Here is a 144,179-nt window from a genome sequence, read left to right on the forward strand (position 1 = left end):
CTCCACATCCATAACCATCCTCTCTCAGTATTCTGAAGGTAACATATGCTTGCCTGTACCAAAGAACTTAGTTCAATGTACTGCCATTCTATCATTAATTTAAGTTTATGAAGTACTTATTTTGGACACTCAATAAGACGCAAATATGTTCTCATTGTCAAAATTTGAACTTAGATACAGGCAAAAACCCTGTTAACTACTTGACCTCCACCCATCACTGCAAATTGTCCACCCTAAATCTCATTCTCTTTTTCTAAAGTAACATCTATTGATTTTTGTTTGTACAGTTTTAGATCTATTTTAGACACTTACACACACACGCACACACACACATACACAATCATATATAAGGTATTGCCTCTGTGTGGGAAGCTTTTAAAATGAGGAGGAATAATGTAACAAATGCTCATATCTCAAACACCTAGAATTAACGTCTAGTAATATGAGATTTGTTTAAGAGTTTTCAGGAAATGATGCATTAAAGATAAGGGTAAAATGTCCTTCTATTGTGAGATCCCTCCAATTTCAGTTCCCTGTATACTAGCTGGACCTTCAAGAAAAAATGCACAATGAGCTTGGTTCATTTTTATATACTAGCAATACTGTATATTAATTATAAATGTACATGTAGATGTACACAAAATATTTAGGTGCATATACATAAAATATAGTTTTGATAGATGTTAAATTTCCTTGAATCATGTCATATTGTATATATAATTCTTTATTATGTTTTTTACTCAATTATGATATTTTGTACATCTACCCATATTTCCATTTAGAGATCTAGTTTATTCGTGTTAAAATCGTCATATAGTGTCCTATCTGACTGTACCATATTTTATTCAATCATCCACCTACTGATGAATATTTTATTAAACACCTTATCTATTATAAATAATGCTGCAGTGAGAATCTTTCTGAATATTTCTATACAAATGTGAGAACGTTTTCCTTTGCAGAATTGAAATATATGAGTTTGGATATGGTTATTTCCAATTTTATCAGAATATGTCAGGTTACTTTCAAAGTGTGTCTGTTTAAATTCTCAGCAGCTGAAAATAAATGATGATCCTATTTCTCTAAATATTTGTTACTGTCACTTTTTTTTAATTTCATGACATTATTGGGATATTATTGAAGTAAATAGCATGTATTTGAATAGTATAATTTAAATGGCTTTGACATTTTTATATGCATATGAAATCAACCATAGAATCAAGATAATGAATATTTCTATCATCACCAAAACTTTCCCTGTGTCCATAAGCAATACATTCTTTATTCCAACCCCTTCTCCAAGAAACAATTGACCTGCTTTATGACAATATAAATTAGTTTATTCTGTCTAAAAATATATATCCATGGAACCATAGAGTGTAAACTCTTCCCTTGCTTTTCTCACTCAGAATGATGATTTTGAGATTCTTCTCCTGGGTATTCAATAATTTATTCCTTCTAAAGTTCAAGTATCCATTCACCTACTCTTGGACATTTGAGTTGTTTCCAGTTTGGGACCTTTACAAATTAAGCTACTAGTAATATTCATATAGAAGTCATTATTTGTACATATTTTTGAGTTTTCCTTTCTCATTGTAAATGACTAGGGGGAGAACTCCTAAGTCACAAGGTAGGTGTACATTTAATGTTTTAAGAAATAGCCAAATTATTTTGCTAAGTAGTTGTACCATTTTATATTCCTACCAGCAGTATATAAAGTCCCAGTAGCTCCACATCCTTGCTAATTCTTGGTAGTCTCAGTCTCTTTCATTTTAGCAAATCTAAAATGAAGTGGGTATGTAGTGGTATCTCATTGTGATTTAATTTTTATTTCCCTGATAATTAATGCTATTGAGTGTATTTTCATGTGCTTATTTGTCATTTCAATCCTTTCTTTTGTAAAATGTCCAAATCTCTTGCCCAATTTTTTACTGAGTTGTAAGCATTCTTTATATATTCTGGGAAAAAGACTTTGGTCTTATATATGTGTTGTAAATATTTTCTACCAGTATGTTGTTTTTATTTTTATCTTTTAAAATAAGTATTTCAATGGCAATTTTTAAATTTTAGATAGATCCAACTAATTACTTTTTCATATTATGTATACTTCATGCTTTTTGGATTGTATCTATGTTGGGACAGCAAAAATTTTCTTCTTTGTTTTCTTTTAGATGTTTTATTCTTTTAGATTTACAGTGAAGTTCATGATTCATTTATAACTCAGTTATGGTAAGGCCTTTATTTGTCCTGGCTATTTTAAATACTTTGTATTTCTCTATATATTTTAGAATCAATGTATAAAATCTTCTCAATTTATTTAAAAAGGGTGCTGAAACATTGACTGTTACTATGTTGAATCCTAGAATAATTTTAAAATTTGACATCTTAGCACTAATGAGCATTCCAACTCATGACTAACATGTATCTCTACACTTATATAGCTTTTCTTTCATTTCATTAATGTTTTGTTGTTTCGCTATGTTTCATTAAATAAATTACTAAGTATTTTTTTTGGTTTTGGTGCCACTGTAAAAGGAATTTAATTTTTAACATCAATTGTTTGCTTCTAGTATATACAAATCTGCTTTATATTCTATATTAACCTCATATCTGAAACCTTGCTAAATTTATTTTTTGGTCTTAATAAGTCTTATTTGTAAGTTCCTTGGGATTTTCTGCAATTCTCTACAAATAAGGAGAGCTTAGCTTCTTTTCCAATCCTTGTAATTTCTATTATTTGTCTTGCCTTGTTGCTATGCCTAGCTCCTCCAGCACAACATTGAACAGTCATGGCAATAGTAGACATTCCTATCTCGTTCCCTAGCTCAAGGGGAAGCATTTAAGTTTTCCATTAGTGAGCATTATGTTGGTTGTAGAATTTTAACTGATGCCCCTTGTCTTTGAGAAAATTTCATATTATTCCTAATTTCATGATAGTTTTTATCTTAAATGAATATTCAGTTTTGTCAAATGTTTTTCTGCAACAATTGAAAGAATCATATTTCATTTTCACAATTTTTTTTTTAAGTTTTGATTTTTTTTTGTTGTCGCTAATGTGATGAATTATACTGACTGATTTTCAAAGGATAAACCAATGTCATATACCTGGGATAAACCCTACCTCCTCATGATGTGTCATCTTTCTTATTATCAGACTTGATTTGCTGATATGTTTCTAAGAAGTTAATATCTATGTTCATGAGGGATATTGAATTTTTTTGCAATATTTTTTCATGTATTAGGGTTATCATTGACCTCATAAAATGATTGGGGTACTGCTCTCCTACATTCAGAAAATGTATGTGAAAAATTGATATTATTTCTTCATTGAATGTTTGATACATTTCACCAGTTAAGCATCTGGGCCTGAATATTTACTTTTGAGGCTTGTATAGACAACAAATCTGATTTATTGAATAGGTATAGAGGTGTTCCGATTTTTCAAGGGGAGGGTATAGCTATTTTGTATTTTCCAATAAATTTTTACGTATAATCCAAGTTGTCAAAGTTGTTTTCATCAATTTGTTAATTGAATTCTCTTGTTATCTTAATGTCTAGGATCTGAGATGAAAACTTCTTTTTCATTCCTGATATTTGTGATGTATTTCTCCTGCATATCCCTGCTATCACTCTCTCTCTCTGCATCGCTTAATCAGTCTAACTGGAGATTAATTAATTTGTTTGATCCTTTAAAATGACTGTTTATTGGCTTTAATTTTCTCCATTGTCTGCCTGCTTTTTTATTTCTTTGATTTCTGTTCTTTATTATTGTTTTTCTTCTACTTAATTTGGGTAAATATGCTCTTCTTCCTGCAGCTTTTTAAGGTGAAAATTTATGTCTTTAATTTTGTATCTTCCTTCTTTTATAAATATAAGCACTTAAAGTATGAATTTGCCCCAAGAACGGCTTTACCTTCAACCCACAAATCTTGATATGTCTTGTTTTTCATTGTCATCAATTTTAAAGTATTCAAATGCTGTATGATCTGTTTTCTGCCAGTCTGCTTGATGTCATCTGCACTCTTCTGCTTCTTATTCATTCCTCTCTGAGGCTTATTTTATGTTGTTAAACATGTCTCAAGGACACTACCCTACTCTAGTACTTTTTCAATAATTATTCCCTTCTCTTGGACTCAAGCCTCTGCCTCTGGATCCCTGCATTGCTGGGTTTTTATTTTCACCTGCCTGCAAAGATCTTTCTCTTTCTGTCAATCTGATTCCCGAATCTTTGTCAAATAATCCACTTTTATTTCTGTTATGGCGTTTGTTACTTGACATAATCATGCTTGTGTATTGCTTTGTTGATTTAATATATTTTCCCAACTAAAATGTCTAGTCTGTTGTAGGATTAATCTTACATATTTTGCTCACTGGTATATCCACACAAAGCCGGACAGTAGGAGTTCAGTAAATGTACACATTCAGTAAATATGTACACAAAGTGTACTCTTATACTTTGTTAAGTGTATTACCTTATTTAATCTCCAAAATTACGAATTAGCCGTTGTTATCTTATTATTTTTAAAGATAAGTAACATAGTACTTCGGGAAGAAACAGCATGTTAAAACAGCCTTAATAAGATGCAGAGTCAAGATCTGAATGCACATCTGGCTCCAGGGCCTGAATTCTTACCCATTGGGTCATGGGGCCTAGGATAAACTCCAGGTATCTTGCTTGGACTCTCTAGTAGATTACAGGAAAGCCCAGAGAGGGAGTTGTTTGTTGGGAAAAAAATAAGATCAATATTAAATTGTTTCACTTCAGATGCTTACAGAACATGCAGCTGCACGGCAGGTATGAAGTTGGATGATAATGCATTTAAAATGCCATCATTTACAACACTCTCAGAATGTCATGTGAGCGTGAATGAGAAAGTTCAGACATTAGCATAGTAAACAAATGTCAGCACATTACCAAACAGCATACTTTCCGAGTTTTTATAACTGAACCTCAGTAGTTCCAAATCAAAATAACTTACTTCTAAGTGGTTTAATAAGCAAAGTGCAGACAAATGCTTGTGTTCTCTGTTAGAAGGCACTGCCTATATGAGGAACACAGCACAGATTCAACACAGCAATTCTCCAGAGCTTAGCCTCCATGGTGGAAAACAGAGCAAGCTCTTCCTTTTCAAATTAAATTTCCACTTAGCGTTTTGATAAAAGTTTTTTTTTTAATTTTTATTTCCTTGGGTGATCCACATTTTATGAGAAAATGAACACTGACCTAAAAATAAGTTATTTAATGACCCTTTGAGATTTAGTTTCCAAAACTTTCTCAGTCCTCTAATGCCATATCTAATTTGTATTGCATACAAGAGGCTTTTACAGTTTTCTGTCCTACAGCTTTGAGGCTGAGGAAAGTGACAAAGAAGGCCTGCCGTTTACTAGAGGTGGGTCTTGGTTATAGTCAAACATTTTGACCTTTTCACTAATGAGGACAAAGGAAATTGCAAGTCAGATAACAGTCATTCCAAACCTGAACAAAAACTAAAACATGGAATTAAATTGTGACCCGAGGCACAGGCTGATGCGGCGTGTTTTAGAGGGCAGAGAAGGCTCGTACCAAAGGATGCAACAGGTCTGATCCCAGCTCAGCCACCGTCTGGAGCCTGGGGCAAGGCACTTCTCTCTGACTTCAATTCCCTTAACCTTATTGGGAAGCTGTCTACTTTACATTAGGTATCACTGGATGCCCTCTGGTTAGTTATAACAGGAGTCAAAGCGACTACTTCCGTAGTTAGGCTATCAGTGAGAAATGCAGACATATTTTAATGCATATTCATCCATAACAATAACAATGCCAGTGCCATTTGTGTTAGAAGCTTTCATTGGTCAAGGTCAGATTGAGGGGGCATACAACAAAGCATTTATGGATTTGCCTTCAAATAAGGGCTAAGATTTTAATGACGTTCTTGTTTATACCATAAACATCCTTGCCCATCTCTCACTGTGTTGTACCTACCTCGCAAAATTCCAGTTCACTATGTATGCTCCACCTATACTTGTTCAAATAAATTCGGTTAGATAAAACCATGCTAGGCATACACTTTAAATACCTCCACTTTAACTTTCACAGGCCATTATGCCCAAAAGTCCTAGCACAGATTCATTTCCTTCCCTATTCCTAGATCACTATTTCACAACTTCTCTCTCCTCGAACATTCAACACCTCATTCTCAGCTTATGGCTCAGGATCTACCTCACTGATAAAATGGAAAAAAAAATCAGAAGGTAAATCCACAGGCTCTAACCAAAATATGTACTACAAAACTACTTTTTTATATCACAGAGTTCTTCTTCATCCCATTTAATGAGGAATATACTCTTCATGCACCGAAAGCCAGTCCCAACTGTGGTGTTCTATAATTCTTCCTTTTTCATCGACTTAAGGTAGTGGTTGTTTGCGTATTTGAAAATCATCTCCTTTTACTCTTTATTGGATCCTGTTCATTAGTACATAAATATCCTGCAGTTACTCTCAAGTTAAAAACCAACAGGAAATTCTCCTTTGACCTCATAACCCCATCTAGCTTCCATTATCCTTTATAGAAAAAATCTCCTCAAAGCAGGTATCTGTACATTATGTCCCCAAGTGATCTTCTCGCATTCTCTCTTGAACCTAACAGATCAAGCATTCAACTCTTTTTTCCACTGAAACTGCTCTTTTCAATGATAAGCCCACACCTTACCTCACCTACCAACAATATCTGACACAATCATCAACTGCTTCATGAAACTTACTTATTCAACTTAGCTGATGGGGTATCTCCCTCAGTTGGTTCTCTTTCTACATCAGTGACAGCTTCTTTTTATCTTCCTTTGTTAATTTCTCCATGTATCCTGATCTCCAGGCAATGGAAATTCCTGAGTGTCAATCCTCACACTTCTGTTCCATCTATACTCAATCTCTAAGTCATCTCTTCCAAACCCAGCGTTTTCAATGTCAACAGTTGTCTGACAACTTATACATTTATATCTTCAGTTCAAGTCTCTCCCTAGGACCCTAGACTTGCAGACACAACTACCTACTAGACACCTTCACTTGAATGACTACTAAAGACCTCAAAACTAGTATTTCTATAAGTGGTAACCTCATTTCTCCCCTCAACACAGAATTGCTTCCCTTGTAGTCTTCTTCATCTCCTTTAATGAGAATTCAAACTTTCCAGTTGCTCAGGCCAAACCATCCCTGAATCCCTTATTTCTCTTATGCCCCACACCAAGGCAAGTTTCCTCTAAAAATATATAGAACTGAACCACTTTTCAATGCCATTGCCATTACACACTTGTTTAAGCCACTATCATATCTCATCTGGATTCTTTCCATACTCTTCTAATTTTCCTCTCTGCTACATGCTTGCCATAAAAGGTTCTACTTTCACCCAAAGCTAGAGTGATCCCAGCACTCTTATTCTCAGATTTTCCAATGACACTCCATCTTGCTCAAAATAAAAGCCAGTATCTTTACAGTAGCCTAGAAGGTACCATCTGATCTGGTCCCCATTGGCTCTATTACATCATGTCCTACAACGCCCCCAATCTACTCAGTGTGCTCCTGTCACACTACCTTTTTCTTCCTCTAAAGTCTGCCAAGTACCTGTCCTGATCCAGCTATGCACTTCCTGCTACTTCTGCTTGAAATGCAGAAAGGTGGGAGTGTGCTTGGCAAACCCTCCCTTAAATTTGTCTTACATCTTAATTATAGGAAGAAAATTAGATATTTAGTCTTCTTTTTATACATTATAATAATAATTATTATAATTACATATACAATAAATACATATGTACTACTTCTCTTTTATTCATTCATCTGTGATGGACACTTGGGTTGCTTCCATATATTTGCGATTTTAATAATGCTGCTATGAATATTGAGGTGCATATATACTTTTGAATTAGTGTTTCCTTTTTTATTTCAATATGTACTCAGGAGTGGAAATCTTGGATCATATGATAGTTCTATTTTCAGTTTTTTGGGGACACTCCATGCCATTTTCCACGACTGCACCAGTTTACATTGTTTTCCATAATGACTGCACCAGTTTGCATTGTCACCAACAGTGTATTAAGGTTTCCTCTTCTTCACATCCTTGGTAACATTTGTTGTTTGTGGTCTTTTTGATGATAGCCATTCTGATATGTGCGAGGTGATATTTCATTGTAGTTTTGATTTGCATTTCTCAGGTGATTAATAATGTTGAGCATCTTTTCATGTGCTTCATAGCTATCTGAATGTCTTCTTTGAAAAAATATGTCTATGCAGGTCTTCTGCCTATTTTTTATCGGGTTGTTTTGGTTTTTGATATTATGTTATATAAGTTTTTAGACATTTTGGATATTAATCCCTTATCAAACACATCTTTTGCAAATAATGTCTCCCATTCAGTTGGTTGTCTTTTTTGTTTTGTCAGTACTTTCATTGGCTTTGCAAAAGCTTTTAATTTAATTAGGTTTCATTTGTTTAGTTTTGCTTTTGTATCTTTTGCCTGAAGAGACTGACACAAAAAAATATAACTACAACTTAAGTCAAAGGATGTATTGCCTAAGTTTTCTTTTAGGAGTGCTATGGCTTCCAGTCTTAATATTTAGATTGTTAAATGTTTCCTGCTACTTTGCTGAATTCATTTATCAGTTCTAGTAGTTTTTTGTGTGGAACCTTTAGGGTTTTCTATATATAGTATCATGTCATCTGCATATAGTGACAATTTTACCTCTTCCCTTCCCATTTGGATCCCTTTTCTTTCTTTTTCTTTTCTGATTGCTGTGGCTAAGACTTCCAACATTATATCAAGTGGGCATCATTGCCTTGTTCCTGATTTTAGAAAAAAAACTTTTAACTATTCACCACTGAGTATAAGGTTGGCTGTGTGTTTGTCAAAAGTGGCCTGTATTACATTGAGATAGTACCCTTTATACCAACACTGATGAGGGTGTTTATCATAAGTAGATGTTGAATTTTGTGAAATGCTTATTCTGCATCTATTGAGATGGTGATGTGATTTTTAATCCTTCGTTTGGTTAATGTGCTATATCACATTGATTGTTTTATAGATATTGAATCATCTTTTCATTCCTAGAATAAACCCCACTCCATCATGGTGTATGACACTGTTTAAATATTATTGACTTTGGTTTGCTAATATTTTGTTGAGGATTTTTGCACCTATGTTCATTAGAGATATTGGTGTGTAATTTCCTTTTTTTCTTTTTTCTTTTGTAGTGTTTTGTCTGGTTTTGGTATCAGGGTAATTGTGGCTTCATAGAATAAATTTGGAAGTGTTTCCCTCCTCTTCAATTTTTTGGAATAGTGTGAGAAGAATAAGTACTAGCTCTTCATTATACATTTGGTAGAATTCCACTGTGAAGCCAGCCATCGGGTCCTGGCCTTTCCTTCCTGGAAGTTTTTTCATTACCAACTGAATTTCAGTACTAATGATCTGTCCGTTTAGATTGTCTATTTCTTCCTGATTCAGTTTTGAAAGATTGTGTTTCTAGGATTATCTATGTCTTCTAAGTTGTCCAATTTGTTGGCATATAACCATCCATAGAATTCCCTTATGATTTTTGGTAATGCTGTGATATCAGTTGTAAATTCTCCTCTTTTGTTTATTATTTTATTTGGCTCTTCTTTTTTTCTTAATGAACCTGCCTGAAAGCTTATCAATCTGATTTATCCTTTCAAATAATAAACTCTTGGTTATATTAATCTTTTCTATAGTTGGTTTTTTTTTTGGTCCCTGTTTTATTTATTTACTCTCTGATCTTTATTATTTCTACCTTTCCCATTTGGTAAGCATAATTTTGTTTTCTGTCTGTGAGTCTGCTTCTGTTTTGTATATAGATTCATTTGTATTATTTTTCAGATTTCACATATAAGTGATATCCTATATTTGTCTTTCTCTGTTTGACTTACTTCACTTAGTATGATAGTCTGTAGGTCCATCGATGTTGCTGCAAAAGGCAATATTTCATTATTTTTATGGCTGAGTAATCTTCCTTCCTTCCTTCCTTCTTTCCTTCCTTTTTTTCTTTCTTTCTTTCTCTTTCTTTCTTTCTTTCTTTCTTTCTTTCTTTCTTTCTTTCTTTCTTTCTTTCATTTCTTTCTTTCTTTCTTAACACCACATCTTCTTAAGCCAACTTCTGTTGATGGACACCTGGACTGTTTCCATGTCTTGGCTGCTATAAATAGTGCTGATATAAACATTGGGGTGCATGTATCATTTTTAATTAGAGTTTTTCATCTTTTCTGGACATATGCCCAGGAGTAGATTTGCTGGATCATGTGGTAGCTCTATTTTTGATTTTTAAGGGATCTTCATACTGTTTTCCATAGTGGCTGCATCAATTTACATTCCCACCAACAGTGTAGGAGGCTTTCCTTTTCCCCACATCCTCTCCAGCATTATTATTTGTAGTTCATAGATATAAAGAGAAAGGTATAGTTTGAATTTCTTCCTTTCTTTCTTTCTTTCTTTTTCTTTCTTTCTTCCTTCCTTCCTTCCTTTCTCCCCTTCTTTTCATTTTGCAAATGAATGATTACTTGTTTCAACACCATTTTTTTAAAAGGCAGTTTTTTCTCTCATCAATAATTTTTACACTTTTGTCAAAAATCAATTGGCCATATTTATGTGGAACTATCTGGGGGCTTTCTATTCTGTTCCATTGATCTATGTGTCAGTTCATTCATTTTTATCAATTTTATCTTCAGTACTTAAAATAAGACTAGGATCACAGTACAATGGATAAGAGAACTGTTTTCTCTATAACAGCAGATATCTTTGGCACTTAAATGCCCGCTTAATGTTCTTAACTTGATTACACAGCATAAACTTTCAGAGATGTGAAAAATCTCTTTAATCTCTATAAACATTGTTATGTACAAATATACCTTTCAGCAAAGATAAATATAATATTAAAATTGCTGGAATAAGTGCCCAATATCTGATTCTAAATACAGTGCTTAAATATTTGAAGAGTTTTGGATAATGAATCAAGTAGGGTGAAGATAAATAGAGTATTCTGAGCCAACTATGCCATGTTTTCTTGACTCATTAATCAAAATATAAGATTCCTCTCCTTTAACCTCTTCTTTGCTAAACCAATCTAAAACCCTTTGAAATTATCTTAAGTTTTACCTTAAGTTACATTATTAGTGTAGTGATTATCTGACTCAAGATTTGTTTTGCTCTGTAGACTCTCATAACACAACCTCCAGCATTTCCTTTGACTTGCAGAAAGAAAAGATGATAAGACTTTTGTTTAGATTTACAACTATTACCTACTAGTTCATAGTTTAGAACTTCTTGCTACTTTAAGACATAGGCAACCTCATATGTAGGAGACAGGATTAGAAATGGAAATGGTGTAACAAACAACTAATTATTAAGAATAGTTTGAAATGGCCTTAGACTATGTCTTCCATCTGCCTCCCGCCCAAGTGTCTTTGGTTTCATACTCCTCCCTATGATGCCAAGCACTTCTAAGCCATTAACATATGCAAACTCATTTAATCATTACAACATCCATAGGAGGTAAATGTGGCATTAATATTTGCAAATGAAGCAGAGAAAGGTTAAGTAACTTGACCGAGACTATACTGCAAGAAAGAGACATAATCCAAACTCAGATAATCTTTTTCCAGGGTGTATGTTCTTAACCTGATCTTTATAACCGCTAGATAAGAGTAAAGAGAACGTAGAATCATATAGCATCAATCAGTGAAATTCTCATCCCAAACTCCTTATGGTAAAATATGTGTTCAATAGAATTATATGGTGTATGCATTTAAAGTTTAAATTATTATAGCATAAGTAATAATAGAAGGTAAAATGCAGTAAACAGGGTTTTACCATTATGTATGAAATATTATATACACAGGCACCCAAATCTTATTTAAAACTATTTTACGCTCTCTAAACATTGTTTCCCCTTTCCCCACGGGTCTAAACCTTCCTTATCCTTCAAGATCCACTTTTCCTTTGAAATTTGAGAACTGAATGTTTTTATACCCTAAGACAGAAAATGCAGCATAAAATGATTAAAACATAGTATCTAGGCCAAATATAGAATACTTACGGAATGAAAGTTAAGAGATAAATTAATGGGATGGAATGGAGAAGACAGAAATAATATGTAACCTGAATCATGTTTAATTAGTGTGAATAAGGAGACTGAAAAATTATAGTTAGGTCAGCAAGGTATGTCATCTACATAACCTAGCATCAAAATGCATCAGCGTTTCCAAATGAGTTTCCTGTTTGATCAGTTTTCAACCAGGAGATCTCTTCTTGGTATAGTAGAGCCCTAGACATTGGCCAGACAAGACATGGCTTCCTGGGGAGCGAGAATACAGAGAGAGAAAAGAAAAGTAGTCTTAGCCAGTGTATTTTCTATTTCTTTAAAATAAGTTTAAGCAGAGAGGCCTGGGTCTGCATGACAACACGATAATTGCACATTTTTACTGAGACTCACAGTTCAGTCTTTTCACTCATTTTTCTTATCTAAGGGAGAGAAATAGAATTGTTGTCATAACCAAACTCATCCACCCCATAAACACATTTTTCCACTGTCACTGAGGAATGAGATTCACATAATGGGATATTTCTGAGAGCTGAAGTACATACATTTGGAAATATATTTTTACTAGTGTGGAAATTATTTTGAAATAAATTAAACAATGTCAATAAAATGCCTATAAAATTGGGGCCTAGTGCCAGATGGAAAAATCTGAAAACAATGAAGAATCCAGTGAGGCAGCAAAAATAAAGACTGAATCAAATTAAGGGGTGAAGGGAATTAGCTGCAACCTTGGTTGTAAATATTAAGTAATGGTGATAAATGAAAGACACCTAGAAGGGATATATAATGCATTAGGTTGCAAAATTAATTCCAACCAGAAGCCATAGAAATGGAGTCACCCACTTACAAAGCAGCCAGAACTCAATTATAAGAAGAGGTTAAGTATATTCAACAGTGGCTCTAGTAGACTGGCTTGGACGTACACAATTGCTCGAATTCCATGATACAATCTTGTAGCACGTTCGGACCACAGCAAAGGACATCAATATGGAATGTCAAAAATCTCCTATAAACCTTTTACAAAAAGGCAGAGAAACCAACAGATAAAATGCACAAAAGACGTAAATAAACAGTTCACAGAATTAGAAATTTAAAAGGATACATGTATATACAATCTTATATATAAAGTATATGCAATTTAAATACAATAAAATGTTATGTTTTGCCTAAATTATTAGGAGCAATTCAAACATAAAATATCCATGTGATGTCTTTTTTAATGTTATTTGTGCTATCTATGGTGAGGGAATACTATTTATACCATTTTTGTATTTTGTCCATTTTCCTTGTATGTTAAATAGTTTGTCTTTATGTGAGTCATTGCTGTGATACATATTCGATGCATGCATATTAGTAACTCATATCTTTATTATTAAATACAGAGTTTAACAGTAAAAGTGTTCATCTCTATGTTTCTTGAGCTCAGTTCAACTTTGTCAGATATCAAACTCATGACTCTTTTTTTTTTAATTTGCAATTACCTTGTGTAGCTGTATCCATTATTTTAATTTAAACACTTAAGAATGTCTGGCAGATTTGTAGATGCTAACTGCTATATATAGAATGGATAAACAAGTTTCTTCTGTATAGCACAGGGAACTATATTCAGTATCTTGTAGTAACCTATAATGAAAAAAAATATAAAAGGAAATATATGTATGTATACATATACTGAAACATCATACTGTATGCCAGAAATGGAAGCAACACTGAAAATTGACCTTACTTTAATTAAAAAATGGGGAAAAAAAGAACTTCTTTGTTTTAGATGACTTCTTATGTACAGCATACTGTATGACTTTCTTTGCTTACTGTGATGGCATATATGCAGTTACCTCAGCATCATCTTTATCCCCATGCTCTGCAATGCATTTCCCAGAATGCCCTTCTGTGTATGGCTCTAGGTAAAAGACTGCAGGTATGGGGAACTTAAATGAATTTAAAAGATCAAAATGAAAGAGAAGATGTTCTTCTCTTGAAGCAGCAGCAGCCAGACATATGGGCACGTAAGAAATTCCTGACAACTCTTAAGACTTACCTGGTTGTCCACTACAAGTGGAGATATTAGGTGGGGAATTCTCTGACTCTCAAGAGTTGCAGAAGCAGCCAGTTTGAGAATTATTCATTTTGGCACCTTGGGTTGAGGCTTGAGTATTGATTATTCTGACTTGCAGGAGACCCTCTGACTTTCAGCAGTAGCTTCTCTGATCTCTGCCCCTCTGACTCTTATGACTGATATTTAAACCCCTTTTGCTACATGAAAACAATTATACCTGAGCGCAAAGAGTGGTTCTGTCTTCTAACTGAATCTTGGTTAGCTGATCTGGCCTTCTGAATTCTCTGCTTTTTTCCATCTTTAATGTCATTTGACGAGTGTTTCCCTGTCTCTGTCTCTGTCTCTCTCTCCTTCCTTTTTCATCCTTGCTCTCACTCTTCTTCTCTCTGCATATCTTTAATATTTAGACATGTCTATATTTTTTGGTAATAGTTGCATTTATGCTAATTTCTTTACATAATACTGTTAATTAGTATTTTCTTTTTCTTTTTGGATAAAGTCTATTCATTTTCTACTATAAGTGAGGTTGTTAGGTAGAATCTTTTCTTTTCCCTCTCCTCTGTCTCCTTGCACTTCATTTGAGAAGACAGACTTTTAATCCCAGCTTACATCCAGAAGGCAATCAGTAAACTCATTCTGCTTTCCTTTTCCTCTCCCCACTCTCCCTAATTTCAGTTCTATTAATAACATTATATTTAATGCTTACTGTAAATAATAATGACAGTGACTTTTTAGGCCTTTTTGTCATCTTATAATCCTTCCTTAGTGTATTTCTTATGAAGGACTCATGAAATATTAACTAACATTACGTATGCTAATAATAGTATGTCTGTGTTATGTAAAATGTCACTATTTTTTAACATCAGCTTGGCTAGATATGCAATTGTTGGCTTACATTTTCTTTTCTACATTTTCTTGCAAAGATTACTACATTGTCCTCTTACATAAAATATAAATTTCATAAATTTAGACAACAATTGGGTACTCTTTTGCTTATAAATGTCTATATCCTTTTGTTCTTTTTTTAACTGAAGTATAGTCAATTTACAATGTTATGTCAATTTCTGGTGTACAGCATAAAGTTTCAGTCATACATATATTCCTTTTCATATTCTTTTTCATTGTAGATTACTACAAGATATTGAATATATTCCCCCGTGTTATACATAATAAACTTTTTGTTTATCTATTCTGTATATAGCAGGTAGCACCTGCAAATCTTGAACTTCCAATTCACTCTAAGTTTTTGGAATGATGTCTGAAGGATTTTTATTTCTCTGAAGTCCATAATTATGCTAAAAATGTATCTTTCTGGGTATTTTCAAAGGGATGTAGTATGATCTTTCAACATGTCATTTCAAGTCTTTTTTTAATTCTAAGAAAATTTACTTGAATTCTATTTTCTAGTATCTGTTCAATTCTATTGTTTTGTTAGTCATATTCTGCAATTACTGCCATTATACATACGTTGCATTATTATTGCCTTTCTTTCAGTTTTTTTTTAATTGAAGTATAGTCAGTTTACAATGTTGTGCCAATTTCTGGTGTACAGCGTAACAGTTCAATCAAGTATATATTCACTTTCATATTCTTTTTCATTGTAGGTTACTACAAGATATTGAATATAGTCCCCTGTGCTACACACTATAAATTTGTTGTTTATTTATTTTATAGTAGTTAGTAACTGCAACTCTCAAACTCCCAATTTTTCCCTTCCCATCTCCTTCCCCCTACAGTAGCCATAAGTTTGTTTTCCACGTCTGTTTCTGTTTTGTAAATAAGTTCACTTGTCTTTTTTTTAGATTCCACATATAAGTGATATCATTTGATATTTTTCTTTCTCTTTCTGGTTTACTTCACTTAGAATGACAAACTCCAAGTCCATCCATGTTGTTGCAAATGACATTATTTTATTATTTTTTAAGACTGAGTAGTATTCCATTGTATAAATATACCACAACTTCTTTATCCAGTCATCTCTTGATGGACATTTAGGTTGCTTCCATGTCTTGGCTTTTGTATATACTGCTGCTATGAACATTGGGGTGCATGTGCCTTTTATGAATTAGAGTTCCCTCCAGATATATACCCAGAAGTGGGATTGCTGTATCATATGGTAAGTCTATTTTTAGTTTTTTGAGGAATCTCTATACTGTTTTCCATAATGGCTACACCAAACTACATTCCCACCAGCAGTGTAGGAGGGTTCCCTTTCCTCCACACCCCCTCCAGCATTTATCATTTATAGACTTTTTAATTATGGCCATTCTGACTGATGTGAGGTGATACCTCATTGTAGTTTTGATTTCCGTTTCTCTGATAATTAGCAATACTGAGCATATTTTCATGCACCTATTGGCCATTGGTATGTCTTCACCAGAGAATTGCTCATTTTTGGACTGGGTTGTTAATCTTTTATTATTATTAAGCTGTATGAGCTATTTATTTATTCTGGAAATTAAGCCCTTGTCAGTCTCATCTTTTGCAAATATTTTCTCCCATTCCGTAGGTTGTCTTTTTGTTTTGCTTATGGTTTCTTTTGCTGTATAAAAGCTTATAAGTTTAATTAGGCCCCATTTGTTTATTTTTGCTTTTATTTTTATTGCCTAGGTAGACTGCACTAGGAGAACGTTGCTAAGATTTACATCAGAGAATGTTTTGCCTATGTTTCTCCTGAGGTTTATAGTGTCTTGTATTATGCTTAAATCTTTAAGCCATTTGAGTTTATTTTTGTGTATGGTGTGAGGGAGTATTCTAACTTTATTGATTTACATGCTGCTGTCCAGTTTTCCCAACACCATTTGCTGAAGAGACTGTCTTTACTCCATTATATATTCTTGCCACCTTTGTCAAAGATTAGTTGACCAGAAGTCTGTGGGTTTATTTCTGGAATCTCCGTACTGTTCCATTGATTCCTATGTCTGTTTCTGTACTAATACTATGCTGTTTTGATTACTGTGCTCAGCAAAGACTGAGTGCAGGCTGACCATTTCAGTGAAAACTGTAAATTCCACATAAATTTTAGGATTATTTGTTCAAGTTCTATGAAAAATGTCCTGGGTAGTTTGAAAGGGATTGCATTAAATCTGTAGATTGCTTTGAGTAATAGGGCCATTTTAACAATATTAATTCTTCCAACCCAAGAACATGGGATATCTTTCCATTTCTTTAAGTCTTCTTTAATTTCCTCAAAAAACAAGAACAATCTCAAGTAAAGGGCTTAACCTACCACCTAAAAGAATTAGAAAAAGAAGAACAAACAAAACCTAAAGTCAGCAAAATGAAAGAAATAATAAAGGGAGGAAATAAATAAAACAGATTTTTTAAAAAATGATAGACAAATCAATCAAACCGAGAGCTGGGTTTTTTTGAAAGAGTAAACAAAATTGACAAACCTCTGGCCAGGCTCATCAAGAAGGAAAGAGAGGGCACAAATATACAAAATAAGAAATGAAAATGTAGGAATTACAACCAACACCACAGAAATACAAAAAAAAAAAAAAAAGAGAGAGAGAGAGAGAGAGAGAATACTATGAACAACTATATGGCGATAAATTGGACAACCCAGAAGAAATGGATGACTTTCTAGAAACATACAGTCCACCAAAGCTGAATCAAGAAGAAACAGATCATTTGAACAGACCAATCATTAGAAGTGGAATAGAATCAGCAATAAAAAGCAACTCCCTGCAAGCGAAAGTCCAGGGAATTCTATCAAACAGACAGAGAAGAGCTCATACCGACTCTTCTGTGGCTGCAGTATATTTCAGTTGATGATTTCTAAATAACTAGGTTTTCGTGGATTCTCAGAAGGAAAGAGTAGGCTAAAATATTATCAAATCACATGACTCTACAGTAGTATTCTCTATTGTTAACATATAAGTCTCAAAACGCATGGCCTTGTATTTTCTGAGATGTGTCCTTTCTGTTTCCAGTGCTTTATTCCCAAAGTGAGTTCTATTGCATTAACTGCAAGGATTCATACCTCAACATTGTCTGAAATTCAACATGGTCACCATTAACTTCCTTACAGAGTTAAGCCTCTGTAGACACCCTCCTAGTTGAGTTGTTCAAGATTTGCTCATCAAGCTTTCTACAACAAATGGAGCAATTTCTGGATTCTTTAGCTCTCTGAGCCACATGAAGATTTTATTCACTGTTTCTGCATTCTCTTGAAGAATCTTTGAAACTATATCATTCTTACTGCTGTTTTTGGTTTGACCCCACACATAGGAATATTTTTTTCATATAACTTTATTGTAGATGCTGCCTGTGATATTTCTGATATGTTATCTTAGTGGTTATAGCTGTTTTTGTAAGGAGGTTCTGGGCTATTCAAATAAGTACACAATCAACTGCAATGCAAAAGAATATTTATATTTGTAACTATTACCCACATAAAATTTTAATTAAATTTTAAAGGAAATATGTCCTTTAGAAAAATAATTTTCAAATGCTGTTTGTCTTTAAGATTTATTTAGAGCAACAAATCCAAGTTTTACTGTATTTTTACATATTTTAGTAGGTACACACTATTGTGTTCAAGAGATGGTTACTCTTGCTAAACTGCTTTTTAAAAATACCTGATGATTGTGAAGTATAAGTGAATCCAGATCAAACATTGAATATTTTTACTGCCCAAGGTTCTGGGGCTCATTCTCATGTTTATCTAACACAAGGCTGAATAATCTATTAGATCCTTACCTTTTTGGATTTCCAAGATTTCATTAAAATAACTTCCCTGGTGCACCTAAGAAGATGGAATCATGTGTAATTTGTGGTAAATAGAATGAACTAACCCCATCCCTCTCCCTAGTTGATCAGTTTTTATGTTATGTAAAGTTTAAAAACTTGATATTAATGATGAGTGATAAAAGCCGTATCTAATTTTCAACTAATCTATGGTACTAATAACGTGTATTCTAACATGGACCAAAGTATTAAATTGCGTTACTAAAAAACAAGACTATCAATTCAAAGAACAAATCCTTAAACTAGTTTAACTCATGCCACCCTCTACACAAGCCAATAAGCATTAAGCAGAAAGTATTTTTCAAAAACGTAAGCTTTAAAACAGAACCTGGAATTTGCTCCTTTTTAACATTCAGTTTTCTAAATCTAATACTCTCCTCCCTACTCACAATAGAGGATCATTTATCTAGAAGATAACACACGAGATTTCAGTCAGCTGTGCTGTGATTATGAGTGCTGTGGCTGAATTACAGATCCAAGGTTACTTTTTTAATCATTTGAAACGCTTTTAGATTCACAGAATACAGTTGGAAGCAGATTATGCTGAATTCTAGGAAAAGCCATGTTTATTCTTTTCCTGGTACTTAATGAAAAACAAGGGGAATCAAATTTCAGTTTGAGTACTGTAAACCAAAATATGCAAGCACCCTATATCTTAAGTTTCAAAGATCTTTGTTGGGAAAATCACAGTGCTTAGATTTGGAAAGCCAGCTGAGGTTTTCCTATCTAGCGTAAGTGGTCAATTTTGGCATTTTTCCCAGGAAAATGCTGTGCATAGGATTTGATAAAGGAGTTTCATATTGACCTATTTCCCAAATGCTTAGAGAAGACATGTGTCCATTCTAGAACAGAAAGCCACAGGGGAAGAACAAAGAAGAAAATAAACTGTTTTGGACAATCAGGATAAAAATCAAGAAAAATAAACTGAACAAGAGCTCGTCAATCTGGACCACAAAAATGCATTCAGGCCAAAATTCCACTTCTCTATCCAAAAACATAAGCATTATCTTTCAAAGATTCCCCACAGTCCTGGATCACATCCCTTCCCAACTCAATCAGCTTCCCTGCGGATATTTTTTAATTAACAAAATTATGATTATTAAAAACGGGTTAATAAAGTGAAATTCTGTGCTTAAAATAGGGAATTAAGCATCACCACATGAGCTGTAATCCACGAGCACAATAATAAAACAAAAAATGAGTGGCATTATGCAGCTGTGAAAAGTCTTGCCTCAGTAGAGTATTCACTTTTCCCCAGGTTCTTGGAAAATATCAAATATGGCAGGAAGCTGATCAGAAAGAACAGTGCTCTGAAACATAAACTACAGCTCAATCTTTCCATGCCTAGTAAAACAACCTTGTCATTACAAATCTAACTATCAATATTAGACTAATTCAATAAGCAGATTTGACAAAAACCCCAAGTCTCAAGGTATCTTTAATATCATCTTATCCTACTTTTGTTCCATCTTATTGGTGTGGAAAAGACATAATTTCTCCAAGCTCACACCGCTAGGTGCGAGAGTCCTGACTAGGATACTAGTTCCCATACTGATCATATTATCTTGAAGACACTAGCACTAGACTGAAGATTTTAACAAATCTTTACTTCCATTGACTCCTCTGAGTCCTCAGCCCTGTATCTGCAACATCTTCATGAATGAACAAATTCTCATGGTCAACATCTTTTAAAATTAAATTTGTTTTCCCATTCTCCAAAATAACTCTTTCTTCTCCTAGGTTACTTGTTGTAGTGACACCACCATTCATTGAACCTTCCAGTGGAACACCACTGAGGTCATCCTAGACATTCTCTTTTTCTTCATCTCATATGATATTTTGTCCCCAACTCCTACTCGTCCTGTTTCCCAAGTTTCCTGTCAGTCTGTTAGTCCTCATTCCAAACCCCAGCTGCTCCTGGGTCCAAGTCATCATTGCTTCTTGCCTCCTAATTGAAAATAACCTCCTAATTGAATTCTTATCTTTATTACCTCTTTGACTCATTATTTATTCAGCCATGAAAGTGCTAAATCTAAAATGTAAATTTCATTGCATCATTCCTGAGTCTGGAATTTTCTGTAAGGATGTCTTCTCACTACTCATTTAGCAATCTCTTGTTCATTCAATAATCCTAAAGAGGATATCAGATTTCATATGAAGCAACTAGTCCATTGTATGGCAAGATCATTCTGTTATTTTTCCCAAAGCTCTCCCATTAAATTTATAATTTTTCTTTTAAAGTAGTCAATTAAAACATAAATTAAATAGAGTGAAAGAGTAAAAGACACAAATGAACTGGCTTCCCCAACTGCTGACTCTTCTCTCATTAATGTTTTGTTTTATTTGTATTTTTGTATCATTTTGTTTTTATCTGTTTTTTCAATCATGGAATTTTTGTATATTTTTTTAATTTGTTTTTGAATCAACTTAGAGATTATCTCCAAAACGTTGCATGAAGTGTTCTTGTATCTGTTCTTGATTTTCAACTTCTCATAATAATGTATTCCTAATATAAAAGATGATGGTTACAATTCAATCATCTTCTGTTGTACTTTTCATATTCTCCATTCTTCTCAAATTATGCCAAGTTTTATTTTCATCTTCCCTGTTCATTATATGTATAGAGTTGCATATTTACTTAAGTTTTGTTTTATAACCTATCAACTTAAGACATTATTTCTTGATTTTTCACTATGTAAACTAATATAATGCCCCATGTTCTATATTTTATTCATCATTACTTTTTCCATGTTTTTCACATTTATTCTTTTTAATCTCTGTAAACTTAGTTTAGTTAATAAACATTTATTGAACACATACTACACAACACAAGAAGGATGGCATTTCATCATTTTTTCAGTTGCTGCTAAACATCCTACAATTCATAAAACAGCCTCCCCCACCAAAAACTGATCTTATTCAAAATATCAACAGTGCCAAGACTAAGAAAAACTGCACCAAGGTTATCTAGCTTCTACATTATTTTACCTGTTACATTGAATCAATTTTTTTTTCTTTAATGTCTTCCTTCTTAAAACTTCTTAACTTCCTGTTCTGCTTTAGTTCATTTGGTTTCTAAGCCAACTGCACAGTCAACAGCTGGGTTTTTTAATTATACACAAGCTTAACATGATGGTTTTTGAATCCCACATCCTCCTTTTTCCTGTCTTTCATCTTAAATTTGTTGGAGTGCGTTCTAGAAAATCACTGTAGGATGTGAGTGGTAAACTTTGTGAGTCCCTGTCTATCCAAATATGTGTCTGGGCTGCACTTGCCCTTGATATTTTGGCAGAAAATAGCCTTTTCCTCTGTAATTTATAATAACTTTTTCCCTCTACTGTCATACTCAGTTTTGCTGATGAGAAGTCAGATGCCATTTTAATTCTCATTTATTGGTAAGTAACCAGCTTGTTGTTTTGTTTCTGTAAATTTTTGGAATCTTTTGTAAAAATTTCTTTCATGTTCTGAAACTTCATGAGGGACGTGCCTAAGTGGGCATTTTCCATTCATCCTGCTCAGTGCTTTGTTGACTCCCGTACTGATGATTCACATCATAATTTAGCTCTAGGGAATTTCATTTTTCTGTTCCTCCACTTATTTTCCCTTTAGTTTTAATATATATTTTTATCGAACTAGAGTCAGTTTACAGTGTTACATCAATTTCTGGTGTACTGCACAATACTTCAGTCATATAGGAACATACATATATTCATTTTCACGTTTTTAACCATAAGTTGCTACAAGATATTGAATATAGTTCCCTGTGCAATACAGTATAAACTTGCTGTTTATCTATTTTATATGTTGTAGTTAGTATTTGCAAATCTTGAACTCCCAGTTTATCCCTTCCAATCCCCTCCCCAACCTGGTAACAGTAAGTTTATTTTGTATGTCTGTGAGTCTGTTTCTGTTTTGTAAATAAGTTTGTCTTTGTCTCCCTTTTTTTTTTCAGATTCCACATGTAAGTGATATCATATGGTATTTTTCTTTCTCTTTCTGGATTACTTCACTTAGAATATCTTAAGACATCTATTCAACTCCTATTAGAAATTAAATGTTTAAGCACATATGGGATCTGGAACCAGGACACCTGGATTTGAATCCTAATTGTTCCTCTTATTATCTGAGCAACTCTGTACAAGTTACTTTACCTCTGTGTGCCTCATTTCCTCAGTCTGTACAGTGGCGACCACAACAGTACCTACTTCATAAAGTAATTGTAAAGACTATGTTGGCATGTATTAAAAAAATTAGAAATTTATCAGGCATGTGGCACTTTTTAAATGTTTCCTAACATCATTTCTAAATGTTCAGTACACTATGCTGTCTCTACAGGTCAGTGAAAATTTCTGGCCATTATGAAATGATGATTACATGACTTTTCTACCAGATAAGATCAGATAGCAACTAGCAAAAATAATGTACATGTAATTTACTTATCAGCTCTATGGTTCTATAAATGTCAGACTGTCAGTATGGTTATAGATCCATCTTCATTGGACCCAGAGATCCATTTTAATTACTTTTTTGCAAAATCATTCCAGGAGATTGTGAAAAAGAAGTTTTGGTGTATGAATCTCTCCATTGACAGATGCAGACAGATACCAGTTGTTGCAGACGTGCATATACATCAAAATACAAAGAACAAAGACTCATACAATAATTCAACAAACCCTGAAATGCATCAACTCCATCAGGAAAAATTTCAGCTCAATTCCCTTCCCCCTTGCGACACTCATTTTTCAGAAATGCCCCCTATCTGAGGAAAGAACGTAATTTTTACATCAAAAGACTTAAACTCTTATTTTCTCTCTGTCATGTGCTACCTGTGAAATCCTAAGTAAGGTATATGTCAGGGCTTCTGTTTTCCTGCCGTTTATGAAATGAGATCAACCCAAATGGTATAAAAGAGATAGATATTACATATATATGCATGGCATATAGTAAATATGCAAGCTTACTTGCTTTCTTTTTTTCTAAACCTGATTTCATGCAAACAAATACTAGAGAAAGAATAAGGTGAGTAGAGTGAGCACAGAATATAATTTAACCTATAGATAAACTTACCTGATTCCACATGGACAAGTTATTGAGTGTGGTATAATCATATATTTTGCATTTTTCTCCTTATATCTTACTTTGTCATACACTATTTACCATTTCTTTCATGTTTCCTTTTCTTGAATTTGAAATGCTCATGATAGGCAAGGAATATGGGATGTTTAGGTTCTGATGTTTAAATTTCTATCACTCTTTACCTGTTTGGAATATTTATTTTTTCCACAGAATCATAGTATTGAAAACATAGGTTTTCCTCTTAAAAGAAGTATTTTTTTTCCTTAATGGGAATTCTTGATATTTTGGCACAAATATCTGGAAAAATATATACATAGTTGAATGATTCCCAGGAGAAATATTTGACAGGCTTGTTCATTTAATAGTAATTAACTTACAATGCAAATTTTAAGATCATTCTCTATATAATATAATCTCTTTGGCTAACCTCAAAGCATTAAGTGATTATAATTTTAATGGAAAATTTCTGGCAAAATATTCACCACTGGCTTATATAATGTCCCAAAGAAGGACTTTAAATACTACCAATGGGAGGTTAAAGTCCATTGAAAAGTGCCCTTCATTTTCCTGGAATGGTGCCTAGCTCTTGGAAAGCAATTTACAAAAGGCCTTTCTTTCTTCTATAATCTGTTTTTTTCCTTCCCGATGACTCTTTTAAATGCTTATAGAGAGAGCCAGATAGCCACTTAACGCAATGTTCTGGTGCATTAGGCAGTGTTCATGAATGAGTGAAAAGATCTAAGATGTGGAGAATGTTAAGATTGGGACAGACATGAAAAAATGACCCAGTATCATTGCCAGTATCATTTATTAATAGCAGCTGAAGAGATCAGTAACTTTTGCAGAAAGAGGCAATCACCACGTCATTTGTTAAGACAGTTCCATTCTAAGGAACCACCAGTTCTGTAGGGTGTTCTCACTCCATCTCCTCCAACTTCCTCCTTAGCATGTTCCTACAGATTAAAGCCATCACAGCTCTTAAAAGGCTCAAATTCCCTAGTTGCCTGCTTTGAAAATTGTCAAATTCCAGACTCATCATTTCTTCAACTAACACTTTACTTAAGGGGGAAGGGAATTAAAATAATAAATTACAGCTATTCATCATAGTGATGTCTTAGTTTCATATTGACACCATTACATATTACCATAAATGTATTGGCTTAAAACGATACAAATATATTCTCATAGTTCTGGAGGTCAGAAGTCTGAAAACAAGGTGTTGACAGGGCTGTGTTCCTTCTGAAGGCTTTAGAGAAAGATCTGTTTTCTTGTTTCTTTCCAGCTTCTAGAGGCTGCCTGCATTTCTTGACTTATCGCTCCTTCCTTCATCTTAAAAGGCATCACTATCTTTTCTGATCCCATCATACTCTCATCTTCCTCTTTGGTCAAATATCCCTCTGCCTCCCTCTAATAAGGATACTTGTGACTACACTGGACACACACAGATAATCCAGGATAATCACCGTACCTTAAAATTCTTAACTTTCAACTGCAAGGTCCCTTTTGTCATATGAGATAACGCAGGTTCATGGAACTAGGAGGTATATATCTTTGGAGGACTGTTATTCAGCCTACCACAAGGAGAGCTGAACATTTAGACTCCATGAGTCATTCAGACAAGGTTCAAAGATCACACATTTGCCAGATTTTCAGTTGTTTATGTAGAAATATGAGAACTATGACACAATCTTTAGTACATAAAGAAAATTACTGATTACAATTATTCAGCAAGATAAAGTAAAAAACATTTAAGAATTTAACAATGGAAATAATAAATTCAAAATAAAAAAGTAAATACTAACACCTGAAATGTCAGCCTTTCAATATGATTCATATTATTATCACTACAAAATTTCCTTTGTTTATAAAAGGAGTTTTCACCCAAGGTCTAGGCTGTTTATACAACTTAATATATCATATTAGTTGCTAAAATAACATATATGGATTTCATATAGGAAATTTAGATATTATATAACTATTTGGGAGTGATTTTTTTAAGGTTTTTTTTCCTTTTGAGGGAAAATGGCTTAGCTGGCTCTGGGATACTTACAAGTATTTGGAAGGACAAATGGCTATTATCAGTCATGCATATTTAAAATATATCTATAGTAATCTTGAAACCAAAAATTGGATACTGTGATTGAGCTGAAAAAGCTCTGATTTCCAGGAGAGTACTATGTTTAATGACATTGAAATAAATTATCCAGATGAATTTGAGATTCAAAGGTCAAGGGAAAAACTACATATTGGAAATGTTACCAAAAGGGTGCTTCTCTTTTGGTGTACACAAACTGCTATGCTCACTAAAGATTTAAATGAACTATATCATAAAATGATAATATGATAATATTATTATTAGTTGGCAATTTTATACATACACACACAAACATACATACACATAGATCCATGGAATGTTTTTTTTTTAAATATCAACATGCATTCTTGTACTTAGATTTAGAAATAATGCCATATATAAATGTAACTCAGAGATACTGCACATAAGATTGTACTGTAAATGCAAGAAGACCAGGGCAACCAGTATTACAAAGTCTTTTTATCTCCCATAGATTTTTGGGATAATAGTCTTTGCAATCTTCTTCCAGAAATCATAGACTTTAAGATTGAGAGGGGCCTTAAGAAAAAACAGTATATTTGTTGAAAGATTTAAACACCAGAAGATAGGCTCAAGTCTAACCTCTGTTCTTACTAGCTGTGAACTCAAGAAAATCTCACTTCTCTGAGTCCAATTCTTTGTAAGAATAAGATAATCATACATGTAGCCCTTGTTTTCACTAAATTGATCTAAAAAGAGTGTGTAAGCCCTTTCTGGCTGCAACATGCTGTGCAAAATCAATAATAGAAACTATCTATTGAACACTGACAACATGACAAATATTCTTCAAATTGCAAAGAACTCAACAGCGTAGATACGATATTTTACTTAGAACTAAAAACTGTGGATCAGAGAATTCAAGCAACTCTGCCCAGAATTACACAGAAGAGAAGGGAATAACTTAGACTTTAAACATTGTCTATGAAGCCTGTTCTATCCGCTGTGCCCTACTGCCTCTCAATAAAACAAAATACAATTTTGTGAGTTAATCACTTTCCCCTAGAAATAAAGAACATAATGTAGATCCAGGGGAAAGTATCAGTTGAGTCAATCTGATTTCTGTAGGTAGAATTGAGTGATTAAATACAGATAGAAAGGTGCTCATTTTTTTGCTCATTTTTCTTAATATGATGACCCTATGAACATCCTGTCATGATTAAGATTTTCATGAAAACAATTAATGGATGATTTTTGTAAAGTAGCATGGAAATTATAATTTTTAAACTTATGTACTTTTTAGTGTAAAATTATAAATTTTAAAAATTAAGAGCAGGGTTCTAGACTTAGACAAAAACTTCACTTAACACCTTGACTGACGCTAAATCCATAATTTCTGGAAGACTTTTATAACTTGGAACTGGGTAGAAAAGAGTGGTGCACACTGGTTAATCTTTACATTCTTAGTTCAGAAGTCATACACTCAAAGACGTAGAGTAACTAGGACACCCAACTGGAAACATAATCTACTATATTAGTCATGTGCCTCAATTAAGATTGACAGTCCACACGCCTATGAAAGTTGAGTTCATTTTACTAGTTCATACAGAATTTTCAGTATTCATTTATTATTATTATGCTGTAATATAAACCAGGCTCATTATGCTTATCTCAGGAAACTGGTAGGCAATAAAAGCAAGTCCGGGTGATGGTTTCCAATATTTGATTTACACATCAAATTTTACACATGATTTATTTTGAACATTAATATTAGGTATATGATGTCCAGGTACACAAGTCTCCTACTTCTCCAAGGGGGACAGTTTGCCCTACCCCATTCAGGCTTAAACGCACTTGGAACAATACTTTCTTAGCTGTTCCCAGTCTGTTGCTACTATTTCATTGCAACTCTTCTAAAGAGAGCCAACAGAAAATGGGTCCAACTGAAGATGCAAATTTCATTCAAAATCTCTTCTTCAGGTCATGGCAAACCTATGTATAAAAGAATTGTGAAAATTTCCTGGATGAGGTGAGTCTCTGAGTGATTTGCTCTGGATGGAGCAAATTGTACCCAGCCTTTCAACAAAAGTGACGAATTGACGTGGCTGGGAAAGCTTGTTTCTTTCTCTACTGACAATATATTAAAGCTGGGCATGGATTCATTTATCTTTATTTCAAAGTTTCAAGCATACAGTTTATTATTAAAAAACCATACTGCTCTATGTGTATATTTGTATGTATGTACATAAATAAACATATATGCAAAATACAGATAGATAGGAATTTGAATTGGATGATCAAAAATTTAAACCAATACATTTTCATCCTAAGATCTTTCTGATAATGTTTTAGTTAGGAAAAGGGAAATACCTCTGTATCAAAAGACATGCTGTTTTCAGTCCTAAAACACAATGACTTGCTCCTCTTTGAGAGCTAACATAATTTCACTTCAAAAAACCTATGGTGACTGAGGTAATCTTGTCCAAATCTCCATTCTATATATTCTGAAGCCAGATATAGTATTGAGTTCATTCTCAGAAGAATATAGGTTGGGTAAGGCATGTATTTAATCACTTTAAATCAGATTTATCTACATGGGGATGGTAATTTCAACCAAATATTCTAGATCATAATGAGGGTCCTAAGATAATTGTATTGTAATCAATGAGTACATTCATTATGTTTGTCGTTTCAAGCCATCTAAATTTAGATAAGAGAAAGCCACCTACAAATCTCTTTTGGAAATACTAAACTCTATAAGTTCTTAAAAAACTCAATAGGTTCTTATAGGTGTATAGCTTTTAAACTCTAAGCCTTTCAATAAAGTTCAAATAAAAAAAAGGAAATTATTTTTTTCTTGGGCTGATGTTTATTAATACTTTGAGCTTCAAATCAGAAACACAGCAAAAGAATTAATGATTATCCTCTGAGTGCTGTCCTGAGGCAAACAAACTTAAATCTTTTTGTTAACTCTGACTCTAACTTATGTCTACTCTAACTTAAAAACACAGGTTAAAAAAGAAAATGATATTTCTCTCCAAGATCATTCCTAGGCCACAACAACCAACAAATATAGGCTTTCTTAAACATTTTTGGCCATTTTAATAGTATTATGATCTCTCCCAAAGAAATACACATAGTAGGAAGACTAGAATAAACTTAAGCACTCAATTATTTGATGGAATGTATAAAGTCTAATGCTGAGTTCAGCTGTGATTTCGCAGATTCCAATAGGCTCTCTTTCTCACTCAACTCTCTCTCTAACATGTTCATCCATTTGATTTAAAGGAAGAAAGGGGATAAGGGAGGGAAGGACAGAGAAGTAAAAGAAGAGGAAGGAAGGGAGGGAGGGAGGAAATACTTCACAATCAGAAATAAGGTTTAATACTCAAACATTTGATTAGAAATGGTTGCTATATTATTTTTTACTCAAAGTATTTTTAAAATATATGAAATGAGCAGAAGAGTATTGGTACAAGGAAGATTAATGAGAAGTTGTAATCAATGGCATTAAATATTGGTATTACCTATTCAACAATTTTGCCTAGAATAAAGGCTCAAGAATAGGAAAATACTGTTGATTCTTCAGATTATCGATAAAATGAGATGGGGATCAAATTCATCAGTAATTATTTTAAAACACCATTAGAAATTCAGATTAGGGCTATTATATTTTTAGTTGCAAAGAAAGTTTGGTTTTTAATGTATTAAATGCTTGTAAATGGTTTACCTGATGTCAATCCAGTAGCCAGATTTGTCATCACACTCATTTGCAAGTATCTAGGGTAGGTAGTCCATTTTTCCACCAAAGAAGAATTTGACATTTCTCTTGAGCGAGAATATTCACAGAGGTACATAGTCCTCAGAGTTGTACAGGAGCGATCCTTTTTGTCCCCTCTAGGTAGCAATCAGGTATGTAAAGGAAAAAGATCCACGCTGGACAGGTATGAGAGTCACCTTGTCATAGAAGCCTCATTCTTCACAATCTCTTATTACAGCCCAAGGGTTTCTGCAAAAAGATGTGCTTAATTCTAAGGCTCACCTGCATTCCAGGGAACCCAAGGCATGGTTTCCATCATGTATTTCTAATGCACCCAGTCCATTTGTCATGTACCAATCAGAAATTGTCTTTAAATAGTAATCATTTACTATTATCAGATTTCCAGATGAACTAAGCAACAGGAGAAAAGTGCTTCATTAATCAAAAGTCTGTAGAGCAAAAATTGCTTGTTCATTTTCCAGTATTTTTTCTTAAAATCTTTTTGCCATTGATTTTTGACTGATTGTGATTTTAAATCACGATAATAACATATTCTCACCTGAACTTATGGAAGCCCAGTATATGCTGTATGTACAATATCAGGAAAGTTTAGAAACACATAAAGAAACAAGAGAAAAATGTGTATAATCCTACCACACGGAAACAGCCACTATTGAGATATTTGTGCATTTCTTTCCTGCCCTTTTAAACAAACATGTTTTACGTAATGAAAACCATATTATTCTCAGCATTTTCTAGCTTGCTAACATTTTAAGTTAAATATTACATTATAAATGATTTCATTGGCATTAAGATTATCTATAAATCATTTCATGAGTGCATACGATTTCATCACACAGATATATGAAATCTGTCGATTCTTGTCAAATTTCTAACGTGCAGGTGTTTTTCAACTTTCTTCAGTTACAAAAATGTGTTTATTTGAGCCCTGTGTTTAACTTCAATTTTGAAATACGTTAACATAAATTACTATATATGTATATTGTGAGTACATATACGTATATGTGTGTGTATTTATGTATGTATATATATAAAACATCTGTAGACTGCTTTAAAGAATGGTATTGAATAGACGGCTAGTGTGCCCACCAAGTAGAAAATGACCAGCGTATTTGAAGTCCCCTGTATGCCTGATTCCAGTCTTCCTCCTTCTTATGAGAGATAACTTCTGACATAAATTCTGTGTTTGCTATTGTTTGCCTTTTCCATGTTTATATTCCCTAAAGAATGAATTCCTTAGATTTGCATATTTTAAATTTTATATTAAAAACATAATTTTTTTCCTGGACTTATTTTTAAGCTTGACCTCTTGCTTTTGAGAATAATCCATGTTGATATATGTGTCTAAGTTTCATCTGTTTTTTTGCATATTTAGTATGTCATATTATTTTATCATAATTTATTTATTCGACTTGCTGTCATGGAAATTTGCTCAGTTTTTATTAAAAGAGCTATTCTTTCAAATAACGCAAAGTTATAAATACTAAAAGGTATTAAAGTGTTTTGGGGTATTAAAATATATTTGCTTAGTGTCATTTCCAATTCTTCTAGTTTTAAGTTTCCACATTCTATGCCTCTTATATGAAACTCTTGCTCAGTACCATTGCTAATTAACTGGAGATTACATTCATTCTGATGACTGATATATGTGGATGTAATTCTATTATCGTATTTTGCTTTCTATTTATCCTACATATTCTATGATTCTTTATTTTTCCTCTCTTTAAGCAAGAATTTGAATAACAGTTTTCTTTTTTCTCATTACTTTCTTCCCCTTTTATGAGATCAAAAAACCTCAATATCTTAACATGTCACTATTTCTTAACAAAGATGAAGTTAATCAGTATCTTTATCCTGCTACTTCTCAATATCTTTAACTCTAATCACCCTTTCATTAAATTCACTCAACAAATATTTATTGACTGCTAACTATGAAGAAAGCTCTTTAATATTCTTTCAGGTTAGGAAGATGAATAAGGCATAGTCCATATCCCCTAAGAATGAAGTCTTGTGAGGTCGTTATATAAAAAGATCTTCTCTGTAATTAGAAGGAAGTGCAATGAAAACATTATGGACACTGGTCTCAGGGGAAGAATACTCCATCACCCTGAAATGTAAATATTCCTGCAGAAGCTGATGCCTTTGTTGGCTCCTTAAAATGATGAGAATAAGTCCTGCATGGACAGAGAAAAGAGTTCAGGAAGAGATATTTTAGGCAACAAAGAAAACCCAAAAGAATAAACTCAGAATAAGCTCAAAGCTCAAAAACTACAAATTAAGAGCAGACAACATTCAAGAAGAAATTAAATGTTTTTTTTTTTTTTTACTATTTTCTGTCCACACGGATTTGTCTATTCTGACATTTCGTATAATAGAATCATATAATATGTGACCTTGTGTATCTGACATTTCATTTAGCAAAGCATTCTCAAGAATTATCCATGTTATAGCATATATCAGTACTTTATCCCTTTTTATGGCCAAATAATATCCCATTGTATGGTTATACTACATTTAATTTACCCATTTATCAACTGATGAATAATTATATTTTTTCCATTTTCTCATATATTTGTATACTCATATGAACATTCCTGTAGAAGTTTTTTTTTTTTCCTAGATATATTTTCATTTCTCTTGGAATGGAATTACTGGAACATATGGTACCTATTCTTTATTGTTTGAGGAACTGCCAGACCATTGTCCAAAGTAACTATACCATTTCACATTCCCAAGTAAAGTTTATGTGGTTCTGACTTCCCCATATCCTTATCAACACTTGCTATTATTGAACTTTTTTACTACAGCCATCCTAGTGGGTAATAGTGGTATCTCATTGTGGTTTTGATTTGCATTTCCCTGATGACTAGCAATGCCTAGCTTCGTCTCATATGCTTATTACCATCTGGATATTTTTTCTGAAGAAATATCTAAGTCCTTTGCTCACTTTTTTCTAGGTTGTTTGTATTTTTATAGTTGGTTGTAAAAGATTATATATATATATATATATATATATATATATTGTTAATGGGCCCCTTATCAGATATATGACTTGAAATACTTTCAACAATATGTAGGTTGCTTTTTCATTTTCTTGGTTGTGCCATTTGAAGCATGTATTTTAAATTTCAAGTCCAATTTATCTATTTTTACTTTTGGTGTAATATTTAAGAAACTGTTGCCTAATTCAGGATTATAAAGATACACTCTCATGTTTTCTTCTATGAGTTTTTAAAGTTTTAGCTTTTACATTTAGGTCTTTGATTCATTTAGAGTTAATTTTTTTATATTGTATGAGGTACACATTCTTTTGCACATAGGTAGGTGTACAGTTATCTCAGAACCATTTATTGAAAACTATTCTTTCTCCTATCATATTTTCTTGACACCAATGTCAAAAATCAATTGACCATGAATGTTAGGGTTTATTTCTGGACTTTTAATTCTATTCCATTGATTTATGTCTATCCTTATGCCAGTATCACACTCTATTGATTGCTGTAGCTTTGTAATACATTTTTAAATTGGAAAGTGTTAGTCTTCTAACTTTGTTTTTTTTATACAGTTGTTTTGGCTATTCTGGGTTCCTTGCATTTCCATGAATTTTAGAATAGCTGATCAAGTTCTGCAAAAAAAAAAAAACAGAAAGAAAAAGAAAAAAAAGAAAAGGCAACTAGAATTTTTCGATATGAAATACCCTGCCTGAATCTATAGATTCACTGGAGGAGCAGTATCATCTTAATAATATTAAACCTTTCAATCCATGAATATAATGTCTTTCCACTTTTTTAGGATATTTTAAACTTCTTTCAGTGATACTTTATACTTTTCAATATACAAGTCTTATACTTATTGAATTTATTCTAATTAACTTATTTTTGATGCCATTGTAAATGGAATTCTTAAATTCATCATGGAATTTTAAATATTTTCGGACCCTTAGCTGCAATCTAGAATCAATTATAATATCAAGGTAATTTAACAAGAGTCTAAAATATATACTAGCAACTTTTATGCACAACGAAAGTTTCAGGCTATCATGAAGAATACAAGGATAAATAAAGCATTTCCCTTGTTCTCTAGTGTGAAATCATAGAAAAAATATGTATCCATCTCTGCCACCATTACTTGAACAAAGCCCTAAAACCCTTGTAATTTCCTAAGTGGTTTAAGAACACCAGGAACATCTTTTGTTGTAATATTTGGCCTTTGGCCCCCGTTCACTGATACAAAGCTCCTGAATTTCTTGGAATCTCCTGGGTGTTTAATGAGGTGTTTCTTGCTGAACTCCTGTATGATTTCAAGATGGTAGCTTTTCACCAGAAAGACCAAGCCATGATTAGAAGCCTGGAACTTTCCACTCCACTTCCCACCCTCTGGGAAGAAGAGAGAGGGACAGTTGGCTCAGTTAATGATTGATGATACCTCCATAAAAATCCCAAAAGTACAGGGTTTGAAGAGCTTCTGGGTTGGTGAACACAACTATGTACCAGGAAAGTGGTGCCCACCCCAAGTGGCACATGGAGACATCTCCTGTACTAGGTCCTCTTCTGGACCTCGCCCTGTGTATCTCTTCATCTGACTGCTCATATGTATCTTTCATTACACTTTGACAGTAAACTGGTAAATGCAAGTAAGTGTTTCTCTGAGTTCTGCAAGCCATTCTAGTAAATTACTGAATCTAAGGAGACTGTTACGGGAATCCAGATTTATAGTCAGTCAGTCAGAAATACAGAAGACATACAACTTGGGACTTGCAATTGGCATTTGAATTGGAGGTAGTGTTGTGGAACTGAGCACTTAATTTGTGGGATCTGATGCTAACTCCAAGTAGACAGTGTCAGAACTGAATTGAATGATGGGACCCCCAGCTAGTGTCATAGAGAATTAGTTGATGTGTAGAAAAACCCACACATCTGGTGTCAGAAGTACTGTGAGTGTGTGAGTAAAGGAGAAACACTGGAGTGTTTTCCCAAACTCTGCTAAAAACTCAAATAATATTCTCCATTGAAAAACACATTAAATGGAAAAGCACCTGCTATATAATAAATGTCTGTGAATAGTAAACGAATGACAAGATGTGACAATGATAAGGATGTTTGCTTTAATGAAAAAAAGAATGGATGGCCTACCTCCTACTTCCTGTGTCCTCTCACTCTACACTCCAGGAATTCCAAACACCTTAAATCTCCTAGACTGTCCCATTTCACTCTCCCCATGGGATACTATGCCTGGAGCACTTTTTTGTCCCCTGCCCAAACTCCTTATTTTTGCCTAACCCTTCCTCACCTCTCAAGTCTCAGCCCAGTCTATTACTTCCTTTAAGAAATTTTTCCTGACACTTTAATCTTAGATTAAAGACCTTTTGTTGTTCTCTCATGGTGACTTCCAATTATCCCCACATTGGCTCCATCACACACGTCTTTGGTTGTTATACACAGTAGGTTGTAAGGTCATGGAACTCTGTATCTTATTGTCCAGAACAAGGGCTGGTTCAAAGCAAGTGTTCAAAAACTAATGACACCTTAAAATGATCAAATGCAAATAATAAAATTAACCAGAAGCAGTCTATGTCTTTAATACACTGGATTTAATATTTTCCCCTCAATTTTTCTGTTCTCTTTGTTTTTTTCATTGCATATGTATTTTTTTCTCACTCTCCCATCTACCTACTATTTTATTTTTATTGCTTTGTTATCTATTGTCAAATATAGCTCTGGTTTAAAGCATTTTGAAAGATTCCTTGACTTTTAAATGGTCAGAAAATGATTTAATTAAAACATAAAACCATTATGAAACTACTCTGAAGAGGGATAAAAATCATGTTGCCAGAATCCACTCCCCATTCCCACAATACCAAACATACCCGTTGGTGTTGAAATAATGTCATGTATTTGGAAAAACATAATTTTCACTCACTGGTTGTAGTAGTATTTTGATATTTAATAACCTCAATACAAAATATATTTATCTTTAAACCAATTATTTTATTCTGTTCTCTTCCCCTTACCAATGTGGTCTATGAATTGCCTATTTGACCCAAGGTTTACTAACCATGAGACTTTAGGCATGTCTCTTTACCTCTCTGACTTTTAGCAGTGACATGTGAACACTAACACTCATTTCTCATGTTATATGAAAGGAATGAAATTTTACAAGACTATAAACTGTCTGTCCTTGTTCCTGACATGTTGAATGTGTATAATAAATTACTTTCTTTCTCCATTCTCCCCACTTCTTATATAGACACGGCTATGCTCCCCAGTTAAATGCCTGAGATAGAAACTATTTTTGAGTATGTGGTTGATAGTCACTTTGAACTACTTATCAATAAAAAATGAAGCATAGTATAAGAAAAAACAAAATGAATAGATTTCTTGTGTTCCTTTTTTTTGCTATTTCTATAAGGGTTATTTAAATCCAAACTAAGAAATTATGACATTCTTTTGGTACTGATTCTGGTTACCCCTCAATATATGTACCTCCTTTAGAATGTCAGTGTTGTTCATTGGCTCTGCCATATTTTGCTCAAAGAGTTGAGTATTTTCCAAAACCCTGCAACCCATTTCCCCTATAAATTATTCTTATTAATGTTTCTATACTAAAATGCCTACACGGTGCATTTCTTTTAGTACAGGGGGCAATTTAAATATTTCAAAGACCCCTATAAATCAGGCATAGTGTTGTAAAAATGAGGCAATTTGGCCGAAAAAGCAAAGACATGGTTCCTGTCTGACATTTGCATCAGAAAGTCAGCCAAGCTTCTGAGTGCATTAGTCCGTGGAAACAAGAGCCCTCTTATGATAAACAAGCACTCGGGGAGACAGGGTATTATCACAAAGAGGATTATTTATGCTAGTTCGAGAAACAAGAAAAGGGGGAAAATGTAATCCCCTTCAGATCTTGAGGCTGCTGATGAAATAAAAATTTCAAAGTAAATTTTTGAAAATTGGCTCTGAGAGTGCCTATGATTTAGTCAGAAAATAAGTGGACAAAGGGACCTGGGGATGGTGGAATATCAAGGGTTAATGTTGAATTCTCTTGAAGCAGGATTTTAATTCTCTCAAATAATCAGCAGCTACCCTAACTGCATCACAAATCTCATTGGAAATAAACTCATCTTTGTGGGAAAAAAAAATAGACTCACATATACTCATACAGAAATGCATACTCATTTGGAAACATAGCTAGGAAGCCCAAAGACAGGAAAAAGTACTCTCCAAAAAATCCAAATAGGCCCATTCACAAAATTTGTACAGTGATTCTGAGGTCACAGACAAGCCGAGGGCCAAAGGTTTAAGCCAAATCCCTAACCTTCCAGAGTAAAAATGTCTTTAAATTTAAAATGCCAAACAAAAATTAATAACTTCTAGTTTTTCCTTAACATGGTTCAAGGAATTTCTAAACTGATTTTTTTTTTTCCTGGTGTTCTTTGATTCAAGACAAGAGGAAACTTCTAATACATACAAAGAAGGAATGATTTTTAATTATATCATAAATCTATAGAACAATTTGGGCACATCCTTCGAAAACAGAGGAAATAGTGAGAGCAAATAAACCTTTTCTATATACCAGAACAGAGACTAACATAATGGCTGTGGTCATTTGGGGAAAAGATAAAATCATTTGAGGAATCATAGAAAAAGGGTAAAACATATTTGAATTGCAGTTTGCCAGTCATGGCTTCAAATCCCAGCTCTGTCTGCCATTTTCATGCTCTGTGACACTGGAAAAGATACTTAACCTCTCTGTTAAACATCTGTCTCAGCTTCTGCGTCTTTAAATGGAGGTAGCAAATAGTTAACAGTCAGATATTTGATGGTATTACAGCCTCTCATTTTAGCACAGTGCCAGGCACGCGTTAGGCACACACTCAACATAACTACTGTACATTAATATAATGCAATATGATAGTGCCTTTAGATGATTTGTAGATTACAGTTAATTGAACTGATTTAAAAATAATCTAATTCAAGCTACATTACGTGAGTAATGAAATATGTTTAAAAGAGATTGAGAATCGGAAAGCACAATTATATGTCTAAAATACCCTTTAATTCCAAGCTGGTATGCTTATCAGTAAAATTTCTGGGTGTTCAGGACGAAGAGAGCCCTTGATATGCTGCCACAATAAGACAGATGAGCAGATTACACTGTACAGGTTAGAGGCACCCTTAGAGGAGATGACAGGTCTGCAAAAACACTCACGCACATTCTTCCTTACAGTGTCAACCAACAATAACCTAATACCAAGTGGAATATCCACCTCATCAAGCAGTTGTCTTTGTTACTCGGCTCCAAACAAGTGGGTCTGATGGATGTTTACCATTGAATTGGCCACCTGCTGTGATGCCTTGTGTCGTGGGGACTCAGATTTGAAGCAGTCTTCCATTCTGTGCCTCTGCAATTTTATACCCTAGGTTATAACCTAAAGGACAGGTACAACCTCTTATTCTGAGACAAGAACATGACAAACTAACCAGTGATAGGGGCAAAATGTAAGGCATCCAGGTTCAATGCTAGAAGAGCATGGAGATAATAAGGAGCATAATTTTAGGGTGTTATAAAAATACAGTGGAAAGGGGAATGTAAAGCACTTATAAGTTTTCAGAATATGTTGCCTAATGTTTTATAGATAAGCTTTGTAACCATAGTATCCTTTTTACACAAAGATAAGCGTATTATTATTTTTGATATATCTCATACAAGTTTTGGTCAAATTGTCCAAGGAGTGAGAATAATGATTATGATCAAAGGTAAGAGATTGAGAATATTGGGAACAACTAGACAAAGAGACACAAGAAGGGGGATTAAGACAGTGACAGTAAATCTTGATAGAGGAATTTACCTTATACATGTTAGCCAAGTAGTAGAAAGGCAGGTGGGTTATGACAAAGGACCAAAAGTGGGACAAATACGGTTTCTAAAGCCCATTTCTGCATCCCTGCTCCTCATTTCAACTTTCAACTACCTGTGTCCCTACAAGACCTTTCCTACCTGCAAATGGGGTATTGTCTTTTCCTAGGCCACTTTACCATCTCCATTAAAAAGGCTTTGTCCCACCCCCCAAACTCCCAAAATCCTGCTTTGTGATTTCAAAAATGATAGCTAATAAGTATGCCAAAACTGTCCATGTTAAGGAGCATTTAAAGTCTCTGGCATCCTTCTTCACTCAGGATACAGATTTGTTTTTTCTTAGTGTCTTGGAGGAGGTCTCTTATGGACTGAATTGTGCCCCCTCAAAATTCATGTGTTGAAGCCCTAACTCCTCAGTGGGACTGTTCTTGAAGATAGAACATTTAGCCTTTAGTTAAGGTTAGTGAGATGCTAAGGGTAGGACCTGAAGTGATAGGACTAGTGTCCTTGCAAGAAGAGGGGAGAGACATGAGAGAACTCTTCCTTTTCCTCTCTCTCCTTCTCTCTCTCACTCTCGCTCTTGCTCTCACTCTCTGTCTCTCTCCACTTCCTGTGCACACAAGAGGAAAAGCCGTATGAGACACGATAAGAAGGCGATCATGTGCAATCCAAGGAGAGAGAGATCTCACCAGACACCAATCTTGCCAACACTTGATAATGGACTTCCAGCCTCCAGGATGCTGAAAAATAAATTTCTATTTTTCAATAAATATACTGAAAAATATATTTCTAAGACAGTCTGGTTTTCCATCATGTCAGCCTGAACAGGCAAATACACAGCATTACTCAAAGGACTTGATAAAATAGTGGGAATTTCAGTCATCCTCAAAGACAGGATAAATACACCAAACAAAAATGTGGATTTTATAAACTCCTAACATCAATCTACATACAGTCTAACTCCATTTTCCCATCACAGTTGGTTTTGCTTAATTCTGCACACTAGAAAATTAATGTATTACAGGGCTCACTGAGTGTATATTTCTCAGATATTGACTGATTAATGAGGAGCGAAAATTTTCCAAAGGCTACTTAGCCTAGGATTCTGAATTTATCAATCTTTGGTGAGTAGGGGCATTGGAGCACAGGAAGGAATCTTAGAAGCGGCAACTGTAACGTGAGATGCTGGATCATATCATTTTTTTGGTCATTGTTATGAACCAATTAATTCCACCAAAGAATTCAACTGAGATTCTCTTTTTAACTTTGATGCTCAAGGTATAGGAACATCTGTTCTCAAATTCTAGGTTCTCAGTGTGAAGTACTTGTTGCTTTCTGCCAAAATCTCCCCACTTCCCTCCAAAGTTACTTATCTAGTAACAATCCTCTAGGCAACATATCTTTAAGAGAGATTGGTAGAGTAAAGGAAGAGTGAAAAACAGTGAAATCTAATTGAGTTTTTCTAATCTAACAAAAAAAATAGTCAACGAATTTTAAAAGGTAAGAACTCCAAATAAAATTAGATAACTGATTGAAAACTTTTAATGCCTGCAAGAAATACTGAAGATTGCCCAATAACTCAGGCTGCTTAGAAATTTCTCCCCATGAATGAGGGGGAGTACGGGGCAGTGATTATCTACTGCTGAATGTATCACCTTTATGCATGGATATATTTCCTAGTATTCATGTTGTCACTGGCCCTAAGGAATATTTTTTCTCTCGCTTTTCTCATCATTTTCCTAGCTAGAAAGCTCAAAAATCACTGTGTAAGCAATCCTTCCAAGCATATATTTATTTATCCAGAGCAATTTTTAAACAATTTCATGGCTCATGGACATCTGACCTCAAGATTTTGGCAAATTGATAGGTCTTGTCCAATCTTTTAGCTTCTACATTTTTTATTATCTTGTCATCCCCGTATTTTCAGGGTTGAATTTGTTTTGCCTGTGAATTTATATTACTTGTGTTCTCAGGTTGTTTTCTCAAACTAAAAATTCAACCGAAAGCTGGTGGTTAAAAAGAATGGAGATTTCAACTACCTAGGACATACAGGAGAATCTCTGAGACCTGTGTAGTCAAGTAATTGGAAACAAATCATGCTTTCCCTGCTCCCCCTCTCCCTCCAAGGGCTTAACTCTAGCTACTACTTTCAATGATTTAATTTTCTTCCTGTTATGTCAGCTCCCACAAGATTGCCGGCAAAACACAGCCTTGCCAATGGCACATGAACACTGCAGCTGCCTGTTTTCTGGTGGGTTGCAAAACAATATCAAGTAGCTATTTTTCCTTCTCTTTTGTAGCTGAAAACCTAGTAGTGCTGCCCTGATTATAATCGTCCTTCTTCTTTGATCTGCACATTTAAGTGACTTTTGACAAGTAATTTCCTCTCTGAATTTCAACCATCTTATCCTTTGAATGTGGACAAGATCACCCTTAGAGAATTGTTGCAATGGTGTGCATGTGATACAGATTGCAAATTATTCCCTAGTAGCCATTCTTCCTTTCTTAATAATTAAACATCTGGATTTCAGCTGAGCACATAGCCTCCTGGTTAAAGACCATATATATCCCAGAAACTCTTGCACTAGTTAAAACCCCTTGACTAAATTCTGCCAGGTGAGCTGTGATGGGAGTGGCGTGTTAAACTCCTAGTTAGTGTCCTTTTCTCTGTCCTCTTTCTTCCTTCCCTGGGGCTGGGATGTGTACACTGGGGTGGCGAACCAACTTTGTCAAGCGAACAAGGAAACACCCCAGGGAGTGACTAGGACTCAAAGTAGGTTAAGTTACTTTTCCACTATCACTGTGAAGAAATTTTTAAATTAAATGCACACACACACATACATACTTCTCCAACAGAAAATATTTTAAGTGTATATTGTTGGGATGATAATTAGAGAGGTGTATTGCAAAGGACATGTTGAAAAGAAGGGCCTCCCCTTGTTCAAAGTAAATAATACAAAAATACACAGTAAGTGTATTACCTGTTGTGATGGTTAATTTTACGTGTCAATTTGACTGGCCATAGGGGCACCCAAATGTGACCATATTTTCAGGTGTGTCTGTGAGGATGTTTCTGGATGAGATCAGCATTTACGTCATAGATTGCCTTCCCCAATATGGTGAGCATTATCCAATCTCTGAGGGCCAGAATAGAACAAAAAATGAAGGAGGAAGAAATTTGCCTCTATTTTCTTCTACCTCACTGGTTGAGTGGGGTCATCTCATCTCATTGCCTCTGGCCCTCAGACTAGGATTTATACCATCAACTCCTCTCATTCTCAAGTCTTCTAATTTGAACTGAAATATACCATCAGCTTTCCTGGGCCTATAGCTTGCAGGGGGCAGACTGTGAAAATTCTCAACCATAATCATGTGAGTCAATTCCTCACAACAAATCTTTTATATCTATATTCATATGATATAGACATAGATAAACAGATCCTATCAGTTCTGTTTCTCTGAAGAACTCTGACTAATATGGCTGCAAATGTGAAAATTTCACGAAAGGACTAGTCAAATAGAAAAGCTATTTAATCATGTATTTCAATGCCTGAAATTCCCTTGCTTTGATCTGGTTCGTCTTTAGGTATCAATCCAAGTATGATTTTCTCTCTGAATTCCTCCCTGCTTCTCTTAGGCTTCTGCTGTACCATATTTTCACAAAATGGATTGTAATACTTACCATATCTTATTACGTATCTTGGCATTTCTCAGTCTCCTCAAAGTCAAAAACAACTTGACTTTCCTACCCCTTAGCTCAGGCCATAACTAGCTTATAGTAGGTGTTCAAGAAATATTTTTAAATAAACAACTGATAACAGTAATACTTTAGTCTTTACAATGTGCCAACCACAGTGCTATTTGTATCACTTGACACCATGTGGTAAGGACTGTTATTAGCCTAAATGCACAGATGAAAAGCTGAGGTTTAAATAACTTTCCCAAGAATACACAGCCAGTAGGAATCAAAGAAGGTTAGATCTAAGGTTCAGCAACCACAACTTTATATCCCTTCTCAGTTGACTAAGAACATGAATCAATCAGAACTGTTGATCACCTACTCTGTGGCTCTTATCGTGATAGGCATGTAAGGTAATAAAATAATTATAAAAAATCATTACTTCTGGCCCTCAAAAACAAACATTCTATTTAAAGGGAGGCAAAGAGTACACACTTGAATGCTCAATTGTGTGACTCTGTGTATGTGTGTGTGTGTGTGTAAAGCAGGGAAGGGGGGATGGAGGCAGAAGATGATCAAAAACCAAATAAATATACCTCAGTCTCCCTACCAATTTTATCTAAATTAAATGAAGGCAGATGATACAGTTCAATAACCTGCCATATGATGGTGGTGTAAACCCTCTTTAACCTCCTTAAGCATATTTATTTCTACCTTCACTGGAATGATGAACTACCTATTCATAAAAATAGTCTTGTAAAGAAACAGCAGAGTCTATAAGCTGGAATTAGCATAGATTTCCAAAGAAACAGATCATGCCAACAAGCATGATTCTTTCTGTCGTACCATTTGAAGATAAGTTGATTAAAGAAGGATTGCAGAAGGATTGGGTTATATTTGATTTATTCAGGCCCAAGTCAGTGTCTCAGAAAAACTAGCTCTCATATTAGGCAAAATTGCTAGAGGTGTTGGATGAGCACTGTCAAATAGATTGCATACTAACTGAAAGGTCATAAAACAAAGAGTAATCACAAATTGCCTGGCATTTAGATGAAAATGCCCTGGCTCCAAGAGTTTATGAAACAGACATAACCCAAAAGGGATGACCGTGCCAGATATTTCTATAAACCTAAATACAGAACATCATAACTCTCCTGTAGATGGGAGGACTGAAATGTCATATAAAACAATGTAGTAAGTATACACAGGGGCTATCCTTCACCTAGCTAGTATTTGTTCTGTTGGTTTTTTTTAAATATATCTATACATAACGGCATGTATTATCATTTCCACGATTTATTCAACAAATGTGTTGCTTTCACTCTATGGAAGGCATTAGCCGTATGCAGAAAGAAAGGAGCTTGCATTTGGTTCGTGCCTAATATGTGCCATGCTTTGAGCGAGTTGCTATCCATGATTTCTCTTATACAAAGAAGATAGTGTAGTTTGTGCCTCAGAGCCAGGTCTCACGAGTCAGCTGTTCGCTGTTGGCCAGTTCGTATAACTTCTCAACTTCCTGACAGGGTTGCTGTAAGGACTAAATATGTTAATATATGTGAAGTGTTGACATTATCATTACCTTAGTCTCACAACAACTCTAAGAGGTAGGTAGCAAAAAGAGCATGTGCCTTTGCATCCATGAGACCTGAAGGCATATCTCGTTCTGCTAGCTTCTGTTTTGGAACCTACAGCTACTTTGTCCAACTTTTTGCACTTCAGTTCCTTTGCAATTAAACCAAGAACTGTACCTATCTCTTAAGATGGTTTTAAGGATGAAAGGTAATGAACTCAATTTTCCTATCACCATTCCTGGCAAAATAAAAATTCTCATCGAATGGAAGCTGTAATTGTTAAGAAAATTACATTGCCCTCGAAGCTCCCTGCTTCAATTTCAAATTCCAGTGGTTGCTCAGAAGCTATTTATATTTTTTAATAAAAAATTCTGATTGTATGTTCATAATCTTCCATGATTAAAAGCATATACATCCATAATCCCACAGCCCAACAAACTTATATCCCTAAACCCCTGAGCAAGTTTTCCTTCTATATTACCTTTTATGCTGCCCTATTTATTGGAAGCATACCAGATGTTTGAAGGGTGGAGAGGTCAGTTAAACTACCGTTCAATGTCAGACGTGGTAAATTACTCATCCTACACAAACATGTTCTTAACATTTAGAAGCATTTTGCATAGCTGTTGCTTGCTTCAAACCCGAAGATAAAAATATTCGAGATACTACAATTTTGATTTATGACTTGTATTAAATTAATTTAGAAATAATACCTATTTTCACACTTGAAAATGTTAGCTTGTTTTGGTTGAGGTTTATAATTCATTTTAAAGATCATTCTATTCTATACAAATCCCATCTGTCTTTAATTAAAAGCACGTAACATTTACTGAAGACCTACTGTGTGCTGGCTATTTATTGCCAAATATAGGCAAGTTAGAGACTGCTGTTATTAAAGCAGAGTCTTACATATTATTTTTCATTGAAGTATAGTCATTTACAATATTATGTTAATTCCTGGTATACAGCATAGTGATTCTCTTGCAGAGAGAGCAATATATGTATCCTGTTGTTCTGTTTCTCTGAAGAACTCTAGTATACCCAATATCAAAACAAATAACCCACAGAGTCATAATTTAAACCCACCTGCCCTGCAGAGACAGAACTGGTGGCAAGACTACCATTTTAGGAATCCAGAAAACCCAAGACTACAATTAAAAAAAAAAACAACTATGAATTAATTTAAAATATTAAAAGAACTTAGAAAAGTAACTGGCAACTAACAAGCACTATATACATGTTACCTATGTTGAAATTATTTAAGATAATATATTTGTGCCTACATATTTATTTGTATAGAAGACACAGATTCAACATCTTTGATTTAAAATTATTGTTAGGATCTTCAAATTCAGAACGGTTCACCACATAATGAGAAAGACTGATCAGAGAAATTGTAAAACAATATGGTAATTATGATAATAAGGATGCAAACAAAGACTAAGGAGGGGTACGTAAGACAACCAGGGGTAGAGGGACAGCCATTGTCAGAGAAGATTTCAGAAAAACCTACCAGAGTACCTGGCGCAATCTAAGGAACCAATAAATGACAAACAGTAGTAAGTGTCATTGCTGTTTCGCTTGCTTTCTGGATTTTTAAGCAGACTGCACTTTCACTTAAACCTAGCCAAATTCCCGTCACTCACTCTTATGCCAGGCCAGCAAAATTTGCCCTCCACTGGTATTCTTTTTAAGCACTTAAGATACTGACGGGACAGAGAAGGGAGAAAAAGGGCAGGAGGAAATAGTGAAGAAAAGGCAGGGTAATGATTCTGTCAGAGTGTTCCATAGAAGCATGTTGTTTAATTTAGAGTTCTTTTAGCTGCAAGGAGTAAAAGCTTCTATCAATAACCTAAATATTAAAAGGGAACAGTGGTGTTGAGATTTCCTATAGGGAAACAGAAATTTCTTAGACTCCAAAGACTGAAGTAAAGGTATGTCCAGACTTTAAGAAGGGAAAAAAAATTAAAAATATATAAAAGCACAGAAATTTAACAACTGAGGCCACTCTCCTCACCTCTTTAGGGCCACACGGTGTCTCTTGTGTTAGCTAGTTGGTTCATTCCTCTCCCCAGTAGCTGTCTGTGCTTACTTTATTGCCTTGTTAGAGACAATACATGACCAACAACTGCAACTCTGTTTACGGAACGCTCAGTCTCAGGGCCAGCCATTTAATGATTATTGTCTCCATATTTCTAAACTAAATTTTTCCAGGGAAAAACCTCTACATTCCTAGTAATATGCAGGGTGCTGGTGATAAAATTGCATAACAAGAGAGGGTCTCTGCTCACAAAGAACTCAATGTTTATTGGGAAAGAGTACCCAATGAATTATTAATTCATAATTTTTTTCTTTAGACAAGTATTTACTGAGTATCCATTATGAACTAAATGTGGAAGATACCACCATGAACAGAAACAAGCATAGCTTCTGTTCTTAAGGAACTGCTAAAGTTTACTGTTCAGATGTGGGTCAGACTTTAATTAAGTAATCACACAAACATGAATAGAGATTAGAATATATAATGGAGAAGTTCATAGCACTCTAATAGCTTCTAACACACTTGACCTTGTCAAGGAAGTCATTGAAAAGTCAATTTCATTGAACGTGGGACAATTGAGCTGAAATATGGATGCATAGGAGGAAACTAATAAGAAGAGGAAGGAAGAACATTTCACGTGGAAGGAAAAATGTTTGCAAAATCCCGGTAGCAGGAGAAAGGGGTTCAGCTAAAGAAATGTAAGAAAGCCACTGCAGATGATCCACAAAGTATAATCATGTGAGAAATGAAGTTACAGTCCAGTTAGAATTTGCTTCACTGTATCTGTAGGACAGGTAGCATGAGGAGAATACATTTAAAGTTTTTAAGATGTGAGTCAACGATATACCATCCAGTTTATATTTTTAAAACATAATTCTAGCTACAGTGCTGAGAAGGGATTCAAAGGGATTGAAGGTGTAATGGTTAAACATGATGTGTCAACTTGGCTAGGATGTGGTATCCAGTTATTTGGTCAAACATTAGGGTAGATGCCGCTGTGAAGTACGATTTTGTAGTGTGATTAACATCCACAATCAGGTGACTTTAAATAAAGGAAATTACCCTCCACCATGTAGAGTCTCATCTAATCAACTGAAACCTTAAGAGGCAAAACTAAGGTTTTCAAGAGGAAAAGGAATTCTGTCTCAAGACTGTAACACAGAAATACTACCTGAGTTTCTAGCACGATGGCCTGTCCTACAAATTTCAACTCAAGACTGCAACACCAACTCCACTTGAGTTTCCAGCCTGCTGCCAACTGGCCTTGCCTATAGATTTCAGACACGCCAGCCCCCACAATTGTGTGAGTCAATTAAAAATACAGATATAGATAGAAATATACAATTCTCTGGAGAATCCTGACCACCTGGCTGATACAGCGGACAAAAATAATTCTGTAATTGAACCAGCAAGGGTTTATTATAATTTGGAATCGTTTCTGGTGATAGATATAGAGGAATGTTGCCAAATTCCAGAGAAGTTTGAAAAGTAAAATCAACAGAATTTAGTGATGGATTGGATGTGAAGGGAGCTTAGAAATGAGTGGGTTAAGCAAAAATATGGAATTTCTGGTTAAGCCTAATTGAATGATAGTGATACTCATCAAAATGAGTTATGCTTGATTCCAGAGATTCTTCTAAGACTTTCTAGAGAAGAAATGTGGACAATATGGTAGGCTATATCACTCTGGAACTCAGAGGAAAAGTTTGAGCTGGTGATACAGTTTGTCATTGAATACAGTCAATGACTAAAAGCACTGATGTATAAGAGACAGAGAACAGAGAGGGAGAAGAGAAGGGAGCCCAGGATCAAACTGAGAAACTTTTCAACAATTAGAGAGCCCACAGATCCTGTGCTCATCCCAGTCCAAACAGTGCACACCACAAAAACTCAGGCTCCTTTCAAGATTCCATGCCAAGGTCAGGGCAGTTTTAGCTAAAAGGGAGAAAGAACTGAGCTTTTTAGCAAACCTGCTGTGATTAACCAACTTTCTTGAGTTTTCAGTAGGTTGTTCTCCCCAAAGATACTTCACAGGCAAAAGTAAACTTAACGGTGCCCCCTTCCTTGAAGCCCTTACTGATCACTCTTCTCTTCCTTAGATGTTCATCCTTTGGGCATGTGTCTCCGACAGAACAGTTGAGGATTTCCTATCTATCTGTCCCAGCAGATTTTTTGAACCATAAGGAAAGTAACTGTTACATTTTTCTGAGCATCCCCACTATTCATCTGTCATTTACTGGACACTTAAGAACGGTCATGAAATAAGTGAGTACATGAAATCTTAGAAGTGTATTATTTAATTTACCATAGCTATTATCACGAGTTCCATCAAAGTACAAATATTTCAGCAGGCCTTAAAATTCCATTTCCAAGCCATCTTTATAAAAAGCACTTTAGACAAAGTATGAAGGGCCATAAACCTACATTCAACCTATGTATTTTTCTTCCATAACGTGTTTCCACTAATGATAACATTTTAATCAGTTCTTTATGGGTACTTCCAAGAAATGCCATTTGCTCCTGATCTCAGCAATCCATCTCTTATGCAGTAGGAGACTTCCTGTGAAGGCTTGGGTGCATCAGAAAGCCAGAATCCCAGAGTTTGGCAGTGATAACAGAAAAGACAGTATACTTTAAGCATTGTGTCAACTTATCACCATCCAAGAAGAGAAGGTAATTTGAAGGCTTTCATTCTGTTCATGGCCACTGGGGTCAGCGTTAAACATTTTATAGAACTGCCCCCAAAGTGACCTCCTCTAACAACTTTTCCTAAATCTGTCAGGTTCTATGTGTTCAAAATAAGAATTGTGCATTCTACATCTCTACTCAAGGTTATTGAAAATCCTCTTTTGAAAGTACATCAATGGCTTTAAAAATACACATGGAGAGAAAACTGAAACATGCATTTTCTAAGAAAAACAAAATTAAAGAACTCCTTCCTTGTCTTTTTATTTTTTTTAAGACAGAATCAGCTTTGATGTGATGGGTGCACTGAACATGTCATGCAGAATGTTATCAAAAGAAGTAGTTTGAAGCTGTTCCTGGGGGACGATTTTGATGTCCGACTGTCCTTGTCTTACATGAAAGTATTTGGTTTAAACAAAAATTTACTTTGACCCAGAAATGACAAATACACACAATTAATGTAAAAACAACAAATCCAGCCCTTGGAATAAGGGACTTTGAACTCTTTGATTAAAGCTAGTTCCAACAACCTGACCATATACTGCCTTTTTAAAGAAATCCCAATTTGTAAACTGGGAGTAAAATTGTTTTCACTAGGTCCTCGGAGAAAATGGCAAGACTGGAAGTTGAAGCTCAAGTGTTCTTTCCGTCCCTGGAAGACCGCTAAAATCCATTGCTTCAGCAAAGATTAATGTCTTTATCACTTAACAAAAAAATTTAAGCAATTAATTAAATCAATCAATCAATCTCTCTCTCTCTCTCTCTCTCTCCCCCCTCTCTCTTTCCTTTAACAAAAAATTTACAAGAAAATGAAAGGAAAACAATTCTTGTTAGAGACCTGATATAACTGGCAGCCCAGGGCTGTTCTCTTTTCCCATGTTTCTGTTTTGCCTGAAGCGAACTCCAACTGAGTAAGGACCCCTGTGCACGCTAAAAAAAACTAATCCTTTCCGATTATAATCAAACAAAAACATTTCATATGTGAGATTTTAGCAACCACTAGGTAACAAGTATGCCCTTTCTGTGAATGAGACCATCCAAAATCCCAGACAAGTTTCCTAATGGACTTGATATCCATGTATTTAAAAACAATGCCTTGGACTCAGCCCAGTGGCTCTGCCCAGGGAACTTCGAGTTCACCCAAAGGAGACATGCTGCCTAAAGGGAACTTTCCTCCCTCTTTTCTTTCTTCTGTCTTTTCTTTAAAAGCAAATTCCTGCAGGCCCCTGTTCAGCCTAGAGGCATTCATCTGATGCCTCCTGGGGAGAAAGAGGAAAACAAACCATCTCCCCTTGCCCTGGGGGGCTTCCCTAAGGCGGTCAGGGGGCTAACCAGGCTTGGGAGGGTGAGAGAGGGAGGCCCAGCTGTGTGGTTTGATAACGTCCAGCAGGGAGACCACCGGAGAGCTTGGAAGCTGGTGAGCAGGGGGACCTGAGAGAAGAAAAGAAAGAGTTGAGCTGGAGGAGACAGGAGAGGAGAGGTCTGGGGTTGAAGTTCCTGTCTTTGCATTTCTTTTGAAAGAAAAATAGTGAACATTCAGGAAAAGGGGCCAGCCTACAGGCTGAGAAATCCCACTTAATGTTTACTTACTCTACCTTTTGGTTTTGTGTTTATTACCTGTCTCAGTACAACGGAGAGGGTTAGTCCACCTGCATCCTGACAGTTTGTACACATTTAACTCAGTGTCAACCATGCCAGCTTTCTCACCGGATGTGGAAAGCCAATTTGACAAGCCTTCCCATTTGACAAGGCTCCTGATGTACTATAAAATAAAGAAATTACAAAATCAAATTATGAAATGGGCTCTATTTTTAATGCTCGCATTTAATAACTGAAGTGATGTAATGAGCACCTCTTCCAAAATTAACTAAGTAGACACAAATTGGGAGTGTCTGTTTAACTTCATTTGCAAATACTGCCCAAGCAGAGAAAAGGAGACTTGGGCAATTAAGTCTCCTGTCTTCCTGCTCCAGGCACACAGAACTAACCTCCCTCCACTCCTCACTACCATACTGAGCCCCCGAATCCAGGCACCAGAGAAGCGTCACTCAGCTGAGTCACAGAGACGTCCCTGCTGGGGTCAGTGGAGGGGGGATTACCCTAAGTGCTCTGGGTGACGTGCTGGTGAGCGAAGGTGCTTCCATCCTGTCGGATGTCAGGAAGCTGCGCATCACCCTCCAACTGAGAAAGTCACTTTGCAGTAACCTTGTGGTCTCACAATGCAGGGCTCCTACTGGATAGGACCAGTTACTCGAGGAGAATTTCAAAGCCAACCCCAAGTGTTGCCCTTCAGGCTGTAGAGTTAAATTAATTACAGTAAAGCCCACTCACAAATGCAAATGCACACTCTTTTTTGCTCACACAAAGGTGATATGAAAAACAGAGATACCTGACCTTTGCTGAGCTGCGCCCCAGGCACCGTGCTGCTACCGGCCAGCAGAGCTGCTTAGAGGAGCAGTGGAAGATGCGAACTCTGGAGCCTAAGCACCCTGGTGCCCATCTGGGTACCAAATCCCACTCCGTCACTTGTTATTTGTATTCCATCATTTTAGGTCTTGTTTTCTCATCTGCAAAAGAGATCACTGCAGCCCTTCTTGGTTGGGGTGGTCAGGAGGACTGAATGACGTAGTTCGTGCGAAGGTACCTAGGAGAATGCCAGGTGTGTGATGAGCACTGACTGAGAGGTAGTTGTTACAGTGACATATTCACTCCTCACCACAATTTTAGGCATTATCTATTATTGCTCTATTTTACGAGTGTAGCTGAGATCTGGGTCGGCTAAGGAAGTTGCCTAAGTTACATAATGTATGCAAAGCCAGGTAGAGGTTCAAACTCAATTCTGTTAGATTCAAATGTCTGCTAAACTGATTATCTTTTACTATCTCATACTACTGACACCCTCAAAGAAGAATTTGGAATGGATGTAAAAAGTAAAGTATAAAAAAATGCAATACGCAGCAGTTTTCACTTTTTTGGAGAAGACTAGAGGAAGCTGAACAGTTTATTTTACTTTCTCTTCATCAGTCCCCTTTCTGTCTCCATTGTCTCTTTATCTTTCTTTGGACTTCTCCTTTCTCACTAATGATAGAATGATCTGACATAACACAAAATGCAAATTATGTGATATTGCCTTAAATTGTACCAGTTCATTTGGCTCACCAAGAGCATTCATTACAGCTAATTATTGTAACAGATTTTTATTATTCATAATTATTTTTTCATGTTGTAATGATCATCAATTTTAAAAATTCTGGCCATCATGAATTACCATTCATGCTTGTCAGGGATTTTTTTTTTTCTTTTTCTCCTTACAGAACATTTAGATGCTCATTATCATCAATATATTTGTAGGTTGTTATTATTCACATCCAATAAAGCCCTTTTGGGGTATGCAGAGTGACTTCTGAAACACAGTAATTCTCAGACCTAATGACAAACTGATGCTCTGCTTAATTTCAGAAAATCAAATTAACTACCTCTGATTAAATGCACAGCAAATTTCACTGTGTTAACTGTGTCAGGTTCCTGACTCCAGGCAGAAAGATACGTTTCCTTAGCTCATCACTATGCAAAAAATATTTTTTTCAAGATCATCTTCCAAAACTAGTATATTAGACAAATGCAAGCATTTTCTGGGAATGGGGGAAATGATTAGAAAAAAAAAATCCTCTATTATTTAGGAAACTGCATTTACACCACTAGTGATTAGAATCAGGATGTAGTGGATGCAAATCTCAGGCACGTGCAACAAATATATTATCATTTTCATTAGATTAATTTAGTTTTGATTAATTGCCTTATTCCTTGTCTATCTCATGACAATTTATGCTATTCTTGCACATACTTGAGGTGTCAAGGGCACCTGAAGGGCAACTTGATGTTGTGCTGAGAACAGGGATCTAGTCAATGCTGAGGTATCAGTTGGGCATCTTTGGTGATGCCCTCACTCCTTACAGTTCAGATGCCCACTGTCCCTCCTTGAATGATTCCATCTGTTTGGTTCCTCTGCCGTGTCTGGCACAGGAATCTTTGACTGAGTTGTAAATCCAGGACAAAGGATCCTCTCTCCCTGGTGCCCCTCTTGGCCAGTCCTTCCCAGGTGCTGCCACATCCTCAGGTGCTATCTTAGAGAATACAAAATCCCCCTTCCAGTTCAACCTGCAGCATTCACTTCTCCACACTTTGTGTAAAGCAACTCCCTGAGAGGCAATCCCTTTTCTATCTATACTCATTTTACGAGCTCTCTTCCAGGTACAAGGCATTACGTAGCACCCAGATGCTCATGGTTCCCAAATGTGAATCAAGCTCTGATCTACTCCTTGAACTCCAGACTCTACACTATCTCAGTATCTATTCTTACACATCTGATAAACATTCCACATGTTGTATGGCTAAACAAAAATATGGATTAGTTTCCCCAAACCTGCTTCTTTAGAGTTTCCCCATTTCCATAAATGGCACTCTTGTCTACTTGCTCACTCATTTAGGCCTGAGAGTCATCTTTGATTCCTCTTTCTTTCCCACTGCTCAGCAATCTCTCAGCAAATCCTAACAACACTATCTCCAGAATATGACCAGCATCTGATGACTTCTCACCATCATCGCTGCCCAGCAATTTGTGGTTTAACAGACACTCCAGGTGACTCTGAAAAATGCGAAATTTTAGGAACCACAGATACAGAGAACATGGGCAGGTAACACCTGGATTACTATTACCAGTGTTGACCTCAGGGCACAGTGTGAGCCCCTGGTGAGTATGATTGGATCAGGAAGAGCTGTAGAGGTGTGCACACAACAGAAAGCCTTTAGGGTTCTCTTCCCTTAGATCCTTGCTTTACAAAGTGTCCACAGTAACAGTGGGATTGGCACCCAGCACCATCCTGGAACTTGCTGGAAGCACAGAATCTCAGTTCTTATAGCCCATTCCAGGTCTCTTGAGTCAGGATCTTTATTTTAACTAGATATTCCATTGGTTAAACTGTATATTAAAGTTTAGGAAGCACTGCTGTAAGTCACACTTTAATTTCTGACCTCAAAATCAATGCTTGCTCAACTACAATCATTTAAATATCTTCCACACACATTTTCTCCTATCCGTGCATCATAGTTACTGTTATTTACTTAAAATTTCCATAGGAATCCAACTCACAACTTTAACAGAAATAAATTGGCTCATGGATTAAGCTTTATACCAATTGCACTGGAGAAAAAGCAGCTCAGTATGCAACAAGGAGAGAATACACATAAAAATACAATGAAAAGTAAGCAATACTGACAAATTATAGCCAGATACTTTTGGTTGCCACACGTTGCTGAGTCTGCACTTCCTTTGTGGAAAGAGAAAGGTAAAAGTATTGAAGAAGTATTAGAACATCTAGCTTAGAACTTCCTCTCTCTAAGCAGGAGGATCGAAAGACAACTAGAAAGGAATGACCTCATCGCCATGTCATGTACTAGTGTAGAAAGCCTGAGTCCTGGAAAATCAGGCGTCCAGGTGACACCCATGCTACTGTTCATGGGACCAAGCCTTGAGTAGAGAGTTTGTAGGTATTTCTACATCAATTGAAAGAGAAGACACAGAAAGAACTTGCTCAAAGAAAGGCATTGGGATGAGAGAAGGTTAAGGAGATGGATGAAGCAAGCTTCTGTACGTTCTGCTGCTGAAGTTCCACCTCTCGTCACGGGACACAGCAGCTACAAAGCCTACGAGGTGGGTAGGAGGGCAGTAGCATCGGTTGGACTTTGGGGAAGAAAGATGGAGCCCTCTCAGGTTTGGAAAGTTCCATCCACAGATGAACTGGCTGGTCAACATTTAACACCTAATAGCAGTTAGTTTTAGTGATTTGAGTCCAAAATATCATTAAACATAGCCACATACTTCAGTATGTCTTTTCAGGGGGCACCTGCCTGGCCTCTCAAGCATTTCTCAGATAGAAATTGCCAAATGTCCCTGTGAGGGACTCTAGTTGTTGGTAATGCCATTTGTTCTAAGAAGAACTCTAAAGAAAAGAAACTCTGATCTTCTTAAATATACTGTCCTCACACTCCAAAAAAAAAAAAAATTGAGTCTTGTTTCTGGGTCACCCAAGCCTCTCAAATGAATCCTGTCTAACCTCTGGGCCTTGGTCCAGTTTCACGTACATTGATTATGGAGCCCATTCGGCATTCGTTCAGAAGACATTACCTGAGCTCGTAGCATGCACACTGGGTAGGAGAATCGAAGAGTGTAGAGGTGGCTAAGTTCGGATGGGAAGCCTTTCCACTGGTACAGACAGAGAACAGCAATCACATCCCTCAGGTCCACACGGCTATGCAGCAGCCAGGCAAACCTAGATCTGGCACACCTGGCCAAAATGCAGAAAGCAGTATCAATTCAGGCCTCCAAATCCATGAGTGATAAAGTTTGGCCACCAATAGGAGTCTAACTAGCCTGTTAATTTCCTCTTCATGTCCTGGAGTCATGACCTTGGGCACAGTCTTTGCCTTGGACAATCATCACAGACTCTATTTCCCTAAATTCAAAAATCATTTGTCAGCTCTCAGCCTGTGCCAAGGGATGCCAAAACAAGCCATTTTGATCTCCTCAGGCAGACTGCCAGTCAGCTCAACATAAAATAATCAGCCAAATTGATGTTTAACTGAACTGATTAGGTGTTTGGTAGGTTTTTTTTTTTCCTTTTTCTTCTCTGAATTGACAGGTCAAATCAGTCAGGAGGAATTGCCAGCCCTCAGGAGACAAAGCCTAAATTGTTTCTCAGCACTCTTTCCGAGGAAAGGGTAAAATCACCCATCACGTAGCACTGTGACACTTTTGCTGCGTTGCTAAAGTCAGTTGCAAGAGAGGCAGAGAGAAATCAGTTTTATTTAGAATTCGTTAGAGTTTACTATGCACCAGGCACTTTCTTAAGTATTTTACTCAATTTAACTAGTTTATTAGTCTTAACAAACTCCAAGGGACATTATTAACCCCATTTTACAGATGAAGAAACTGATTTATGTGGAAGTTAAGTCACTAAGTGAAAAGTAGAGAATGGGTGCTGGAGCCAGAATCACTCAAAGTTACCCAGATTCTTGCCACTGTACTGCACACTGCAACCTCAGACCCATAATAGACCATGCACCTAAGGTCACAGAGGCCACTTTGGACACCCAGAGATCTGGAAACACTAACCAGTTGGAAGTCATGGAGCCCAGCAGTGGCCAAGACAGTGAGATAATTTCTCAGAAGAGATTTGGTAGGATTACAGATGCCCTTTTCAGAGATTGACAGGTCATTATTTACAGAATGAATATAATTATTCTGTTTCTGAAATGGTCAGGCTAGGTTAAATGATGAAAGATGGATATGATATTTCATTCACTCTTCTGTTTAATTTATTTTTTCCTTCCTTCATTCAAAATTACTGTGAGTACAACATAGGAGTTAAGAGCACAGTCATCGGAGTCAACAGACTTGGGTGTGGGTGAACCATGCTCTGATGTTTAAAAGCTTCATTTGCTGCATTTTCTATATCTATGTATCTACTAAAGGATATTTAGGTTGTTTCCATATCTTCTACTGTGAATAATGCTGTAATGAAGATGGGTGTGTAGCTATCTCTTCAGGACACTGATTTTATTTCCTTGTGATACATGCTCAGAAGTGGGATTGCTGGATCATACAGTAGCTCTACTGTTGATTTTTTGAGAAACCGCCATACTGTCTTCCATGATGGCTCTACCAGTTTGCATTCCCATTGACAATGAAGAGGGTTCCCCTTTCTCTACGTCTTTGGCAACTGTTGTTATCTCTTATATTTTTGATGATAGTCATTCTAACAGGTATGAAGTGATATCTCATGGTTTCAATTTGCATTTCCCTGAGTATTACTGATGTTGAGCACTTTTTCATATACCTATTGGCCATTTGTATAGCTTCTTTAGAAAAATGTCTATTCTGATACACATACACACACACACAAAATGGGATATTATCCAATCTTTAAAAAAAGGAAATCCTGCCATTTGTGACAACATGGACAAATCTAGAAGGCATTATGCTAAGTAAAATAAGCCAAAGACAGACAAGTGTGGTATGGTATCCATAGAAACAATAGAATGGTGGTTACCAGGGCCTGGGGGTGATGTAAGGCAAAAGGTACAAGCTTTCAATCTTAAGTTCCAAGGATCTGACGTACAACTTGGTGACTATAGTTAATAATACAATATTACAGGCTTGAAAGTTGCTAAGAGTAGATCTTAAGCATTCTTACCACAAAAAATAAAAAGTTAACTATGCCAATAATGTCAGGCGATGGCTTTGTTAACTATCTTACTGTTGTAATCATTCTACAATGTATATGTATATCAAATCATGTTGTACACTTTATATACAGTTTCCTTTGTCAACTATTCCTCAGCAAAGCTTCAAAAATTAATAAAATATAAATGCTTCAGTTCCCATGGGGATGTTATTATATCCTCATTCTCTTTATCCATAAAATGGGTATGACTTGTATTTACCTCATAGCATTGTGAAGATTAAATAAAATCATTTAAGTAAAATGCCAAATACAATGCTTAACTCTATAGAAGTTAATTTTTTCTTTGTTATGGACTTGAAAGGAGATAAGATAAATAAGACATGCCCCTGCCATTAGGCCGACAGAAAATGCAGTGCTGAACACTGTGATGTGGATCACACAGCGACATGGGAACACAGAAAACAATTAACAACTTGAGGAAAGTGGTGAATGTTACAACAAGATGGTAACATCTATTAGATATTAAAATAGATGAATAACAAGTCTATACGGTAAAGCATAGGGAACTATATTCAATATCTTATAGTAACCTATAATGAAAAAGAATATCAAAATGAATATATGTATATATATATATGTATGACTGAACTATTGTGCTGTACACCAGAAATTAACACAACATTGTAAATTGACTGTACTTTAATTTTTAAAAAATTTGAAAAAGAAAACAAATGGACAAAAAAAGCAAAAAATAGACTAAATAAAAGAAACAGTTTATACTGTAGTCACGGTAAATAAAGGCAGCAGAAATACCTTGTGAAAATTCAGGTATGTATTCTGAAGGTGGGTTTGAATGATTGTGGCAGAAATATAGAATTCTTGATCAGGTCAAGCTGGGGGAATAAGGAGAGAACACTAACTTGGAACCTTCTAACAGATGGAGCTCCTCAGCAGTAGGATGGGGTGGGCTTCTGCCAGGCTGTCATACTTGAGGTGTTAAACAGCGGTTGGATGGCCATCTCTCAAAAAAATGTGGTGAAATGTATCTTTCTTTGGGCACTTGCTTCTCACCTAAGATGTGATCACTTAGCCACTTTGAACATTAAGCTTCTTTGCAGGAATAAAAAGGGGATAACATACTCAATAGGAGACTTAGAGCTTCTCACATGATTGCGTGTGCAGGAAGAATTTAAAAGATTCATCCACTTATTCAGCAACTTTTTACTGAGTGTCTACTACATGCCAGAAGTCTGTATTAGGAATACAGCTGTGAACAGAATAATATCCGTATATGGAGGTTACGTTCTAGTGATGGGACACTATCAAAGACAATAAACCCAAACATGTATAAATATATATAATGAGTTTTATGGTGCCAAGTTCTATGGGGGAAATAAAGTAGAAAATGAGGATAGGGAACACTGTGGGGGGGTTGCAATTTTTCATAGGGTGGTCAAAGAAGTTCTCTAGAAAGGTGAAATTTTACCTGCAGACCATGAAATTGTGAGCCAGAGAAGAAGCAGACAGAGATATAGGAGGCAATAAGAGAGAATGGATCCTAGGAGCCACACGAAGGCCATATGACCAAGAGGACACTATTATCAATTGTCTTAAATGTTGCTGAGCCATGGACTAAAATGATTGTTGGAGTTGACAATGTTAAAGTTCCTGGGGTACATCAATTCTAATGAGTTGCTGTAGTGGAATGGTGGGGATAAAATCTGATGGGAGTGGATTCAAGAAACGGCAGAAGGAGAGGAAAGAGGGGTAATGAGTATAAATAACTCTGAGGTTTGCTGTAAAGGGAGCAGAGAAATGGAGCTGTAGCTGAAGAAGAATATGAGGTCAAGAATAGGCTTTTCTTATTTCTTTTTCCTTCCTTCCTTCCTCCTTTCCTTTCTTTCCTTCCTTCTCTTTTAAGATGGCAGGTATTACAACACATTTATATGCTGATATGAATAATCCAGCAAAGAGGGGAAAGTTAACAGTACAGGAAAGAGAAGAGAGGATTGCTGGAACTTTCCCTTAAGTACAGGAGATAAGATGGGATCCAGTGCAGAAGGAGTGGGGCTGGCTTCAAAGAGAAATGTGGATATTTCATCCCTAGTGATAGGAGGGAATGCAGAGTAAATGAACTCACATCCACTGAAGATGTGATTCTCCCTTTCTGCTTTCTTTTATGTTTTAATCAAACAGAGCAAGGTTAAGAGCAAAGAATTGGCATGGGGTAGGGAGTAACTGTAGAAAGTGTGAGGACGAGAGAAGACATAAAATAGTCATCTAAGATAGTGGGAGATTGAACGGTCTGGAACAAGGTCATCAAACTATAGCCAAATCCAGACCACTGTTTGTTTTTGTAAATACTTTAGTTGGAAGACAGCCATGCCCATTCATTTACGTACTGTCTGTGGCTGCTTTCCCGCTATGATGGCCAAATTGTGACAGAAACCGTATGGCCCCCAAAGCTTAAAATACTTTCTATTTGGCCCTTTACAGAAAATATTTGCCAACCTCTGGTTTAGAGAGTTGAGCTGGATTTTGAAGCAGTGTTGAGTCACAAGGTTATAGTCATAAATTAGAAGGGAGACTAGCAAACATGGGTGTGTGTATTTGGGGGTGGGAATGAGAAGGAAAATTCTCTGCAGACAATTTCAGCTGTTCAGGTACATGGATATAAGAAAAAGAGAGCTGGAATTAACCAGGGTGTGTGTTCAGCCAGGCAAATATAATACAGGGAAAGAATGGTAGAGGGGCTGAGAGGGGATAAAAGGGATGAGTGATGGACCTTGGAATCAATGCTGATTAAGTGAGGTCATGAGGGGAAAAGTGGCATTAAAATGAAGTATCAGTCGATTTTAATTCTTAGTGGGCTTCAAGAAATATTAAATTTGGGTATTAACGGGAATAAACCAGAGGCATAAGAAGAAAAAAGATGCTTGAAATGAAAATTATGGAAGAATTACCAGTTTTGAAAATAGAGACAGGCAAGTGAATACGTTTGGTAAAGGTGAGGATAAAATAAAGCAAATGTAATATTTGATCTTCAGGAGTATCACATACAAATAAAAAATGTAAGAGATTATTTCCAATCTTCTAGCCCTGAATTTTGCACATGGTACAGCATTTTAATCTGGGGAGCACAAACCTGGAAAGCGTGAGCAATGAAGAACATCCCCTGTTTGTCTTGTTTCCAAGAGATCAGTGAAATTGCATTAGAAAGAAAGAAAATCAAAAACAGGTAGGGAAAAGTATAGTAGCTTGCAATGTCCTATTAATAACTCCATCTCTCCAGGGAAATGGCTCCAACTGAAAGACACTACCCAGGATTACTGTCCCTGGAATGACTTGGATGACAGATAGAAAGCAGGAACTGCAGATTTCATTATTTCCCCACACTGTTGATGAAATGGAGTACAGGCTGAGTTATGTGAGGTTTTTCAGATCTTTCCAAACTAAACACATTTTGTCAGTTTTCAAAATCATAAAGAATGACCCATCTTCCTACCCTTACCCCTGACCCTACTTACATAGTTTTTCTTGTTTAATCATTGTGTCTCTTACATCAAACATTTTAAATGAGGAGATCGCTGGTCTTTGCTGATTTTGTCCATGCTTGCCATCCTTCCTGATCCACCTTCAAAGCCATGGATGCATTCCAAACTGATTAAATGGATCACAGCCTTTGAGATGGTCCAAAACCAGCTGGTTTCAGTCAATTGTATTCCTCCCAATTGGCAAGCGATAAATGTAGGATTTTTTTTCCCTCCGGAGGTTGACCCTACAGTTGGTGATTGATGACTCGATATTATGCTTTTCAGACCGGAGTAATATCTCACCCCCCGTGAAAGTCCATGAATCTATCTAGATCTTGGGTTAGCCCATCTGCTTACCACAAAACACTGCCTATGAGTTTATTTTTAGGTTCAGTTATATAGTCAAGGAGATATTTACTCATTTATTATATTCAATATTTGTGTAATTAATATATATGTTAATACATACATGCACACAAGTCCACTGGTTGTGAAGAAATAGAGAAGAAAGGGAAAAATCCCTTGCCCAAGAACATAACAGACTACTGGGAAAACAGAAAAATAGACAAGACTCAGTGTGATAAGTAATAGTATAGAACAATCAAGAGGAAAACAAAAGAGAGATGCCCAACAGCCTAGAGCAGGGTTTCTCAACCTCAGTACTACTGACATTTTGGACTAGATAATTATTTCTTGTGGGGCTGTTCTCAGTATTGTAGAATGTTGAGCAGCATCTCTGAGCTCTACCTGCTAGACCAGTCACAACCCACCTGTTCTCCCCATTTTGACAGCCAAAAATGTCTCTAGATATTATCAACTGTCCCTAAGGGAAGAAGGAGACAAAAATCACTTTTGAGAACTAGTAAGCTAGGCACTAGAGAAGGTTACCTAGAGGGGGTTATACTAGAGCTAGATTTTTAAGGATAAATAGTCATTTCCTCAATAAATAGAATAAAATCTACATTTTTAAGTAAAGGAAACAGCACCTAAAGAGACAGCATATTCAGAAAATTGTAAGTAATTTGATGGGGTTGCAGCATAGACAGAAAACAAGTCACAGGATAGACTTCAAAGATAGATTGGACCCCAATTAATCAAAACATTCATAACTAGAATATATTTTGGCAGTTACAAAAACAAAACATATATTATCAGAATTACCTATATAAATATTGAAATATATAGACATCTGATTTCATTCTTATTGTTTCAGAATCACTGAGAGTAGGGCCCGAGAATACACATATTTTAAAAGCTCTTAGTTTAGGAAATTCTCAGAGTCTTGTTACTCAAAGTTGGGTACTTGTTAGAAATGTAGAATTCCATTGCAAACCTACAAAATCAGAATCTGCAATTTCACAAGATCCCCAAGTGACTCCTCATGCATGTTAAAATTAAGATGCACTGCTCAGGTCTAGAGGAAATCCTTCAAGAGCACAGAAGTGAGTACTATTAATGACCAATAGAAATATACAGTAGGCTTGTTCAGCACTGTTAATTAAGAAATAAGAGGAAATTACATAAAAACATGCAACATTAGACCACTCTTTTCCAATTTGTCCCACACGGTAAATTGAAGATTTATTAGTAATACAAAATATGATCAGTTTTCATAAAATCATTTGGGAAAGCAAGGAAGGGGTGAATGTCACCATTAATCATAAAATAACCGTTAATGGCCCTAAATCCAATCCCAATGCAAATCTGCATCTTCCAAGATCTAGAAATGATCTCAATACTTTAGAGCCAATGAAATGGAAAATTTTGGAAAATGAAAAGAAATAGATATTAATTTTAAGAGCATTTTACATTTGTCATTCCAGATTAACATACTTTAATTCTAGCCTGAGTTGGAAATTTAACCTACTCATGAATGGAGAGATAGCTGACTATAACAGCTAACAATAATGATCATTTGGAAAACATTTACAAATTGCTTAGCACTGACTGTGCTACACTTCACATAAGCAATAATTTGTCAGAGGAGTTATTACTCTAATTCACAGATGAGAAAAGTGAGGTGCTGAGGAGAAATGTTCATGATGTTACAGCTAATAAGCTGTAGAGTCTAAATGCAATCCCGCATCACCTGAATTCCTATCCCTTGCTCCTGACCACTCTAGTTTAAACATAATTGTAAGAAAACACGTATTCATACCTCTGTGCAGGCTTAATCATAAAACATCTGAGTTAGTTTTGCCATCTGTAAGCCAAAAACAGTAGTATCTAATTAACCAGGTTTTATAATTAACTGAGATCAAGTCTGAGAAAAAAAGCAGTGTACAATGCAGATCACAATTGTGTAAATTTCAGCCAAGATGGCAGAATGTGTTTATGGAGAAACCTGGCTTCACAGGCCTCCTCCATTGCCAACAGGTACAAAATTTCAAGAGATACTAAAAAGAAAAGAAGTTTGTGATGAAAAGCATCTCAATGAACCCTAAAAGGGAATGGAAACATACAGTGGTAAGCAAGAGCTCATGCTTAGGTTTGTGTTTGGAATCTAAAACAGGAAGAGGGTCTCAGGAGCTCCCAGCACTGGACAATGTGTGCCCTACATGCACTGGACACAGGAACATAGGCTCTAGCTTGGCTCTCCAACCATCCCTGGGGGCCACCATGAAAAGTGAGGACTGAATGGCCATTGTCATAACAAGTTCGTTGTTAAGTATAATGGAGAAATATGGTCTCACAGGAGAAATCAGACCAAGTCAAAACTACATTCTGGTGCAAATCTTTTATACTCAAGAAATGTTTTGAGCTGTCACCTTACAATTCTATCTGAGGCAGGAAGTGAAATGCAGAATAGAGAGGAGGAGGCAACTCTTAATTTGACAGACATAAACATGAGTGTGCACAGAAAAAAGGAAAGGGAGATTTCCAGCCAGGGTGAGCTCCTACAGGGGTTACTGGAGGAGAAAGATTGGCCAGCAGGAATTCCAAGGATTTCAGGTCCTTCAAGGCCCAGCCCAGTGCAATCCCCTCTAAGCAGCCTCCTCCTTCTCCCAAGCTCCATCCTGTTCTACTTTGAGCAGAACAAGACAGCACTCTAACTAGGAGAGCTCTCTCTGGAGAAACCACCTAGGTTTCCTGCTACTGAAGAGCCTCGGCAATGTAGCTCAAGCAGTGCCTCAGTTTCCACAGTTGTGAGATGGGCAAGCAATAGTACCTACTACACAGAGTTGTGAGGATTTCACCAGCTAACGCACATAACTCACAGAGGACAACTGAACCCACAGAAAGCACTCGAAGGAGAGCTGTTCCTTTGACCTTGGACAGCTGTCTGGATTAATTGCGATTACCAGACAGTGTTTACACATAGAATGGTATTTCTGTCAAATGTGTGTTTCTCAAGAGGAGGAACCTCTCTAATCTCTGGAGAGTAGTGGTTGCGTAAACAGGTTAGGAAGCCAGTGAAATGACTCCGGCTTGAAGTAATAAAAGACAATTACCTGTGAAAACAGAAGAAGACACTCTAGTGGTTTGGAAAAAGTACTCCATGAGAAGAAAGCAGATTTAACATCTTTTTTCCCAATTCTTGCATTGATTATCTACAGCATTGGACAAGTCATTCCTCTGCTCTAAGACCCCACTCTCTCATCACCAATGTGGTCATGTTGTTCTATAACATGTCAAAGATTCCTTTTAGCTCTAAGATCTTATGAAACTGTATATTATGCATCTAAATTGATGTAATCAGAGACCCTGAGGTGAGTTATGCCACTATTATTACATAAAACCTTCTGGACATTGGATTAAAAACTAGATAATAGCAAGGTCCAGAAATCTGACAGTGAACTTTAAGGAAAAGGAATATAGTCAGGTGCTGTGTTACTATGTGGTTTATACTCAGACTTCATCAGCTCATCTTTGAAAGGCAGTGAAAAGGGTAGACAGAATCTGTCTTCATGGAGCTAACAATTTAGTGGTGAGACAGGAGAAATAGAACAACAAATAATGAAATAATTGCACATTGTGATACACGCTACAAAGGAAACCAGGTACTGAAGTCAGGAATCACAGTGTCCTGGTGAGGGAGAGTTTGGGGTGGGGGATGCTCAGGGACCTCTACTTTGAGCTGTTGACATTAAACTGAGACCTAGGCCTGGAGGATAAGGAGACCAGGCGAAGACATTTCCAGGCAATAAAAACAACCAACACTAAAATCATAAGACTAGAAAGTAGTTGGCATGTAGGAGGACCTAAAAAGAATTCAGTGTGACTGGTAAAAAGGAGCAGGATGGAGAAAGGGCCAAAATGAGCCTGGTGGGAGCTGTGATCTTAGAGTCCCTGGCTAAAGGCCTATCTATTATTTAGTTTCAATGATAGAAAATAAATTAAGCAAATATTACAGCAAATATTAACTGAGTTCTTAGTATTCGCCAGGTGCCGTCCTAAATGCCTTTCATATGTTAATTTTTAGTCCTCACAGTAACCCTATGATATGGGAGCTATTATTACTCCATTTTTCAGATGAGGAAGCTGGACAAAGAAAGGTTAGTTAAGTTGCTGAAGATCACACAGCCAGGATGTCTCTAACCAGATTCATTCCTAGGCAGCCTGACCATAGAGCCTGTGCTCTTAACACTTGTGCGATAAGATGGTGTTCCATGACTTGGAGGTTTCAGGTGCTTGGTTTGTATAAACTGAAAACATTCCACAAGTGATTTTGATTTCTTTTTTCCCTACCTTATGAAAAAGCAGTGCTTGACAGAATGAGGCAAATGATACATGGAGTGTTTGTGAATGCTGTGAGCGCAAGTCCTTTAAAATGAAAAGTGCACCCCTTAAAAGAACAGACTAGTGAGCAAGGGGGCTGCTGCTGATATCTGAAAAACTGATTTTTTTTAATATATCTAATGACACATTTCGCCTATAACTGCAGACTCAGCATAAGCTTGATTGATATTATTCTGAACCAGTTTTTTTTTTTTTAGTTAAAATAGCAACCAGGTCCACAGGCAGAGATGCTGAGAGTTATTTGCACCTTAATTTTCTCACCTGAGATGAGGGAGATTATATATGTATGTGTAAAGACAAATAGTTTAGGTAGATGGATAGATAAATGGATAGGTAGGTAGATAGGGATGTAGATAGGTAGGTAGGTAGGTAGATAGATAGATAGATGGATGGATGAATGGATGGATGGATGGATGGGTGGATGGGTGGGTGGGTGGATGGATGGATGGATGGAATGATAGATAGATAGATAGATAGATAGATAGATAGATAGATAGATAGATAGATAGATAGATGATAGATAGATAGATAGATAAAGATGGATAAGTAGGTAGGTAAATAGAGGTATCATAGTAGAAGGTATCTAACGACACTGCTGTTACTGATATGCTAAGCAAACAATAATGGCAATCAACATATATATTTAGTGTCCTGTGTGTCAGTTATGTTCCAAGCACTTTGCATGAATTCTTTTAGTCCTTTCAGCAATTCCATGAGTTATGTGTAATTATCCCCATTTTACAAATGAAGCTGCTGAGGCAGAGAGATTAACTCATTCAAGGTCAAAGAGTTAGTAAGGAATGCTGTCAGGATTCACGCCCACTGAATCCATCTTCAGAGTCTGTTCTCCTAACTACAACCCTATACTCTCCCTCATGCATATCTTAATTAGCCTCCCTTTACTACTGTCAGGAAAGACTCATACTCCTTTTGCTTTTCCTGTCCTCACAACACACAGGATAGTAACACTGAATAATATTTCTGATAGCTGTCAAAGAGAGTAACCAATTAAAATGGAAGAAAATGTCAGTTTCTTCTTTGCAGGGGAAATCCTTAAAATAACATGTTATTTCACCTCCCTTGGCCTTCAAAGAGGCAGGCCAAGACATCTAGGAAGAAGTCAGCCTTTTTAAGGCATTGTAAGTTAGGTCATATCCTGTGTCCCCATAAGACTTTCTCTCTCCTGCTCCCACAGCCTTATCCAGAGCCATTAAATGAACATCTTAACAGCTTTGATGATTTACCCAGGTCATACACACTATTGAGTTGTGTCCAGCATATCCCAGAGCAGAGTGGATGAATTTCCATAGCACATGTGTTTCCACAGGGAGAACCAAAGCCACTGGGACCCAGCTGTACCAACAGCACACCCTCTTTGTTTCAACAGCACCTCAAGTCAACCACTTCAGAACAGTTACATCCTGAAGACTGCCATTCTTCATGATTAAACCTCTTTCTTATACTGTTAGGTAAGTGACCAGAGGGTAGGGGCTATCTCTTACTTGTTTCAGAAAATTTGTTGGTCTTTTTTTTTTTTTCTGTAAGAAAGATATAATTAAAGACATTGCTAAGTACCCCTCTTTTGCTTTTTGGGTCTTCTATATGAAGCTTCATATAAAAATGTATTTTTAATTGCTCAGAAATTTTTCAATTTATATTTTCCTTTGTAGAAAATCAAAACTGGTATAACCCCCTGTCTTTGCATTCTCACTTGCTTTTGGTCAGTGGGAAACCCAAGGCCAATTCTGTCTGTCATCTATTTATCAAGCCTCTGTCTCTTTAGACTGGTCTGGGAAAGGATCATTTTATTAAATATCTAGTCAATGAATGAATGAAGGAAGGAATTGATACCATAGCTATAGCCTAAACTCCATTACTAAGTATGTTGAAACAATATGTCACAGATTAGTAGCAAACAAACTAAATGGGAGAATATGGTTTTCTTGACACAAAGCCATCTGTAGAGTTGTAAGAAAATGTCTATTAGGTATCAGTATTTTCCCTACAGAGAAAATCGTCATCATCATGCAAACAAAACAGTCAAGAGAACACATCTAATCAATCATAAACTGAAATGACTTTATAACACTCTTTGGTCAAAATCCGGGCTATACCTGCGCTCCAAATACAAAACCTTCTGTGACCAACAACTGCTGAGACAGTAAACAACTATTGGCTAACACCCTGTTCCTTGAGGAAATAGCTTCTTTCTTACTTTATTACTTGATTTGGATAGGATCGTACCCACTACCCACAGTACCCTCCACCCCTGGGCAGAAAATTTAATCTTGACCTAGCAAATCAGTTACTGGCCTCTGGGTTTGATCCAGGGATGGACAAATGAATCTTACTGAGTCATAAGAGTCTCTTAGATTATTCAGCTTGAAACTGGAAGTAAAACATCACAAACTTTAGTAGAGTGACAAATATAGTTTGTGTGTGTGTGAGAGAGAGAAGGAGGAGGAGTGGGGGAGGGGAAAGGGAGGGGAAAAGGAGGGGGAAGGGAGGGAGAAGGGAGGGGGGAGGAGATGATGATGATAAAGAAGAACGAGGAGGAGGTGGAAGGAGACCTAAAGACGTCACTTGAATCATTGTCCCTTTCAGTGCTTGAAATCAGCTTCACCTCTAGACTCAGACTGGGCTAGGGTCCCCACAATTGTAATTGCAAATGTTCTATTATATTTCCCCTAACATTCTTTCTCCAGCTATAATAAGCTATTAAACTTCTTGCTATTCCTAGGTTAAAACTGACCTTTTCATACCTCTGCATTCTGTACATTACCCTCCATTCTAGTTAATAACTGCTGTATAAGAAATTACTCTAAAACTTGGTGGTTTAAAGCAATCCTTTATTTTGCTCCTAGTTTTAAGATAATGAATTTTAGAAACGGCCTTGCTCCAAGTGGCTTCAGCTAAAGTAGCTAGGGCTAGAAAATACACTTCTCAGACCATTTCTTCATGCACATGCCTGGTGCCTTGGCATGAGGCTTCCTGGACTCTCTGATTTCTCATCCTCTGAGACTCTCCACATGGCTCAGGCTTCTCACAGCATGGGGGCCTCAAACAGGTACACTTCCGAGATGGGTTCCAAGAGAGATCATCCTAAAAGCAAGAGCCCTAAGAGGCCTAAATGGCAGTTGTACGGTTTTCTTAAGCTCTAGCCTCAGAAATCACACAGCAGCAGTTTACTGACTAAGAGTGAATCAAAGGGCTAGTCCGGATTCAAGTGTTGGGGACCCCACAAGGACAGGGATACGTGAGGCGAGGTTCATGAAGCCAGAGGAGAGATCTTTAGAAACCATCCATCACCCATCCCTCTCTGTCTGGAATAGGATATCCTTGTTGTCCTGATTACTCTTACACATCCCTGTACTCTTAGTGTCGTACTAAGTCCCTTTCTCCATGTGTACGTACTTCTGCCATAGCATGTGGTATGTCGCCTTGTATTATGATTTACAAGTATGCCTCTCTACTAGACTCTGAGCACACTGAGGGGATTAACAATGTCTTAATTCATCTTTATATTTGAGACCTTATCATCGCTGGTGCTCAGTAAATGTCGACCAGGTGAACAGGCATGTACACATCAACACATTTCCTCCTTAGGCTGAGAAAAATCACAATAGACGTATTCAAGTGGAGTTCTTGCTCCTGGAGAAATTTCTGGGTCAGGACAATGTCAGCTTGTGGACTATTTCCCCCATGATATATTCATACATAATGTCAACTAATATCAGAATATAACAAATTGACTCAGCTGAAAGTAGTCAAAGCAACTAATGTCAGAGTGTTTCAAGATTCTGTCAGTTGGCTGAGCCCTGTCTTTCTCACACAATTCAAGCAAACTTGTGAAGTCATACATTTATCCTGAAAGTCTGGTCCACAAAAATTTAGACCAGGGCAAAATGCAGCTGAGATTCAGTAAGAGCTAAAATTATTTTCCATGGTTTCTCTAATTTGATGTTTCATAACACTAAGTCTCTATTTGACTATAAGCTATGCAAGGATGATTTGACTAAGAGAGCCTTACATAACCTCCTGCAAATGAGATGTGAGTTTATATAACAAATATACAAAAACTTGAATATAAGTTCAAAAAACCATGAGGGTGAGCTGGTCATTTCAAACATTACAATGGAAAATTGAATTATTCTGTCTTTCTTCTCTTTCAACTTACTGAGGTTGTTCTCTTTTTCTAAAGTTTATTTCTGTAGAGTACCCAATTTTTACAGAGAAGTCTGAAAGGATTTATAAACGGGGGCAAATATTTGTAAGTAGGGATTATTCAGTTTAAACTTATTTGTAACTATTTTAATATGAAATATATTTTAAAATTTTTATTGAAATACAGTTGGCATGCAATGTTATGTTAATTTTGTATGTAAAACAAAGTGATTCAACATTTATATACATTACAAATTGATTACCAGGATAAGTCAAGTAACCTGTCACAATACAAAGTTGTTACAATTCTATTAACTATATCCCCTACTCATACATTACATCCCTGTGAATTAATTATTTGATAACTGGAATTTTATATCTCTTAATGCACTTCACCTATTTTGCACAGCCCCCTTAACCTCCCTCCCCTCTGACAACCACCAGCTTATTCTCTTACCTGTAAGTCTGTTTCAGTTTTAGTTTTTTTCCTATTGTTTTGTTTCTTAGATGGCACACATAGAAATGAAATTATATGGTATTTGTCTTTCTCTGTCTGACTTACTTCACTTCCCACAACACTCTCTAGGTCCATTAACACTGTTGCGAATCGGAAGATTTAACTCTTTTTATGGATGAGTAATATTCTATTGTTTACATACCACATCTTTATCCATTCATATATCAATGGACACTTAGGTTGCTTCCATCTTGGCTATTGTAAATAATGCTGCAATGAACATACAGGTGCATATAGTTTTTGGAATTTGTGTTTTTGTCTTCTTTGGATAAATACCCAGGAGTGGAATTGCTGGATTTTATGGTAGCCCTATTTTCTATTTTTTGAGGAAACTCCGTACTGTTTTCCATAGTGGCTGCACCAACTTACACTCCCACCAACAATGCAAGAGAGTTGCCTTCTCTCCACAACCTCACCAATGCTTGTTTTTGTTGCCTTTTTGATTATAGCCATTCTGATAGGTGTGAAGTGGCATCTCAGTGTGGTTCTGATTTGCATTTCCCTGATGATTAGTGACGGTGAGCATTCTTTCCTGTGTCAGTAGGCCATCTGTATGCTATTCTATTCAGGTCTTCTGCCAATTTTTCAGTTGGGTTGTATAATTGTGGGGGGTATTTAGTTTATTTTTTTATGTATAGTGAGAAAATGGTCTAGACTGTCTTTCCCCACTATATATTCTTGGCTCCTTCATCATAAATTAATCGAACATATAAGTGTGGGTTTATTTCAGGGCTCTCTATTCTATTCCATTGATCCATGTGTCTGTTTTTGTGCCAGAAAAAAACATACAATTTTAGTTACCAACTTTTAGTACACTTTGAAATCAGAGTGAATCAGCTTTGTCCTTCTTTCTTAAGATTGCTTTGGCTCATCAGGACTTTTTGTGGTTCCATACAAATTTTAGGATTTATTTGCTCAGTTCTGTGAGAAATACCAGTGGTATTTTGATAGACACTGAATCAAATCTGTAGATTGCTTTGAGCAGTATGGACTTTTAACAATGTAAATTCTTCCAGTTTGTAAGCACTGTATCTTTCCATTTGTGTTGTCTTCAATTTCTTTCATCAATGTAATATAAATTTCAAAGCACAGGTCATTCAATTCCTTGGTTAAATATATTCCTAGGTATTTTATTCTTTTTGATGAAATTATAAATGAGATTTTTTTCTTAATTTCTCTTTCTGACAGTCCATTATTAGTGTATAGAACTACAACAGATTTATGTAGATGGATTTTTTTAATCCTGCAAGTTTACTGAATCCACTCATTACTGTGAATAGTTTTTTGGTGGAGTCTTCAAAGTTTTCTATATATAATATTATGTCATCTGCATAGAGTGACAGTTTTACTTCTTCCTTTCCAATTTAGATGCTCTTTATTTCTTTTCTTCATCTGATTTCTGTGACTAGGACTTACCTATGTTGAAAAAGTTGGTGGTAGTGGGCATCCTTGACTTGTTCCTTAGAAGAAATGCTCTCAGCTTTTAACCATTGAGTATGATGTCAGCTGTGGGTTTGTCATGTTTGGCCTTTATTATGTGGACGTATGTTCCTTCTAAACCCACTTTGTTGAGACTTTTTTATCATAATTAATCTTGAATTTTATCAAAGGCTTTTTCTGTATCTATTGAGATGATCATGCGATTTTTATCCTATATCATGTTATGTGGTGTATCACATGGATTTGATTTGCAGGCACTGAACCACCCTTGCATCCCTGGAAAAAATCCCACTTAATCATTATGTACAATCTTTTTAATGCATTGTTTAATTTGGTTACTAATATTTTGTAGAGGATTTTTGCATCTGTGTTAATCAGGAATATTGGCCTGTAATTTCTCTTTTTTGTAAGGTAGTTTTCTTGTTTGGTATTAGGGTAATGCTGGCATCATAGGTTGAGTTTGGAAGCATTCCTTTCTCTTCAATTTTTTGAAATAGTTTGATAAGGATAGGCATTAATCACCTTGCTGAGCTTAATCTCAGAAGTTTTTTGCATGTATATATGATAACACTTAATATGATATCTACGCTTTTAAGGTATTTTGAAGTGCACAATATTGTACTGTTAACTGTATGTCTCATGTTGTACAGAAGTCTTATTCATCTGTATAACCAAAACTTTACATCCATTTAACAACAACTCCCCATTAAAAAAAGGCAAAAATAATAACACAAAGGGGCTCAAGGAAACTCTGGAAAATGTTGGATGCCTCTAATGTTGATTGATGCTATGATATCATGGGTATTTGTACATATACAGCCTTATTCAATGGTATACATTAATTATGGCAGTTCTATGTGTATGAGTTATACCTCGAAAAAGCTATTTTAAAGAAGTCACTTAAATATTATTTTCTTTTTTTCATTGCTCTATTTTTTATTTCTATAAAGAATAAGAAGAGACATACCTGAAGAAATAAACAAAAAGATTAATGAAGGGTAAAAAACAGACAAAAACAAAAAACAAAAAAGATAATGGAATGCTGAAATCAGTAGAAAGGACAAATCCTTTGAGAGAAACAAGGCAATAGAAAGCTTTTTTCAGAATATAGCAATGGCTTGAATGAGGAGCCCACAGCTCCTTGGAATAACATTGTCAGAGAATTTTCCTTTGAAATTCTGGTTTGACCCACTCTTAGTAATTCAACTAAGTGTTAACCTCCAGGTATAGCTCAGCAAGATATTAGACATAAAAGATAAGGAGATGAGTCCACAGCAATGTTTATAGAGAACAGTGAAAATGCAAGTAAAAAGACGCTAGAAATGTATGATGGGAAGAGTGTGCCTAATGAAGTCATTTGATAATTATTAAGATGTTCCAGTAACAAAGCAAGACAAACAGTGTAACCTATTTGGATGTTTATTAGCTTGACCCACATGGGAGGCAGGATACTGTGTGTTTCTAGACCTGTTGACTTGGAAACAACTCTACTGATGTCACTTCTCAAAGAGGAGGATGGGCACTTTCCATCAAAACCTCTACTTGAACACTAAAAATGGGTCACGTGTACCCAAAGTTTACAAGCCAGAATTTGGATCCCTATAAAGAGTATGTCTACAAACCAGGAGATACCAAACACTGGGCCAGCAGGCGATACAGTTTTCAGGACAACTGCTTAACTCTGCCTTGTAGCAAGCACGAAAGCAGCCAAAAACAACATATAAACAAATAGGTAAGCCTGTGCTTCAACAGAAGTTTATATATAGTCATGAAAATTTTAATTTCATTTAATTTTTACATGCCACAAAATATTCTTCTATTTTTTAGCAATTTTAAAATGTGAAAAATATTCTTAGCAACTTTAAAATGTGAAAATATTCTTAACTTGCTGGCTCTATCAAAACAGATGTCAAGCTGGATTTGGTTCACGGTTTAGTTTGCTGACCCTTATTATAAACTAACTAGTTAGTGACAGAATTAAGGGATCAATTATTTTTGTTTGTATTCATATCCAAAAGTGTCAGCTAGAGTTGTCTTATCTTGCTTTTAGATCTAATTGGCTTGGACTACTATTCCATAAAGTGGAAAGCCAAAGGCCAAATCTCTCTCTTCCTTTTTCTTTTCTTTGTATGTGCCTTCGTCACTCTCTTTCTCACATGTATCTCTATCTTTACCTCTATCTCTCTGTCCCTCTCACGCCCCCACACAACATGTATCATCTCTCTTTTATCTCCACTCAACCCTCAGTTCCAATCCAGTTGTAATACAGTAAATTTAGTAATATCTTTTGATAATCTACATTTGCTTACATTTTTAAATGGTGGGAAAATTTTTTAAGGAATAGTACTTTGTGTCATATGACGATTATATTAAAAGTAAATTTCTGTGGTGATGATATATAACATTTTTAGAATACAAGCTGGAAGTTACATTATAATAAATAAGGTTATATAAGTAGTAGGAGAAAAAAGTATCCTTAGAATTAGACAGTCCTGAGTTCAAGTTTAAACCCCATCAAATAATAGTATAAATAATAGTATATAAAATCATTTCTTAAGTAACACAACTAAATTTCAAGGTAATTTTAAAACACTGCTTAAGGAGAATGGATTGAGTTCTGCTTTAACTAAATCACTTGCCCAACATTTAAACCTGGTAAATGACACATTTGAGATTCAAACTCAAGTTGGATTCCAGAAACTTTCTCCCTCTAACAATGATATGCTGTGGTTTTCTATCAAGTCTGACTTTTCCCCTTATACAGGCAGTTCTGTGTAGGGTATACCAGAAATAATCAGAATAAAGAATGATTACCTCAAGAAGTAAAATCTTTAAGATGAAACTGAGTCTCAGAGAGCCAAAATGAATGTCAGAAGAACCCTTACAGCTTCCTCATGCTTTAGCACTAGGAGGAAAACTGAATATGGATAGAAAAAGTATTATGATTATTTTGTACTTTTTTTTTTTAATCAGAGAAAGGTAATGTTCATCAAACAGCTTGAGACAATGGATAGGACAGAAACTGCAATAAAAGTGAATAGACAGAGTCGTGGCTCTAAAAGTCCAGGGAACCAAGATAATGGAGAGAGCATCTTTCAAGCTCCTGGTCAGGGGAGGCAATGCCTCTTCTTGCACACTGCCTCCGGTCAGGGGAGGCAATGCCTCTTCTTGCACACTGCCTCCTGCCCCGCAGGGGAAGAGATCCTCTTCCTCAGCACATTCTAGGATATAGCGGTAACCAGCCAGATGCCCCATAATCTAAAAAAGAAAAATCACCAGTTCTTCAAAGAGAGTAAGCACTCAGGAAGTAGAAAACCATGTGGAGTGACCACAACATTGACCCAATGAAAGAGGACAGCTGAGACATTGGATGAAAACCTGAGTAAAAATATAAGAGCACCTACAATAAAGGTATCTCCCAAGATACATTATAGAGTTAGAAAAAAAACCCATGATTTTCCTATAAAGCAATTCTGTAGATTCTTGTTGAGAGCTTTATTTTTGACCTAGAAGAGCAAATAAGTGAAATACCAAAAAGCACAGAGCAAAATATAAAAACCTGAAACACTGAAGACAAAGAGGAGAACGTTGCAGTCTAGATCTTGTGGCAGAAACACAGCTAGTCCACCTAGATCCTCCTTCAACTGTTCCAGCCGTGAGTCTCTTCAGGTTTGCTGAAGCTGCAGAGATCTGGGGCACACATGCCCTAGGGTTGTCCACATCTATTGACTGAATAATACTTGGGTAAAAAAGCCTAACAATTTTGGCCAACTTTGTACAACTATGATGGACTTTGTTTCAGAGGTTCCTGCGGAGTTGAAAGAGGCTTTGCCAGGCTTTTAACATGATTCAACGTCTTCTACCCAATCTTGCTTTCTTTCCTTCTCTTCCAAGGGAGCTGATTCTTAATAAATAACCTGCAGGCTAAACTCCCTCTCAGTATCTACACCTAGGGGTGCCAAGCTACCACAGTGGTTGAGAACACTCTGAGAAAGCTGGTCTATGAGGGGTTTTGGAAACAGACGGCTTGCTGCCCACCTGGCAGTGAGGGTCCCACCTGTGGTAGGTGGAACATCACCAGCCCTTGTTACCCAAGGAGAGCATTCTTTCATCTTGAGATACCATTTAACACCCTGAGAATATTAAAAATTAAAGTTCAATAATGTTACCCATTGGAGAGGATGTGCCTGTCATTTATCTCAAAGTTACAATTTAAGGCTCATAGGTTGAAACTGTTGACATATTTCAAGCTTACACATAAACCATAATATTCACATTTTACAGACTATCCTTTTTGTAGGTGCTGAGATAACTGGTAAATTCAGAGAAAATTGTGCTAAATGAAGAATATACTCAATTCTATTTTTCTATGTTAACCTATATAAATCAGAACTCAAATATTCTCACAGCTATTTTTTCTCTTCATTTACACTATATTTCTTCAACAAATATTTTGACACACTAAAGCTCATCAAATAATATCTCTATTCATATTTCTTAATGTTTCAAAGTTAGATACTGTAAATTTAGGCCACATCAATTTCATTTCATTATGTTATTAGATATGAATTTAACCAAATAACAATAACATCTCTGATGATTTTTTTTTTTCACCAAGTCAAGATGTTCCAAAGCACAAATTAGAGAAAATCAAAGTCATATCTCAGTTGTTTGAGCACTTGGTCTTTAATTTTTTAAACTCCTGCTTTGATTTTGTTGTGATTAGTGTCAATGACTTCTCATTTTGTTTTCAATAAATACAATTACAATTCAATAAAGCTGTCAAAATATTAAGCTTCATGGATTCCATTCATTAAACATTTTATTAAGGTATATTCCAACATATTTAATTTTTCAAAAGCTACCAGAATTTAAAAGGTTCAGTTATTGTAAATATATTCCAACACAATATATTTTCATGTAGGTCACATTGATGGCCTTCAGAGTAGCTATACAAAAGCTCAAACTTTTCTAAAATCCACTGGTGATGGACAGTGGTGGGAAGTGTGCACACTGCTGGAAAATTTTTAATTTTAATTGTAATAAGATAAATATAACCTAAAATTTACCATCTTAGCCATTTCTTGTTTATGTGTATGTGTGTGTGTGTATATATATATATATAGTTTTTATTGAAGTACAATTTACAATGTTATGTTAATTTCTGGTGTACAGCATAATGTTTCAGTCATACATGAACATACACATATTCATTTTCATATTCTTTTTCACCATCGGTTACTACAAGATACTGAATATAGTTCCCTGTGCTGTACAGTATGAACCCTATTAGTTAGTATCTGCAAATTTCGAACTCCCAAATTTCCCTTCCCACTCCTGTCCCCTTTGGTAACCATAAGTTTGTTTTCTATGTCTGTGAGTCTATTTCTGTTTTGTAAATAAGTTCATTTGTCTATTTTTTAGACTCCACATATAAGTGATATCATATGGTATTTTTCTTTCTTTGTCTTATCTAATTGCTCTGACTAGGACATCCAGTACCACGGAAGGGAGGTGGTAAAAGCTGGTATCTTATGATTTGTAGGAAAATATATATATTTGATCATTCAGACAACCAAAGAAATACTTCTTATTTAGTACCCTGAGAATTTGATCTCCATTCACAGTTCCTGGCTCACAGCTCCCCAAACATATGGAATTCCTAACGGATAAGAGCAATAGGATATTTGTTCTCTAGGCCTCAGTTCCTGAAAATGCTTCAGGGAAAGTGACTTTGGGATCCCATCCAAAGGTGAGGACTGTTTGCCAGGAAAACCATTCATGTGATTAGAGGGCTGGAACTTTCAGCCCTATCATCTGATTTCTAGGGAGGAGAGAGAAGGTTGAATCAATCACCACTGGCCAATGATTTAGTCAGTCATAATTATGTAATGAAGCCTCCCTAAACACCCAAAAGGATAGCCTTTTGTCCCCTTTTCAGAGAGTCTTCTATTGGGGAAACAGAATGCTCCCAAGCGTCAGGGTGCCAGGCCCCAAGCTCCATGAGGACAAAAGCCCTTTTATTTGGAACCTCTTCCTGTGTATCTCTTCATCTGCTTGTTGATCTATATCCTTTAATATCCTTCTATAATAAATTGGTAATCTAGTAAGTAAATGAGTTTTCCTGAGTTCTGTAAGACATTCTAGCAAATTAATCAAAGCCAAGGAGGGGGATGTGGGACTCTCTGATTTACAGCCAGTTGGTCAGAAGTATAGGCAAGAACCTGGACTTGTGACTGGCATCTAAAGTGGAGGATGGTTTTTAGCAACTGAGACCTTTATCTGTGGAATCTGATTCTATCTCTGGGTAGATAGTATCAGAATGGAGTTGAATTTTTGACCACCCTGCTGGCCAACCAGAATTTCTTTTGGTAAAAGGAAGCTTCCACACACACATGTTGGAATAGGATCCAGGGATTCATTTTAGTAGGCATTTGCAGAAAAAGAGCTTTCAGTCTTTAACCATAGAGCATGATGTTAGCTATGGTTTTCAAGTACAGTCTTTATTCTGCTGAGGTAGTTTTCTTCTCTATTCCTGGTTTGTTGAGTGTTTCTATCAAGGGTACTGACTTCTGTCAAGTGCTTTTACTGCATCAATGAGAAGATCGTGTGGGAGTTCTCTTTTCCTTTGTTCTGTATTATATTGCTTGATACCTCTCTGCTTTCTGCCCCAAGGGAGGAGCTGGGAAGTGGGTGCCATATTGGTTTTTCTCCCCAATACTACTTATTATGTTTCCCCAACCCATCTTAAATACAGAAAACGAGAAGGCTACTCCTCATAGAGACGTTTGTTCTTATCAGAAGAGATACTGACATCAGGCTTTTATTTGCTGAGCTATAGAATTTCAAAGAACCGTCCTGTTCTGTTACTGGGGCAGAGTATATTGAACGTTTCTTTAGCTAGCATCCTTGGTAAGGAAAAGGATTTAGTGTTGAACATTCTCTTCAGACAGTTTAAAGCTAAAACTCGGCTGGAGCTGCTTGGAATTGCATTGCAAAGTGGGCAAAGGCAGCCTACAAGTTTTACCAAAGGGCAAATATTGCTGAGCTAGATCCTCTTAAAATAATACAACCAAAAAAGGGCTGTGTACCAGCTTTGGGGCCCCAGGCAGGACAGCAGGAGCTAAGAGGACTCAACAGATCAGAGATTGAAGTCTCAATTTAGGCTCGAATGGACTTTTTAAATGATCTAGAAATGAGACTTTGTTTTGTATGAAAATGGCCAGAAAATCTATAGGATTAGCTCTGATATTGGACTGGAAAGGGGAGGGATGATGGAGCAAAGTGAGTGACAAAGAATTTGTTTTCTGCTTGCCATCCTAAGTCTAGCACTTCCACTGTGCTAGAGGTAGATATGCAAATACATCAAAAGGTATCTAGGATACACTGCCAACTTTTTTTTTTTTTTAAAGAGCTCATTTCATTACGAAACTTTGTAGACAGCTTTCTAGAGGAGGTGCGATTTCAGGATGCAAGGTGGTACTTAGGGGAAGGGGACACACACGTTTCCAAATCAAGACAAGCATGAATAGCAGGGGGAGAGGAGAGTAGAGAAAGGAATAATGTTTAAGAGTCTCTGCAGGAAAGTAAAATACCTAGTTTTATAGACAGGGAAGCTTATGTAGACTGTAAAATGTTAAAAGAGCTTGAAAAGTAGATGTAAGTATGATTTTAAGGACTTTAAACTTGAGTTTATGAAATAACTTTTTTTGTTGGGAGGGGAGATGGGGGAGCAACAGTGAAATACTGTAGATTCCTGAACTGACCATGAGATGATCAAAGTACTATTTTAGGATGCGTAACCTGACACAATGGATGCAACAAGGGGAAGTGTGTCAGGAAACAAAGCTAGGATTCCAGCAGCAGCATCTGCTCCCTCATGTTTGGGTTTCTGTGGAAGCATTCCCCCGGCAGGAATGAGCTTGCACCATCCTCCCCCTTTTTGAGCCTGTAACCAAATGCACTAACTGTAAATTCAGATTTAGAATACTGGTGCTTGGACTCCAAAAACGCACACTTTTAACCACCATCCAGTTCTTTCACAATCAAGTCTATTATAAATACCCTTACATCATTACCATTTCCCTTGTGATAATGGGAAGAAAGGAAGATCCTACAAATCATTAGAGAATTTATTTTATCTCACTTTATTTTCTGCTTTCATCTCATGATATGAATGTGATTTTAACTTCAGAGAATACTGTTGATTCACCAGGAGTCCAAGATATTAATCTGCACATCTCTAAAACAATCCAAAGTGAGAACCAGCATTTATAGTGGTTCCCAAACTGAAGCTGTCTTTGGAAATTTTATTCTTTTTTCTTAAGTGTTCTGTGTTTATTTGTCAATGAGAAGTCTTCACAGAATACTTTTGCATATATTTTGACTATGGTCTTAACTAGGACCCTTTGTCCTCACAGAATAGAATCAGATGTTCCAAGCACCACAAGCCAAAGAGCCTGGTTCTATTTTATCATTCCATAAGGCATAATGCTTCAGCCTTTGTGAATATCTGAGAATGTACTGGCCTTTGCTGAGTCTCTTTGGACCATCCTCAAGTTAGCTCTATGAGCATTTATTGTTCATAAGAGTGGGTGATCTTTCATTTTTTCCCCAAGCTAACTTTGCCTTAATGGCAGGGGATTTTACAGAGAGCTGTTCAGCAGTAACAATAATAAAATAATTTAATTCCTCAGTAAATTGAATTCTTTAGTCAAGAATGCTCTTTATGTTTGACAAACATAAACGTGTGACAATATAACTGTTCATAAGCACAGGATGCAATTGTGAACATAACTTACACTGGAACTTATGATAAACTCATTTTAACTCTTTTTCCTCATTTATACACTGTGTTTGGCTCAGGTTTTTCATTTGGGAATATGTAAAATCATATGCATTTTAGTTTACAAAAGAATTGTGGTATTTTTCCCTTTGATACAAAAACATTTATTAATGTTTAAATGGAGCTTTCAAAAGTCAAGCAGATTTAATTTGAGACTTATGAATAAAAGATTTGCACTTAGATTAAATTTTTCTCTAAGGCACCTGTGTCTTTCCTTAATTGATCACTATGTTGCACAAGGAAGTTGTGTTAATTCATTGTGTTGTTATTTTAAATAATGTTCGACTGAATTTATTTATTCAGAGATACAACCCCAGCACCTCCAAGGATGGGTCAGCACCCTGAACTCTCCAGCATGCTTTTTTTTTAGAGGGGACTTTCATGCAGATGAGAACAAACATTCTCTCAATTTTGAGTAATAATACATTTAAATGAATCCTTTTAGAATCAGTTTAGCTGATTCTAACTCAGCCACATTCCAGATTAAGGTTCAAGAATAGCCAGGATTTTGTAACAAAACTAATTCACAGTTTTCAACACCTCTCCCACATATAAAGTGTAAAATGTTGAGGAGTCAGAGGTTAAGGAGGAATTTTAGAGAAATCCATTGGGTTCTATGAGTGCCACTAGCCCCAGAAGGTCAGGGATGGCATTCCCATGCCTCACCTCAAACCTTGAGAAAAGGCTTCGAATGAGCACTCAAAGTGCCTATTATATGTCCTGGAGACTCGAGAAGCAAGGTGGACTCACTTCTGTTTCTTTGCCTTGAAAAATCTAAAAAGGGATAGATTGACTACAGAGACCAGTGGAAACGGCACCATAGCAAGTGCAGTTTGGGGAGTAATTGCATCGCCTGTGTAGATGGGCCCCACGTGGCTTGTTCCCATGAACTATGAGTAGACTACGCGTGAGAGAGCGAAATGAAATGAGAGGTTCTCATTCTCCCATGTGTGGAGAGGCAAGGCGTCTTGGAAACCTTGGAAACTAGAATTGTACTTTTGTCACCTACAAGCTTAGGATGAAGTCATAATTGACCAGGCAATAACATTAACACACTTGTCCAATTAGAGAGTTCCCAGTGATGAAAAACAGGTCTCACAAGAATGCAGGAAACTTATCAGAGAATGAATGAGTCAACTGCAAACACCTCCTAGACCCAGAGACCACCAAATCCAGCTAACTCATATTTTTCGAATGAAAAAAAATTTTGCTTCATGTATCTCTCTTTCCTCTACTGCTGAAAGTTTCCCAATTCTACTGGTCAGAAATCTATGAGCAAGATGAGGGAAGAAAAGCAGAAGTGCTGGTAGTGGGAAAATGTAAGCAATCTCTGAAGCCTCACTCCTGCATATAATCAGCTTGACCCAGGTCCTAGCTAAGCTACAGGATGGGAAAACTGGCCTTCCAACAAAGTTTTAAGATTTTTACTATTACACTGTAATGGAAAAAATTAGGATTGAATTGAGACTTCTTTGTGGATTGGCGTTACAATGACATTTTCGTTATCTAAGACTGAACAGCTGATTGAGGTGGACAGGAAGAACCAGTCTCATAAATTGGGCTTGAATGGACAGTAGGGGATGGGAGGGAGCACGTGTTGCTGTTAAATAAATAGTCCTACCTATTTAAAATAATAATTTCGCTTCCCTTATTAGTTTTCATGTGGCAAATATAAAATGAAGTGGTCACAGCCCAGGCAGAGAGAACACACTATTCAATGTCAAGGAAGCAAGGGAAAATCTGGTGTGTTTGGGAAGCTTAAAATGGTCAGTATGGTTGATACACAGGCTTAAAGGAAGAAAAGATTGTTAAAAATCTTCCAGATTTCTACAATCCAGTCAGGTCTTTGCCTTCTTAAAACTATTCCAGAAACCCAAGAGGCTATGATTATTGAAAAAGTGATCTTGGCATCACTTTTACTATGGTCCTGGCTCCACCCGCTCTACTTTCTGTAAAATCTGCTTTTGCCTCCTGCCGTATACATGAAATGTCTCCTTTCAAGATCACTCATGACTTCTCTTCCTAATTGTTACATCCAATGCAAAATGTACAAAGTTTGTTTCACACAGTTAAACTCTCCCTTCCGGCATTCCTCTTTTCCCATGACTTTTGTGACAACTCTCTAAATTGAATTTACTTTATAGGAATTCAGGCTCTGCAGTCAGACTTCCTGACTTCAAACCCAGATCCACCACTTACAAACACGTGCTTTGGAACATCATTTATTATCCCTAAGCCTTCATTTCCCCATATATAAAATAAGATAATACTTTAATATATATTTATAACCCAGCATGGTGTCTATTATATAATAAACATTCAATTAATATTAATTGAACTTTACCATTTTTATTGTCAGAATCATCTAGTCTCTCCCTATAAGTTTCTTTCCATCTTGAACTCTATCCCTCATTCTGGACATAAAATACTTGTATTTCCTAGAGTTATGACTTCTCTGTGTAATTTATATATTTAACTTATTTGATTTCTTTTATTTCCCTACTTACAACTATCACTTGTGTTCTTATAGTTCACAAATCTCCTTCAGGGTTACACCGCTCCTCTGAACCTCAGATCCAAATATACAGCTGCTTAATGAAAATTTCCATTTGATATCTTACCTCTTCAAACCCAGTATTTCGAAAACCAAACTCATCAACTATTCTCTCCTTCTGACCCTAGACACACACACACACCCCCTCTTTTTAGCCTTTTGTTTCCTAGGTAGGTACTAACACTTCAAAAACATATTTCAGTTATTGCTTGTTTTCTTACCATTGGGTTCTGGGTACAAATATCTTATCAAATATGTAATATAAAATATTTTCTTTCAGTCTATGGCTTATATTTTTTGATAGTATCATTCAAAGAGCAGCAGTTTTGAAATTCTTAATGTCGATGAAGTCCTGTGTATAATATTCTTTAATAGATTGTGTTCTTGTGGTCTAATCAAAGAAAACCTTCCCTAGCCAAGGTCACAGATACTTCCACCTGTGCTATTTCCTGAACATTTTACACTTTTAGGTCTTATTTTTAGGTATATGACCCACTTTGAGTTCAAGAACCAATATTTGTATTTATTTTGTTTTATTTTGGTTTGTTTGTTTGTTTATTTATTTATTTTAATTTATTTTGCACATGGATGTCCAATTGTTCTGGCAACATTTGTTGGAAAGATGGCCAAATCAATATTGAATTGCCTTTATTCCTTGGGCAAAACTTCCTCGATCCTGTACCTTGAGTCTGCTTCTGGAATCTAGTCTGCTCCTTATGTATCTGTAACTTCACTAATACCACACTCCTTTGAATACTAAATTTATGTGATGTCTTAAAATAGGGCAAGTAGTAGTCCATGAATTTTTCAAAAATGTTTGGCTATTCTAATTCCATTGCCTTCCCATATAAACCTTAAGATCAGATTGTCAAATTTTACAAAGATTTTCTGCTAAAATTTTAATTTAGGTTGAGTTGAAACTAAAGATCAGTTCAGAGATAATCGACCTCTTCTAAACATTAAACCTTCCAATCCATGAATAAGGCATATATCTATTCACTCAAATATTTTACTCATCAGTGTTTTACAATGGTCAGTGTACAAAATCTGCACAGATTTTATATGTGCACTGCATTGTTTCATGATTTTGGTGCTATTATTAACAATACTTTTTAAAATTTCAAAATAGTCAGTTTTTAATATGTGTGGTTATTTCTTGTGTATTGACTTTGTAACCTGAAACTCTGCTAAACTTACTAGTTCTAGTAGCATTTTTTACGTTTCTTGGTATTTACTAAGTAGATAATTACGTTGTCTAAAATGCAGATAATTTTACTTTTTTCATAACTGTTGGTATGGATTTCTTTCTTTTTTCTCTCAGTGCTCTGACTAGAACCTAGGGTATGATGTTCACAGGTCTGGCAAGACGGGACACCCCTGCCTTGTACTCTATCTTGGTGCGCAAGCATTCAATTTTCCACCATTAAGAAACTAGCGATCTTTTTGTGTTGATGCCCATTTTCATGTTGAAGAAGTTTTCTTCAGTCCCTTGTTTGTTGAGAGTTTTTATTAGGAATGGATGTTAGATTTTGTTAAAAGTCATATTTTACATCTTCTGAGAGGATCAAATGATTTTTCTTCCATATATTATTAATGTGATAAATTATACTCATTAATTTTCAGACGCTGAACAAACATCACATTCCCGGGATAGACTGCACTTTGCAATCACACTCACACACACACACAAACACACACACACACATTCTATTTACATATATTTCATTTGTGAAAATCAGATTTTCAACCTGGGAAGATTCACCAGGGTAGCCTGTTCAGTGTTAAATCAGTGACTGGAACAGAGCAGAGTGTGCGAAGACACCAGGACTCTGATGAAAAGTCGCCAGATTGAGAATGACACTGAAGTGATGGACAGATTACATAATGTTCCTTTCATGGTAAACCTAATACACAACAATACGATATAAACTCCAACTTAAGGCTTCAATAGTTTTATGCTGCATTACAATATGAGAACTGAAAATCTTGCTGTGTGGCACTCAAAATACCTCTCTCTCCCATTCAGAGCACAACAACTCACGTATAATTACATTTTTTATAGATACATACACTAAGAATTTAAAACTTATTCTATTTGGGAAATTTTAAATGTTTTTAAACCTATAAACTTTAATATATTTTGCCAATTAAAAATAATAAAACTTCTAATCATTAAAAATTGAATTAACATAAAAATATACATAGTTGCGTAAGATGTAATAAAATTTATAATTTGGAAATATTCAGAAGGTAGTAACCAGGAGGTTACTTCCCAAGGATGATAGAGACAGGATTCAAATTAGAGGTGAGAATCTGGAGGGAGAAAGAGTAAAACTATCACATAAATGACCCACAGGCTATATTTTATCTTCTCCATCTGGAGGCTATTATTCCTGAAACAGACAATGGAATCGAAACAGTTGTGCGCTGTTTTCTTGAATTCTTTGGCAACCATGAGCTCAGTATACTTTCAAAGATTACAATTGTTCTCTAACGGGAATGTCAGGGCTACCTTAAGGACCTGCCTGGATCAAAGGAGAAAAAACCAAAAGCAAAAACACTCCAAGAGGTGTGAATTTGCTCCTGAGTTAAATGATAGTAAGGATTAGGAGAGGTTTAGAAAGAGGACCTAGAGTCAAATGAACCAGAGCAAACAGGATATACCCCTAACTAAACTGTGCAGTGGCATCATGGCTAGCACACACCTGAGCTTCTTAGGAAATGAGAGTCCAGAGTCAGCTCAACAACCCCCTTCTTCCTTCCTGTCCCTCTCAGAGCAGAGCCCACGTTGAAAGCAAAGCACTTTAATAAGCTGAGCCAGCTTCAGAGCTTGAGTGACTCTTCCATGAGAATTTAGGCTATAAAAAAAAAAAAAAGGAAAACATGTGGCATATGTGTTAGGACTCCCCCTGGATTGCTTTAGAGCCATATGGAGAAGCAGAACTCCTGGTCACACATTTCAGAAACTAACATTTATCAAGGTACCACCTGTCCTGGGGCTCTGCTCTTCTACCTGCTTCTATCAGCGTGTCTACAGCATCCACCCTGGTGAATTTTCCTTGTCCTATTCGTATAGTATTTGGGGACAGAATTGCTTGGTTTTATGACTCATACTCTGTCTTACAGTTGAAATTTTTGAGAGTTGCCCCTAGCCTGAGAGATACGAAAGAATTTATTGTAACTTTATGGCAACCCAGGTTTCCTTGAGCTGGTTGGCGTATACAGAGAATGGGAGAGGAAGAAGGGGTGTGAATTAGAAATACTGCAAACCATATCAGTAAACAAAGAATGCTGAAACCATCAAGTCATCAGCTGCTGTCGCCACCTCCTAGTGAAGACAAGCCTGCAGCCCAGCCTCTGCAGCCACTCACCATGGTGCACCCTGAGGGGACTCAGAATAAGAAAGGACAGGATACTGGCCCTAGATAGCGAGGGGCTTGTCAAAGGAATGAATTCAATGAGCCCAAATGTTGGCTTCCTCCCACACAGAGAAAAGCGCTAAATTCTTTAACTTGAGATGCCTGGTTTTCTTTAGTTCACAAGTAACCTTTTAACGTTCCAATTACCTGGTCTTTGTTGTAAAGCTCCTATATATCCTTGCTCCTCTCCTACCTCTTTGGAGCAGTCCCTCAGAGAGATCTGGGAGGTTGTCATCCCAGACTCAAAGGGGTTTGAGTCCTCAGAAATGTCCGCCAAATAAAACATAACTCTCAACTTTTAGGCTGTGCATTTATTCCAGGCGACGGGGGAAAGTGTTCTGTTATGTTGTACTTTACAAAGTTTCTTTTTTTTTGCTCCTGGTTAATAGGAAAATAAACACTTTGTAAATCTCCAGACTTGCTGTAGGCTTCATGTTTAATGAAGTAAAGGATATTTGATAGCTTTCCAAAGCAGAGCACAGCTGGAATAAAATAACCCAAGTATTAGCAATTTGCATGCTCTATATACAACTGGTGATATTTGTACTGAGTATTTAAACAATATACTTAAGGCTTGAAACACAAAGATAGACAGACACACTCACTGGTTTCTAAGTGTTTCCTGGTCCTTACAGTGATCTGCATAAGCCTCTTAACAAGACAGAAATCCTATTTGACTGAACTGTCTCATTTTAGCAAAGACATCACATCACTCTGTAGCTCTATTTTAAAGGCTTTGACACACTTTCTTCATCTTTCTTTTCTTCTTTCCATATCTGAAAAATGGAAATCTTCAAATATTATTTAATCTCTCTTAAAATCAGTTTAATTGTGAGCAAACATCATTGTGCTAGACGCTGCACAAGTTGCATTTTGAACCCTGCTTTCAAGGAAATTACACTATTTTAGAGAAGATACGCAATAATTACTACAAGCTGACAAGTGGCCACAGGAGAGGGATGGTTTTAGGCAGTTGGCTATCTAAAGAGTCATGAAAAATCTCAAAGAGGAGTTATGCCAAGATGGATGTTGAGGGATGAATGGAAATTTCTTCCAGTTAAAGACATTTCAAGTGGAAAGACTATAGCATTGTCTGTTAGGGAATCCACAAGTAACTCAGCATGGCTGTCAGGTAAATAAAGCATTACTCGGATGGGATGGAACGGGGGAATTGCTGGAGAGCAAACTGGACAGATGGGTGAGGGAGAGATCAGGAAATCGTAATATGCAATGCTAAGAAGCTTGGACTTCACTCTGTAGAGAATTGGAGTGCTTTTAATCAAAGGAACAACTTGATCAGATTTTATTTTCAAAAGAAAGTTACGTGGAGGTTAGATTAAACTGAAACAAGACTGGAGGCTGGGGGATCACTCAAAATACCATTAAAGATTCAGGCAAAAAGCAATTTTAAAAGGGTCTGTGATAAACAATAAGTTCATACTGTATAGCACAGGGTTGGAGTATATTCAGTATCTTGTAGTAACTTACGGTGAAAAAGAATATGAAAAGATATATATGAGAGTTTGACACAACATTATACACTGACTATACTTCAAATATATATATATATAATATACATGTATATGTATATGGTTTGAACTAAAGTGGGGGTGAAAATATGGAGGTAAACTAAAAAGGAAATCTGAGGGTAGAATTTAGAAGACCGGTCTACGAGTGATTGGAAATTGGGCCACAGAATGAGAAAGCTCAGAGGGAAGGACAAAAGTGAGAGGAAGAGTCAAGCATAATTTCAAAATTTGAGACATCTCCTGTTTTGATTTTTCTCCCCCAAAACCTATGCCTTATGTCTTTGCTACACAAATTGTGGTCCACTTATTTACTGGAAGCCTTGGCATCAGCAGTACAAATTATGCAAATCATGTGGCTCCTTGGCAGAACTTCTTCCGGCAGGAACCAGAAATCTTGCTCTACACTGGAGTCTCACGCATGCTAAAGTTTGAGAAGCATCGTTGCATGTGATTAAAACTAATATTCTCTATATCCCTCCCATAAAAATGCTTCCTTTTCTCCCCGTCATCTCTGACAAGACTATTTCCAGTTCTGCTTCTTCCTGGAGGCTAAACAAACGTAGTCTATAAGAATGGTGTCGAAATTTGGAAGTTTGAGGCTCATTCCATATGGCTGTAGCGACTTAATGATAGCGCCGAGGTGTTTCACAATCCACTTAGGGTAGTTCCAATATGGTATGTGCCTGCTCGTCGTTGCCTTACACAAAAACACTCGCAAAGAATGGACAAGGCAGTACTTGAACTTATGTCTATTTTCTATCCACAGTTCTCATTTCGATACTACCAATGATGGCAGTATCCTACTGTGATATCCTTTCTTATAAATGCTTTCATTGTAAATAGTGCAGAAAAGAGAAGCTGAACTTACAACAGTGAAAGGATGGAAAACCTTGTTCCTAATTAGGCTCTTGAGTTTGAAAAACTCTATTCTTTTCATGAGAGGAAATACTTCAGACTGAGCATCAGGAAAAAGAGATGCTGTATAAGGATTGAGAATGGGAGATTGACAGGCTAAAGGGAATGTCCAATTTGTTGCACTTCTGAATAGGGGTTTTCAGTGTTCTGCCTGAGATTGTTTTGCACTATCTTCTGTTCTTTCCCTCTTTCTTTCTCCCACAATTGCAGTTTGGGGAGTTGTAACTTTCTCAATTCATGCCCTTGCTCTTAATTTATTAGTCTCTCTCTTCTCCACGTTTTGAATGAGGTATACTTTTAAAGAAGTATACGAGTTTCTCCTTTTTCAAAGAAACATCCTAGCAAAATGGAAATGAAGATATCTTCAGAAAGAAAGAAAACAAGGGGGTAAAATCAGGGAAGGCAACACTTAGAGAAAAGATAATGAAAGCCCCCTATTGGTTTCTTACACAAACTAGCAGGAGTGAGGCAGTGCTGAGAAGGCAACAAAAAATAAAGGCAGAGAAATAACCTCCACTTAGGATCTTTGAAAGAAGAAAAAATTACACTCTTTTTGCTCCTACGCAGGAACAGGACCACCCAGGAGGGACAAGAAGAGACGGGGCTCCCCCTTTCTTTCACCAAAAAAGATACTGCAAAATATCTTCCGAATTATATGTGGTAATACGCTGAGACTGTTTCTAAACAGATATTTTGGGAACTTCTCATTCAAATGAGGGCCACCTTTATCAGATTTGGTCCTGGAAGTGTAAACTCACCTACAAGATGCTGCCCGTGATTGACATAGCTTGGGGTATCTTCTCTGAGAATTGTCTTTAAGATGCTGTTTTTCTTCCTCTTCTTCTGCAGGGCTGTTTGGTTGGTTTGTTGTTTGGTTGGTTTGTGTAGTAGGCCTTATTTGTTTTGTTCATTTCATTTTTAAAACTGGCCATTACAGTGACATGCTACGAAGAGTTTTTGATTGAATTCTGAATATATGGCCTTTTAGAGCCAGTCTACAACTGTCTGGCACTCATGCAATCAGAGGCAGTTAGACAGACTGAATTCAACAGTGACTGCGGTGACCTGTGTTTCAATCCCAGCTCCTTCATCCGTGGGATGCACAGCACCTGTGACACACCATCACTCGTCCCTTCCTTTCCAGCCATCTAGGAGTGCTGGCTAATCACATTCCCAGTCATATGCTGGGTTTGGAACAAGGGACAGGCAGATTATGTCTACCTACTTTCAAGTAAACAAACCAAGTATTTGGTGTTTCTCGTTCACTACTGTGTTTTTTAATCCACGTCTATTCTTGCAGTTAGTGGAAATCCATCCTAGATTAGAGAAACAGGTTGATCATTACCACTCAGTTTTAGTGGCAGTGCATTTTTATGCTTTCCTCCTTTTCTTTTTGAGGAATTATTGGAAGTAGATAAAAGCTCTGCATATTCAGATTTTTTTCCTCCCCTAAGCTTACATGTATACAGTGTCTTCTTTTATTTTTACAAAGTAGGCCTTACTAAATATGACTCTGCCTCTCCTTGGGACTAAGCAAAAAAGTTGGAGTAACAGAAGTACATTTTTTTTAATTGCCTTTGTTTAACCCTCACTTGGTGGTGACAGCAAGCTCTCCAAAGAATGAATAATTTTCATGGGCTGAGGCCGGCCGTGGAGGCTTCCACATATGTTCAGGAAATGTGCCTCACCCTGCACATGGTCCTCTGCTCGGTCCCACCAGGCCGAAAGGACAATTTGGCTGCTTCTTTACTGGAGAGGGACCCATAAACCGTCAGTCTCACCCTGGGGAAGAGAACCATGATGCCCCTGAGCCTGAATTGAGTTGAGAAGGATAATCTGACTGTTAATTTTGTCAAATCATGACACTCTAAGCAGTCAGAACCATATAGACAGGGATACGGAAAATCTGAACAACCCGCCACGTTCAGAGAAATAGCAGAAGGTGCCGACATTTGAAATGTGAATGACAGGGAAGTGTGTACCAAACAGCACACAAGTTCAAAGCGCTGGTGCAAACTGTAAAGAACTAGCCCAGGGTTTCTCAATGCGTAGTCTGTGAGCCAATCTATAATTCTGATTACCTGGACTGATAGCTAAAAATGTAGGTTCCTAAGCTCTACCCTGGACTAATTACCTCAATAATTTTGCCTTAACACCCATTCTTAAGATGTATCCTAGTATTCTGAAGTGAACTAAATTTCAAAAACCAGCGTATTATCCATCTCAGGGTTTTAAAAGGCTAAATGAGTCAGAATATTGTTTTTTAAGTTACTTTATAAATTGGATAAGCATCATGCTAACTTTATATAATATAGTTTATAGGTAAGTAGAGCAAATATCAAACCATGGAGAGGCTGTACAAATTTAAAAATATATGTGTGTTTCTCTTAGAAACACATTCCTAGAATTGTTTATAAACTGAAAGTTCTGATTATTTCTTTCAAGCTACCTTGTTTCAGATGAACAGATTAGCGGAATTCAACAGCGATTAAAATAGAGTCAATTTCCTGATCATTATCAATTAGACTTGCATGCCTTAGTTTGAAAACCTTTTAGTGTTTCCCAGGCTGTATTCCTAAGTTTAGTCAATTTTTAATATAAAATCCTGCTCTAATAGATATTGATTTTCCCATGTCATTATTTAGGCCAGACCATTACTACCTTCCAACTGAAAAGCCTCTTAACTGCCTACAGAGGCTCCAAAATTCTACAGCATTTCCATCATTCCAACTAATTTGTAAGAAAACCTGCATTAAACCTGATCTAACAAAGCAGGTCACTGATATATACAATTGGCATAAAGGAAGAAAACGTGTTCTTATTTGTAAATGACACAATTGTACGCCTGGAAAACTCAGAAGGCATCGCTGAAAAGCTATTACAACTAATAATGGCAGTCAGTAAGATACCCAATAGCAGAGTAAATATATAAAAATCAGTAGCTTCCTCCATAACAGGAAAAGAAGTTAGGAGAGATAATGAAAAGAGCATTATTTACAAAGCCATCATCTCTGCAGTCCCTGAGCAGTGGCAGGGTCCTTGGGGAAGGTGAGTGGTCTCCTCCCCAGTTCCACGAGGAGGTGTCACGTAGCAGTCCTGGAGCCACACTTCTTGTGTTCAAATTCTGACTGCTGCCAGCAATGTGACTTGGAGGAAGTTGAATAAGCTTATGCCTCAGTTTCCTCATCTCTAATGTGGAATAATTAAAAGAAAATACTTGATCGAGTTATTGTGAGGACAATCTGTTTTATGTGAATGAAGCGTTATAGGTTATGACTCTTTGACTAGAGACTGCATTATGATTTATATACATATATAACACATATAATAGGGCTGCATAGGTAATTCACTTAGAACACCATCTGGCACTAGTGGGAAACACTGAATATACCTTCACCACGACTACGTGGCACGTGATGGTCTGAAATGACATCAGGTCTTGTACCAGCACCTGGTTACACAGCGTAACTTCATAAATACCAGCATTTGAACCTGATGATTTAAGATCCCTTCCAATCTTGGAATTTTATGGTGCATTGAAAATGCAAATTGATATTTTTATTTCTTCTCTCCTATATAGGTTTTGTTGGTTTGAAGACTAGAGGTTTGGTGCATGTGTGCTCATGTCCCGCATATAAAACAAATTATATCTTAAGAAAAGATAGGGCATTTTTAGCTATAAATCTCCAAAGCAAGACTCTAATTTCTTTTCACCTGTAAAATAAATTGAAACTTAAGAAGGGAATGGCTGACAGGGATGAATAGAAGGAGAGCTGAGAATCTCTGTTGCTGAAAAGTTGGGCCGAACCATGCTGGTTTAAAAGGAATTTAGAAAGGCAGTTCAGGGAAATGTACATAATTTAGGCTCTAGTGCCCAAAAGCTAAGATCATAACCTCAGCTCCTACGTTCCCCACCTGAGGGAATTCAGTGGATTTCACCTGAATTCTTAGCCTCAGTCTCTGCACCCCTAGATAAAAATCAAATAGGAATCTGACTCATAAGACTGTAGTGAAGGTAAAATTAGGAACTTGGCAGAACAAAATGTCCTATGAATATCAAGATTTAGGAGTCTGTTACTCCAAATTCTTTTGGCTCTCTCATCAGGCAAGGGCAACAAAAGCAAAGACACAAATGAGACTACATCAAATAAAAATCCTTTACACAGCAAAAGAAACTATCCACAAAACAAAGAGGCCACTGACTGAATGGGAAAAGATATTTTGCAAGTGATAATATCCAAAATATACAAAAAACTCAGACAGATCAACATGAAAAAAAAAAAAAAAGACTGATTAAAGCATGGGCAGAGGATCCGAATAGATATTTTTTCAAAGGTGACATATAGAAGGCCAACCAGTACATGATAAGGTGTTCAACATCACTAATCATCAACAAAGTGCAAGTCAAAACCACAGGGAGATATCGCTTCACATCTGTCAAAATAGCTATTATCAAAAAGACAACAAATAACAAGTGTTAGTGAGGATGTAGGGAAAAGGGGACACTAGTGCGCTTAGGAATGTAAGTTGGTGCAGCTGCTATGGAAAACCGTATAGCAGTTTCTCAAAAAAATAAAAATAGCAATTCCACTTCTGGTTATTTATATGAAGAAAATAAAAACACAAATTAGTAAAGATACATGCATCTGTACCTTCATTGCAGTATTATTTACAGTAGCCAAGCTATAGGTTGATTAAAAAAATAGGGAGATTAAGAGGTACAAATTTCTAGTTGTAAAATAAGTGGGTCACATTTATAAAATGTACAGTGTTGGGAATATAGTCAAGTAATTCTTTATATGGTGACATATCATAACTAGATTTATCGTGGTGATCATTTTACAATGTACAGAGAAAAGCACTATGTTGTGTAACAGGAACTAATGAAATGTTGTAGGTCTATTACACTGCAAAAGTAAACAAATGAATATACAAACAGACTCAAAGAACAAGAGGTCAGATTTGTGGTTACCAGAGGCTGGGGGATGGGAGGAGGGGAAATTGGATGAAGGTACTCAAAAAGTGCAAACTTCAAGTTATTAGATAAATAAAGGATACAACATGATACAACATGATAAATATAATTAACATGATAAATATAATTAAAGTAAATCCTAAGAGTTCTCATCACGTGGAAATTTTTTTTTCTGTTTCTTTAATTTTGTGTCCATATCAGATGACGGATGTTCACTAAACCTATTGTGATAATCATTTCATGACGCAGGTAAGTCGAATCATTATGCTGGACACCTTAAACTTATACAGTACCGTATGCCAATTATATCTCAGTAAAGATGGATTTTAAAAAGTGAAAGTGAGATCAAGAAAGAAACTGAAAATAGTGCATTTAGAATCTGAGGTATCCCACTGAACAAGAAGGAAAGGATGAAAAACATTCATTTACAGAGCAGTCATTGGATGGGGTATACTAGAAAATAATGAAATTTTCCTAAGGGACCTGCCTATGGAATTCACGTTTGGGTCACATAGCTTAAGACACACTCTTCTGGGAGCCTTAGCAGTTAACATTATACATATGGAAGCTAATCCCAACCACACCCAGGACACAGTGGCCTCTTGATTGACAGTTCTAGCAAGATTTTGCAGAATGGAAAGGACAGGTTCCTCAGTGGGAAATCAGAGGAAGGAAAATACATCTGGGTAGTTGAAGTCCCCAGATGACTTTCCATAATGGTTTTTCTAGGTTCACCAGTGCCCTTATTTTCCCTCATAGTCTAAATTCCCTCCCCCTACCATAATGTTTTAGAAGCAGAACCTTCAAGGGTGTGGACTGGAATTCTGTACTTAAGCCAGACTCTCCAAATGGTCCAAGGTGGGTGCTGTGATGTATCCTCTTCACAGGCTCAGACCACAGCTTAGTCCAGGTGAGCAGCATTGTGTATTTTTATGCTCAGAATCCCTATTCATTAAAATTTCCATAGTGAATGAATAAAATTATGCCATGTGTTTTTCCATTTGTATGGTTTTAAAAATAGACATAAAAATTTATCATTTTTTAATTTAAATGGTACAGGTGGTTTTTCTGTTACCCTTTTTTAATTTTTTTCAAACTACTCACCATTTCTTGCTTTTTTCCAAATTAAAAAAAAAGTACCCAGATATACATCAGAGGTGCCAAGTCACAAATGAAGAATCACGCTAAATAAATTTCACTACAGACCACTCCACAGACTTCCCTCCACTTCAAAGAATTTACCAAAGAAATTAACATTTGTATAAAATTTTGATCTTATCATCTTTCTTCTAAACCACTTTCACTCTGACTTGAAGAAACAAAAGTAATCTGTTTAGACATATGACAAAAATGTTTGAGATTATAGCTTTACCTTTCTAACACACCATCTGGTTGAGAAATATTTAAATGATTAACTGACAAAGAGCTGGCTTAGATAATTTTTTCTGGTCAATAGAAATTTTGATCAAATGGACAAGATATTTGGATGGTAAGAAAACACAATTAAGGTCTTTGAATTTTTAACACTAGCTCCTCAAATGATATGGCCATGAGGGCTTTTTGTTTTAAGGGTTTCATTCAGGGAGCAGGAGAATGGAGAGACAGAAAATTGGAAGCATATAGTGATTCCCTTTCTTTTACCCACCACCAAAAAAATATGCTATGAAAGTCGAAACAAAAACTTTGATCAGCCCATGGAGGACTCAAGTGGTATCTTTTAGATAACTTTAGATTTTACTGGTAGATTGAAATGTTTGTTACTCATCATCTGCAAGTATAAAGAAGCATCACGTAGAGAAGAGGGTAAGAACTTTAGAACCAGAGACCCTAAACCCCAAACTCCACTGCTTCAGAGCCATACGTGTGATCCTTGTGAGTGAAGTAGTGTCCTGTCCCTCACATTCACCAACAGTATCCTCTGGGCTTTTTGAAAGGATTGGGAACACATCTAAAAGAACCAGGGGATCATCTAGCTTGTAACAGTGCTGAATGAATGATAGCCAGTATGAAACTTCCTCATAATAAAAGAAAATTGTATCATAGGGAAGCAAATTTTGATCTCTGTTTTATCCAGAACCCCAAGGAAAGCTGAAACACCCAAGCAAACACAGACCCCGCCTTGGCCTGCATTTCTAGGGATGCTGTTCACTTGACCTTCTTACTCCATACACAGGAACTGACTGCAAGTAACACTTGGGTTCAGCAAGTACAAGTTTCTCGTCTTAAACGTAATTGACAGACTTCTTTAACTTGGCACTGTGTAAAGCCTACAGAACTTTTCACTAAAGAAAAGGTGACTCCACGCCAGAGAATAAACTGCTTACAACACGGTTGTATAATAACTCCCTGCTCTGACTTAGGATCTCTGTGTCTTTTGATGTGTGATTCTGTGTCATCTACTGATTCACGTCTGTGACACTCACTTATACTATATGCTCCTACCATGAGTCCACAAGGGTATCAGAGTTGTGATAAACTAATACACACAAGTTCTAAATTCTTGTGTCTGCAATTAGTAGAATTTCGGTTTTGGGTTTTGATATTATTGTCATCAGTTTTGTTTGTTTTTGTTTTTTCTTTTAAGGCATATATCACTTACATTGCAGGTACTCAAACCATATTTAACCAGGTGATTGTTAATATGTTACTACTTTGAGCTGGAATTCACTCTATTGCTGTGCAAATGCAGTGACTATAAAAATGACTGTTCCCAAAAGGGTGCCTACCCTGTGTGCAGTGCTATACTGGATACTCTCCTCTTTTTAGCTAATTTAATCCTCTAAACATTCCTATGAAATACGTGTTTTATTCACAACTTAAAGATGAAGAAACAGGAGTGCACAGCCAAGCAAATGAGATGTTCCAAACCATATAGCCTATGAGGAACAGACCTTGGCTTTGAATCTAGATCCACGTGACTACAAAACCCATGCGCCTCTTCCCTACCACACAGCCTGCGCCACAATGACCCTCATCATTGCTGTCAGGACCATGTCTTAAGAGTGGGCTCTAGAACTTGATGGCTGGATTGGGATCCCAACTGTGCCTCTAAATGCAAGTGTAGGAATGAATAATAATTATTTTATTTAGTTAATAATGCTACCAATATAATTAATGCTACTCATTATTAGTAACAGTTAATAATAACAGGGGTATCACAATGATTATATGAGGATATAAGTGAAGGAACTTAAAAGTGCCTTAGACGAAAGCAAAACTAAAATAAGTATACAGAGATCCCTGTAGTTAGCACAGCTGTGGTTACCTCCATGGTGTTCTGCATTTTAATTATTCTGTGCTCATTTGACCCTGACTTACACAGTTAATTACAGTTTAAAATGTAGATCACAGAAACATTTCATTGCATTTTAGGATATGATGTTAGATTCTATATTGCATAGCTGGATCATTTATTATGTGTGTAAATTGTTTTGTATTCATGAAAATTTGCACTAGACTTTATGTTATGATATCAAAACCACTACTTTAAACTGCGAAAAAATATAGTTATGAGGCTACTAATGAGTCCCTTTTCCTCTCCTTTCTGGATTATAGTCAATTAAGATCACACAATAAGCCAAATGAAAGCTAAAACATAGGGCAACTTTATTACTGTTGAAACTAGAGAATGGGGCAGGACCTGCCACATTACTCTCAGAACCTAGGATTTCAGACCGCAAGCACCTAGAGTTACCCACTCAGCGGCAAGAGAAGTTAAAGAAAGAAATATGCATATTTCATCCATACAGAGAAGATGACTTTGCTCTATACCCTGAGGTAGACATAGAAGACCAAGGTCATGCATGAGCACTAACCTTTATGCGGCCAATAAAAATTTGATATAACATGTCAAGTACTCCCCAGATTTCCAAGTCAGACACCACTCTTCCTCACATAGGGGCCGAGGTGATTCAGCCACTGCATGTTCTCTAGCCTTCTCTCTCATTGCTTTTGCCCTCATGCACAACAATCTGTCCAAGATAGACCTCGATCAGTCCTTTATACTCACTGTTCCTGTTTCCAGATTCGCTCCTTCTTGTGACTAGTTTCAGTTCAAAGGTCAACACCTTGGAAAGATCTTCGACAACCACCCAAATAAAAAGGCTCTCTCCATTATCTCTGCTATATAATCCTGTTTTATTTTATTCATAGTAACTGAAAGCATCTTGTCTATTTGTTTATTGAATAGCTTATTCTACTGGCTGGGTTGGACAAATGTTTTCTGCAAAGGGCCAAATAGTAAATAGCTTAGGGTTTGAGATCCATATGGTCTCTGTTGCAACTTCTCAACTCTGCAATTGTAGTGTGAAGGTAGTTATAAGCAAAACAGAAATGAATTATCTGTGTTCCAATGAAACTTTATGTTCAAGACAGGTAATAGGCTAGATCTGACCGAGATCATAATTCTCTGACCCCTGTGTTAGAACATGAACTTCATGACAATAGACTCAACCAGTCTTGCTCACCACTCTCTCCTATTCACAAAAAACAGTCCCTGGAATACAGCAGGTTTTAAATAAATACTGTTGCGCAAATAAACACACCCACGCTGAGGTCTGGCAAAGACTCCTCACGGAAGACAAGAAGGGCAGGGGGAGGGAAAGACAGATTTTCTCCTAACAAGATCTGAAACAAAATTTTATATAGTTTCTTCATTTATATAATAGATATGTAATCAATATTTTGGAATTGAATTAAGTTGACTTTTTTTTTAATTTCAACTTTATAGAAACAACCTGTTATGCCTCACTTACCAGAAAAATCACTGAATCAAAAGATTTTGCTTTAAAAAAAAATTTACTTTGAGAAGTAAGCCAAAGTGATTTAGGGCTTTTGAGTGAGTAATCAAATCAGATGACTAAAGCAACTAAGATTGGTTTTACAGCCGTCCTTGCTGGAATGCAATTGTTGAGGGAAAAGGGATAATCAGGCTCAAAACCTGAATCCCGTCACTGCTCCATCATTATTTTTTTTCTGTGACTTCCAGGACACACATTTTAATCTCTGAGCCTCAGTTTTCTCACCTGTGAGAATACTGACTCATCTATCGATAATAAAAGCATACATATACTGAGTGCCTACTAGACAATAAATATTGTTTTATAAGTGCTTTACACATACTATCTCACAATAGCTCTATGAAGGTAGAGATTCCATTTTACAGATAAGGAAACTGAGGCACAGAATTCTTGGGCAAATGAAAAGTGGTAGAATTGAGATAACTATGTAGTCCTGGGATGAGCTGCCTGATATCTAAGCCTCCAGTGAAGTAAGGATAGTCTCTGGTGTATTCCTAACATTTCACTGTTTTTGAAATCTTTCAGTTATCTTATAGTATCAGCTTACTGTCTCTCAGGTTTTGAGCTGCCACAATAACAATGAGCAGAAAGTAAACTCTATTACAATACAGGGATATGTTATGCTGCATCTGAAGACAAAGTGTTTATTCATGACAGCAAAATACCAATTATGCTGGAATCTAGTCGTTACTTCTTTTTTTTAGTATATTTTTAAGTTTGGGAGTGGAGGTGATCTTTTGCATTTTGTGTTCATTTTACAGGGAAAGAAAATAAAACCTGGGAAGAACTGATTTCTCAAGACCTATCAGACGGGTACTTTCAGAATTGGAACTCAAGTTATGACAGCCTGACTCCTGGCATAGGGTCCTTTACGAAGCCAAAAAGCCAAAAATCAAGTCCCGACTCTAAGAGCGATAGCGGAGGTATCTGAGATTAAATATGATTTCAGCATCAATAATGCTATGTGCCCGTGTGCCTGTGTGCCTGTGTATCATGTAAGAGAGAATGCGGGTGGAGTCTTCAGGTTGAAACTGAACCATGCGATGAAGACTCTGCTAGGCATCTCACATGGCTGTGATATCTCCACAATCACGCTGTGAGCAGACATTATCCTCATTTTAATCATTTAATAAATAAGGAAACTGAGCTAAGAGAGACTAGATAATTTAGTCAAAGACACATAACTTGTAATTGTAGCGAAGTAACTTAAACTCAGGCAATGTGGAATCCACATTTTTAATATCTGTGCTAAAATACATTCTAAAAGGCGCTGAGCCTTTCCCTTAGAAACAGGTGCTGCTGTCTGGGATTCTCATTACTGGCTCTAAACAGTTGGGGTCATAGACTAATCTAGAAAAGCCTCCTATGTGGAGAGGCATACCAAGATGGTGACAGTTTTATTTGCTTCCCTCAACAGAGGCTTTGAAAAAGTTCCACAGTGTGGTTCTCCTCAGTCTGCCTTATGATTAAATACACTTGGAAATTGCTGACTTAAACCAAGCTACACATATTTTGTTGGTTTGCTTTTGTTTGCTTGTGGGAATTGCCATAACCCAGATACTCTAAAGAGCTTGTGAATCTGGAAGCAGAGACCTCGTGTATAATATTCCCTAAATGTATTTGTCCAAGGAGCTCCTCTAACCCACACTTTTGAAAATCTCTCTTAACATCTTCCTAAATTAATGTTCTGTATTTCTTTCATTTTAAAAGTTAACATAGAAAATTTAGAAAATGAGCTACCAGCATGACTCATCATTTTCCACAATCCTGAAGACTGATATAAAGGACAATGAAGTTGGACAAGAGCAAAGGAGGAGAAAAAAGGTATGAAACAGAAGGTACAGTAGGTGAGAGGAAATTATAAAATTCTGTCCAACGTTGCACCCAGCACATCTCAGGCAAAGGAGAGGCAGGTACAGTCAGATAAAGGAATGAGGAGGGCATCAGATAAGTGGAGGGTGGGAAGGAGGAAGACCTAACGTCTACAGAAGTGGGTCTATTGGTATTTAATGCATTGCACACTGAACTTTTCTTAGGTGTGGTGTCAGATTTCAGTCTTAAATAAAAGTAACTTTACTCAACTGAAGATGAGTATTATCTGTCATATTGGTTTTGCTGGGTCAGAGAGTTAAGACCAGAGCAAGGTATACCTTTGTTGAGGGTCAAATCGTGCCCTTCAAAAAGATATGTTGAAGTCTTAACTCCTGATACCTGTGAAGATGACCTTATTTGGAAATAGGGTATTTGAAAATATGATCAAGTTAAGATGAGGTCATACTGGATTAGGGTGGGTCCTGATCTAATATGACCAGCGTCCTTATAAGAAGCAGCAAATTTGGATACAGAGATTTACCAGGAGAAAGTCACATGATGATGGAGGCAGCGATTGGAGTGATGAGTTTACAGACCAGAGAGCTCCAAGGATTGCCAGCAACCACTAGAAGCTAGGAAGTAGCAAGGAATTATCCTTCCCTTGAGCCTTCAGAGAGAGCATGGCTCTGCTAACTCCTTGATTTTGGACTTTTGGCCTCCAGAAGTGTAATTTGTGTTGTTTTAAGCCACCAAGTTAGTGTTACTCTGTTTTGGAAGTCCTAGCACCCTAAGACAATCTTGATTATGAGTGTAGACATGAAGATCATGATTCTCAAGGAGCACCACAAATGGTCATGTACAGACTAGAGCTTTGCCCTTTGTGATCATAAGATTGCCATGTCCAGCTATTAAGATTACATTCTCTGCACACACAGTGATACAGGCTAAAAGTGAACAAGTAGCACAATAGCTAAGAGAGCAATTTAACCTCTCTAAAGGAGTTGCCAAAATTCCTACTAGTTGAAAGCTTACCATGAATGCAAAAAACAGATGAGAATCACTGAGAAGGGTGTCAAGTACAACCATATGGCTCTAAACATTCTGAAACAACAATGAATAACAGAAGTCAAGTAAGAATTAAGTGCTAAGAAGTGTGACTCTAACTGAGATCTGCAAATGTTCATGGCAAAATGCAGATCAATGACTGAGGGTGTTTTCCTGGACATATAAAAATGAGGTTGGGGCAGCAAGGTTATTGAGCTCATGCAGTAGACGGCACCTGTGGGTAGCAGGGAATATTACCATTTTCACTTTTTGTTAATCTAGCTTTTGTAGGTAGGATTTCCTAGGAAACAGATGTTAAGAGTGAAATTTGCATGTATGAGACTCACTGCTGAGTGCTGTGGGGAACAACATCTGTGAGGGCTGGAGATGCAGGGCTGGGCTACGAAAGAAGGTGAACTGCAATGCAATTGATCTAGGATGACCTTCAACATTAACCTCCCTTGAGAAAAAGGGATCAGAATCTTTCTACCTCTGCCTCAGTCAACCAAGTATTGGATATGGGCTGCCACAGTGATTGGAATATAGCCTTGGGCTTTTTTGACTAAGAGCAGTTACCAAAGAGGGACTTGGGTGAGAGCCAATGGTCACCACCACTCCAAGCAGCTGAAAATGAGTACTTTAATCCAGTAGGCAGCATCTGGATAGCACTGCTTTCTTTTCAAAAGGTTGAGCCTTCTTACAAGATGTTACAGGTCACAAAAGAAAGCAATGCAGTTAGAAAAAAAAATTGATGTCCCAAAATAATGCTAATATAAGTACACCAATTTTTATAGATGTCAATGCAATTGAAGAGTATGTCACTAATCTTCCTGGTAGCCAGGGTAAAAAGAGAAACAGGATGTGTCATATCCTTATTCTTACTGGAGAGGAGGAAGCAAACTGATTTCTTAGAGGAAACAATGCTTTTTAAATAATACTTTATAAAATAAAAATGGCATATAACCTTACAGGGTAAAACAGAATGATTTAAAAAATGCCTTCAACAGCATCTTCTTTACATTTGTAGAGGAGTCCATCCACCTCATGGTCTTTAGAGGGTTGATGCTAAATGACTTTTCCTCTGGGCAAAAACTTCATGGGAACAGACTCCTGAACATCTTCAGCTCTGCATCTCCAATACCTGATCCACAGTAGAAACGCAAGTATTTGTTGAATAAATGAATGAGCAACACGATTTCTCTCAGACTGATGAGCAGACAGTCCAAAGGGAGAGAGAGAGAGAGAGAGAGAGAGAGAGAGAGAGAGAGAGAGAGAGAGTGTGTGTGTGTGTGTGTGTGTGTGTGTGTGTGTGTGTGTGTATGTGTGAGCAAGTATGGAGTTCCAAGGGTTTTCTCAACACTCATCAGAGTATAGACAAGCAGAAGGCAGAGGAAGGAGGAATAATTTTCCCTGGAACAAAATTAAGGCCTTGAAAAGCAGTCAAAGAGACTTAGACTTGAGAGGATGAAGAACAGGGAGCCTGTGAGTTTTCTAAGCAGGGCACAAGATAAAAGCATTGTCTGAAATAAATGATCTTGGCAGTGGAAAAATGAAAAACTAATTTTTCCATCAAACTGTCTCCAACAAAGACTTGTTTAACTTAACATTTTATTTTTAAACCAAATTTAGTCAAACCAGTTGTTCTTGTGGGCAAAATTAATTTTAGAGGACTTTCTTTTCTAATTACAAAAAATTTAATTTGCAAATATGAATGCATACAAAAAGAAAAAAATTCTACTAAATTATCCCCAGAGGAATTGGTTGCTGACATCTTTCCCACCTTGTTTCTCTGTATATTACAGTTGAGCTCAGGCTACAGAGATAATTTTGTTACCTCAATTTTCATAAAAATTATAATATGTGTATTTTTCATGTTATTTGAGAACTCTTTAGAAACATGATTTTAATATTTTAACAATTTTAACAATTCAGGAATATTCACTTACATGATCATCTGTAATGTACCTAAACATTTCTCTACTGTTAGATATTTAACTTACCTTACGTACTTTAAATTTTTGTACTTTAATAATTAATGCTTCAATAAGCACCATATGTATAAATCTTTGTGGATACTTCAGACTATTTCCTTAACAAAATATTCCTAGAAGAGGCACTACTAGCTCAGAAAACATTAATATTTTGATACATATTTCTAAATTTTTTCCACAAAAGGTTATATCATACTCTCTTCAACATATAAGTAAACCAGTTCTATGCACTCATCAGCATGAGATATTTCTATTAAAAAAGCAAAATAGCACCGATTTGACAGACAATAAATTATGTTTTGTCATAGCTTTACTTTAAATTTCTTTCATTACCAATAAGTTAGAACATTTTACTCAAATATTAGCCTTTTTTTAAAATTCATCTTCTCTCATTTTCTTGTCACTTAACTCAAGCTTTCAGTAACAATATTTGTGTTGTCATAGGTCTTCTTTGAGCTTATTGTATAATAAATTGCACGTTGTGTTTGTCAGATGTATTAATAGAGAGAAAATAATTTCATTTTTATTATCAATATATTGATTTTCCTTTTACAATTTCCATTTTTTAAAAAGTTAAAATGCTTTTTCATTACTAGATTTGATAGCAAGTCACTTTTATTTTTTATATATGCCTTAAAAATCTAAATTTTAGAATGTAACTATTCAATCTATGTCAAATTTCTTTTGATGAGTGGGGCAAAATGAAATATTAGTCTGGGATCATGACTACAAAGTCAGATGTCCCTGTCACCATCCCTGCCAAAGGACAGAGTCCAAGCATCACCCATTCCTTTACTTACTAACCATGAGATAGTAGATATAATTGTTGAAGCCTTCATCAGATGTTTTTATCTACCTTTGAAAGAGACTGGGAGACAGTTCCAAGTTTTGACTTTGGAGAGACAAAATTTATATGATGGGACGTTCTCCAAGCATAATATGGGTGTTCAAAAGATGTCGAGTTGGCAAAAATGATAAATATTCCCTACAGAAGAGAGAATAAATTGGCCTTCATTTCAAATAGCTCAGCGATTGTACCAATATAATTTATTAAGTGATCTTTCATTTCTCCATAGATGTGCTATACGTTCATTATAGCATATTAAATCACGACATATAGTAAGATAGGTTTCTGGGCATGATTTTTAATAGTACTCTGAGCATTTGGGAAGTTTAATATGAGACCTAAGAGCCAGTCGAAAGTCATGCACACACACACACACACAACAGCTCTTTATATATTAAAACAGTGACACTTATTTGTATGTAGCTTTCAATTTTAAAGTGTATCTCTATTTCAAACACCTCGTTTCACTGCTCTTCCCTTTATTGTGTTTCATGAATATTGTATTTTTTTTTTTTTTTAACAGATTGAAGGTTTGTGGCAACCCTGTGTCAAGCAAGTCTAATAATGCCATTTTTCCAACAGCATTTCCTGTCTTCATGTCTCTGGATCGCATTTTGGTAATTCTTGCAATATTGAAAAATTTGCTTTATTATTATATTTGTTATGGTGAGCAGTGATCAGTGATCTTTGATGTTACTATTGTACGTAGTTACGAGTTCCTTAATTCTTAAATAATTAAAGGTAATCATAACACCCAAAGCCCATACTCTTCACCTTTGATATCAGTGTCAACTCCACTTTACAAATGATGAAAGAAAACTGTATCTAATTTTGCCGACACAGTGAGTAATACACACAGATGAGAAATTCTATCAGTTGCCACCTTCCAATGATGAAGACAATGATGTGTGTGCTTTGGTGATAGCTCTTTCCCCCTAGACAGTTAACATTCACTTAGCACATTCCTCCAATTTCCACCAAGACTGTAGAATCAGAATACCAGATGAAATCTTTAGTCCTCAAGAAGTTTACCAAGTATTTTCTTGTAAAGATGTTTTATTGAGTTCTTGTATCTTAGCATTGAGAGTGTAATAAACCCAACATGTAAGTTCCCTTATGGTTTCAATTACAGAAGTTACGGTGGAAAAGAGAATTCAAGGAAGAAATTAAAGGTTGAACATTCTCTGGGATTCAAATGAGGTGCTAAAAGGCTAGTTTTAATGTGGGAAATTAACAACTACATTGTCTTACCTGTGGAATAAGAACTCCCATATATAGCTATGGAATAATATTTCTAATCTATAACACTCCTAAGAAGTATGAGGTACCATCTTATTCAACCCTGAAGAATAAGTATTATTATTCCCAGTTTTAAAGATAATGGAAAAGGTGGAGTTTTTTTTCCACCCCAGATGCCCATCTTCAAAGCCCATAATTCTCCCACCATTTAAGAGGTCAAAGAGGCATACGTTTTAGCATCTCCTTGTGTCTCATCTCTTTCCCTATGCCTTTGATACTAACAGCCTACCTTGACCATCAATGTGGGAATCAGCTTTCTCTGTGAGATCTTGGGGGCCAGGAAAGCCAGTGATCCATGACCCTAAATATCACAGTACTGCAGTACTGAAATTCCACTTTTTATATGAGTTTTAATATTAGACGTGAACATGCTGGAGACTTATAGGTTTATTAGAAATACAGGATGTAGCTGGAAAAAATAAAAATATTGGCAAAGATGTTCGCAAAAGTCCATCATGTTCCAGAGAGTATTTCCCAAATTTTATTAATTATACTTCATTATAAAAATAAAAACTAAAAGGTGATATTAGCCCTGGTTGACTGGTAACCAATGTGTGTCACTGGAATGTATTTATAGATGCTCCAGTTGCTTCATTCCAAACCGTAACTCACAGTCCACATGTACCCATGAGAGCAACACACAGACTAGCAGGTTAGCAGCAGCCAGCAAGGCAGCCAGCTGGGTTTTCTCCTTTCTGAAAACATCACAGGAATAAATCGGAGAAATTGACATGATATGGAAAATCTTTGACATGCCTGGGGCCATGGCTTTTCCTTGCACTACTCACGTAACTTCTCCTTCTTTCCTGATTCCCAAGGAGAGCTACACCATACTCAGGCCAAGCAGACAATGTGGATGATGTTTATGAAAGGATACTGTGGAAAAGAGATGGAAGAAAGCACGATGTAGAAATCTGAAGATGAAGTACAGGAAAGAAAGTTTTCTAAAAGAAGATTTGGAGTGTGTGATTCACTTAATTATTTGACAGCTGTGTCTCAAGACTAAAATATATAATTGAGTGAAGTGACATCATTTTGGGGAATGAATGGGGCATGAAGGGCCATGGCTTTATAAACACAAAAAGTAGAATTAGCTTCATTACTGCCAAATTAAATATTTATGTATTTTTAGATATAAATTGGGGAAAATGCTAAAATTCCTACAGTGCCTTTAAATGGTAATTTTTTAAGCACTGACATATCTGCAAGTGTATTACTGTTACTGTTGTTACCTTCACGAGTTGTTGACTGAAACAAATTCTGGAGCTGAATAATGCTTATCTGGCTGTTATTCAATGTGATTGAGTGATTTACCATATTGTATTTTTAAATAGAATGTTTAAAATTTATATTCAAACAAATTTTTAAATACTTAATATTTTCAAATAAAATTAGTATTCAAATTATCTTTTGAATATAATTTATGTATTTTATTTTTTATTTATTTTTAATGTTTATATAATTTTAAAAGTTACTTTCCATTTAGTTATTACAAAATATTGGCTATATTCTTTGTGTTGTACAACATATCCTTGAGTTTCTCTTACATCCTGAAGTTTGTACCTCACAATCCCCTCACCCACCACCGGTAACTACTAATGTGTTCTCTATATCTGTGAGTCTGCTTTTTTTTTTTTTGTTATATTTACTAATTTGTTGTACTTTTTAGATTCCACATGTAAGTGATATCATACAATATTTGGCTTTCTCTCTCTGACTTACTTCACTTAAATGGCCAAACTTCATTTTTGTTTTTTTATGGCCGAGTAATACTCCATTGTGTGTGTGTATATATATATATATATATATACACACCATATACACACCACATCTTCTTTATCCATTCATCTGTTGATAAACACACAGTATATGACTGGCAAAAAAACAGACACAAAGATCAATGGAACAAGATAGAGAGTCCAGAAATAAACCCACACACAATCAGTTAATCTACAACAGAGGAATCAAGAATGAACAATGGAGAAAAAACAGTCTCTTCAATAAATGGTGCTGGGAAAAGTAGACGGCTACATGTAAAAGAATGAAATTATAACATTCTGTAACACCATATACAAAAATAAACTCAAAATGGATTAAAGGCCTAAATGTAAGACCCATTACTGTAAAACTCCCAGAGGAAAACATAGGCAGAACATTCTTTGATGTAAGTAGCAACAATATTTTTATATTTCCATTCCCTAAAGCAAAGGAAATAAAAGCAAAAATTTTAAAATGGGACCTCTTTAAACTTAAAAGATTTTGCACAGCCAAGGAAACCATCGACAAAATGAAAAGACAACCTACTGAATGGGAGAAAATATTTGCAGATGATATGACTGAGAAGAGGTTAATATCCAACATATATATAATTACTCATACAACCCAACATCAAAAAAACAAACAACCCGATTTTAAAAATGGGAAGAACTGAACAGACATCTTTCCAAAGAGGAAATGCAGATGGTCAAAAGGCACATGAAAAGATGCTCAACATCACTAACCATCAGAAAAATGCAAATCAAAACCACAATGAGATATCACCTCAAACCTGCCAGAATAGCTGTCATCAAAAAGAACACAAATAACAAATACTGGTGAGGACATGGAGAAAAGGTAACTCTCATACACTGTTGATGGGAATGTAATTCAGTGAAGCCACTGTGGAAAAAATTTTATCAAGAAACTAGAAATAGAACTACTATTAATACCTAGCAATTCCACTGCTGAGTATACATCCAAAAGATACAAAAACATTAATTCAAAAAGATACACGCACCCCAACATTCATAGCAGCATTATTTACAATTGCCAAGATATGGAAGTAGTTTACATGTTTTAAATATACAATCAGTTTTCCCTGCTTAAAAAAACTTTAAAAATGTTCTAAGAATATGAATTTAATTATTAATCATTTGCCTGCAGGGTGTCTATACCAATTTGTTTTTAGTGAAACTGGTTTATAAAGGTACTTGTATATTGCCAAAGATTCTCCCCTTGATTGAACTCTAGTCAGACTCTTCTGAATCTTCTACCCAGCTTGGCCTTGGCTCTTAGGCTTCCTTTGTCTCTGCATTGTCTGATTTCAGCAAGAATCCTGCTAAGTCAGTTAAGCAGAATCCCCATCCGCAGTATCTGATCACCTTTCATATCCAAAAGGATCACTCATTCTCTACCACTGATCAGGTGATGTCTGATTACCTTGGCCTGGCTTCAGCAAGAATCGCGTTAGGTTGGTTTAACCAAAAATCTTCCTTACTCCTGATGTTTCCTGTTAGTAATTCTCCTTCCTCACCCTGCTCCTTGGCTATAAATTCCCACTTTGCCTTCAATTGCCTAATCTCTAGCCCCTACTGCAAAAACCCCACTGCAGAGGTCTCTATCATGACATACCTGAATAAAGTCTACCTTACCATTCATTAACAAGTGTCATAAATATTTTTAACAACATTAACCAGTTAAACGGTTTCAAATTATGGACAGTGACTTCCTGAATCCAGCTACATGAAGCAATCTCAGCTGATTCACATCTCCTAAAGATTAATATTTTGCTTCTACAGTTGATTTTGGAAGCCAAATACAATCCAATCATTTGTGGATATGATGAATGAAAATTTATTGGTGGTTAATGTGATACTTCTATCTCAAATAAAGTTTTCAAACTTAGAGCAGTAAGTGCAAGCAACAGAGTCTGGGAAATAAGCCATCCATTAATACAGGGTGACCTATGAGAATTAAACTATTTTCTTTGAAATTAGAGTTATGATGCAAATTGTAAGTAAGGAGAATTCCCTGCCAGATCATGAGCTGAGAATATGTTAGGAATCCAAGTCCCCAAAACATAGAACTTGACCACTCAGCTGAATTAGAGGGACAGAGCTTCTTTCTCTAGGAAAATAGCAAATTCAGTCACACATTACTAAATGTCCATTGAGTATTTCTCTCAGTCACTGCACTAGGCTGTGAAGATATAGAGGAAGAGGAGGTAACAGAGCTTTTGCCCTCAAGGATTTATAGTCCAGCAGGGAAAACAAGCAATTTGTAATTATAATGGAGTTATATTATGAAAGCATTTCTAGGTCAGAACTAGGTCCACTGGACCTTGAAGAGCACGTCCTTGACAACAAACCTGTTTTTTCCCAATTACACGTTGCTGCCCAGACTAATTGTATTACAGTCTCATCCAAGCAGGTTAAATCTCAACAGAAAAATCTAAAGCAACTTGAGAAACTTCACACACTTTACATAGGGAAGCAAAGAAGAATTTTTAGACACTTCTACTGTCTGTTTCTACTTGTCTTCTTTAGCCAGATTTTAAAGAAATACATATCGAGTATCTAGCATTGTGCTATTCTAGATGATGAAGAGGATAGTAAATGATACGAATGACAGGAATTCAAATGTGTTAGAACCACATTTTAAGGACTTACTTTGAGAGAAACAGGAGAAGTAACAAAAGAACAAGAAGTCTTGTCAGCCACGGGAGGCTGGAGAGGGATCCGAGGAGGTGCGTTGCTCCAACTGGAAGAAGGCATGAAGAGCCGACAAGGAGCAAAACAGCACTTTCTTGCAGTTCAAGCGGGTGGCAAGCCAAGCGAACTGGCGGCCCTCAGGTGTATGCAGTTGTCCTTTTTATAATGCTAGTGGTGCATGCGTAGTGGTCACGCTACTGGCGCATGCGTGGTGTTCATAATGCTGACTCACGCTACTGGCGCATGCGTGGTGTTCACAATGCTGACTCACGCTACTGGCGCATGCGTACATTTACCTCTTACCAGGTGTAAGCTATTGTGAACTTTGGTCTGGGCCCCATGGCCTACTCACTTAAGGCTGCCGACAAGTCTGCTTTTGCAGAAAGAATTTCCGGGAAAAGTATAGAAAAACACAAAAGTGGGTGAGTATTTTGGGAAAAATTTTTTTTCTTTTTCTCTTCTTCTCTTTTTTCTTTTTTTTTTTTTTTTTGTTGGTGGAACAAAAAGTGCCACCAAAAATGGGGAGGATGAGGAGGATGTCTTTACAGAGGGACATGCCAGAACTTTCAGTATGCTGGTGATATTGTGAATTTCAAAGAAGGTGCATAGCATGAAAAGCTGTCCATAAGCATTTGGGTAAAAAAAAATGAATATTAATAAATTATCAAGAGTTACAACACTTTGGGAAAGTCAAAGTCAAGATTAAAAAGTCAAAGTCAAAAATCACGCTAAAAAAATACCATTAAGTAAAGGCATTTTAGAACCAAAAAGATAGACTTACTCCAACTTTCTTCTATTTTGAGGCACAAAATTAAAGCATAAATTCTTTCCTTGACAAAACTTGGAACAAATTCCTTAGCCTGGGAGATTTTCCCCTGAAACTTGAAAAAAATATGTGTTAGCTATTTTTGAGTAGCAGGAATGTAAAAAATGTATATTTTTGAGAATCGGCGACTTTTTTGTCCTTGAATAACTCAAAATTTCTTTGTTCTTCTCAATTAAATTTAGCAAGTAATTAGTGCATAATGAGAACCAGTTGGAGCATCAGACTCTAGTTAAAGTGCATTTAAAAATACATAGGAAGGCAGATAATCTGAATTTTCTTTCTAATGACACTAACCTCATGAATGTTGTTGAAGAACGTCTGATGGGCTCAAAAATCTGCTTTGCTGATTTCCAGAAAACCCTTGGGGGTTAATTTGCTCAGCAAGCTTGGTTCAATAATATATCTGAAGCAAATGGGAGCTTTGAATCAAAGATCAGCAGCAAACCAGTAAAGCAGTGCTCTAAGAGACCCTAGTAAGTTGATTGCACAAACATCAGCTCACTTGTTAGTTGATTGGCCATGCTCTGACTGCTGAGTGGAATGCTGAGTCCTACCAGGATCCTGTTCTGGAGGCAAAAGTCTATCTCCTAAATCCACACAAAACAGGCAAATTATGGGCAGAAATTAATCAGTCACAGCAAATGCAAAAGCATGTCAGACACAAGGGCTCAGACTGTTTCAGCTGCTTTGGGTGTGATGGTGAGCAGAGAGACAAGAAGAAGGAAGACCTGCTTAACACCAGTGTAGGAGCATTTTGAGTGATCATTGTAGATTTGGGGTGTTTTATCAGCTGTTTTTTCATTTACCACTCAAATTTCAGAAGTCGTCTTAATATTTTATGTGAAGTCCAAAGTTTTTGTCACAACTGCTGATTCAAGGAAATCAGGCTCCTACCATCTTGTTCGCTGCACCCTCCTCATTAATGGGGTTGCCAAGCACATCTGCATAAAGCCATCAGAAAGAGAAAGAGCATAAAGAATAAGAGGGGTGATATTTTAATAAGCCAAGCCTTGAAGTGATGCACTTCACTTCTTCTCCCATTAACTAAACACATGGCCACATCTCGCTGCAAGAAAGACTAGAAATCATGGTCTAGAAGTGTGCCCAGAAAGAAGACACTGATGTACACAATAATAGGGGGAAAGCACAAATACTAGAGAGAGAAATAGCCCTAGATTCTAATCCCAGGTTTGCAACCTAATAACTGAGAAGCAGTAGGCAAATTACTTCACCTCTCTGAGCACTGACATGTTTACATTCCCCTCCCAATTCCCTCTTGTCTCTATGTCAAATTTCATAGCGTTGAAATCTCCAACCATGAACAAAGTATCTATGGCAGCTCAGCTTATCCACAGTGTTTAAGAAATACAATGTTAATACCTGAGCAAATAGAAAAATGCTGCATAAACCAGAAGTCAAAGACAAAATGGAAGTAGAGGCAGAAGGAAAAGGGGGAGAAACTGCAAAACCATGCTCTACCACCAAGCTGTGGATACATTCATGTCTACCTTCAGTTTCTTATCCTGTATCTTCTATGCAAAGACCACAACTTAGCCTTTTTTCCCCCCTCAAAACACCACTGAGTCTCCATACTGATACAATGGCTCCCAAATTTTAGTGTGCATCAGAAGCATCTAAAAAGCTTGATGAAACGCTAGGCGCATTCCAGTGTTTCAGATTCTGCATGTGTGGGGAATGATCAGAGAATTCACCGCACCAGCACATGTATACATGAAGCTGATTCTGCTGGTCCAGGCCATACTTTGAGAACCACTCTCCAGTACATGATTCTCAAACTTGACTGAATGTTAGAATGAACTTGGGGCTTTATAAAACGCCAGGCTTCTCAGACTAATTATATCAGAATCTTTTGAGGGTGAAACCCAGGCGCAGGTATTTTTTTAAAGTTCCCCAGATTAAGAACTACTGTTCGAATGGGACATGAATGGTTCTCTTTCTGCTCTCGTTAAGACATGATTTCTTAATCCTAGCTCTGAAGATATGGTTTGGATCTCCTAGGTCTGCCTTGGAGTCTTTGCTTGGTGCGTTGCAGGCACTTCTTCACTTAAAGGTAGCTGATGTTCTTACTGAAGTAGAAGTTGATTTCCTTAACCTCTCTACTGTAATGAGGAACACCAGCATCCATTCTTTTGGACACATCTCTCATTCCACAATTTGCATACTGAGTTTTCCTATTTCTAATATGACATTGTTCATTTGCTTATTTGTTTCTTTACTTTGCTAGTTCCTTCTCCTCCACTCAACTCCAAGGTTTGCTCTTGGTCTTGTGTATTTCTTTCTCCACATTAGAACTCCAGTCATATCCTTCCTCCATGCAAGTGGTGTTAGCAAATTCCCAACCTTCAGATGACCCCCTGAAATTAGAAGGGAGCTAGACTCCTCCCCCACAAATTACTCCAATCAAATTCCTCTTCCACAAATCACTTTCACACAAATTACTAGTGAAGGTAACTCTTAAGGGTTGTCATCCTGGGAACCAAAAGTGTAGTTGGACATAGGTAATAACAGCAAAAAGCCAATATTTATTGAGCACAAGGTATTGTGCTAAGGCCTTCTTCACATGGATCATGTTAGCTATTTTCCACAAGAAATCTATGTCTTAGATACTTTTTAACCCCTGTTTCACAGAGGAGGAGAGTGAGATTAAATAACTGGTCCAAGGTCATGCAGCTGGTGAAGAGCAAAGAAAGATTTCTATAGAGTTACTCTCACTTTCAAAATCAAGATGTAAAAATTCTATTAAGGAAGAGGGTGAAGAGGTTCTAGCAAACAGGAGAAAGGTACAGAATAAAAAAATACCACATGGACATGGGAAATGATACTCAGATTAAATATAACTCAAGAAAGGTATTGAATTGATGAAGTTACAATGAAGGAGTAGATGAAAAGACCATCATGGATGTTCATGGAAAAGGAGGGGCAGGAAAGATCACATGTGTCAGGAAGAATTGGAAGGAAGGAGGAGAGATGGCTGTGGTCCTTGAGTTTGTCAGTGAAAAGAAATCATGGGTGTTTCCCATGGACCTGATGTAGGAAGACAGGAAACAGAGAACTGACTTGTGATCTTCTTGGTACCTTCCCAATAAGTTGGTCTATAGAGGCAGGGGAAACCCAGCACCAGGAAGCTAGATATTATATGAACACTGGTTCGTTAGAGGTTCAGAAAATGCCTGAGGCAAACAGCCCAGATCAAGGAAACTGCAGTTAGAGGAGGCAGTGAGGGTCCTGACAAAAGGCCAAAAACTGACCCTACAATAAAGAAAGATACAGCTTTATACATAAGACGAGACCTGAGAACACAAAGCCAGCTACGTGAGAATCAATTACTTGTTCTTTCTTATGTGTTATCACATCTCCATTCCTTTCCTTTAAACTTGGACTCTCAGAATTCTGGAAGCAAACAAATGGGGGTGAAGGAGGAAAAGCAGGCAGAGAAATAGGATCAACCAGTCAATTACAGGCTCACACCCTGAAGCAGGTTAGAATATGAGGAGGAGAGAAGATTGACTTTAAACCATGTTCAGCGTTTTGATGAATAATTTACACTGGGTGCCAAATTTCTGAATTAAGATACTATTTATTTTGTAAAGTGACTATCAGACTGCATTTTACCTAATATCGAATATAGTTCCCTGTGCTCTACAGTATGGACTTGTTGTTTATTTATTTTATATATAGTAGTTAGTATCTGCAAATCTTGGACTCCCAATTTATTCCTTCTCACTCCCTTCCCCCACCCCCAGTAACCGTAAGTTTGTTTCTTCTGTCTGTGAGTCTGTTTCTTTTTGTAAATAAGTTTCTTTGTTTTTTTTTTTCAAGATTCCACATATAAGTGATATCATATGGTATTATCACATCACACCAGTCAGAATGGCCATCATTAAAAAGTCCACAAACAAATGCTGGAGAGGCTGTGGAGTAAAGGGAACTCTCCCACACTGTTGGTGGGAATGTAGTTTGGTGCAGCCATTATGGAAAACAGTATGGAGATTCCTCAAAAGACTGAAAATAGACTTACCATATGATCCAGCAATCCCACTCCTGGGCATTTATCCAGAGGGAATCTTAATTCAAAAAGATACATGCACCCCAATGTTCATAGCAGCACTATTTACAATAGCCAAGACATGGAAGCAACCTAAATGTCCATCGATAGATGACTGGTAAAGAAAATGTGGTATAATTATACAATGGAATACTACTCAGCCATAAAAAGGAATAAAATAATGCCATTTTCAGCAACATGGATGTATCTGGTGATTGTCATTCTAAGTGAAGTAAGTCAGAGAAAAAAATATATCAAAATGTAGGTGTGTTTTGATGAAGCCATGATTTGTGCTTATTTAATACACTGTTCACACATGTATAACAGAGGTCTCAGGTGATAGTTTCATTATGTTCACCCTAGAATTCTTACAAGGTTGTCTGGAGGAGTTACAAACAAGGCCTGCCAGAAGTTGTTTGCTATAAGAAGAGAGAAGGCTTCTCCAATGTGGAAGCCATAACTCAACAGATCATGAATTTTCAAAGATTTGTTTCAAAAAATGTGTTGCCACATTGGATAGGAGAGATGTCTCAGTGTATCTACCTGATTCTGCCATTCAGATTGTCTTTCAGTCTACTATGTGTCCTTATGAGTAATCAGCAATAAAAAAGTAATTTCCTCCTTACATTTCTAAGTAATGTGGTGGGTACCAGGATCCATGGGATATATTTGGTCAGGTTTGAGAAACAGAAGCTGCTTTAGAGATTTCAAGCAGGAAAGGATTGAATACCCAGAATTTGGTGCCAGTAATACCGTTAGAAAGGCTAGAGGAGATCAGGGAAAATCAGAGAAGGCTGACACTAGCTCTCAGGTTGACCTGACCAGCCTTCTGAGAATCAGCAAGTTTCAACCAGGTCAGGAACTCCAGGAAACCACTGTCAGATAGTCACTGCTGCCTGGAACAGTGAGGCTGGTGACTTTAAAAGTGTTCCCAGAAATTACTGCTGAACCTCACATCTGCTAAAGGCCAGGTGCTACCTACCTTCCATTGACAAAGAAGTATCATGGCTTCTGCTTCCTCCCACCTTCCTACACTAATGCAGTGCCATTCATTAGAAAAAGGTAAACCAGAAACACACAGTGAGAGACACTGGGAAGTGCAGTTCCTGGCCTTTTAGGCCCTAAGACACCAAAGAAAGCATAAGAGGGACACTGAGGAAGGTTCTAAGGACCATCATGCAATCCAGTACAAGGCAATCCCAATATAAGAGATTACACGTTGGCTTATATCCGTCAATACTGTCAGAAAAAGTAATAAAAATAAATACATCTTGTATTCAGCATAATGCTTCAAACATGAACATACGTATATTCATTTTCATATTCTTTTTTTACCATAAGTTACTACAAGGTATTGAATATAGGTTCCCTGTGCTATGCAGTATAAACCTGTTTATGTATTTTATGTAAACTGACACAACATTGTAAACTGACTTCAATAAAAAAATACTTCAATAAAAATATATATATACAAAAAATGCATCTGTTTGCAACTGTGATTCTGAAAAGGTCTATGTTTGATCACCTTAAAGCAGGTTTGAGGTTTTCCAGAGATGTTAGGCGCTCCCTTTCACCACTGCCACATCCTCTGAGAAAGCATTTGACAAATACACAAAACCAGACACACAGAAATGGGTGCAGAGGACCATGTTCAGAAACAGGGAACCCATACAAGCCCAGAAACAGGCAAATGCACATCATGCCCCACACTGTTTCTGATCACAGACAAACTCTGTACTGGCCAGAGTGGACGTGGCCCTCAGTCAAATCCATGCCCTTTAGCACCATAAAGGTATCAGAGCTTAACAAGCAAAAGTGAGAGTTCTAAGGAAATTCTAATTCTAATTTAATCCTTCATCAGATATCAATTTTGATTGAGGTTTAGTTAATCTTAGTGAAATATTTATTTCAAAATCTCTCTATATAGAGCATATTTTCCCTTTAGATGACTTAAAAAACCAATAATTTGAATCGCAGTGTTGCAATAGATTTGAAAATCAAAGAAGCGAGCCCTGTACTATTGATCCTGCTTTCTCCATTCTACCACTTCCTCTCACCCCCAGTCAACCCGCTCCCTGCCACCTCGGTTTTTATTTCTTAAATTTAGACCTCATTATGTCTCATTTGTTTAAACATTAAAAGAGTAACTTCAGACATTTGAATAACAAACGTTATTTTAAAAATAGCATTTAAAAAAGCAACTCTCAACAATATCTACAAGACATTTTAGAATCAAGTTGCTATCAACCTCTCTAGCCTCAATTCTTACTTTGTTCTTCAATTTCATCTATAAATGGACCAGTTCATCCCTTCCTATAAATACCGTTGTGAGGGTTAAATCAGATGACATGGTAAAGCCCATAGACAGTACCTGGAATATAGCAGTTGCTTCGTCAGTCATCTTCAAATACATCCTTTATGACGTATTCACACAGTTGTTTTAATCTTCTTCAACATTCATAGGGACCCTTTGAGGAAAGTAGACGAGATATTTAACATCTCCATTTTTAAAATTAAGAAACCGAGGCTCAGGGAGTTTATGTGGCTTGCTAAAAGTCCTACAGCTGGTAAGCAGAGGAGCTAATACATAAATTCACTTCTGAATACAAGTGAGTACCTGCCTTGCTACCGTGCACTCCTTCCCCTACTGACTTATGAAAAGCTGCATTTAGGAAGGTTGTTCTTTGCCCCACTACCAGCGCCTGTGCTAGACATTTGCACATTTTCTCTCAGATCCATTCCCCAATCACAGTGGGCTGACCCTGTAAACTTTTCCCAAGCTGCCCTAACCATAGGCTTCTGACTACGGGCAGAGAATGGGGGGCACTGGTGGAGACTGAAGGCAGGTGGGAGGGAGAATCTAGACTCTTACTGTCTCTCTCTTGTGTCTGGTAGCGGTTGCATCTCCTATATGGTCCCAGACCCTTCCAGGCAACTCCAACTGATGCCCAGGGCCCAGCGGGCCGCTTTGTCTCCCGGGCCCCAGTGATACTACCTTCTCACGTTGTTTTATCTGCTGCTAACCCTGGCTGCTTCTTAGTTCCCTGTTTAGCCTTTCAGCTGTTCTAAAACCCCTGTATTAATTCTCTCATATTGAACAGTAGTATGTTTCCCTAACTAGACCTTAACTCATAAAATAGCCACACAAAGAATTTAGATATTTCAATTCAACTGGAAGATTGGAATTACAGCCTCCATTTAAATCAACTCATAACATTAGACACTCAAATGTTCTTTATTGCCTGGGGCCGACAATATCCACTCTCCTCTCTCCCACCCTCACAGAACTTTGATTTGTTGGATGTGACAATGTATGCAACAAAAACTCTGCCTTTCTCAGGTTCACTGTCAGGTGGAGGTGGCCACAGGATTAAATTCTAGCTAATGAGAGGTAAGCAGAAGTGGCAGTTGGCTTTTGGATAAAAGGCCGAAAAACCGCTCAATTGCTATGCAACTTTGTATTCCCTCTTCCTGCAGCTTGCTCCCTGACTAGGATGCAGACATGATAACTAGAGCTAAGCAGTCATCTGTGACCATGAGCAGATTTGGAGGGTATCATTTACTAAGAGTGAAGAACAAAAATGTAGAAAACCCTGGGTCATTTAAGATGTGCATGAAGCACATCTACTGACATGGAACCACCTATATCCTCATATTGCATGAGAATCACTATTTCCTTGGTGTCTGGATCTGTCACTCAATACCGAATGCAATTTCAAACTGGTACAAAGCTAAACCTCACTATTCTTGCATTTATTCATTGGTTTTGTTCACTCATTCCTGCTTCATGTCAGATACCATGCAAGAGCATGGGTATATAAAAATAGATAATGCAGAGATCTTGCCTTTAGGAATGTCACAGCACAGTGAGCAGTCTGACACGAAAATGGGTCATTACAATTGCAGAGGGGCAGCTGAGTGCACTAAGTAGTGTTTAACGAATACAGAAGGAGAGTATCAGAGTCTAAAGTTCTTGGAGTCAGGCACGGTTTCCTGGGGAGGTCATGGCAAACTGAACCTCTAAGGATCATTAGGAATTAGCGGGTTGGGGGTGCTGCACCAAAGCATAGTCTGGGAGGGGAAGCGGGTCATGGAAACGGGGAACATTACAGGCAGAGAGGAATGGAAGGAAGTGGGAAACATGTTGATGTGTGGAACTTCCAGCGGTCTGATTTTGCTAGTGAGTGAAGCACAAACCAGAGCAGTGACAGATGAGTCAAGATTAGTCAGCGCTCGGTTATTACAGAGCTCCCCGCACCACAACGCAGAGCTCACACGTGGCCCCAAAGGCAAAGGGGAGTCACAGATGCTCTTTGATGTCCTTTAAGCCAGGTGTGACACTACTCTCAAAGATTACTATTGTCCCTCAAACAGCTGATGGGCTCATAAATAACTCAACATATGGAGGGGTTACTTGTGTCCCCAGTTGCTGTGGTACAGGCTGGTTTCTCCATGAGTGACCATCGGTAATTGCTGACCAAGATATAAGATGCAGTCGGGGACTGAGGGAAGGAAGTCTTCTATAAATTGTGAGTGTCCAGAAGCACGTGCCATTTCTTCTGGAGTGTTATTTTCTCAATAAACATCTCATGCATAAATAGACAAATGAATAATATGTATGAGGAATAATGTTTCCCCCCGACACTCGCAGAAGCAGACTGTAAATCAACAGCCTTTAGCTGCACCTACCGTGGGAGCAGGCCTCCATTCTCTGCCCCAGGGGCCTGGATGCCTTATGCTACACAGCACTTAGCTTTTTGTTGCCAATTCAGGAGCAAAGTATTCTGTATGCATGAAAATAAACCTGGTGGCTTTTATTTCCTTGTAGGCTTGGAGTTCTCCTAGGAAGAGTTCTACAACAGTAGCCCAGTGAAACTGATCCCAGGTTTCCTGCACTCTCTTGCAGTCTCTTCTTCTGCCCTCACCTATTAATTAACAAAGAAATGCAAACATTCAAGTACTAGAGGGAAAAAAACTGAATCTTGAGATTAAATTCAGCAGTTGGGGAAAACTGTTTTGAAATCTAAAAGGGGTTTTTTCTTTAAGTTAGTACTGTATAGTTTCCCTTGAGGGAGGCCAGAAAGAGAAGCATTTGGAGAAATGCAGTCTCTCTGCAACCTGGTACGCGGGGAGAAGAAACCCAAAGAATATAGCGAGTGGCGGAAGAGTAAGAGAGCAGTCTAGGTCTCTGGGATGCGTGGAAAGAAGAGAAGAAGAAAAAGAAGATGCTCAGTTTTGGTCACTGGAAAGGAACTTTGGAGATAAACACCAAAGTGACTATAGATTCTCTATCTCTCTCTAAAATTTCACATCTAGCCAATAAAATCTAGCCAAGAGGACTGTGATCCTCTTGGAATCATTGTTTTGCCCAGGTGTTGACTAACATGGTCTTTAAAGTTTCAATGAATGAGAAAAGTTAAGATGGAAGGAAGATAGGAAAAAGGAAAGAAGGCACAGAGGGGGGAAGAAAAAACTTCGGAACTTCCAGGGAAGAACATTGAGGCAATGACATTTGTCTTGGTTTCAGCTGCTATAACAAAGTATTGTAGACTGTGCAGCTTATAAACAGCAGAAACTTACTTCTTACAGTTCTGGAGGCTGAAAGTCTAAGATTAGGGTGGAAGCATGGTCACCTCTGGTAAGGACCCTCTGCCGGGTTGCAGAGTGCCTACTTCTCATTGTATTTTCACATGACAAAGAGGAGAGAGAAGTAAGCTCTCTCCTGACTTGTATAGGGACACTAATCCCATTCATGAGGGCTCTACCCTCATGACCTCATCTCATCCTAATTATTTTCCGAAGTCCCCACTATGAACTTGGTAGGGGCACAAACATTCAGTCTACAACAACACAATTGAAAAACAATCTTTTCAAAGTAGAGTGGACCAAATTATATGTCACCGCTAAGTGCAGTGTAGGGGTAATAAGGTTCACATTAGAGCTCTTTACCTTATGAGTTATGTGATGTTAGCTAATTTACTTAACCTCATTAAGTCTGTTTCATCAGTTTCATCATCTGTTAAATGGGCATAGTGTCTTCATCACAAAATTAGTAAGAGATTTTAATGAGATTACATTTGTAAATACAACGGAACATTTGTCCTCAAGGGTTGCTGGAGCAGGGGAAAAATAAGCATGGAGAAATCACTTCTACTTTTAAATTTCTTAGGCTTATCTGGCTAGTTAGTGAGACTATGTAATTGAGAAGACAACCTTACCCACTTAAGTAGTACAAAGACTATGCGTTTTCCCTACATCATGAAATAGTGTTAAGCTAATTATGTCACATTAATGAATGACTTTGCAACGTTGTTCTGAGTCTTTTAATACATTTGAATGTGAACTCCAAACCCAAGTTTCTAATTTTGTAATGCCATGAGCCCAGACATAGAAAATTAGGAACATATGGTACAGAGTCAGTAGACAGGAATCTGGGGACAAACCACACTTGGGTGTCCCACATAGGTGTGCAACAGAAACACGAGGGAGTGGCTATAGAGTAAGAAAAGAGGCAGCAGTGAATAGCTTCCTTTTAACCAAAGCGGCAAAACAAAAGAGCTCTCAACTGGGTGGATGCATAAAGCATCTAGTACTTGATCCTCTGTTTGGAGTGCTCTTTGGTAGCCTTACTCAGGGTTGTTTTGACGGAATGTAGAAGTAGGAAGGTGTCTAAGCCAGAGGCAAGTGAAGCGAGCTGTGACTATTGCAAATTTTTGGAGAACTTTGGCTGTGCTGTGCAGAAAGTAGAGATGAAAATCTCTCCATAGTTTCCCTCTATTCCATACCACTCCCATTCCACTTGGAACACCACTGGTTCACTTTGTCTAGGAGCAAGGGAGACAGCAAGAGAAAGAAATAGTGTGTAGAGCAATCAGGCACATATAGCACATACATCTGGTTGGATAATGCACAGATCCCAAGGGAGCCCTAATTTAATAATACGCTTAATGCTCAATATCCTTCTCTTTCTTTAAACAAGGTGAGAAAATGGATAGACTAATGTATTTTTGTGTCCTAATTCAAGTTCCAAAATGGCAACATATTCTTTATGCGTTTTCCCTGCCAAAAATACTAAACCTTTTATAAATGTCTATTTAAAAGTCCACAAAGGACATGTTCACAAATACATATATATGGAAATTGTCAAGTTTTGATTATGCCCCAAATCAGGATCCACTTAGCAGCTATTTCTTTTCTCCTGTACAGAAATATCTCTCAGATATGCATTTGTCATGAAACCCATTTCGTATTTCTTCTTCTAAGTAAATTAAAATGTGACAATCATTTCCACCTTCCCACAAAGTCAGCATGCCAGCAGCAGTGGTCAAAAACTACTGGAGCGTTTTCCCTTCTCATACCATCTCTTGTTCTGTAACATGCATTACAGATACTGAAATTGCTTTCCCTTATTTTTCCAATAAAATCTAATGTTTACCGAATATAGGCACTATTGAGAAAAAGTGGTATCAGCTGCCCTATTTTCAACACAAATGCTTTCTATTAGTCAAGCAACAAGTTCCAAAACATGCTTTAAGTAATGGTCATAGAGGTTTATTTTTTATCTCAATAGCAATACATTTTATTTTCCAAGACATTGACAAAAATGTCTATGCTATTCAAGGAAGGAAAGTTCTTGGATATTATGTTTTATGAAAGAGCACTTTTTTCCTAGACACCACACTACTCAGGATAAACTTTTATTCCTGATCAATAAGACAACTTCACGGTGTTTTCCTTACCCATCACTTAACTCTCAGCTTTGTTTAGAGTTCTCTCCTTGGCTCTCTTTCCATTGTTTTTCCTCATTGTGACCTATCCTTCATTGATTCTCGAGATTTCAAGTTGAGTCTGTGTGCTTATTTCTCTCCAAGCAATGTTATTCTCTTTCAAACTCCAGCCACGTACCTCCAATAGTCACATTTAACTCAAAGTAAAATGTGAAGTAATTATCTTTACCCCAAAATCTGCTCCAGTTCCAAAATATTTGGTAAATATGTACAGCATCCTCTCAAGTACAACAACCAGAAACTTTAAAGTCATTTCTGTCTTCTAGTCCTCCACCACCACAAACCCTTTATCAAATCTTACTTTCTCCAAGAAATTACCCAGTTTAGCTTGTCCTCTTCATCTTCAATGCTATCCTCATAATGAACCCTCTCTTCCAGGTAAGTGCAACAGTTTCTTGTCTACTATTCTCTCTTCACAAGTCTCTTATCTCTCCAGTCCATCCTGGACACTCTTCTCAGAGCTGCTTATACAGAATAAATATGTTCACGTACTCACCTTGAAAACCTTCATTGATTCCCAATCATTTCCAATACAAAGTCCAAAATCCTCACCATGATCCTTTACAGTCTATTCCCAAACTGTTTCTGCAGACTCATCTGCCACCTGAACTTCACAGTTATTCAAAACCTCCTTCCATTTTATGAATCTGTGCCCTCTATTCATGTAGCTCTTTGTGCCTAAAATATCCTTACCTACTTCGTCCCACTAGTAAACTCTTAGATACTTTTCAAAATCTGTGATAGGAACAGCAAGTGCTCACCCTTATCTGTGTTCTCCTTTTCTTGCTTAGCACAGTCATAGATGTGAGGCCACCATATGACCAAGCTCCGGACAATGGAATGTGGGCAGAATTTGCCGTTTCTAGGTATGCTTCACCAAATTATCTGCATGATTTTCTGTGAGGAATCTTTTCTGCTCATAAGGCAACAGAGTCAAGGGAAAACCCATGATGATTCAGAATATGATTTCAAGAATTCTGACTCACTGGATGACTTCACAGATCAATGTTCCCTGCCAATCAGCATTGCAACTGTGACCTAAGCAAGAAATAAACTTTTACATGTTTCAGTCATCAATATTTAGGAATTGTTTGTTACAGTAGCTTTTATTACTTACCCTAACTTATAGAATGACCTAATAGGGTGAGCATCCTCAGAGAACTTCAAAGAGAATGATAGCTCTTTTCAATATGCTATCATGTTAACAAATTCATGTCCCCTTACAAAAACATAACATTCTGTACTTTACTTTTTTCCACTAAGTTGTGTTTTATAAGTGATACTTTCCCAAGGAACATTGTCCAAGAGGAGATAATAGGAATGCTCTTTTAAAAATGAGTTTCACGAGCAAATACATTTGGGAAAGACTGACTTAAACAAAGTTAAATAAGTACATGTGATGATGGAGTACATTTAATTACAGACATCTCAGTCTTTAATGTACTAAAAAGCTTTGGGAATCTCCAAGAGGATTTAGAGCATGCTGAGTTTTCCAAACCTCTCTAATCAATGAATCCTTTTTCAAGGCACATTCATCAATAATTCTTTAAACAGGTTTTCAACTGATACACTATGAGATTTATAGGATATGCTGTAGTAAGGACTGTGGCCTCTGTCTTCACAGAGTCTACATCATGCTCAGTTCTGTATCAACAGTGGGTAGCACATTACCACGCATACCAGGGAATTTGAATTATTAGCTAATATGTGCCTGTTTTTCAATGGGTAGCCTTTGTTTTCATGCCAAACCAATCTTTAAAAAAAGGTTTAGTCCTGTATGTTCTCCCTTCAAAACACATCTTTTTATTAAACTGCTCATAAGCAATGCAGATTTATTGGCACTTACTGAAAAAGCTTGTAATAAATAAAAGAGAGAGTTTATGTTGCCACCAAACTACAAGCACCAATATAAAATTCTGCCCCCATCATCATTCCTCTTTTGCTATCACATGCAAGATGCCATCTCTCTTTCTGCTATACAGTCTCCAAATCTCATTCCCAACTTCTTTTCACGGAGTAATTTGGTTCTTTTCCAACCCTCTCAATGCAGGATACAGTGGAATTGCAAGCACTGGAAACTTAGCCTCTCAGTGACCTTTCCAAGCATCTATTCCTCTCCTTAGCCAGGATGCTCCTACTAGGAAAATATTTTACATATGTTATTCCATAGTAGTATTCTTTACTTGCATTTTTAGCATGAAAGTTGATATATCATTATCCCTTCCATAGTTTCCCTTTAACTATATACAAGGAAAAATAAACACACGCCCTTATTAAAATTTATATTATTTTTATGTTGCGCCTTACCTGAGCCTATGTAGTAGGATATGTAATACAGTAAAAATGTTTAGCACATGTAGTACAACCTTGGAAACATGAGTTTGCAGTCTAGGTAGCAAAAAACATGCAGTATAGTACTTAGAAAACGCAGTCTGATCACAGCCATCATCATCATCACCATCATCACAAGAAGAAGAAAAAGAAAGTAAGAAAATGAAGAAGTAACTAGTGATTGTTTACCATGTACCAAGTACTTACCTTACCTCTATTGAATACTGATCTCTTCTAATACATTAAACATTCTTATAAGCTTGGTACTACTTTTGTTAAGAATTTTCAGGGCTCTTTTTATTTGGTAAAAATCAGTCACGCTGTTTCCTCTCTATAAACTCTAGAGCAATTGAGCATTGGTAAGAAATCACCGGTAGATATGAATATACTAGTGTTACTATCATAAGGCTGCACTGGAGAAGATTGCTTGAAAATGTGGGCAAACAATTTCTTCCTCTTGAATTGAATTACTTAGTCAAAACTACATTCACCTTCCCAAATAGTGCTAAGTGAAAAAATAATAGACTACACACCAACAGGCTAAAGAAGAAAGGACATATGATCACATTAATAGATGGGAAAAATTGATAAATTCAATAACTATTCATTATTAAAAACTCTCAGAATATGAAGAACAGCAGGTAACTTCCCCAGTTTAATTTCTTTTTAAATCTACAAAAAACTTAAATCTAATATAATATTTAATGGTGAGAAACTGTAAGATTTCCCTCTAAGATAGAAAAAAGTTTCCTCCTTTTCAACATAATATTGGAAGTTCTAGTTAATGAATAGACAAGAAAAGAAGACAGAAAGCATATAAATTGGAAAGTAAGAAATAAAACGATCTTTATTTGCAGATGGCATGATTGTGTAGAAAATCTGGAAGAGTCAAAAATGACAAAAAAAAAAAAAACCCCAAAACAAAAAAAACCTCCTGAAACTAATAGCAATTATAGCAGGGATGCAAGATCCAAGGTTAATAAACAAAAACTGTTTACATATAATCTACACATAAAACTGGAATTTGAAATTGAAACTTACATTAGTTATACCCCAAGATTAAATACTTGGGAAAATATCTAAAAAAAAGGATATGTGCAATATGGATCAATGCAACAGAATAAAGAGCCCAGAAATAAACCCACATATCTGCGGTCAATTAATCTATGACAAAGGAGGCAAGAATATACAATGCAGAAAAGACAATCTCCTCGGCATGTGATATTGGGAAAGCTGGGCAGCTGCACACAAATCAATGAAAGTAGAACACTCCCTCACACCATACACAAAAATAAACTCAAAATGGCTTAAATACTTAACTATAAGACATGAACACCATAAACTCCTAGAAGAGAACATAGGCAAAACATTCTTTGGCCTGAATTTTCTTAGGTCAGTCTCCCCAGGGAAGAGAAATACAAGCAAAAATTAAACAAAAGGGATCTAATCAAATTTATAAGTTTTTCTACAAAGGAAACCATAAACAAAACGTAAAAACAACCTACAGAATGGGAGAAAATATTTACAAATGATGCAACTCATGAGGCCTTAATTTCCAAAATATGCAAACAGCTCATACAACTCAGTTACAAGAAAATAAATAACCCAATCAAAAAATGAGCAGAGGACCTAAACAGATGTTTCTCCAATGAAGACATATGGATGACCAATATGCACGTGAAAAGATGCTCAATATCACTAATTATCAGAGAAATGCAAATCAAAACTACAATGAGGTATCAACTCACACCAGTCAGAGTGGCCATTATTAAAATGTCTACAAATAATAAATGCTGGAAAGGGTATGGAGAAAAGGGAGCCCTCCACACCATTTGTGGGAATGTAGCTTGGTGTAGCCATTATGGAAAACAGTATGGAGGTTCCTCAAAAAACGAAATACTATATAATCCATCAATCCCACTTTGGCATATATTCAGAAAAGACATACATACAATGGAATATTACTCAGTCATAAAAAAGAATGAAATAATACCATTTGCAGCAACGTGGATACACCTAGAGATTATCTAAGTGAAGTAAGTCAGAAAGAGAAACACAAACATTATATGATATCACTTATGTGTGGAATCTAAAAAATAATACAAATAAACTAATTTGCAAAGCAGAAACATACTCACAGACCTAGAAAACAAACTGACAGTTAACAAAGGGAAATCAAGGAGAGGGGTAGATCAGGTGTTTGAGATTATCACATACAAATTACTATACATAAAATAGACAAAGAACAAGGCCCTACTGTATAGCATGGGGAACTACATTCAATCTCTTGTAGTAAACTATAATGGAAAAAAATCTGAAAAAGAAAAAATGAAATTAAAATATTTGCTGGATGTTTCAAAAAAAAAAGAAGTATGCACAAGCTCTATATGAGGAAAACTACAAAGTTCTGATTAAAGAAATCAGAGAAGAATTAAATAAATGGAGAAATAGTCCATGATCATGGATAGGAAGACTCAGTATTGCCAAGATGTCAGTTCTTCCCAGCTTGATCTATAAACTCAACACAATCCCAATAAAATCCCGGCAAGCTATTTTGTGGATATCAACAAACTGATTCTAAAATGTATATGGAGATGCAAAAGATGCAGAATAGCTAACACAATATTAATGGAAAAAAACAGAGGACAAACACTCCCCAACCTAAAGGCTTATCATAGAGCTACAGTAATCAAAACAGCATGGTATTAACAAAAGAATACACAAGAGATCGATGGAATAGAATAGAGAGCCCAGAAATAGACCCACATAAATACAAGTAACTGATCTTTGACAAAGGAGCAAAGGCAATATGATGGAGAAAATAGACTTTTCAACAAATATTGGAACAAATGAACACCCACATGCAAAAAAAGAAAAATCTCAGCATAGACCTTACACCCTTCACAAAGACTAACACAAAATTAATCATATATCTAAATGTAAAATGCAAAACATAAAACTCTTAGTAGGTAACATAGAAGAAAATGCAGATGACTTTGAGATTCGATGATGACTTTCTTAGATACAACAACAAAGGCACACTTGAAATAATTCATTGACAAACAATACTTTATTAAAATTAAAAACTTCTGCTCTGTGAAAACCAATGTCAAGAGAATGAGAAGATAAGTCACAGACTGGGAGAAAAATATCATAAAATACATATTTGATAAGGACTGTCATCTAAAATACACATAGAATCCTTGAGACTCAATAATAAGAAAATGAACTATCTGGTTAGAAATAAGCAAAGGACCTGAAAAGACACCTCAACACAGAAGGCATACATGGCAAATAAACATATGAAAGTGTGCTCCAAATTATATGTCATTAGGGAATTGCAAATTAAAACAATGAGATACCACTGCAAACTTTTTGGAATGGCCAAAATCTGAACACTGACACCAATTGCTGGCAAGGACACAAGGATGTGGAGCAACAGGAACACTCATTCACTGCTGGTGCGGATGGAAAACAGTACAGCCACTTCAAACAACAGTTTATCAGTTAGCTGTAGGACTAAACATAGTTTACTGTGTGATCCAGCAATCATGCTCCTTGCTATTTATCCATATGAGTTGAAAACAGGTCCACACAAAAATCTGCACACAGATCTTGATTCGTAATTGTTAAAACTTGGATGCAACCAACATGTGCTTCAGTAGATGAACAGATAAATAAACTGTGATACACTGAGACAGTGGAATATTATTCAGCACTAAAGAAAAATGAGCTATCAAGCCATAAAAAGACATGAGGAAACTAAAGAGCATATTACTAAATGGAAAAAACCAATTTCAAAATGCTACATGCTATATGATTCCAACCATATGACACTCTGGAAAACAAACAGATTAGTGGTTGCCAGGGGAGTGTAAAGAATGTTAACGGCAGCAAAGCTATTCTGCGTGACACTGTAATGGTGGATGCATGTTATTATAAATTTGTCAAAACCTATAGCATGTACAGCACTCAGAATGAACCTGAATGTAAGTTATGGGCTTTGGGGATAAAGACGTATTACTGTAGGTTCATCGGTTGTAACAAACGATGCGGAATATTGATAGTGGGGGAGGCTTGAGTATGTGTGCGGTCAGAGGATATATGGAAACTCTATATTTTCTGCTCAGTTTTGCTGTGAACCCAATACTGCTCTAAAAAATAGTCTGTTAAAAAATAAACTACATACCTTGATGTGACAACAAGAGGCGCCATCTATAGAGAATGAACACCTAGAGAGTTGTAAAATCCAAAAGGGTAAATAAAGAGCCAAATTACATCAGAGGCAACAGAAAAAAAATTTCAGTGACAGGAAACCCAATTTAAGAGACTTGCTCCCTCTTTAATTATTCCCTGCAAGCTTTCTATGAAATAGCAACATGGCAAAAAAGAGGGAAGATTTAGAGTAGGTTTCTTCTAAGGTGGACCTCAGTGATTCCTAACACATGATATGCAGCCTTTCACAATCTTCTCCCTTCAGTAACTAATAGAATTTTTCAAAATTAGGAAAAGTCATCTTTGTGGTTAGGTTTCAAAAAATCTGACTTCCACCTTGGTAGCAGACTCTCTTCCTCACCCAATGAAGCAAGCTGCGATGTTGGGAAGGCCCGTGGAGCAAGGAACTGAGGACAGCCTCCTGTCAATAGCCAGCTAGAAACACTGACATTCAAGCCACCCAAAAAAGGACATAATTTTACAAACAGCTTGGAAGCAGATCCTTCCCCTTTTCATATGACACTCCGTCCCTTGCTGTCACTTGATTGGAGCGTCATCAGAGACTTTGAAGCAGAGGACCCAGGAAAGCTGTGCAGACTCCTGACCTACAGTACTGTGAGAAACGTAAATGTCTGTTATTTTAAGTCCCTAAATTTGTTTTAGTTTACGTAGAAATAGATAACTAACAAAAGGGCTTGCCACTTTCCTCTACCAGCTCTCAATGTAATGCTAAATATTTTGGGATAATTGACTGTATTGATACTACTCTGCATCAATGAAACTTAACCAAAACATTTAGCTTAACCAAAACATGCATGGGCAGATCTGCATGCAGTTTAGTGTGAAACATTCCTTCATTAAGCACATGGTGATAATAATAAATCGTGTATGGTCTTGATCCTTTGGGTCAGCAACAGACACTATTCTATGCTAACAGTTTGACTATCATTACTGTACTACTGTTAGTAGCTACCATTAACAATCACTGTTACTGTTTCTGTGTGACCTTAGGCAAATAATATGATCTCTCTGAGCTCCGATTTCCTCACCGTTTAAATGGCTACAAGAAGAAGATTACATGAGATTATGTATGCAAAGTTTTAGAACGACTCTCAGAGCACAGCAAACATTTAATAAATATTAACTTATAATATTGTAAAAATTATAAAAGGAATTCCAGTTACTTGTTAAATCATTTTACACCAATAGACAATCTAAGGTTGTTGACCTTTTCCATAACATTGTACTGATATAAATTCTTGTACATTATTTACTGTCTTCTAGTGAAATAAGCAAATCTTATCATTTACCAAAAAACAGTTTTCCAGTAATCTGTGATAAACAAACTCTATCGATTTATCAAGAGGATCTTCTGTGCTACTTAGAAAGAAGCTGTAGGGAAAAGGGAGAAAAATTCTTGCAAACCCTTAACTAATAAAACATTATTTTTACCACAGAATCAAGGCAAAATATAAGTTTAAAAAATCTAATTTCCTTGGAAATATCTCCTTTCCCCAAATACAAACAGAATATATTCTGCCAAAGAGCTCAATAAAATGATAAAAATCAAGAATGATCTTTAATTGCTTTTAGTCCTTGGAGTTCAAAGGGAAAGGGGTCCCTTTTCCTTCCCTACAGAACCAAATAAAAGTATTCTTGATTCAGTCAAGCATGTGAGGAGATAAAATTATTACTTAACCATAGTACATTATCTTTCCTTATTTAGAGTATTGCTTTTATGACCACTCCATAAACAATGATCACACATCTTTTCTAAATAAACACCTAACAAAAATTCCTAGAAGTATATTAATAAATATAGAATACTCTAGAATAATTTCTTGCTAAAAAGTTATTTATGAGAAACATGTACTTAGGAAAACATAAAGCAGATGAGACTGAAAGAGAAAATTTATGTCAAGTCCATTAAAAGACACTAGTAAAAATAAAACCAACATGGGCCACACCTATCTGTGCCAAGCACTGTATTAGGTACCATCTGGTTCACATCGTTGTCTTGCAAAGATTCCTGCAAGTTAGGTGTCATTTCCATTATCTTTTTACAGACTAGGAAACCATCCCTCTGAGATTACTTCATTTACTATGATATATGTAGATTTATATTCTCGCAATACTTTTATCTAAGCTTATTGTGGGACTTCCCAGAAGTAAAGTCCTCTTTACCTAGAAGTTGGACCAAAAAAAATGGTTCAAATTTTATAAAGAGGAAACAAGGTCACATTTTAGCCAAGATTGCATTTCTGCAAAGGATTATGCTACACTAAGCCAAATATCTATGATAACACTAAACAATAAATACACCCACCCCCTGAGATTTGAGGTTGGAGAGTTTACCTGAGTTCCACCTTAACTTTCCTACCATCTTGCTAAAGAATTTTGATCTACCTTTCAGATGATAAGGAAAAGGGACAGCTCCATGAACACCGTGACTGACATTATTTTTCTTCTCTCTTTGGAGTATGTTAATATTTTACCCTTAAAACTAAAGTTGTACTGAGCCATTGCAATATTTTATCAGTAATTTCTGATAAATAAGCCCAAGGAAGGTTCAGGGAGCCCACAGCATGGAATTCTGGATCTCTTACTGAGGGAGTCACCCGGGACGTGGCTAACTGCAGTGACTCTGACACAGGTGAGAGCCATGGTACACAGGGTGGATGTGGGGTCAGGGGTGTCATTCCCAGGGTGCAGTTTTCTGTGGGCTGGTGGCAGCTGAATGGCCTTGTGTGCAAATATCATCCTCATTCAGTTTATCTGGCCCAAGCCCTCCTGTTTGCACTTAAGAAAACCTTCCTATGGTTTTTAAAGATCCAGCCAACTTATAGAGGCCAGAAGTCCAAAATCAAGGTGCCGTCAAGGCCATGCTCTCTCCAAAAGCTCAGGAGGCAAAGCCTCCCCTGTCTCTTCCTGCTTCTAGAGGCTCCTGATGTTCCTTGACTTGAGGCTGCACCATTTCAACCTCTGCCTCTGCCTTCACATGGCCCTCCCTCTGTGTGACTCCATGTGTTCCCTTCTTCTGTCTCTTGTAAGGGTATTTGTATTAGAGTTAAGACCTACCCTAAATCCAGAATGATCTTACCTCAAGATTCTTAACTTAATTGCATCTACAGAGAGTCTTTTTCAAAATAAGGTCATATCCATAGGTTCCAAAAGCAGAACATATCTTTTTTTTTTTTTTTTTTGCAGGGTGGGATGGGCACCATTCAACCCACTAGAGAAGCCTTGAGCTCTGTGGCCAGACTCTGGAGTCAGGTACACCTGGATTGAAATCTGTTCTTTACTTCCCAACTGAATGACCCAGAGCATTTTCTCATCTGTAAAATGTCAATAGTATAAGCACCTATGCCCTGGTTTATGATGAAAAATCACACAACAGAGACTTGGCATCGTGTCTGGCACAAATATTCCCTTTAATTACTAGCTATTTCCTCAATAACGTACAGTACTGGAGATGGCTCAGCTTTATGCAGGGACGAGCAGCTGGTCAGCATCCAGCCAGAAAGAATCCAAGACGCGTACATCACGGGCCTCTTGCTCTAATTGAGCTAATTTTGTAAGATGGAATCTCACTGTTGAAAGGAAACTTAATGACCATCCAGGCCAACGCACATGATTCCATGGATGATGATAATAAAGCTCAGAGAGAGAACGCATTTTAATCCATAATGACATAGATTATATGGCACAACCAAAACTAGAACCCAAGCATTCAGTCTCCCTGTTTGGTTCTTACCTCCATTCATTATCCCTTGTTAGATGAATCATTAGTGGTAATTATCCCCATTGACAAAGAGAAATTAAAATCTCAAAAATAGATTTTTTTTCCATTTTAGAATGTTTTCTCCAAACTGACTCTTCTTCTACAGTAATTACAACTAGTAATTTTAATTATACTAGCACATGCTGGTAGAGCAGTCTGGAGCAGACTCCCTCAAATAAATTAACATCCTTTCCCCTTCCACTGACTATTGGTAACAAAAGAAATGTACATGCCATGCTGACCTACTCACCCCTCTACTGCACAGTAAAAAGTGTACAATTTGCATTTTAGTGCTAATGACCTCAGAAATTTTCAAATAATATTCTGTTTGTTATCTGTGCCATCATAAATGTTCTAAGCATCTTGTATGAAAAGTATGTTCCTGAGATTTCAAAGTTGGAACTGGGGGGAAGGGGAAGGCATTAAGGGGTGGAAAGGAAGAGCAGAATAGTAGTAGCACAGACATTTTATAGTTTGCCCAGAATACGGGTCTAAGGAACTAATTTGGTACAATTATTACACTTGGTTTGGACTAATATTTCAGTGACTTATCCAACTTCATTTTTAACTACATTGGTTTTCACTTCTATTTGCTCATAGAAATTTGCCTGCCATTTAAGTCCCTTTAGTCACATCTGATTTTGATACAGTTATTTTTGCATTTATCTTATCTCCCCTCTAGAGGACCTAGTCCTTGAGAATTGAAAGGAGATTCTTCCTATGGTGGAAAGTTCCCGCGAGCAGGGCCTCTTTGATCTCACGCGTTACCGTATCTACAAGGCACAACATAGTGCCCGATACGAGGTGACTTCCAGGTAACTCACTGTTGAATGAGTTAATAACCCACTTAATGGACTCTCACTTAGCAAGCATTTATTAATTTGCACATACAGAGAAGTTCTCTGGTTGAACATTCACTTTTGTATATTCCACACAATGTGTTGCACGTGGTTAATATTTAAGTATGTCTATGAAATACACCACAGAAAGTTTTGGAAGATTGTAAGCTGGTTACCAGACTTCTTCTAAATAGAAGTATGGTTAACCTCATCTTAAATTACCTTGATAGTTCTAAAGCCACTTCTAAAGTAATTCTTTTTTTTTTTGCATTTTTTATTGATTCATAATCATTTTACAGTGTTGTGTCAAATTCCAGTGTTCAGTACAATTTTTCAGTCATTCATGGACACACTCATTGTCACATTTTTTTCTCTGTGATTTATCATAACATTTTGTATATATTTCCCTGTGCTATACAGTGTAATCTTGTTTATCTATTCTACAATTTTGAAATCCCAGTCTATCCCTTCCCACCCTCTACCCCCCGCCGGTAACCACAAGTCTGTATTCTCTGTCCATGAGTCTATTTCTGTCCTGGATTTATGCTTTGTTTTTGTTTGTTTGTTTGTTTTTGTTTTTTAGATTCCACATATGAGCGATCTCATATGGTATTTTTCTTTCTCTTTCTGGCTTACTTCACTTAGAATGACATTCTCTAGGAGCATCCATGTTGCTGCAAATGGCATTATGTTGTCGGTTCTTATGGCTGAGTAGTATTCCATTGTATAAATATACCACCTCTTCTTTATCCAGTCACCTGTTGATGGACATTTAGGTTGTTTCCATGTTTTGGCTATTGTAAATAGTGCTGCTATGAACACTGGGGTGCAGGTGTCATCCTGAAGTAGATTTCCTTCTGGGTACAAGCCCAGGAGTGGGATTCCTGGGTCATATGGTAAGTCTATTCCTAGTCTTTTGAGGAATCTCCACACTGTTTTCCATAGTGGCTGCACCAAACTGCATTCCCACCAGCAGTGTAGGAGGGTTCCCCTTTCTCCACAGCCTCTCCAGCATTTGTCATTTTTGGATTTTTGAATGACGGCCATTCTGACTGGTGTGAGGTGATACCTCATTGTAGTTTTGATTTGCATTTCTCTGATAATTAGTGATATTGAACATTTTTTCATGTGCTTTTTGATCATTTGTATGTCTTCCTTGGAGAATTGCTTGTTTAGGTCTTCTGCCCATTTTTGGATTGGGTTGTTTATTTTTTTCTTATTGAGTCGTATGAGCTGCTTATATATTTTGGAGATCAAGCCTTTGTCGGTTTCACTTGCAAAAATTTTCTCCCATTCCGTAGGTTTTCTTCTTGTTTTATTTCTGGTTTCCTTTGCTCTGCAGAAGCTTATAAGTTTCATTTGTTTATTCTTGCTTTTATTTCTTCTAGGAGAAAATTTTTGAAATGTATGTCAGATAATGTTTTGCCTATGTTTTCCTCTAGGAGGTTTATTGTATCTTGTCTTATGTTTAAGTCTTTAATCCATTTTGAGTTGATTTTTGTATATGGTGTAAGGGTGTGTTCTAGCTTCATTGTTTTACATGCTGCTGTCCAGTTTTCCCAACACCATTTGCTGAAGAGACTGTCTTTATTCCAGTGTATATTCTTGCCTCCTTTGTCGAAGATGAGTTGACCAAAAGTTTGTGGGTTCATTTCTGGGCTCTCTATTCTGTTCCATTGGTCTATATGTCTGTTTTGGTACCAATACCATGCTGTCTTGATGACTGTAGTTCTATAGTATTGTCTGAAGTCTGGGAGAGTTATTCCTCCAGCCTCTTTCTTTCTCTTCAGTAATGCTTTAGCAATTCTAGGTCTTTGATGGTTCCATATAAATTTTATTATGATTTGTTCTAGTTCTGTGAAATATGTCCTGGGTAATTGGATAGGGATTGCATTAAATCTGTAGATTGCCTTGGGCAGTGTGACCATTTTAACAATATTGATTCTTCCAATCCAAGAGCATGGAATATCTTTCCATTTTTTAAAGTCTTCTTTAATTTCCTTCATCAATGGTTTATAGGTTTCTGTGTATAATTCTTTCGCCTCCTTGGTTAGATTTATTCCCAGATATTTTATTACTTTGGGTGCTATTTTAAAGGGGATTGTTTCTTTACTTTCTTTTTCTGTTGATTTATCGTTAGTGTAAAGAAAGGCAACTGATTTTTGAACATTAATTTTGTAACCTGCTACCTTGCTGAATTCTTCAATCAGCTCTAGTAGCTTTTGTGTGGACCTTTTAGGGTTTTTTATATATAGTAACATGTCATCAGCATATAATGACACTTTTACCTCTTCTTTTCCAATTTGGATCCCTTTTATTTCTTTCTCTTGCCTGATTGCTGTGGCTAGGACTTCCAGGACTATGTTGAATAGGAGTGGTGATAGTGGGCATCCTTGTCTTGTCCCAGATTTTAGTGGGAAGCTTTTGAGTTTTTCACCGTTGAGAACTATGCTGGCTGTAGGTTTGTCATATATAGCTTTTATTATGTTGAGATATGTTCCCTCTATACCCACATAGGCGAGAGTTTTTATCATAAATGGGTGTTGAATTTTATCAAATGCTTTTTCTGCATCGATTGAGATGATCATGTGGTTTTTGTCCTTTCTCTTGTTGATGTGATGTATTACATTGATTGATTTGCATATGTTGAACCAGCCTTGTGTCCCTGGGATGAACCCCACTTGGTCATGATGTATAATCTTTTTTATGTGTTGTTGGATTCTATTTGCTAAAATTTTGGTGAGGATTTTGGCGTCTATGTTCATCAGTGATATTGGCCTATAATTCTCTTTTTTTGTAGTGTCTTTGCCTGGTTTTGGTATCAGGGTGATGGTGGCTTCATAGAAAGAGTTTGGGAGTATTCCCTCCTTTTCAATCGTCTGGAAGAGTTTGAGAAGGACTGGTATGAGTTCTTCTTTGTATGTTTGGTAGAATTCCCCGGTGAAGCCATCCGGTCCTGGACTTTTATTTGTAGGGAGGTTTTTAATTTCTATTTCTATTTCCTTTCTAGTGATCGGATTGTTCAAGTGTTCAGTTTCTTCTTGATTCAGTTTTGGTGGACAGTATGTTTCCAGAAACTTGTCCATCTCCTCTAGGTTATCCAGTTTGGTTCCATATAGTTTTTCATAATATTCTCGTATGATATTCTGTATTTCTATTTTGTTTGTTGTAATTTCTCCATTTTCCTTTCTTATTTTGCTAATTTGTGCTCTCTCTTTTTTCTTCTTTGTGAGTTTGGCCAGAGGTTTGTCGATTTTATTTACTTTTTCAAAAAACCAGCTTTGGTTTGGTTGATTTTTTCTATGGTCTTGTTAATCTCTATTGTATTTAATTCCTCTCTGATCTTTATTATTTCCTTCCTTCTGCTGCTTTTTGGGGCTTTTTGTTCTTCTTTTTCTAATTGATTCAGGTGGTGAGTTAACTTGTTTATTTGAGATCGTTCTTCTTTTTTGAGGAAGGCCTGTATCGCTATAAACTTCCCTCTTAGCACTGCCTTGGCTGTGTCCCATAGGTTTTGAGTGGTTGTGCTTTCATTATCATTTGTCTCAAGGTATTTTTTAATTTCAGCTTTGATTTCCTCATTGATCCATTGTTTTTTCAATAACATATTGTTTAATCTCCATGCTTTTCTTTTTTTCTCCTTTGTTTCTCTGTTGTTGATTTCCAGTTTCATGGCATTGTGGTCAGTAAAGATGCTTGAGATAATTTCTATCTTCTTAAATTTGTTGAGGTTTCTTTTGTGTCCAAGTACATGATCGATCCTGGAAAATGTTCCATGTGCACTTGAAAAGAATGTATATTCTATTTTTGGGGGGTGTAAAGCTCTGAAAATATCCACCAAATCTAGTTTTTCTATTGTAGTATTTAATTTCTCTGTTGCCTTGTTTATTTTCTGTCTGGAAGATCTGTCTAGTGATGTTAATGCAGTGTTAAAATCTCCAACTATAATTGTATTCCCATCAATATCCCCCTTTATCTCTGTTAGTAATTCTTGTATGTACTTAGGTGCTCCTATATCGGGTGCATATATATTAACGAGTGTAATGTCTTCATCTTGTATCACTCCTTTAATCATTATAAAATGTCCTTCTTTATCTTTCTTTATGGCCTTTGTTTTAAAGTCTATTTTGTCTGAAATCAGTACTGCAACACCTGCTTTTTTGGCTTTTCCATTTGCATGGAATATCCTTTTCCATCCTTTCACTCTCAATCTATATGTGTCCTTCTCCCTAAAGTGGGTCTCTTGTATGCAGCATATTGAAGGTTCTTGCTTTATTATCCACTCTGCCACTCTATGTCTGTTGACTGGAGCATTTAGTCCATTAACATTTATAGTAATCAATGATAGATGTGTGTTTATTGCCATTTTGAACTTATCTTTGCAGTTGAATTGGTATATCCTCTTTGTTCCTTTCTTCTTCCTTTTGTGGTTTGGTAATTTTCCTCTGTATTATCATGGATTTTATTTAATTTTTGTGATTCCCTTGTAAATTTTTGACTTGTGGTTACCCTTTTTTGTAAATCTATTAAAATTATACCCGTTTTTATTAAACTGATAATAACATGATCTCAAACCCATCCTACTGTTAAAAGAATTTAAAAAAGAAAGAAAAAAAATTCTATATTTCCCTGCCTCTCTCTCCCACTCTCAGTGATTTGTATGTCTTCTTTTATAATTTCGTGTTTTCTTTATTTGTAATTCATGAGTTATCACCTTTCCAGTTGTACGTTTCTCATTTCTGTAGCATCCTGCTGCTTTTCTATTTAGAATAGCCCTTTCAATATTTCTTTTAGCATGGGTTTAGTGTTGCTAAACTCCTGCAGCTTTTTTTGGTCTGTGAAACTCTTTATTTCTCCTTCTATCCTAAAGGATAGCCTTGCTGGATAAAGTATCCTAGGCTGCATCTTTTTTTCATTCAGGGCTTTGAATATATCTTGCCACTCCCTTCTGGCCTGTAGTGGCTGTGTAGAGAAATCAGCTGAGAGCCTTATGGGGGTTCCCTTGTAGTTCACTCTTTGCTTTTCTCTTGCTGCCTTTAGAATCATTTCTTTATCCTTGACTCTGGCCATCTTGATTATGATATGTCTTGGTGTGGGTCTGTTTGGGTTCTTCCTGTTTGGGACCCTCTGAGCTTCCTGTACTTGTATATCTGATTCCTTCTTTAAGTTTGGGAAGTTTTCAGTCATGATTTCTTCAAAAACCTTTTCAATCCCCTTTGATCCTTCTTCCCCTTCTGGGACCCCTATTATGCGAAGATTGGGACGCTTTATATTATCCCATAGGTCCCTTATGCTATTATCATTATTTTTTATTTGCTTATCTTGTAGTTCTTCTGAATGGGTGCTTTCTGTTGCCCTGTCTTCTAGATCACTAATTCGTTCCTCTGCATTAACTAGTCGGCTTTGCACAGCTGTTAGATCATTCCTCATCTCTGTCAATGAGTTTACCCATTCTGCTTGGCTCTTCTTTATAGCTTCAGTTTCATTTTTGACATATTTTATTTCTCTAAGCACTATCTCTTTTAATTCCTTCAGCAATTTGATCACTCCTTTTTTGAAATCTTGATCTAGTAGGCTATTGATGTCTATTTCATTGAGCTTTCTTTCAGGGGATTTCTCTTGTTCTTTTAATTGGGAAAGGTTTCTGTGCTTCTTCATCTTGCTCATACATCTCTGGCACTGTGGTTTATGGAGTATCAGTTGTCTATTTTGGATCTTAAGGATTTTATCTATCTAATGCCTATTTAGGAATAGAACTTAGGAAAAAAAAAGAAGAAAGAAAAAAAAGAGAAAAAAATAATAGAGAGAGAGAAAGATTTTTAAAAGAAGGGAGAAACTTCTAAAGTAATTCTAACATTCCAAGTTGGCAAATTTTATTTCCAGAGTTAAGGATAGAATAAAGGACCTATATAATAAAAATGAATTGTGGCACTAGTATGGCTGGTGGAAGTAATTTCAGAGCTATGCTAAAAGCCTTTTTAACATGGTCTGTCTAGCCTGGCATGAGAAAGGGTCTACCACTGTGGTCTACTGCTGGACTGTGGAGGGTGTACAGTTACTCCCACAGGGCATCCAGGGTAAACTGGACACAGCTGCCACTTAGCTGGTTGATAATGAGCCTGGGTGTTAGTCTCAAATCTGACTAAGTAAAGTGATTTTATTAAGACAACTCAAAGCAGAAAAACCTAGAGAAGTCCAGACTGCTCTCCAGGCCAGGGTACCAAGGTGTGAAGTTTACCTTTAGCCCAGTGGGTATGCACATGACACAAAGTTTAAAAAGAGAGAGCGAGAGAGAGTTGAGTAAACAGATTGTATTCATTTGCAAAGACTGACATAACAAAGTAGTACAAACTGAGTGTCTTCAACAACTAGAACTTACAGTCTCACAGTTCTGGAAGCTAGAAGTCTGGGGTCAAAGCCTCAGCAGGACCATGCTTCCTCTCAAGGCATTAGGGGAGGATCTGCTTCAGGTCTCTCTTAGCTTATGGTAGTTCTTTGGCTCGTGACAGTGTAACTCCAATCTTCTCATGGAGTTCTCCCTGCGTGTGTATCTCTGTATCCAAACTTCTCCCTTTTATAAGGACACAGTCACATTAGATGGTGGGCCCACCCTACTCCAGTGTGACCTCATCTTAACTAATCACATGTGTAACAACACTTATTTTCAAGTAAGGTCGTATTTTGAGGGAGTTGGGGTTGGACTTCAGCACTGAGGTGGTGAAGGTTAGGACTTCAGCACTTTTTTATTTGGGGAGAAGGTGCACAATTCAACCCATAACACAGAGTAACAGAATCAGTAAAAGAAAGGCGCAAACCAGGCAGGAATTTTGCAGGGAGGAGCTTGGTAATCCAAGGTTCTCTTTTTTCAAGCACCGACAGCCTAGCGCACAGGTAGCTTGAACTGGTTTGGAAGAGAAAGATAATTTTTAACACAAGGTTCTGTGAGGGCACAATCTCTCCTTTTACTCACTCCGGAGAGCCTGCTGACAGAACCCAGGCCAACCAAGCCGAATGGGAAAATGTAGGCACAGAGCCATTGGCTAGAACGAGTTCTGTGCTTATCACCTAGACAAGTTGACTGACATTAAAGAGCTGGATTTGATGGATGCCAAAGAGCAGTGGGCAAATGAGTCTGCTCAGGCAAAGAGCTTGACATTTTTTGGAGGAAAGGCATTATTCAATTATTCCTCCTTCCTCCAGTGCTGATTTTCAAGCAGCCCGATGCTGTACATTTTCAGGTCTTTGGAGTAAAGCACTTAGCAAGAGATTACATGTTGTTTCAAACTGAAAGAGACACAGTAATGCTTTTCCATCCTTCCTTCAATCAGCATGGCTATTTTCCAATATTAATAAAAAGTTCTGTTTCTGTAAACTAACTTCTAACTCCATTCTCTCTCGTGAGTTCCAAGGATTTGATGACGAACTTGGCATGCTAAATTTTACAGATCCAAATCAATGTTGAACACAAAAGAAAGACCAGTGCCCTATGGTAATATAAGAGCATGATTATTTTTGGACTGAAACTGCTTAACACAAGCACAGCTGCAAAGGTCTTGTTCCACTTCCAGAAGATTGTCTTTATATTCCAAATGTATCCGAGAGTCACAGAAACCAAGCTCAGACAGCATTATTAATATGAAATAAAGTTATGTCACACTTGGTTTTCAAAGATAGTAAATCCACCAACACCAGTGAAATTAAATAAATATTTGAAGTCTGAAGTTAACATCTATGAGGGAGCCAGGAAAAATGAAAATTTCAAATCTGGTTTAGGAAAAAAAATATCTTTTTCATTAGTTTTCTCTCAGATCATTTAAAGTTAACTACATATTGACTACAGAAATGATATTTATTCAATGATGAAACTTCCATCTAAATTGAAATTATTATGAATAAATATATACTCCTGTAAAACTGACTTACAGTGGAGTAGCATGCAGGCATAATGAGTTTTGGGATACAGCCAGTCTGATCTTGTCACTTCTGTGTTTAAATGTTTTACTGATGTCCCAATGAATTCAGGATACCTTTCAGAAAGCCTTTAAGGAGATGATCTTTGGTTGACCCTTCAGCCTCCTCTATAAACTCCACTCACCCCACCTTTCAAACCTTCTTCCAGGATCCCATCACATCCACACTCCTCCCTTCTGGGCACTTTGTATGTTTATTGTTTATTTTTAATCTCTGGAGGCCTGGGGCTTTACTTTACATTACTCCAAGGCTCAGTATTCCATGAAAGTCTTTGAAATGGGTTGCGTGCTTGTTTTATGTGCTACTTTGTGGTCATCCATGTGGCAACTATTATCATAGTTTTATACTGGGATGTACATGCATCTACCTCCTTCACCAGCTGCATGCGCCTTAAGAACAGGGACTCAGATAACTCATGCTATTTGGTCAGTAGATATTTAATAACATTGAATGAAAAAGTGAAAGTTACCACAAGTGTTTCATTGATTATGCCTCACGTATGATATGATAATTAAATGTGTTTGCCAAGAATAAGTGACATAATTAACCTATGTTCATAGAAAAATTAGTTCAGTACAAGAAGGAAAATAGCTGTGTTCTATTCACACTGGATTTGTGCTAAGGAAAATATAGACCAAAAAAAAAATTTAAGTTATATGCTGTCCTAGCTTACAGAAATAACATTTATTGATTATTTTTGCATCAGCTTTCCAGTCTCTCTCCCTTTCTCTTTTTTTAAAATGGGCATCAATATTTAAAAGAGATGGTGACAGACTAGACTACATTGATGTAATTTTCACATAATTGTGAAGAATATAGAAACAATTAACCAATACAAAAAAAAAGAGGAAAATGGCTTTTTTTTTGAAAGGTACAATGGCTGTCTTTCAATATGTATAAGATCATCATACAGAAGAGAAATTAAGCTCAAATCTGTAGGACTACTGAGAGTAGATCTAGTATCAAAAGGTTTACTAAACTGTATTTCAGCTTAATATAAGAAATAACTTTCTAAATATTTGAGCATTGTGAAAATTGAAGTAGCTTCCTTTTCAGAAAGTGAGTTTCTTTATCATAAAGGTAAATAAACTGAAGATAGTTGCCTCTTTGTTGAGAATATTAGAGAAGAGACACATCCATCAAATTAATCCTGGAGATGAGTCTGCAGTTCTTCTAAGTGTGAGATTTAATGAGTCTATGACAAAGGATTTTTTAAAATTCATTATCAAGAATAATTCCAAATGAATTATTCTCTTATTCTAAACAAGAAATGATACATTAAAGGAAGAAAATCCCTTTCACACAGGCTTAGTAAGTATATACAAAATAATTCCACTGTGCAAAAGGGATGAGAAATGTGTATCTATCTACATATATGTTCAATAAAAGCATGTAATAGAATGTCCATTGGAACACTATTTGTAATAGCCTCAATCTGGAAACTGCACAAATGCACTTCAGCAGTAGAATAAATAAAAGTTAGATACTCACCCAATAGAATACTTTGCAGCTACAAGGAGGAACAAATCACACAACACAAAAACATGGATGAATCACAGACATAAAGTTGAGCAAAAAGACACAGAAGAGTAACTAAAAGCAGGCAAAACCGGTGTATAGTGTTAGAAGTGAGGGTAAAGTTAACCCTTGAGGTGAGTTTTAACCTAAAATGGGCATGAGCGGGCTTCTGGTGACTCTCCACCCCTTGATTTAAGTGCTGTTGACACAGATGTGTTTAATTTGTGAGAATACATTGAACTGGACATATGATATGTGCATTTTTCTGTAATATGTTGTACATCAATGCAAAGTTGTAAAAATGGCCTCTCTGTCCATTAGTTTTCCGTATTCAATACCATAGAAGAAGCCATTATGGCAAAGTCAAGGGATTTATATTGTATTATATTAAAAACTGTCTAAAACCTTAAGAACAGAAATGTCGCTTTGCAGACAAACACTAGCAATGAACTCTTGGTCACCTTGATGCATTTCATCTAATTTTTACTAAAATCCATATGCAGTAACAACTAATTATAGATCTCTTTTAGATTTGTTTACATGCTGCTTTAAAAATCTACTGGTTTATTTGTCACAGGAACTCTGGCAGAAATTAAACCTCCTAGAATTTTGTAGCCGTTTCATTTACGGATGCAAGTATAGAGCCACATTACTGCGCTTCCCAGAAGCTTTCTACTTACTCAGTACAGCAGGTGCACTGACTTATCCAGCCACAAGCCACAGTCATTCTGATAATCTCTATGAAAACAAGAGCTCAACTGCCAGGTTCTTTATACTTTCCAAAGCCAACAGAATAGGTCTGGATATTACTCCTGGAAAAAAATTAATACTGTACCATGTAATTGACCAAAAAATATTTTTCAAGTATCGGCATCTATGTTCTGTACAGAGGTTGGCAAACGTCTTCTGAAAATGTCCAAATAGTAAGTATTTAGGGTTGCAGGCCACATGGTCTCCATCGTGACTACTCAACTCTGTGCCTGTTCTGTGAGAGCAACCACAGACAATACATAACCAAACGAGAATAGCTCTGTTCCAATAAAACTTTATTTACCAAAACCTGGAGTGGGAGAGATTTGGCCTGT

At 36.6% G+C, this 144,179-nt stretch overlaps 2 long non-coding RNA genes across 2 annotated transcripts; one reads left to right on the forward strand and one right to left on the reverse strand.

The window, feature by feature from the left end:
* Nucleotides 1-50,973: 50,973 nt before the first annotated feature.
* LOC140700585 (uncharacterized) lies at nt 50,974-109,882 on the reverse strand. The gene is made up of 3 exons (XR_012078997.1): nt 109,719-109,882; nt 54,810-54,969; nt 50,974-51,269 (listed from the first exon to the last, which is right to left on the reverse strand). It is a non-coding gene; the product is annotated as an uncharacterized lncRNA (long non-coding RNA).
* Nucleotides 109,883-110,073: 191 nt separating this feature from the next.
* LOC140700586 (uncharacterized) lies at nt 110,074-114,648 on the forward strand. The gene is made up of 2 exons (XR_012078999.1): nt 110,074-110,182; nt 114,427-114,648. It is a non-coding gene; the product is annotated as an uncharacterized lncRNA (long non-coding RNA).
* The last annotated feature ends 29,531 nt before the right edge of the window (nt 114,649-144,179 follow it).

Source organism: Vicugna pacos, chromosome 2 (assembly GCF_048564905.1).
Source record: "Vicugna pacos chromosome 2, VicPac4, whole genome shotgun sequence".
NCBI lineage: Eukaryota > Metazoa > Chordata > Mammalia > Artiodactyla > Camelidae > Vicugna > Vicugna pacos.